Source organism: Hylobates moloch, unplaced genomic scaffold (genome assembly GCF_009828535.3).
Source record: "Hylobates moloch isolate HMO894 unplaced genomic scaffold, HMol_V3 SCAFFOLD_10, whole genome shotgun sequence".
NCBI classification, from domain to species: domain Eukaryota; kingdom Metazoa; phylum Chordata; class Mammalia; order Primates; family Hylobatidae; genus Hylobates; species Hylobates moloch.
Window position 1 is genome coordinate 104,330,764 of NW_026652285.1, and position 122,115 is coordinate 104,452,878.

Genomic DNA, 122,115 nt, shown 5'->3' on the forward strand with positions numbered 1-122,115 from the left:
AGGAAGGTGCTCACTGCAAAGGCCGGCTTCCACCCTCCATCCTCCACTACCGGGAAGCATGTGATTACCTTCTGATTTAGCCTTCCAAGTTCCATACACAAATAAACACAAACAAATGGGGTGCATGCGGCGTTTTATGTATGTATATCCTCATTCCACCCTTCTTTTTAACTCTTTTTTACTGTGATAAAATCACATATATCTTTTTTTTTTTACCATTTTAAGTGTACAGTTAAGTGATATTAAATATATTGTAATGTTGAGTTACATCTCCAGAACTCTTTTATTTTTTTTTTGAGACAGAGTCTTACTCTGTCACCCAGGCTGGAGTGCAGTGGTGCGGTCTTGGCTCACCACAACCTCCACCTCCCAGGTTCAAGTGATTCTTGTGCCTCAGCCTCACGAATATCTGGGATTACAGGCAACCACCACCATGTTCAGCTAATTTTTGTATTTGTGGTGGAGACCGGGTTTCACCACGTTGGCCAGGCTGATCTCGAACTCCTGACTTCGGGTGATCCACACGCCTTGGCCTCCCAAAGTGCTGGGTTTACAGGCATGAGCCACTGTGCCCGGCCTCCAGAACTCTTTTCATCTTGTAAAACTGGAACTCAGTACCCATGAAACAATAACTCCACATTCCCCTCTCCCTCCAGCCCCTGACAACCACCGTTCTACTTTTTCTTTCTATGAATTTGACTATTCTGGGTACCGCATATATGTGGAATCATACAGTCTTTGTCCTTTTGTGGCTGGCTTATTTCACTTAGCATAATGTCCTCCGGGTTCATTTATGTTGTAGCCTGTGAGAACATCCTTCCTTTTTAAGGCTGCGTAACATCAGTATCCAAAGTGTGATGCAGTGGTGCTAATTAGAGCGTGGCTTAGTCTGCTTGCGACCTCAGTGTGACTTAGCCGTGGTCGACCCTTTTCTGGGAAGTTACAGTGTCCACTGCTGTGGCTGGAGCTGGAGGGAGGTCAGAGAGGTGGGTGGGAAGGAAGGCGGGTGGGCTGCAGGCTCACCGAAGGTGTCTGCTGTAGTGCTCCCGGTAGACCAGGTGTCTAGGCACACTTCACAGGCTGGGGCCAGGTCCTCAAAGGGCCTCAACCAGAAAGAAGTGAGTGCCGCCTGGTGCCTACGTGACAGGCACCATGACAGTGCAAAATGCAATTCACGCCTGGAAATCTCACACTAGGTAAAGTGGATGTCAGGACGTGACTGCGTATCTGTTCAAACATGCTCAGCAGCCTGCTAGGGGCCATCACATGGGGGAGACGGGCATGAGGACAGGAGTCTTTGACTCGGCGTGGCGTGAACAGGGTGTACTGCAAGCACTGGTCACTTCCAAGATGTCTGACACAGCCTGCCCAGTGAGACAGCCCGGTCCTGCACCTGGGCAGGGACACTCCCCTTCTGCAGCCACCCCTACCTCGGGGCCTCAGAGCCTGCTAGTGACGTCAAGGAGCAGAAGGAGTCCCTTGGTCCTGATAGGGGCTGAATTCATCTGTTGGAGTCCTAGCTCTCAGTACTCAAAATATGACTGTGTCTGGGGAGAGGGATGTTAACAGGGGAATTAAGTTAAAACGAGGTCACTAGGGTGGGCCCTAATCCAATATAACTGGTGTCCTTAAAAGTAGAGGAGAGTGGGGCCGGGCGCAGTGGCTCATGCCTGTAATCCCAGCACTTTGGGAGGCCGAGGTGGGCGGATCACCTGAGGTCAGGAGTTCGAGACCAGCCTGACCACCGTGGTGAAACCCTGTCTCTACTAAAAATACAAACATTAGCTCGGCGCGGTGGCATGCACCTGTAATCCCAGCTACTCAGGAGGCTGAGGCAGGAAAATCACTTGAATCTGGGAGGCAGAAGTTGTAGTGAGCTGAGATCACACCACTGCACTCCAGCCTGGGTGACGAGCGAGACTCCATTAAAAAAAAAAAAAAAGTAGAAGAGAGTGGGACACACAGATCCTGTGATGACGCAGGGAGAAGATACCGTCTATCAGCCAAGGAGAGAGGCCTCAGGAGAAACCAGCCCTGCCAACACCTTCATCATCTCTGGCTTCCATCTTCCAGAACCATGAGGCAACACATCTCTGTTGTTTAAGCCACCCAGTCCCTGGTCCTTTCTTGCAGCAGAATAATACTGGTCTGGCCTGCTGTGTGATGCCGTGAGCTATGGGAGAGAAGCCTTGCTCCCTGCTCTGCCACCCTCTCTGTGCCTCACCCCGCTTTCTTCCTAGAGGGTGCCTGGGAAGCCCCAGACCCATCCTTCCCCTGCTCTGAGTATTTTCAATCTGCCTTTGGACATCAAGATGCACATTTCTGGCACCCATGGCCTCAGCTGTAGAGTGAGGCCAGCCCCACCTCACTGGAGAGTGCAATTGCTCAGGCCTGGATTTTAATCCTGCCGGAAGGATTAAATCCTCCACAGCTGGTGGCCGCAGATGAGCTTCTTCGCCTCTCTGAGTCTCCGTTTCTTTGTCTGGAAAGTGGGGGAAATGCGGGGTTACTGTGGGGATCACGCAAAAGGTGAATGTGAGATGCAGTGCAGTGTCCAGCACAGGCTTCAATAAATGGCCATTCACCCTTCTCTCTCTTTCATCTGCCAATATTTACTGAGCTCTTACAATGTGCACAGTCTCAGGCACTGGGACACAGCCGGCAAGAACACAGGCAAAAACCCCTCAGGAACATCCTAATCGAAGGAGACAGACAACAAATACAATAAGTGAAATGTAAGGTCCGTTAGACGTTCAGCACAGTGGAAGGAAAGTTCAGCAGGAGAAGGGATGGGGAGCAGGGTAGGAGATGAGTTTGAGTTGCTCCACTCCCTGACCCGCAGAGCCATTTGGGGTTACGGTCCAGGATCGAGGGGTGCTTTCCTGCTTCCCTGAGCTGCTGAAACAGCTGATTTGAACAGGGATAAAGGCAGGACAAGATGAGCTGACCGTCTCATGGTGGGCAGTGGTGGGGAGCATTGGTGGGGGAAGGGTGGGGCTCTCCCCAGGCTCACACTGGCTTCTTTCTCTCCTACAGACGGTGAGGTGATGGCTGAGGAAAGGAGGTCTCATTGGTGCACATGACATTCCTGGTTTCTCTCCTTAGTGGTTGTTTTTGTTGGTAATAGTAGAAACAGTAATAGTAGCAACAGCAGTGGTGGTAAACGTAGCATGAACGTTAAGGAGATTCCTCTAGGTGCCTTCTGGCTCCAAGTTCCTGAGCAAGGCTGGGCCACATGGCGCAACCAGAGCTGTCTTCCTGGACAGCTGACATCCTTTTTGTTTTTCTGTTTGCTCAGATATCTGGTTAATTTCTGCATGGCAATATCATATCCGGAGCTCCTGAGGCCCTTCTAGAATGTTCTGTCTTGCACTTGGCAGATCTCCTTTCCCTTGACAAATGGACTCCATCTCCTCTCTTTAGACTGGATTTCGCTGATTTGTGTAAATTTGGCATTATAAAGTATTTATATGGCTCGGTGCTGGCAGTGGCCTCTCTCCAGCCTCCTGGCTCTGTTTCTTCTTGGGAAGATGAGTGACTGGGCTGGATAGTGACTGGCCACGACTGTGGACACTGCCTTGAGTAACTCCTGCCACCTCCACCCTTTCAGTCCAATTCCACCAGCGTTTACTGAACACTCCCTCTGTACTCCAAGTTTGCTCCATGAGAAATTCAGACATTAACAAAAGGTGGTCCCGCCACGGAGGGGCTTGCACCTGGCAGACGAGGCAGGGATGGAAACAGCTCCACCTGGGCTGGTGGTGATAAGTCATAAGAAAGAGACATATAGAGCCCTTCAGAGTCCCAGTTTCAGGAGGGGCAGGGAGGGCTTTCTGGAGGCCGTGGCACGTGACCCCAGGTAGACTGGGGGCACGTGGAGGGGAGGTAGGGGGATGTGGAGTGAAGGGAACAGCACAGAGAACAGCAGAGGCAAGTGTGCAGGCAGCAGGGTGGGCGCCACAAGGCTATGTGCTTAAGCAAAGCCTCCGCCCATGAGACAAGGTGGAGGGGCAGATGAGGGCCCCAGGCTGCGGGGTTTTCTTTTGAATCTGAAGCCAATGGAGGGGTGAGGGATGAGGATAGGTGAGCCCAGACTGGAAGTGACAAGAATCAGGGGGTGCTTCAAGTTGATCATTCCAGGAGCAAGAGATGGAAACCAGCTCCTACGAAGCGTCTATTCTGAGCCTGTGTATTTGTTTCCTGTTGCCACTGTAGTTTGTTATGGGGTAGCAAACTACCCCATACACTTAGTGGCTTGAAACAACACACATTGCCCAGGTGCGGTGGCTCACGCTTGTAATCCCAGCACTTTGGGGGCTGAGGCGGGTGGATCACCTGAGGTCAGCAGTTCGAGACCAGCCTGGCCAACATGGTGAAACCTCGTCTCTACGAAAAATATAAAAATTAGCCAAGTGTGGTGAGGCATGCCTGTAATCCCAGCTACTTGGGAAACTGAGGCACGAGAATCACTTGAACCCAGGAGGCGGAGGTTGCAGTGAGCCGTGATTGTACCACTGCACTCCAGCCTGGGTGATAGAGCAAGACTCCATCTCAAAACAAAACAAAACAAAAAAACCAACGCACATTTATTGTCTTACAGTTCTGAAGGTCACAAGTCCGAGATCAGTCTCTGTGAACTAAAATTAAGGTGTCAGCAAAGCTAAGCTCCTTCTGGAGGTGCTAGAGGAAAGTCAGGAGCCACCAAATCAGACTGAATCAGGTTTAAGCTTGGGGCCCTCAGTGATGGAGAATTAACAGAGCTGACAAAAGAAGTGAGGAAATGAGGTTGAGGATAGGGGAAAGGCTAGTGGCTGCATTTGGGGCCAGATGGAAGGGCCCAGCTGGAAGCTTACACCAAGGGAGGGGTTGGGCTGGGAACAGTTCCGAAGGTCAAGCATGGACTCGGAGGAGTCCCTGAGATGGGGTTAAGGGAGAAAAGGGTTGGGCATGGAACCAGAGCAGGGAACAGGGCCAGGATGCAGCGGAAAGGCTCCCAAGGTGTCCTAAGGAGGAGAGAGGGAGGGAGTGGCCAGCAAGGCTGGTAGTGTCTAGGAATGTAGTGTCAGACACCAAAGGGAGTGAACAGAAAGATGGTCAAATGCCAAGCGAAGCTCTTGGGTTCAGCAACTTGGAAGTGTCTCGTAGCAAAAATGCAGGGGTTCCCACTATCACCAGCTCGTAGGTGGTCTTGAGAAGGGCTGTGTTTGGTGCTGTCCAGGCTAGGCTGGCTGTAAAGACTGCAAGACATTTGTGAGATGCTTAAGCTCCAGAAAGATCCTTCTCAACCAAAGCAAGAACCTCCCGGCTGATCCCAGTTAGCCCCCACACTGTGAGAGACAGCAATACGACTCTGATGCTGTTTAAGGCACTAGGCCACAGGGCAGTTTGTTATGCAGCCTTAATAGCATGGGTCAAGGATAACATTGGTAGTTTCGGGTGGATATTTGGCATGAAAATCGGAGGTCTGTTGGCAGATATTTTTGTTCCAAATTGTCCATGGGTACTCTAATTGGAGATGGGATTGGGAAGAAGAGAATTTTTATCTCCAGAGCTGCCTCTTCCCTCCCACTAACACACCAGCCCCTCCTTTCCCAAGGCATTCTGCTCTTGTACCCTCATCATTCAAGTCTACTTTGGGGGAATCAGTGTGTTTTTCTTTCCAGGGACATTGATGCCTTTAACCTGAACTCTTCCTCTGAAAGGAAAGACTTGACTCCCCAGTTTCAGTGGCTAAGGGTCGGGTCGGCACTATACTGAAGCTAGGTCATAGCTAAGGGTTGAGTTGGCACCGTACTGAAGCTAGGTCATAGCTAAGGGTTGAGTTGGCACCGTACTGAAGCTAGGTCACAGCTAAGGGTTGAGTTGGCACCGTACTGAAGCTAGGTCACGGCTAAGGGTTGGGTCGGCACCGTACTGAAGCTAGGTCACGGCTAAGGGTTGGGTCGGCACCGTACTGAAGCTAGGTCACGGCTAAGGGTTGGGTCGGCACCGTACTGAAGCTAGGTCACGGCTAAGGGTTGGGTCGGCACCGTACTGAAGCTAGGTCACAGTGGCTTGAGAGAGACAATCATTAAATTTTAAAGAATTTGGTGAGATGATTATTGTGATGGCTAATTTTAGGTGTTTAGGTGTTTTGACTGGATTAAGGGATACCCAGATAGCTGGTAAAGCACTGTTGCTGGGCATGCCTGTAAGGATGTTTCCAGAAGAGACTGGCATTTGAAACCATGAACTGAGTAAGGGAGACCCATCTTCATCCAATCGGCCGAAAGCCGAGGTAGAACAAAAAGGCAGAATAAAGCTGAATTCATTCTCTCTTCTGGAGCTGGGACACCCTTCTTCTCTTGTCCTTGGACATCAAACTCCAGGTTCTCTGGCCTTTGGACTCTAAGACTTGCACCAGCAGCCCTCCTGGATTCTCAAGACTTTGTCCTTGAACTGAGAGTTACACCATTGGCTTCTCTGGTTCTGAGGCTTTCAGACTTGGACTGAGCCCAGCTTCCTGGATCTCCAGCTTGCAGATGGCGTATCATGGGACTTCTCAGCCTCCATAATCACGTGCACCAGTTTCCCTGAATAACCCCCTCTCAGATCTCTGTATATACCCTATTGGTTCTGTCTCTCTAGAGAACCTAGACTAATATAATCATTAAACACAACCATTATTAAAAATTTAATTACGGCCGGGCATCATGGTTCATGCCTATAATCCCAGCACTTTAGGAGGCTGAGGCAGGGGCAGATCACCTAAGCCCAAGAGTTCAAGATCAGCCTGGGTAACATGGCGAAACCCTGTCTCTACAAAAAATTCACTGGGTGTGGTGGTGCATACCTATAATCCCAGCTACTTGGGAGGCTGAGGCACAAGAATTGCTTGAACCCGGGATGCAGAGGTTGCAGTGAGCTGAGATCATGCCACTGCATTCCAGCCTGGGCGATGGAGCAAGACCCTGTCTCAGAAAACAAAAACAACAACAACAACAAAAAACTTTCACCAACATGCCACTTCGACTTTGGGACAGGTTTGAGAGGGAGCCAGAATGACCCCCTTAGCCAGATCCTTGTAGACTTTTGTTTGGAGCTTATGACATCATACTGTTCTCACCAAGGCTGGTGGTATCTGTTTGTCACCAACAAAGTTGATTTTTTTTTTTTTTTTGAGACAGAGCCTGTCTTTGTCTGTTGCCCATGCTGGAGTCCAGTGGTCCAGTGGCACGATCTCGGCCCAGCCTGAGCACACGCCCAGTTCATGCAGGTCTTCATCAGTTCGTTGTAGATTTTTTATTTATTTATTTATTTATTTTTTCTGACACCCTCTTGTTCTGTTGCCCAGGCTGGAGTGCAGTGGCACAATCTCAGCTGACTGCAACCTCCACCTCCCAGGTTCCAGCAATTCCCCCACCTCAGCATCCCGAGTAGCTGGGGTTACAGGCACCCCCCCACCACACCCAGCTAGTTTTTGTATTTTTAGTACAGGCTGGGTTTCACCATGTTGGCCAGGCTGGTCTTGAACTCCTGAGCTCAAGTGATCCGCCCACTTTGGCCTCCCAAAGTGCTGGGATTACAGGCGTGAGCCACCGTGCCCAGCCCATTGTAGGTTTTAAGAACACTGGTATCATCCATAGTAAAAAGAGAGAGGTATGGTCATGTTCACAGACCTTAAAGTGGAAAGTCACCTACACCGGGAGGCAGAGGCCTGGAACCTTCCAGCCACATGACCTCGGGAAAGTCCTTTCCCTTTTTACGTCTCAGTATCCCCAACTGTAAAGCAGGAGGGAGGACCCTGATGTCCAAGGCCCCTCCGGCACAGGACTGTGAAGTGCCTAGGATGGGCTCCCATGGACCGGCTGGAGTCCTCAGATCCCCTGGGGTCCACCAACCCCACCCTGGCAGCATACCTTGCGGGCTGCGACTCCCTCCTCTGCCCAAGGGGGTGCTTCTTAGGGAAGGGTCCAAATAGCTCTCCTGCCGCTCCTCCTGCCTTGACAGGGAGCAGGCTGCGTGGAGAGGCTTTTAAACCTGCCTGGCTGCTGTGAGTATTGATCAGCTTTGTTCCTTAATGGGATTCTTGTGTGCTCGCTGCCGGCCACCCCTCCTCCAGCCCCCATTATTCTGGGCCATCGCTGCTTCAGGCATCCTTCCCTCAGCTGAACAACACCAAAGAGTGGAAAAGCTGAGAGCGGCGCTCCTCTAAGGGGGAGCAAGGGGACAAGCAAGCCACAGTGCTCGCTGGGGGCTGAGGGCTGAGCCACCGCCTGTCACAAAGGATGGCCGACTGCCGAGCACCTGTCCTAGGAGCTGCGGGCTACTTGGTGACTCCCACGCTGGGGTCAAGCCCTGGAGCCCTCTCCTGAGCCCAGCGGAGCCCCTCCTTCCTCCCTCATGGGTCCAAGCAGGTGTGGCCCTCAGGTGTGGGTGGCCGTGCCCCAGCCTCCCTCTCCCTGTTGTTGCCAAAGAACCCCCAGAAATGTCACCTGTGAAAGTTCTGGATTTCCTCGACTTCGGGAAATGGCGGTTTTCAGGCTGGTCTGTTGCTGTGGAGTTCAAATTCATGGCAACTTTGTGCCATTGTGTTGGCTGCCTGCCTTAGCTCCTCTGACTTCCTTTATAATCAAGTCAATAAAAGTGTCACCTCGCCCTCGTCTTTTTAGTATTTATACTTCAGATCAATGTGAGGCCCGAAGCCCGTCGATTACCCTCTGATGAGTTGCAAAAAAGTGCAGTATTAAAAAGGGCCAGTTCTGAGATGGAGCCGGGGAAGCTGCTGGTCATAGGAGTCAAGCCTTTTTCACATACGGTGACATCTTTTATTTATACGATTGCAATGTCTACCTCTGTTGTAGCTGTTCCTGCCTTTCCCGTGACACCGGGGGCTGCAGTTCCACGCCCCGACAAGTTACCCGGTTGTCGCAAGCACCCCACAGTGGCCTCCAGCCTGTGCTGGGAAACTAGTCCTGAAGATCAGGGACCCTGCGTTACACCTTCCGCGACAGGCCCGAGGGGCAGCTTCAAAAAAGAGACACGCTTGTGGCACTTAAAGGAAGCCAAATACGCCTGTTCCTGGCTGGTCTGGGAGAACAGGCTTGTGCTGGGGACATGGAACACACTTAATTGTCAATCGATACCCAAGTCACGGTATCTGCTGCCCACGGTTTAGGTTTTCCAATAGGCGCCTCCTCCGGTCGTCAATACAGTGGCAAAGATGTCATCTTCAACTTCATACTGGCCCCAGGGCTGCTTCCAAGGTGGCCAGCACAGCCCCCTGTAGCCTGGAAAGGAACACAACCACTGCGGAGCTGGGCTTATGCATCCACAAAGAGGACGCGGAAACAGGCCAGAAACACACACGGCAGAGACCGCGAGCCCCGTGGCTGCCCCTACCCATTTCGTCCCCGACTCACAGCTTGATGATGTAGCAATGAGGGTGAAAAAGAGGCCCATGCAGGCTTTTTTGTCTTGTTTTGTTTTGTTTTGAGACACAGTCTCACTCTGTCGCTTAGGCTGGAGTGCAGTGGCCTGATCTTGGCTCACTGCAACCTCTGCCTTTGGGTTCAAGTGATTCTCCTGCCTAAGCCTCCCAAGTAGCTGGGATTACAGGCACGTGCCACCAAGCCCGGCTAATTTTTTTTTTTTTTTTTTTTTTTAGCAGAGATGGGGTTTCTCCATGTTGGCTAGGCTGGTCTCAAAGTCTTGACCTCAAGCGATGCCCCCTGTCTTGGCCTCCCAAAGTGTTGGGATTACAGGCGTGAGCCACCACGCCTGGCCTCGTGCAGGCTTTTGAAGCAGAGCGAAAGCACCTCAAAGCACAGCAAGAGGGGACAGAGCTGGGCCAGGGAAGGAGTCCGTCGTTTTTAATCGTTTGTAATTTAGGAAGTAATGGAGTGGCATGACGAGGGGCTTTGAATTTTCACACCCAGCTGCTCTGCTTCATAGCTGTGTGATTTTCGGCAAATGACTTAACATATCTGAGCCATGATTCCTTATGCATAAACTGGGGATGATAACAGTGCCTGATTGGTTGGGGCAGCCTGCTAGGAGCTTAAATGGGATAACACAGGCAATGAGTCTGGTCCAGGCAGCTGGCAAAAGAAAGCACTCCCTCCTTCTTATTACTAACTCATGTTATTGTTACTGTGCAAAATGCCTGACCTTCAATCTGACACTGCACCCCGTGGCACGCTGGCCATCTCCAAGCAAGGCCTCTACACGTGCTTGTGCATGCCTTCTCTGTCAAGGAGGGGCTGTGTCTGCTCCGGCCACCCCTGTATCCTCAGAGCCCAGTACTCTGTTTCACTCGTCACCAGGCTCTGTTTTAGGTAATTTTCTGGTCACTAGCTCATTAGATCCTCAATAATGTGATGGCTAGCCATTCATCACAACAGTTTCTAGAAAATTCCCTGCAGATGTGAGAAAGTGGCTGGTGTCATTGTGGAGTTTGACGGCATTTCTCTTGGTGGGTGATGTTGGGAGTCTAATTAGAAATGGTGGGGCAGGCCAGTCATGGTGGCTCACACCTGTAATCCCAGCACTTTGGGAGGCTGAGGCAGGCAGGTTGCTTTGAGGCCAGGAATTGGAGACCAGCCTGGGCAACATGGTGAAACCCTATCTGCACACACAAAAAAAATGAGCCAGGTGTGGTGGCATGCACCTGTAGTCCTAGCTACTCGGGAGGCTGAGGTGAGAGGATCACCTGAGCCCAAGGAGATAAAGGCTGCAGTGAGCCATGATTGCACCACTGCACTCCAGCCTGGGTGACAGAGGGAGACCCTGTATCAAAGAGGAAGGGAAGGGAAGGGAAGGGGAGGGGAGGGGAGGGGAGAGGAGGAGAGGGAAGAAGAGAAGGAAGAGAAGGGGAGGGGGGGAGGAAAGAAGGGAAGGCCTGGGTGCAGTGGCTCACGCCTGTAATCACAGCACTTTGGAAGGCTGAGGCGGGTGGATCACCTGAGGTCGGGAGTTCAAGACCAGCCTGATCAACATGGAGAAACCCCATCTCTACTAAAAATACAAAATTAGCCTGGCATGGTGGCGCATGCCTGTAATCCCAGCTACTCAAGAGGCTGAGGCAGGAGAATCACTTGAATCCGGGAGGTGGAGGTTGCGGTGAGCCAAGATCGCGCCATTGCACTCTAGCCTGGGGAACAAGAGCAAAACTCCATCTTAAAACTAAAAAAAACAAGGGAAGGAAGGGGAGGGGAGGGTGGGGGAGGGGAAAAGCAAAGCTGGGGCAAGTGACCAGACCATGAGGGTGTCGAAGGACTCCTTGCTGGGGGTGCCTAAAGACCGCGTGCAGCTTGTGTCTTCTTGCCTGGCTTCTTGCTCACTCTTTTTTGTCTTTTTTTGCATTAAGGTGAAATTTACATAACAAAGAATCAGCCACTTGAAAGTGACCATGGCATTTAGTACATTCACAAAGTTGTGCCACCACAACCTCTAACTAGTTCCAAAATATCTTCATCACCCCAAGGTCAAACTCTGTATCCATTCATTAGCAGTTGCTCCCTACTTCCCTTCTCCCTCCTGCAACCACCAATCTGCTGTCTATGGATTTACCTATTCTGGATATTTCATATAAATGGGATCATATAATACGTGACCTTTCGTGACTGGCTGCTTTTACTTAGCATGTCTTCAAGGTTCATCCTGGTTGCAGCACGGATCAATACTTCATTCCTCTTTAAGGCAGAATAATATTCCGTTGCCTGGATAGACCACATTTTGTCTACCCATCACCTGTCGGAGGGCACTTGGATTGCTTCTACCTTTTGTCTCTTGAGAATAAGCTGCTGAGGACACGGGTGTGCAACTCAAATACTCTTGATTTGCATCACAGCTGGACTTGCAGCTCTCAAAACCATCCCCTCTCCTGGTTCTGCCCTGAGGCCCCCATCCCCCTGGTTGACTCCTACTCACTCCTTAGGGCTCAGCTTCATGCCACTTCCTCCAGGAAGCCTCCTTGCTGTGCCTGGACAAGGCTGATGCTCCTCGTCCTGAGGGGCTCCGTGACACTCTGGACATCGCCAAGCAAGCCCTCTGCACGTGCCGATCACTGCTTGTGAATGTCTTCCCTGATGAGGATGTGGCTGTGCCTGCGCCAGCCACAGCTGTATCCTCAGAGCTCAGCACAATCCTGGGTGCATAAGAGGCACTTTAAAGTGCGTGTTGATTACCTAGGTGGCCATCGCCTCTGCAATTACTGGGACTTTGAGGCAGCTTCATAGGTTTTCTGACCCGGGAGTGATCATCAGATTGCAGGCTGGAGTGAGGTTCGTTTAATAGACGGGAGAAGCCGCCTCCAGTGATTATTCCCGGTGGTGAAAGGCCCTTGGGAGACTTGTTGATAAAACAAAAATGCAGTATGAATATGGGAGCAGGCCGGGGAGCGGTGGCTCACGCCTGTAATCCCAGCACTTTGGGAGACCAAGGTGGGTGGATCACCTGAGGTCAGGAGTTTGAGACCAGCCTGACCAACATGGTGAAATCCTGTCTCTACTAAATCTACAAAAATTAGCCAGGTGTGGTGGTGCATGCCTGTAATCCCAGCTACTCGGGAGGCTGAGGCAGGAGAATCGCTTGAACCCGGGAGGCGGAGGTTGCAGTGAGCAGAGATTGCGCCACTGCACTCCAGCCTGGGTGACAAGAGCAAAACTCTGTCTCAAAAAAAATAAAATAAAATTTAAAAAGAAAGAAAGAAAATAAAAGAAAATGGGAACAAAGCTGCCATTAAAATGATTAATTACAGCCCTGCTCATCGGTCTATGAGGATCAACACTATTAATATTCATGACCCTTAAACATTCTCCAGGCGCAGCCACTTACTCTTTATTTCTGTACTTGCTACTGCGTGGGCTCACCCCTTACCCTGAAGCTCTCCGAAGCTTGAATTCTTCCCCAGAATGATTCCCTCTGGAGGGAACTGGGCCAGAGTTTCTGCCACTCACTTGCCTAAGGACTGTCACCATTGTTTACCCGCTCCCCAGACACCTGCGCTGGGTAGCTCAGAAAGTGCTTCCCCTCCCACCCCAGCCAGATAGCAGGCAGAATGAGCCTTTTTTACAGCTTTATTTTGTAGCTGAACGCCACGATGGTTTCTTGGAAGAAGGGGACAATGCCTGACCCCACGGGAGAGGGCTTAGCTTTCCCTAATAAGATGGCAGCAGAGAGATGACACAGAGAGAATGAAGGGACCGCTTCAACAGGGCAGCTGAAAGGAAACCATTCACGAGGGAAGGCAGAGTGAGAAGCCCGCAGGGGCAGGCGCCCCAGGAGCCCGTCAGCTCCACGGCAGCTCCAGCTGGGGAACACGCCAACCGCAACCTGGGAAAGCGCCAATTAAAAATATTAACCCCTGTGCAGGGCTCCGGACGTGGGCGTTGGTCATGGCGGAGCAGCCGCTCTGTGCTTTGGGGAAGACGTGTAGGAGAAAGAAGTGCAGAGAACCCAGTCGGGCTCACTGTTTTGCCTGTCCCAGAGGGAGCAAAAATCACTCCCTAGCACTTTTTGCCTGTTTCTTGCCCCTGTGGCATCTTTGCTCTCCATCTGCCTCTTAGGAAAGGCCTCCTCCTGTCTGCAGTGCCTTGTGAGGGCTCCGTGAAGATAAAGACCGCATCCACTTTGCTTGCTGGGGCCCAGCACACAGCAGGCGCTCAATAAATGCTCGATGAAGGATAATTCGGTTATTTAGCCCTATTTAATTGTAAGCAACTCTCAATTGTCTTTAAAAATGATCAGGAGGGGAAGAGAACATTCAAACATGCCTATTTGTCTTGGGAGTGGGGTTGTTGGGCTGGTATTTCCCTAACACATGTGATTACATCAGGTATTTTGCAGGAATTTTCTTCTCCAGGTCTGAGATGTGTTAAGTAACTTTTCTTTAAATGTAATTGACATTCACCGGGTGCTGCACAGGCACTGGGCCTGGTCTGAGGGCTTCATCCTCACATGCCCCGGGATGGAAATGTGATAGTAGCTGCGCTTCCCAGCACTAGGAGCATGACTTAATCAGACATGTCCCAAATAATAGCCAGCCACACACACCACACACACACACACCCCACACACACACCCCACACACACACCACACACACCACACACCACATACACACACCACACACACACCACACACCACACACACACACCACACACACACACCACACACACACACCACACACACACCATGCACATCACACACACACACCACACACGCACACACACACCACACACACGCCACACACACACCACACATACCACCACACACACCACACACCACACACACACCACACACACCACACACACGCACACCACACCAACACACACCACACACAGCACCACACACACCACACACACATCACACACACACACCACACACACACACCACACACACCACACACACCACACACACACACACACATACCACATACACAGAGCTTCATGGCCATATTTAATGATTAGCTAATATAAAAAAGTTTGTACAAAGCTGACTTTACCCAGCAGGTACATTACTTGCCTTGTGATCTTGATGGGGAAACTGAGGCTTAGCGAAGTGAAGCGATTTCCTAGGTTCACACAGCTAGAGACTGGCAGACTATAGGATATGGTGTTTGTGTAAATGCAAATGTATTTGAAACCTTTTGATTCTGAGGCTAGAAGTTCATTCACGAGGATCCCACTATCTTCTGCTGCACATAAACGGGATCTCCCGCTTTGCTTTTACGTGACTGTGACTGGCTTCGACCCCTCTTGTGGAAGCGAGCTGGTGCTCCCTGCACCGCCCTTGCCTGGGGCAACTACAGCTCGGCCTGGCTCGGCACTCCCCATCTTGCCAGATTGCCCCAGTCCCTCTAGACAATCAGGCTGGTCTTCCCCAGCCTCCCAGCTCTGTCTTCAGTGACCTTTAATTAAACAGCAACTCTCCGTGGAAAGCAATTGAATTATCTAATTATGCCCTCCTAACCCGATTGCTGTCGTTAACACCAGTGACTTGGCGAAGCAGGTGTCTATGGGGCTCAATGGGAACCAGCAGTGACCCCCCAAGCCGCTCCTCTCTCCCACCCAACCCCAGACCTTGTCCTAAATAATGAACAGCCCAGAACCTGGTGCCTGTGCTGGCCGGGACCTCAGCTGCTGGCAGGAGCTTCAGCTGCCCTTAAATGCTCCTGAGTGGCTGCAAAGGACAGGGAGGGTAGAACATCCTTCCGAGAGACCTCCTCCTGCCCTGGCTGGGCCCCTGGACCGCTCTGTGGCATCCATAGCATCTGGCTCCATATCCACTGCTTTGGTTTGTGTAATCATCCTGCAGCTCCCAAGCGGGCATCTCCTGTGTGAGGCTGGGCATCAGAGATGAAGTCTTATTGTCACCTGGCTATAGTCCCAGGACATGGCCTTCACCCTGACTGAAGCTGGGGCTGGCTGACTCACCCCTGCCTTTTCTGGGGCCCCCAGCTCAGAGCCCCTCTTGGAGAAGGATTCAAGGCATATTTGAATAATAACTATTAAGATAAAATTCTAATATTGTGTGCATAATATTTAACGTGCTTCCTATGTAGCAAGCACCAGGTTCTTTTAATTTAAACGTAATTCTTACTTTTTTTTTTTTGAGATGGAGTTTCGCTCTTGTTGCCCAGGCTGGAGTGCAATGGCATGATCTTGGCTCATTGCAACCTCCGCCTTCCGGGTTCAAGTGATTCTGCTGCCTCAGCCTCCTGAATAGCTGGGATTACAGGTGCCCACCACCATGCCCAGCTAATTTTTGCATTTTTAGTAGAGATGGTGTTTCACCATGTTGGCCAGGCTGGTCTCAAACTCATGACCTCAGGTGATTTTCCCACCTCAGCTTCCCAAAGTGCTGGGATTACAGGTGTGAGCCACCACGCCTGGCCTTACTTTGTAATTTGAAAAAATGTCAAACCTATGCGAGTATAGCAGAATTAATTCCTGTGTACCTTTCCCTCGATTCCCAGTTTGTGAGCATCTTGCCACATTGCTGTCTCTCTCCACACATAGTCTATACTGTTTTTGTTTTGTTGACTCCTTCCAGAGTTAGTTGCAGACATCATGCCCCTTCACCACGAATTACTTGCTGCTTGTGTCATTTAAGAACGGTACACTCACAGCCTCAGGACAATTATCAGATTCAGGAAACTTAATACTGACAGCATACTACTGCCCTATGTGGGAGATGGTCCCTGTGCACGTTTTGCTAATTTTCCCAATACTCCTCTTTTCAGTAATTTTATCTTTTCCCTTGACCCAGCGTCCAGTCCAAGACCCCACATTACACTGGGTTGTGCCTCTCCGGCCCCTGTAGTCTAGACCAGCTCCTCAGCCCATATATATATATATATATATATATATACACACACACACACACACACATATACATGTATATACATATATGTGTACCTTATATATACGTGTGTGTATATATATATATTTAATTTTGAAAAAAATTTTAGATTTACAGAAAATTTCCAAAGATAGAACACAGAGTTCTCCATAACCCTTCATCCAGTTCCCCCTAATGTTATCATCTGATGTAACCACAGTACACCTGTCAAAAGTGAGAAAAGAGCATTGTTACTGCACTACAGACCAAACTCCAGACTTTGGATTTCATCTGTTTTTCCACAAATGTCCTTTTTCTGTTCCAGAATCTCACTTTGCACTCAGCAGCAGCTGTTGATCTTTCAAGAGACTGATGGACGTTAGGTTCTTTCCAAACTTGTGTCATTTTAATTTCCTCAACAACCCTGCAAAGACGGTGTGTTATCAAGGAAACTGAGATGAGAGGAGGTGAAATGACTCACCCAAGGTCACACGGCTAGTAAGTGGAAAAGGCTGACTCAAGCCCTCAGCCTGGCTCCAAAGCTAGCTCTAACTTCATCTGCATCTCTCTCTCTCTCTCTCTCTGTCTCTCTGTCTCTCGCTCTCATGCATACATCACACTCACACAGAGGCACACACACGGCGTTTTATCCATATTTAGCAATTGGCTAACATAAATAATTTTAACAATGTGTCAAATATTAAAAGAATCCCTCACTTTATCCAACAGGTATATTCCCAAAAAGTTGACTGTAGTTCTGTAGAAGAGCTCAAGAGCTCGCTAGAAAGTAGCCATGTATCGGCCGGGCGTGGTGGCTCATGCCTGTAATCCCAGCACTTTGGGAGGCTGAGGCAGGCAGATTACCTGAGGTCAGGAATTCAAGACCAGCCTGGTCAACATGGTGAAACCCCATCTCTACTAGAAACACAAAAATTAACCGGGCATGGTGGCGCATGCCTGTAGTCCCAGCTACTCCAGAGGCAGAGGCAGGAGAATCTCTTGAACCCAGGAGGCGAAGGTTGCAGTGAGCCAAGATCACACCACTGCACTCCAGCCTGGGTGCTAGACGGAGACTCCATCAAAAAAAAAAGTAACCATGTATCCCTTGTGTGCTATGGGCTCAATGCTTTGCATATATTTCTTCATTTGATCAGTACACAACTGTTGATGGGATGTGCTGTCACGCCCATTTTAGAGATATGAAAATGAGAATTGACTCATTCTAGGTGGAACGGCCAGTCACCAGCCGAGTGGGGATTGGAACTCAGTTCCCTTTGTCCCCAGTGCCTCGTCCTTAACCACCAGGTTCAACTCACTCCCAGATGAAAGGGTTCCCACTGTCCTTGTGCGTCTTAGTGCAGTGGCAGTGGAGAACGCTGGACAGAATGGCTGCAGAGGCTCTGGGGTAGGCCTGATGCCGCTCATGATTCCTGGGGACTCCTGTGCCTCGGGCAGCCGGTGCCACCCTGTCACTCATAGGGACGAGGCTGATCCAAGGGCTCCACTTTAATAACGGGTCCAGCTGGTGCCAGCTTTTATTTTAGCGACGTGTGAATGCTGTTGCCATGGAATGCAGCCTTATACCCAGGGTGCAGGAATTACCGAGAGGAGAAGCTGCTCTGGGCTGTGTTTTTCCCTCTATCCAAATTTCATTTCCCTCGGCATGTTCCACCACTGATTATCTTTTTAGTCTGCACAGAAAACTGGCACACGGAGGACAATTTGAGTCAAGGCGCTCTGTGCTTTATCGTCCCCAGTCCCCATGTGTTTACAAGCCACCACTTCTGAGAAGGGAGGCATATGAAATTGTTATTTTCCCACCATGTGTGAAAATAGCATCCGAGTAGAGCATGGGGCAGGATTGGTCCAACATGCCAAACAGCAGCTCTTCCTTCTCAGTAGGACAGCTGTCCCCAAACTGCTCCTCAGACACCCTTCACTCCTGTTAAAACTTGGCTTAAAAAGTCTCTTTTTGAAAAGAGGGGCTTGGGACTCCCAGGAGTCTTTGGCTGGGCATGTACACAAACCAGCGGCCCTCTCGGCCGTGCGGTGCGTGGAGGTTGTGTGAGCCCTGGCTGCCCTTGGGCCAGTGACTTAACTACTCTAGCCCTCCTCAATTGCCTCATTTGTTTTTTATTTTTTTAGTTCGAGACGAAGTTTCGCTCTTGTTGCCCAGGCTGGAGTGCGATGGCTTGATCTCAACTCACTGCAGCCTCCAACTCCTGGGTTCAAGTGATTCTCCTGCCTCAGCCTCCCAAGTAGCTGGGATTACAGGCACCTGCCACCTCACCCAGCTAATTTTTTGTATTTTTAGTGGAGACAGGATTTCCCCATATTGCTCAGGCTGGTCTTGAACTCCTGACCTCACGTGATCCACCTGCCTTGGCCTCCCAAAGTGCTGGGATTACAGGCGTGAGCACTGCGCCCGGCCAATTTCCTCTTTTGTAAACAAGGGAAACAACTGGTTACAGCTCAGGGCTGGGAGATAAAGAAAAAGGCTGTAAAGCCCAGTGCCCGGCACAAACTGACCGCGCGGTGACGGGAGTTAGCAGTGCTATCGCCTTTTCTTCCCATGACCACTCCCTACTTCCTTCCTTCCTTCCTTCCTTCCTTCCCCTCTCCCTCCTTCCTGGACAAAGGGACAGGGCATGAGGTTGGGGAAGTGATGAAGGGGTGGGTAAAAGGCTAAATGGGTGCTTTTAGCCTAGTAGAGGGCACAATACATATTTCCAAATAGCTGCAATGCCTGTGAGACTGTACTCACAGCCCGTGGTCACCGAGCGCAACCTCCACCTCCCAAGTTCAAGACCAAGTGCTTCTGGTACATGTGGTTTTAAGTGCAACCTCCGCCTCCCAGTTTCAAGACCAGGCGCTACTGGTACATACGGTTTTAAGTGCACTTTGCACATGATCTTTCTTTTCTTTCCTTCTTTCTTTCTCTTTTCTTTTCTTTTTTTTTTTTTTTTTTTTTGAGGCAGAGTCTCACTCTGTTGCCCAGGCTGGAGTTAAGTGGCGCAATCACATTTCACTGTGGCCTCTATCTCCCTGAGCTCAGGTGATCCTTCCACCTCAGCCTCCTGAGTAACTGACACCAGCATGCCCCACTAATTTTTGTATTTTTTTATACAGACGGGGTCTCACCATGCTGCCCAGGCTGGTCTCAAACTCCTGGGCTCAAGTGATCCTCCCACCTCGGCCTCCCAAAGTGTTGGAATTACAGGCGTGAGCCACCACACCCCGCCGATGAGATCTCTTCTAATCCTCAAAACAATGCCATGGGGGAGGGGCTATTCTTATTACCATTTTGCAGATGGGAAGACTGAGGTTCAGAGAGATTCACTAATACATCGAAGTCACACTTCTATGGGAGGGTGGGGGCTGAGGTTTCAAGCTGGTTGTCTGCAGAGCCGTGAGCTTTGTCACTACTACGCCCTTCCCACAAGAGCAGTCCAGGGCCTCAGGGTCAGGGGCTGGCATTAGCTCTTCCAGGTGGGGGAGCCAGGGACGGCTCCTCAGAGGAGGGGCAGCAGGGTCAGTCCCTGAAGCCCTGTAGGATTTCCTGGAGACCTATGGCGACAGCAGGACGGGGTTGGGGGCCAGAATCCACCGTTTTCAGTGCCCACTATTTTGTTCCCAAGGAAGAAACGCCCAGGCCAGGGGCATCGCAGGTGTGTATGGGAAACAGCCTGGACCCCCGGATTGCAGCATGGAGGGCAGGAGGGGGTAACATGAAGGGGATGATGGGGGAAGCTGGGCTAGCATCACTTTAGGGCCACTTGCAAACCTCATTCTCTAGGCAATGAGAAACGGAGGGTAGCCAGGGAATGGAATGAATGGAGGCGAAAGGGTGTGAGGCTCCGATGATGGCATCGAAGGTACAAGTCGGGAACTGGACTGTCTGCTGAGGGGTGTTTATGGTCATCCATTTACTCACCTGTTGTGCCCTTGAACTGTTACATTCTTCCCAACTAACATACAAGCTCGCTGAGGTCAAGCGGAGGAGCGAATGTCGTGGGTGCTCAGGGGGCCGTGGGGAGTCTCAGCAATTAGGGGCAGCTCGCTGCTGTCAGCACTGTCTACCCCCTCCCCTCAACCTGGCCCCTTGTCTCCAGTTGCCATGGTTTTTTCTTCTTCTTCCTCTTCTAGGGCAGGTAAAACCCCAAGGAATACCTGGAAGTGGGAGGAGTGGAAAGCAGGTGGTGAGGGGGGCATCCCTCGGGCTGTCCAGGCAGGCAGGGGGTTCTCGGTGCCCCTCCATCTGCTGTGGGAACTCCAGGCAGCTCGGGAGAACTGGGGTGGACTGTTTTCATTAGGAGTCATACCCACTAACCCACACACAGACCTCCGCACTTCTCATCTGAACATGCAGAATATATTTCAGAGCTGTGATTTTCTCACTATGTGTGTGGGGGGGAAGGCTGACAGGTAAGACAATCCTATTCAGGAGAGAGACAGAGAGAGAGAGAGAGAGAGAGAAAGGAGTGTGCAATAGCAAGAACTAGAAGGAAATGCACTTTTATTATTATTATTATTTTAAGACAGAGTCTCGCTCTGTCACCCAGGCTGGAGTGCAATGGAGTGCAATGGTGCGATTATGGCTCACCAGGTAGTCTCGACCCCCTGGGTTCAAGTGATCCTCCCACCTCAGCCTCTTGGGTAGCTGGAACCACAGGTGCATGCCACCATGCCCAGCTAATTTTTTTTATTTTTATTTTTTGTAGAGATGAGGTTTTGCGGCCGGGCACGGTGGCTCACGCTTGTAATCCCAGCACTTTGGGAGGCCGAGGCGGGCGGATCACGAGGTCAGGAGATCGAGACCACGGTGAAACCCCGTCTCTACTAAAAATACAAAAAATTAGCCGGGCGTGGTGGCGGGCGCCTGTAGTCCCAGCTACTTGGAGAGGCTGAGGCAGGAGAATGGCGTGAACCCGGGAGGTGGAGCTTGCAGTGAGCTGAGATCGTGCCACTGCACTCCAGCCTGGGTGAAAGAGCGAGATTCCGTCTCAAAAAAAAAAAGAAAAAAAAAAAAATTGTGAGATGAGGTATTGCTACATTGCCCAAGGCTGGCTGCAAACTCCTGGCCTCAAGCCATCCTCCCACCTTGGCCTCCCAAAGTTCTGGGATTACAGGTGCAAGCCACTTTGTCTGGCCAAATTTGATTTTTAATATGCCAATTAGCATCTATGCTGATCCTATTAATCCACTAATTACTTAGCTTTACCTGAGCACACAGGAGTCATTTAATATAAACTACACATACCCCTCTTCTTACTCATTGCTTGTCGGGTCATTCAGCTAGCACACATGTATTGAGTGTCTACTGTGGGCAAGGCACAGGAGGTCTTCACTGAGCCAGCCAGGCAAAGCCTTCCCATGTGCAGCTTACAGTCTGGTGGAGGGGTGAGGAGAAGGCCCCAGTAAACAGGAAGTCACAGCATGGTGTGGGCAGGGCTCTGTATCAGGGGAAACATCGGATCAGGTGGAAGCTGCGGAGTCCTGGGCGCCCCCAGCATAGGCTCCCTCTGACCCTCTGACTGTCTGCCTCCCGACCCATCTGGGTTTCAGGAGGGTAGAACTATATCAGTCTTGTTCTCTGTCATTCTTCTGGATAAGGCACATGGAACAGCCCTGGTGGGTACTTATTAGATGAATAGACATCACTTTTTAACACCTACTCAGGCACAGCCCTTGGCATGACCGGCCTGTTTCATGCTGCATAATTGCTGTCTCTATTTCCTTTTTGTAGATAAGGGGACTTGGAGAGGTGAGATTGCTCGCATCAGGTTATATAGTGAGAGAGTGGTAGAGTGGGGATTGGAACTACTTCTTTCCGAAGATCTCATTCCCCCCATTCCCGCTTCTCCCAAAGCCAGACCTGCTTCCATCAGCACCTGCCACCTTCTCAACAGCCTGCGCCAGGTAGAGGTGAGGGAAGGAAGGGCAGGTGGGAAGGAGGGTGGAAGGAGAGGGCAGTCTGGAGTCAGGAATATCTGCGGTGCCCAGTCTCGGCGTCTTGTGATGCTGAAACTCAAGAGCCCCCTGACTCAGCAGGATATTAATAACCCTGGCCGGTCCTGGGAGGGCACTTCTGCCAGGGAGGAGAACAGCATGGCTGCGCGCCCTCCCTGCCGCCGGTGGCAGCTCACACTCCACTGTGCTCACCTTGTCTGGCTCCCCACACAGGGAGCTCCCTGGAAGCTCCTTGGAGCAGATGCTGGTCTGTATCTCCAGTCCCTAACACAGAGCTTGGTGCACTGAAGGCACTCAATAAATAACTGTGGAGAGAATGAATGGGTGGATGGACGGATACATAAACGAAGCTTCAAATTTCCCAGAAACATCCCTCCCAGTTCCTCTCCCTACTTTATCATCTAGTTGCACATAATATGTGCTCAATGAACACAGGTTGGCCAGGCACGGTGGCTTATACCTGTAATTCCAGCACTTTGGGAGGCTGAGGTGGGAGGATCACTTGAGCCCAGGAGTTTGAGACCAGCCTGGGCAACACAGTGAGACCGCTGTCTCTACAAAAAATAAAAAAAAAATTAGCCAGGCATAGTGGCGCACACTTGTAGTCCCAGCTACATGGAAGGCTGAGGTGGGAGAATTGCCCGAACCTGGGAGGGAGAGGCATGTCCTCACCACTGCACTCTGGCCCGGGCAACAGAGTGAGATCCTGTCTCAAATAGTAGTAGTAATAATAATAATATTAATAATAATAATAATAATACACACAGGTTGCTTGGTTCATGTTTAACATTGCCCTCAATTGAACGCATTTCTCAAGCACTGTGTGTGTCTGGTGTGGCCCTGGGCTGTCTACAGGGTGAGCAGAGACTCATCCTCATCCTCTAGAACAGGGAGAACATGGAGTCCAATGTGCCTCTCCCCCATCCAGACAGACATGACGAATCCATCACCAGGCAGCCATGACTAGTCAATCACAGCACTCTGTCCTGATAACCTGGGATCCAGTTCAACACAGCCCCCTGGTCAACACTGATACTTGGAATTCTCCCCCTCTTCACCCTCTCTGCCTGCTGCACTTCTCCATCTGAGTCTGAGAGACCACAGACGAGGGCAGCCAGAGAAGAGCCCCCTCTTCCAGAAGCAGAAGCTACTCTCCTCTCTGGTTATAAAATGAAGAGTGGTGGGTGGGCTTAGCTGGGGGAAGGTTACTGGGGACAGTAAAGCATAGGCTCTATAGGACCAGAAGTTGCCTTCCTGCTCTGCTGTGGGAGGACCCCAAGGTGGCCCTACCCCAGTGACCTGGGCCCTAAGGGGGATGCTTGGGAGCGGGGTCTTCCTGAAAACACCCTAGGGAATCTCACAGGACAGCAGAGAATCACATCACCCCAAACTCTGGGCTGCGGGTCATGTGCACCTGTGTGTTTGAGGTCAGCAGTGATCGTCGGTGTACTGAACAACCAGCAGGCCACGGATGCTGCCCAAGGGGACAGGCAGGTGCCAGGTGAGCACAGGAGTGAGAACTAGAGGTCCTGCTGCTGGGCCAGGCACTAGCCCAGGTAGCTGCTGGGTCTGGGGGAGGTCTAGCTATCTAGAGGTTTCCAAGGAAGGGTGCTGAGTGGCCTGGGAAGTGGGATGGGGAGACCCTCCAGGGGCCCAGAATTGTGGCTCTTTGCCAACAGTAAATGCATGAAGCATTTCAATGTTTCAACAAATGGGAGTGGTGGCCCTCGTGCAGACCAGCCGGATAGCAGCAGCCCCACATGTGGATGCCTCATGCCAAGAGGTTCTTTCTGGAAACTGCCTGGTCATACCTGGTTAAGAGGTTCCAGCTTCACCCTTGAGCCCCCAAGGCCCTCCAGACACACAGCAGTTGCTCAGTACATGTTTGGCCATTTAGCTGCAAAGGGAGAGTTTTTTCCAGTGTACCGTAAGGCATTTCTGCAGCTCACATTGGCAAAAATTAAAAATCAAAGCACAGACCAGAAGCTCAGGCCTGTCTACCCGGCCCGCCGCCTCTGTGTTCCCCAGTGGCCGCACCGCTGGCTGCCCAGGGCGTCACCTGTGCTGTGTGCGTGGTGTGTTAATGTCAGGCTTCTAACAATCCTGTTCTTGACGCATGTCTCTCGTCTCCTTAGGGAGTTGTCATTGTGTTGATCGTTTAGGGAAACATTTGTACTGGGTAAGCTGAGACTCCTGTGTCAGAAGAGGACCTGGGAGGCCAGCAGCTTGTCTGAAAATGTTAGCACTGGAAGGACCCTCAGGTGTCACCAACTCAAACTCCTCCCTTGATGGATGAAGATCCTGAAGCCCAGAAATGGAGTCAGGGACTCAGCTACGGTCCCAAAGCTTTCAGGGGACAGAATTGGGGCAAGAAATTCTGAGAAATGTGGGAGGGGAAGGGTCAAGGCACTGGCCGTGGGGTCACAGGCGTGTGTTTGGATCCTGGTGTAGGACTCAGATCAAATTGTTTCACCTTTCAGAGCCTCAGTTTCCCTATCTGTAAGGTGGGGACAAGGAAGAGCCCCCTGCTTCCAGGTCGGGCACATGTTCTGTTACGTGGGGCGTGAGTAGGGGTTTGGAAGACAGAGGTGGTGCTTTTGGCTTCACGGTGGATGGGTGATGTAAGCTGACCTCAGAGAATGAGCTCATTTGAATAGGAGTTCAGGGATATGTCCCTCTATTTGACAGGAAAGTATATTTTCTTTGCCTTCCAATGTCGCCCTAGTTCACTGCCTTATGAATTCAAAGCCAAAGGTGGCCTTTCCCCCTTTGAGGTGGGGGGAGCACTCCCTGTTGCTAGAGGCCCACGGGCTGTGCTAGGTAAGGGGAGGCCCTTCTGCTCAGGCTGGGGACACATTCCAGGGTCAAGGGTTCACCTGCTGCGGGCAGGCTGATCACCTGCGGGGCTCCTACACCCCACTGAGCACTCTGCAGTCATGATTGCATTCTTAATTTCTCACGACAACCCTGAGAGGTGGTGCTGTTGTGCCCATTGTACAGATGGAAAATTGAGGTGAGAAGGTGTGCCCAAGGACATAAGTGGCAGCACAGGGACTCTCAGCCTGGGCTGTCAGGTTCTGAGGCCAGGCTCATAAATGTCAGGCTTACCGCAAATGTGGCCGAAGACCATCATATAGGCCACTGGAGGACCATCCCGGGGCCATCTCAGCGTCCCCAGGTGATCATGCCACACATGCTTGGGTCAGAGCCCCACAGGCCTCAAGGTGATCTCCAAAAGCAGTGAAGGAAGCTGGGGTCATCGGGGCTACAGAGAGGGGTCCCGGAGGAGCCCCCGGGCAGGGCAGGGAGTGGGCCAGATAACCACAGAACTGCATCGTGCAGCCACGTTGGACTCCAGAACCAGCAGGACCAAGAAGAGAGGAAGTCGGGCCCAGAACTTCTGTTTTCCCAGATTCAACAGAAAACTCTCCTGGGAGTCCTTTTGAATGTGAGAAGCCATGTCCCTCCAACTCCCAGGTGATGCAAAAAGCAAAGCATGTGGCCAAGTGACTCTGGCTGCTTCTCCCTCCCAGCCTGCACGTCTGTGTTTACTCCACCAGTAAAAAAAAAAAAAAAAAAAAAAATGAACCCAGTGAAAAAGAGTGAAGGGTAGGGATGGGAGGCAGAAGAGCCTGCGAGGAATCTCCAGTGGGGACAACTCACCAGGACCTCTAGGAGGGGGAGGAGTCCCACCCCCAGAAATGGGGGCAGCATGGGCTAAGTGTGGACATCCTAGAGGTCGTGGGCAACGGCCAGCCAAGTCCACAGAGCGAGAGACCAGTGGCAGCTGGAGCTGTCTCCATCCATGAGGTTGAGTGTCATGAAACAAGAAATCCAAGCTGGTTCCCAAGATCAGGAGTTGACTTTGTGAGTGATGGCACCTGCCCCCTTCTAGGGAGCCCTGATCCCAAGGCCTTCCTTTGAATAGAAAAGATCGACCAAGAGCGAGGCAGGACGAGGAAGAGAGAGGGACCCTGTCTCACTGTGTCTTACAGCCTGGTCTGCCGGAAAGCACAGACGTGGGGATGTTTGGGGAAACATCACTGTGTTTCCTTTTGGCAGAATTCAGAACAAGGGCCAGGGCCAAGGTCATAGGACTCAGAATTCAGTGCTTTGATGGACCAAGAGTTTGTATGCCAATGGTGACAACTTAATGAGGAAATGGTTGCACACAACACAGCGTGTGTGAATGTGCACATGAGATCAGGAAGGAGGCAGCCAGGGAATACCCTTCTGTTGATCAGTTTCTCTTGCCATGGGCCGTCTTTCAGAATTTTCAGCTGCCTTTTGTTACAAAGATTGCTGCGCCCAGCTTGCCTACAGCTGTCGTTCATCTGTGCAGGACTTTGCATGGTGGCCAATGGGTGCTTTTGGGGTGGGGCCTACATGGGGCTCTTTTTGAACGACGACAATGATCAAGGGAGCTGGGGATGGGGTGCAGTGCTCTGAAGGCCGCTGCAGGGTTCGTGAGCTCCCCGGGGCAGTGGGAGGCAGAGGGCTGAGGGGCAGAGCAGGTAGTTCTATAAGTGGGTCAATCATTTAGTGATCAGCACATGTCTGAGAGGAAGGCCACATCTGCTTTGCTGTCCTGGAGGCCCAGATCCCCTGCCCAGTAAGGAAGAAAGATGTTTTCCTCTAGGGGAGGAGTCGCCAGGTGGGAGGGGGAGGCAGCTTCCTCCTGCTGATAACGCATTTTCCCTTCTGATTGCAGCCTTTACCCAGCTCCTGCTCTCCTTCTGGTGCAAACGTCTTCCCAATCACCTCCACACACCCCTGCTGCCCGAGCGAGCGGGAGGCTGTGAGAAGCCTGCGCACCTGGCGAGAGGATGGGGTGGACCCAGGAGAAAGATTCCATGGTTCGGCCAGCTGCGGCTCCTTCCACAACTTCTCCTACTCCCCGCATTGGTAGTCGGGAGAAACTGTCCCAAAAGCAGGAGAGGAATGGGTGGGGTGAGGATAGAAATTCAGATTCAGATCCTAGAGCAGATTCCGAATTGTTTATGTGTGAAAAGAGACACTGTGGCTGGGAGGAGAGCTGGGGCTGGTGTTCCCATTTATTTCCCAGGCTTGATGGCCAGGTGACACTGGTTGGTCTAAACCCATTGCTCTTCTGACACGGAGCTGTGTTGCCCCGGACTCCCCATCATCGTGGAACAGAGAGCCTTGTGGCCAGAGGAGAGACTCGGCCAACGATGGCTAATCAGAGCCGACATTTCTTGAGCTTCTACTACCTGAAATAATTCCTACACATTTTCTCAGCGAATCCATCCAACAATCCCAGGAGGTAGGTGCCGTGACTATCACCACCTGACAGATGAGGAAACTGAGGCCCAGAGAGGTGGGAGTGGAGGTCTGGGTTCCCACCAAGCCTGAGGATTGCTCTCGGCGCTCCTAGTTTGAGCTTTCCTTGTCTCCTGTCCTGAGGGTAGGACTCGCCTCCACCATTGACTTTGTGTTGTCTAGTGTTTTGGCAGCACTGCCAGGCCAGCGCGCTCACACTCTGCCTGCATGCACCTGCGTGTGCATAGGCATACACATGCCCACTCACACTTCCTCAGACTGCACCGCCTCCCCGGTTTGGCCTGTGTCTGGCACATAGTAGGTGCTTAGACAACCTTTGTGAGGTGCACAGGCAGCCTGGTCCATGCGACGTGAATAATCCCACTAGACTCGCTGCACCCCAAAGGCAGGACCCAGTGGCTCTGTCACCATGGGCATCCCCAGGGCTGGGGGATGCTGGCACACAGTAGGTACTCAGTGGGCAGGCCACAATTGCCCAGAAGATGCCCCCTGAGCTTGAAGCTAGCAGGGCTGGGCAGTTACCTGCTCTCACTGAGACAGGAGTGCCAATGCTCCTTTGCATCTTGTGTCCTGAGCCTGAGGAGTCCTCAGGGACTCCGGAATTTCTGGCAGTGAGCAGTGATAGGTCCTGCCTCTGGGGCTTCCAGACAAGAGACTGGCTGCCTGTGAACCATGGAGTGTGGAGGGGGTGGGCTTCCTTCTCAGCCACCCCTCACCAGGGAGCTGAGCAGCTTTGCCTGGAGGGGCCTAGGCTCTTCTAGGCTGAGCTTGGCTGCTTTCCTCTCCCTGTCATGCTGCTGGAACTCGGGAAAGAGACATTTCCATGGGAATTCACGGATTGGAGGGATCCCAGCCAGGCTTCTGGTAGAAGAAACTTTGCTGACAAAGGCACGGTGGTGCAGTACTATTTCCACCCAGTCCACAGGGTCTATGCTCACCTGCCCAGGGCTCACATGCCGTGAGCCCTAGAGAAGGCACCAACTCACTCCCAGCTCCCAGTCCCTGTATCTTTTTGTTGTTGTTGTTGTTGTTTGTTTTTTGTTTTTTTTGGCTCTGTCACCCAGGCTGGAGTGCAGTGATACGATTCAATGTCAGCTCACTGCAACCTCCACCTCCCAGGTTCAAGCGATTCTCCTGCCTCAGCCCCCCAGGTAGCTGGGACTATAGGCACGCACCACCACGCCCGGCTAATTTTTGTATTTTTAGTAGAGACAGGTTTTCACCATGTTGGCCAGGCTGGTCTCAAGCTCCTGACCTCAAGCGATCTGCCAGCGTCAGCCTCCCAAAGTGCTGGGATTACAGGCGTGAGCCACCGCGCCCAGCTAGTCCCTGTATCTTTTGCTGGCAAGTGGAGACTGCGATGCCGGTTCCCTCCCAGGGCTGTCGGGAAGAAACAATCTTGGAATGATAAGCTTGGGACTGAGACCATATATCAGCGAGCCCAGCCACGAGGCCTGGATTCAAACAGGAGCCCTGCCTTCCCGAAATAACCCAGGACACATCCTTCAACCTCGGTATTCTCGTCTGAAGAATGGCCAGGATAAGAGTCTCTTTCACAGAGTGGTGGTTAAAGCAGAAATTGGAGATCATCAGTAAACTGCTGTGCTTGGTGTCTGAGTGTGTAATACCAGAGCCACCTTGTGTTAAGCACTTTCTAGAAGCCAAATCGATTTCAAGCATTAGTTCACTAAATCCTTAGACCAAGCCTAGGTATTGGAGACCATTCTAACCTCCATTTTCCAGATGAAACAACTGAGGCTTGGCAAGGTGAGTCACACAGCCGGGAATGGGACCCCAGGGCTGCTTGACTCGGAAGTCCCAAATTTCAACTGTGACTGTATTAAGTGCTCATTTAAGATCTGGAAGGACCAACAAGTTTCAGCCACCATCCCATTTCACAGCTGAGAAAATTGAGACCCAGAGCAGGGAAGAGACCAGTCGAGTCACGGAGCTGCTGGCGCTGGAGCGAGGCCTAAGGTTCCACAATTGCTGCTCACAATTATCGAGCACTTACTGTGTGCCAGGTTCGAATCGCTTTCTGTCCATCACTGTATTTGATCTTTACCATAACTCTAGGAAGATGGAGACTATTATAATCCCATTTTTCATTTGGGTAAAGTGAGGCAGAGAGGGAAGTAGCTTACTCAAGGTCGCACAGCTAATTAGCAGGAGAGGCACGACTCATACCCAGAGAGTCAGGCTCTAGAGCCCTCATCCAAGCCGCTTTGTGGCACTGCCTCCCAGCCGGGGCAGGCTGGCCTTGCCCGGCAGCCTGGGGCCTAGGCCGACTTGCCTGCCAAGGGGGTGGGGTCTGCACGACTCCTATGGTATGGCCACCACTGGGCAAGGCAGGGTGCCGCTGAGCTGCAGTACTCAGGGAGATGGGCATGGAGCTGGGACTGGCAAGCTCAGTGTGCTCGAAGGCCATTAGCCCCCTGCGTCTCCGAAGAGAAGTTTATCCAACAAAATGCAGGCAAGCAAAGAACACATTCCGCTTTATGTGTCTCTTGTTGTAGGCAGTGCACATCTTGGGAGATGTGTGGATGAAAGGCGTCATATAAAATGCAATCAATTATGAATCACCATTACTGAATTAATCACATGTATGATTAATCCAGTAATAATAATTAATGGGAGTATGGTCTAGAGATTAGAGCTGAGGACTGACAGGGAGGGGTCAGAGTGCTTCTAGTAGCCTCTGCCACTGCCTGGAGGTGTCACCTTGGGGAAGGCGGGTTCCCCCTGCCCCTACCTTGGCAGTAGAAGGGGCCCCAGGATGTCTTGAATACCCCTAGATGGTCCTGGGCACAGGATCTTACCACCTCCTTAACAGCTGCATCTCAACGGCTCAAGGTCAAGGGGACAAAGAGCTTGTCGACGAATCAAAATCTTGGCCTGGCATAAGTGAACAGAATGAGCGAGGAGAGGGGTGAGAACTTGGTAGGGGGTGTCCTTTGAGCTTGCACTTGACTTAAATCAGCAATGTGAGCTCATTTCTTCTGTCTGTCTGTCTGTCTGCATCAGGACTTGCCTTCTCTTGGAAGCCCCCAGAGGGCCTGGACCTCATCTGTTACCTCTCATTACAAAGCTAGTAGATTATTTTTGCTTGTGACTTTATAATTTCCTGTTACTCATCTATACCATGCAAATTTCCTCATTGTAAAGGAGTCAAGCAACCCAGAGAGGATATCTATAATAAAGCCCATCGGTCCCCCCTCATCTCCCCTGTTCATACTTTGGTGTATATCTTCATTGTCCACATATACAATAGATGTGTCCATATATATAGTGGACTTGTATAGAATCCTATGTATATAATCATATATATGTATGGGTATATACAAATCCTTTTTAAAAATATAGACGGAATAAAATTAAATGCATTGTTCTGCAGATGCTTTTTGATAGCAAATTCCACATACACAATTCAAATTAAAACTGTGCATTGGAGCCAAAATCCCACCAGTGAAGAGGATGATTAGGCTGCTGGTGAGAGGGGAGCCAGCGGTTATTTTCGGGGAGATTCATTAACACTTTCCTGCCCCTGGTGCTCAGCTTCTTTTGATTGTCAGAAAAAGGTCATTTGTCAGAAGGTACCTTAATGAAGTTTAAAAATGAACGTCCCTCAACCACCTGGTCCCCGCATGGCTGAAATCCTATTTGTTCCCTATCTTGGAAAATAAGTGCTTTATCGTTCACTTGAAAGGAACATCGTCTCCTGGAGGCTGCTGTGGAGTGCTGTCAACTCAGGATCATAGCAGAGGGATCACCCTCCTGGACAAATCCCCTCATCGTGCAGATGGGGAAACTGAGCCAACAGCAGGGAAGGGATCTCCCTCAGCCACACAGTGTGGGAAGGGCTGAGCCAAGAAAGACCCATTATCCCAACTCTCAGTGCGGTGCTCTTTCCATTATCCTGGGGTCTGGAAAGGAGGAGACCAGAAGACAGCTTCTGGCATAGGTCCCCGAAAAAAGCCTGTTGGCATCAGCTTTTTGCAGAGGCAGGGAGTATTGGGGAGGTGGGGGCTGGCGGGGAGGCATGTTAAAAATTGTTTCTAGTGGCACATATCTTTGCATATGGGTCACTGAAACCATCCTGGCAGTGCTAGGGAGGAGGCACCCCTGGTCCCTCCACTGTGTTTAGATGAACTACAAGTAAGAAGCAGCCCCTTCATCTCTTTGGCCATTCCTGACAGCATCCAGTCCACAGTGATGATGGAGGAGCAGGGCGGTTCCCAGGGATTGATGACCCTGCCCCGGGGTGACAGCAGGCTGAGGGCTGACCCTGGTCATCACTCACCCTGTGCAGGAGCCCCACACCCTGCCCTTCTCTGCTGCCTGCAGGCTGAATGCTTAAAAATCAAACCGCTAAGATCTGTTCTCTTCTCCCAGGGAGCTTCCTCCTGCATAGAACAGGTAACCAGGGGCGGGCCCATGTCTGCCTTGCTGGGCTGCTTGGTGAGACAGGCCCATCTCCAGTGGTAGGCATCTGACAGCATGTGCAGGTAGAGGCACACGATGGCCTTGTTCTGACCCCTCTTTGAAAAAAGAAGGATTTACCGTTCATATCTCACATATGGGGAAACTGAGCCCCAAAGCAATCTGGGCTGTGTTCCAAGTTCACCAGCCAGCCAGGCCAGTGACAGAGCATCGCCCAGGAACCCAAGAGCCCTGCCTCCCCGGCCACAGTCCTTAGCTATGTGACCTTGGGCAAGTTACTTAACGCCTTTAACTTGAGGCTTTGCTACTAGCAGTGAAGTCACAGGGCTTTGGCGAAGATTCAGTGAATAATGCACACAAACTGGTTTGCATAGAGTCTGGCATAAAACAGGTGTTCAATAAATATATTATTATTATTATTACAGCAGATGACAGTCTTTAATTCCACATCCTCTTCCCGATTTGTCACAAGATTCCAAATCTTATTCAGCAGTATAACTCCCTCTCCAGTTTTCAGGGCAGCTGAGAACAGGGAAGGGTTAAGGTGGAGGTGAAGGGTGGCAGCAGGGCGGGGCACTGAGGTGCCATGTCATGCTCCATTCCCAACACCCTCTGTGACCTTGGGCTGGTCTCTCTCTCTCTGCTTCTCTCTCTGTCTGTCCTCAGGCCCTTTGTTCTTGATGCATCCAAATGACAGTGCTGGCTGCTCAAGGCTGCAGTGAGCCCACCCCAGGAGGCCAGGAATGTCCGAAAACCACATGTGCTTCTGGAAGGTGTGGAAACTCTCCCAGAAGCCCCGGGAGGCAGGCTGGCAGGAAACCTCCCGGGGGTCGGAGATCCCAGGGCTGCCCAATGTGATATTGCCAACTCCGTGGCCTCTGCCCGGGGCTGCTGCTATGGGAGCCCTCCCACACCTGCCTCCCGTGCTTACAGGGGAGGGAGACAGAGAACCCCTCAGCCAGGCCCCTCCTGCCCCACTACTCTGCACTCTCTGCAGAGCTGGCTTGGCTTCGTCAAAAGCAGGGCCCATCAGGGTGGAGGCGGCGATGTGTCAGCTGGTATTCAGGCTCTGGTTGTGCGCTCAGATCGCTCCCCCTCCCCATCTCCCCAAATCCACCCACCCACCCCGGTACCCACTGCTTGGGGCCTTCTGGGTGGCAGCACTTCACAGAGAGAGACCGAGGAGCAGCCCTGAGCCCTTGGCTGTGGGGGGTGGGGAAACTGACTCACTTGGCCCCCCTCCCTCGTGCCGATGGGGCAGCCCCCACACCCATGGGCGCTGGCACCCCGGCAAGCCCCCGGGTTTTGGAAAAGGAAGCTGCAGCCCGGCTGCGCCTGACCGGAGCCGGCTGAGGATGCGCTCTGGGCGCAGGGACCCGCTGGCCCCCGGGCCAGGAGGCGATGTTTAGGCAGCGACCCCCCAGAGGCTGCCGGGGCCACCCTGGCCGCGGGCCCGCCGGGACGCCCCTGCTCGCCGCGCCCCTCCCCGGGCCGTGGCGCGTCCCCCGAGCCGCGCAGTATTTCCTTCCTGCACCTTTAAGAAGACCGTTGCTCCGTGGTGGGATGGTGTGTTAAAGCCACACAGAGGAAGTTACGCAGCCCGGATCAGACCGAGAGATAAAAGCCCCGATGGTGATCGTGAGTGATGGCAAGAGGATTTAGCCTCGGCATTAACTTGGAGCGGAGTGCAGGGGGGCAGTGAAGCGCCCGCCATCTGGCCCGCGCCGCGCCGGGGGGATGCCCCGGCTCCCCGACGAGACGCCGCGAAGCCCACCCGGGCCGGGGGCTGCCCGGCGCCCGAGCGCGGGTCCTCCCCGGGCCGCCCAGGGGGGCCAAAAAGTTTGCACTTGTTAGCGGCGACCTCCCGCTCGGCCCGGGCGGGCGATGCGGGCGGCGCGGGCGGCCCCCTCCCCCGGCCCGCGTCTCCGGGACGGCTGCGGGCGGCCCCCCCGGCGGCCGGAGGGCTCCCCGGCCCCGATCTGACGGCGGCGGCGGCGGCGGCCACAGCGGCGGGAGCGGCGCGGGGAAGGAGCAGCGGCCCGCAGCCCTCGGCCCGCGCCCCCACCCAGCGCCAGCCCGAGGGGGGAGGCGCAGCGCCGGAGGGTGGCGGTCCTCGGCCCTCCCGGGTCTCCGCGCCGGGAAGCCGCTCCGAGCCGGGGTAAGGCGGGCGGGGAGAGCCCGGGAGGCGGGCGGGGGGAGAGGCTGCAGCTTGGCCAGGCTGGTTTCATTTTTAAAGGGCTTCAGTGACCACGCAGGCTTGCCCGGGCCCGGGAGCCACTTACAGCGGCCCGGCAAAGGCTCGGATGCAAAAGTTGTTTGGTGGCGGCTGCTACGAGCTGAGGACTGGAGTCGCCCCAGAGGGGTGTGTGAGGGTGCGTTCTTAGCAGCATCTTAAAGGGGTAGTTTGTCTTTCTGGCCGGCTTCCCCGGGGTCCTTTCCGTGGTGTGTGTGTGTGTGTGTGTGTGTGTGTGTGTGTGTGTGTCGGGGAGGGACGTTGCAAGGATGCTCGAATGTGTCTCGGAAAAGGAAACTAACCCTGCTCCCGCGCCTCTCCCCCACCCCAATTCCACCGCCACCGCTTAGAGCCACCCCCATCCCGTGCCCTCCCATCTCTCTGCAAACTGGGAGCCTGTGAGTTGCACAGAGAAACTCCCGGCCAGCCCGGCCGCGGCTGGAAACTTCTCCTGGCGCCGGGAGGGGGTCGGGAGGTGAGGGGGCGCAGGCACTGGTTTGGGGCCAGCGTGGAGTCGAACCTGGAACTGAGCGGCGAGCAGGTGGGGGGAGCAGAGGCGGCGGGAAGGCGGGAAGAGAGGACCGCGGGCTCGCGGGGTCCGCCGGCTCCGGAGTAAGTTGGCCGTCTGGGCTGGGGGCGGCGGCGGCCGGGTCGCCGCAGGCGGCAGCGCCGGGGCAAAGGATCCAACCAGTTCCTGGGCGTCTTGCTCTGTGTCTTTTAATTAAGGGAGGCAGTGCCGATAAAAGGGGCACCTCAGTCCCGGCCGGGCCTTTGTTACAGGCTTAATTATTAATTGCTCCCGTGGCTTGCACACAACTTTGGGAAGACGAAAAGCAGCTGTGGGGCTGCCGGGTCGTCGGTGTCCCAGGCACAGGGCTCGCAGCCGGCCCTAAGCACTGGCTCGACCCTGGCCCCTGCCTCGACCCCGCCCGCCGCCCGCCGGGACCCACCCGGGGCCTGCTGCTCGCGCCCCGCCTCCCGCGCCCAACTTTCCAGGGCTCCCGCGGGCGGGGACCCAGGGGCCGGATAAAGGGCCCGCTCCGGAGCAGGGGGACACCGGGGCCGCCGGAATTAGGACGCCCGCCGAGGCTGCAGTGAGCGAGGGGCGCCCGCTGGACCCCGCCCGGGGCAGAGGACGGGAAGGTGACCCCGCCGGCCAAGCTCCCTTTCCCTCCCGGCAACCCCCACCCTCCCCTGAAGGCAGATTTCACCCCCCTCCGCCGCCCCTGCTGAGGAGGGAGAGGGAACCCCGGGGTAGGCTGAGTCCCCCCCTAGCCCCAGGAGCCCCCAGCGCCCTCCCTCCCGTGCCCCCGGGGGCCCCGCGCCCGCCGCGGCAAGTTTCCCCCACGGCGAGGGCGCAGCCGGCAACTCCTAGAGGAACCTGCTGGCTAGCCCAGCCAGCTCGGGAGGCGCTAATTCAATAAGACAGAGAAATCTGAGTTCAGAAATCCTGATAAAATCTAATTTTCGGGTTTTAATACCCTGGCTATCAGCCCCCCTCGGTTCCTGAGGACTCTTAAAAGAAAATAAAGCACAGTGATTCTATTTGTTTCTGGGAGCTGCAGTTTCTTAATAATATCAGGTGAAGATAAATTTTCCACGGAGAAAACGATCCGCCGGGATGCAGCCTCTTACTCTGAAAATTTCCCTGCCGACTCCTCACTCTCTGCGCTCCTCCTCGTTATCCGGGGACTCCTGCCTCTCTTCCCCCTTCTCTTTTTTCTTTTTGGCAGAACCCGCCTGTAATATTCGTGTGCTGAGCTCATAATTCCCCCTGCGATGCCAGCAACGCCCAGTTGATTGACTAGTTGTAAACACATTTTTCCCCTGGCAGATTTTGTTGTTGTTAGGGTTTTTTTTATTTATTTATTTTCCAGGGAATGCGTGGCATTTAAACCAACAGGACTGCAATTAATAGATTTGCGAGTTGCGCCGCACGCGCCGCTCGCCCCAGCCTCCCGGCCTCCGGGCCTCGCTGCCTCCCCGCGCCCGGTGGCTTCCAGCGCCGTGCAAGCCCCGGAGCAGCCGCGGGTCCTGCCGCTGAAGGAAGGTTGCAGCTGCGCCCTCCTTGCAAGCCGCAGCCCGGCGTCCTGGTTGTCCCAGCAGCCAGGAGCTCCCTACCTGTTAGTGAACAGTTGGGAGTCGACTGCTGGAAGAATTAATTAGGAACGTGCTGTGCTCTGGGCAGCGCGAGCTCGGGTAGAGGCATCCAAACCTTTGCCGGCCGCGCTATTTTATTTTTACTACATTTTCTCAGGTTGCAAAAATAGACACCGGGCACGTTCTTTCTTAGAGTTTTCTAGCAAGGAGCGCCTTCAAGGCCGGGCAGGCTCTATAACAGGTTCTCCTTTAAACAGCCAGAGGTGAGAAGGGAAAAATGGTCCTGGCTGGGTTCTCATTCATCTCCATGAGAGAGGGGCAGGGGTCGCCCTAACGCAGATGAGTGAGTCCCATTGCCCGGAGCCCTGGGGCCCTGGCTGGGGGCTGCTCCCAGCCTGAGGTGCTCAGGGCAGCAAGTGTCTGCCACTTCGGTTTGTCGTTTTTGGCAGGAGCGTTTTTCTGTCTGGGTGGAGAATGGAGTTTCATGGAAACACAGTTAACTCTTCAGGGGCATTGCACGTACAGGAGGTAAAGAGGATGTCAGGGGAGAGCCAGGCCTAGACTGGACATTTGGGGCGGTTTGGGAAGTCAAATGCAATCATCGGAGACATAGTAACCAGAATAATTAATCATGCAGGCACTTCTGCTGTAACTTGTTGCAGTAACCTTTGCCCTATTGGCCAATATTTTTGGCCAGAATCCCACGCTGGCTGGACTTGGATTCTCCGGGTGATGTATCCAGTGTCTGGAACACACCACAGTACTGCAATTGTGTTATTTCCCAATGTAATATTCATGTAACTGGTATCTATTTTGATGTAACGTATTAATTATATCTATTTTGATTTTAAATAATTAACAGAAGCTTAAAATAGCACAGCAATAATCGTAATAGTAACACATTTATAGACATACCCTCTAAGAATGATTTGCAAAATGCTGGACTTGATCAGAAAAATCTGAACTCACAAAGCATTGTCACCTCTTTGGCAGTCTTCAATATCCCTAGTTTCTTACAGTTAAAAAAAAATTAAATTTGCCATTTCAGATTGTGCCTATGATTGGGGAGCCGTTTCTCAGTGCCTGGCTCTTCATGGCTGGCCAGCATGTGGAGCACTCTGTTCATCTGTACATATAGGTATGGGCTCATCTGCACCTATAGTTACATTCTCATCTTTGCCTTTAACAACTTTGACATTCTGACTTGACAGTCATGGTATTTTAAAGCAACCATTAAATCTTGGCTCCTGGGCATGCTTTCAAAAGTCTCTGACCCCCAAGCAGGGGCACTTCTGCTGAACTAACACTCCCATAAATGAGAGAAAAACACATCACCTTTTAAATAACATGCCCGATCTCCAAATGTGCAACTCTGATATTAATAAAAATAACCCAGTTTTCTCGGGAGACTTCGCTAATGCAGCCTCATTTTTTGCACATTTTGCCGGAGAGCTTTTGTTCTTACACGTCTCTATTCTCCCCCTCTTTAATTTGTTGCAGGTGTTGTTGCTAATGAGCTCTCTCTCTCCTCCCCTCTTACAATGAAAGACAAGTCAGACCCCAGGTACCTGGATGGATTGAGAGCTGAGATCTCAGAAACTTCATAATAAGTTGATGATGGCTACCAGCCAAGGTCAGCTGGGCCCCATTAGTGCTGGCCCCCAGCAAAGCAGAACCAAATAGCCTTCTCCCCAGTTAACACCTCAGTAGCTTTTTATTCTAGTCCAGTCACACAGCTGTTGCCACATTAAGCTCATATGAAAGAAATCTCTTTTATTGGTCTGAGAACCCAAGTCCAGTCCCAAAGAGGGAACATGTTTCCAGCTAACATGTCCACCTCCTGATTTTATTTTATCTTTACAATGCAGGCTGGAAGGTTGTTTTGCAGTGGTGTTGCACACGTCACCCATTAAGAGCCCTTTAAAGACCTGGATTGATTGGAAGGACAAAAATTAAAAGCAATCTGATCTGGCCTCATGCAGGATCCCTGCGGATTTTCTCCTTATCCCATTTCCATCCACTGTCGCAATTTGAGAGTCTGCCTGATTTGATCAGCTTCACCTCCGGGGGAGGTGTGATGTCAAGGTTAGGAGGACGTGAAGTTATGGGCAACTTTCTGAGCTGTCCATCCGCAGTCTGAGAAACGCTGGCTCTGAATTTTCCGTGCCGGCCTTTTGGAAACAACAAGTTCCTCGCTGTTTGCAAAGCTTCAGTGCTCGGGTCCCTGGGACACCCCGGCCACCCTCGCCTGGTAGATGTGGCATTTCCATGCTGAGGCCGCGAGTCCCGCCTGACCCCGTCGCTGCCTCTCCAGGGCTTCTCTGGGCCGCGCCCCTGCAGACTGCGCAGCCATGCTGCACCTGCTGGCGCTCTTCCTGCACTGCCTCCCTCTGGCCTCTGGGGACTACGACATCTGCAAATCCTGGGTGACCACAGATGAGGGCCCCACCTGGGAGTTCTACGCCTGCCAGCCCAAGGTGATGCGCCTGAAGGACTACGTCAAGGTGAAGGTGGAGCCCTCGGGCATCACGTGTGGAGACCCCCCAGAGAGGTTCTGCTCCCATGTGAGTCCGCTTACTGCTGTTTTGTTTGCCCAGGCCAAGTGGGAGGGGGTCTGGAGTAGATCCTTGGGGTGGATGAGCAGAGCCGGGGTACCGAGATGCAAGGCTGACTCTCCTGCCTCTTGACCAGGTCTGGACCAGACCTGGACGAGGTCTTTGTCCCACCTTGGAAATGTGTCAAAACAGAGGCCACCCTGAGGACACTGGGGTCATGTGACATTGTTTTCTGGGGTAGCGGCATTCTCGGCCAGCTGGCCACTAGATCAGTTCCCTCGGGTAAGCCCATAGTATTCAGCTCCGCAGCCTGGAGGCTAAGCCCCACCTCCTGCGTAGGAAGTCAGCATCCTGGGCGAGTGCGCAAGATGCTACCTGCAACATGATACTCTAAGCTCCCTCTGTTCATCTTTTCTGCGGTGCAACCTCTTAGCCCACTCAATCCAATCCAGCAGACAGTACTGTGAAGCTAGAGCATGCCAAGCACTGAGCTGGCCCTTTGCATGGGGAGGTTTGACGGAGGCTCAGAGGGGATTCATGCAGGATGAAGTTGGGGGTCAGGCTGGGACAGACAGTGCAGCTTGGGTCCCCTTCCAGTTCCATTCCTACACGCAATGATGGCAGCCCCTGGGTAAGTCAGGGGAAGGCAGACATTCAGGCATTGTCCCTTGCCTCCCTAGTTAGAGAAGGAAGGGTCCTAGGGGCACGGAGTGCTTCAGCACTCAAGTAATGTTAACGGCAACAACAACAGCAGAGATGGTTGCATGCGAGCTGCCTGAGTGTGTGGGCCGAGGCTGATGCCATTGCGAGGAGTCTTCCCCTCAGCTAGCCAGGTGGATTCTATGTTGTATAAAGCAGGAGTGTCAGGGGAGGGCTCTGGCCCAGTGACGTCTGTGGGCTTCTATTCTGTCATCTGCAAAATGGGCACACTAAGAGCACACACCCCTAGGGTCATTGTGAGCAGTTTGTGGTTTAATTAATGTAGGTAAAGTGTTCGGAATAGGACCTGGCACAGAGTAAGTGCACGCAGATGTTAGCCGTTGTCATTCCGGTCATACAGGTGGGGTAACTGAGGCAGCCCAGGGGTGACAGGTAAAGGCATCTGGCCAAGGTCACACTCCAGGAGGTGGCGAAGCTGTGATTCCAGCTTAGAGTGGCTCTGATGTCTCTGAGCTAAGCTGCTTCCCACTGGGCAGTGCTCTGGAGGCCGTCCCTGGCAGGGCAGGGCAGAGCCGGGTAGGGCAGCCAGGAGGCAGGAGCGCACAGGAGGGGATTGTTGCCATCCCCCAGGCAGCTGGTACCTCTGCGTGTCCTTGGAGGAGCCTCCAGGTCTCTGGGTTTATGGTGGGGCTGACCCGGTGCCCCCACCTCAGAGTCCTGAGGACTCGATCTCATGGGCCGGCTTTGCCCACATCACAGGGCAGTCAGCCCGAGAAGGTAGCTTCTTACTCAGGCTTGTCAGTGGTGATGAGGCTGTCACTGTGGGTGGTGGCTGGGCCGGGGCCAGCTGGGGAGAGAGGGAGGAAGGGAGGGAAGGAGAAGGCAGCACGAAGCCAGGAGCTGGGGCTGGATAGTCTGTGGCCATAACTGCCCCGGGGACCACAGGGCCGAGCAAGGGGACTGGGCTCTGGAAGCCAGGAGGAAGGCCAGGATGGGGCCGGTGCTCAGTCCACATCTCAGAGCCGGTGGGAGGGTTCTCCACACACTCCCGGGCACGGTCAACCTCTGTCTCTCATATTAGAGTCTCGGCTGTATTTTTTCTCTTAAATATTAATCACTGCCTTAACGTGCTTGGGGGAGCAGCTAAATCATAATTCTAGGACCAGCTTTGGATCGAGGGCTTGAGGTGCGGAGATGACCCTGAGAGGCGAGTCCGAGGCCCTCTCCTGGCCAAAGCTGTCTAGGATGTCATTGGCCCTGGACCTCTGCCCTGCCCCCACCGTCAGACAGAGAACCCGGTGCAGTGGGTGGCTGCCCTGGGGAGGTGGTCACCCCTCCCAGTCCCAATGCTGGCAGAGCCTCATCCCAGGCAGCCATCCTCAAGCTTTTGGGTCTAGAAGAGTGCTTTCTCCCATCCCCATCCCCTGCTCCTCTCCTGGGCAGACAGGTGGGGAAGGCAGGGGAGAAAGAACAGTCCCTCCACAATCTCCCACATGGGCGAGTCCTCGGCGTCTCGCCACCTGTTTGATGGACTTAACTATTTCGTCATGGGCTGCCATCCGGCTCTGCTGTGATTACAAATGTGTGTCCAATGAGGATGGGGGGGCCGCCATGGCAGGTGGACAACAGCCTTTTGCAGGGCTGGCTTTTGGAGGGCTGGCTTTTGGAGGGCTGGCTTTTGGACGGGGTGGTTACTTCTAGATAGATCTGGGTTCAAACCCTGATGCCACAGTTTATTGCGGCTTCCCCTGGGAGGGTCCGGGCAGTAGGATGCTCTGAGGTGGGTCCTATTCTGATCTCATTTTAGGGATTAGGAAGTGTTGCCTAAATCCTGGCAACGTCACTCCGTTGAGAAGGCAGGCTGGGAACTGCCTGTAGCCAAGGCCCATGCCCACCCACCAGGTGGCACAGCCTCCCCTCTCTCAACTTCTGACCTGAGTTTCACTGTCTTCCTCTGCCCAGCAGAAACCATAATGTAGGAGTGTCACGGTGCTGGCAGGACGGCACAGCCCGGCCATGCTGCCGGGGTACATACGGACACATAGTAGGTACACAGTGTGCAATACTAGTCACCGGTTTATTACTGTTGTGATTATGGCCTCGGTGATTTTCCTGGCTTCTCTTCTTCCCCGGGGTCCTTTGCCTCTCCCCAGCCTTGGGGACGCCACGCCTTGTATTGCTAGTCTCTGGCAGCAGGTGGAAGATGCAGGCTGGGGGAGCTTCCTCGCCTGCAGCCCCAGCAGCTGTTGTTAACCAGCCACCAGGGGGCGCCCTAATGGCGGCCAGATGCCCAGTGCCCCCTTAGCCTTGCCATCGCCCATGGGTCCTTGCTTCCCTTCGCCCCTTCTGTGGCAGGTGCTAGGTGTGTCCCAACATCCAGCCCACGGGAGCGCAAGCCCAGCTGCACTCTGAGGGTACAAGAGGGACCCAGGGGTGGACGGCCTTTTCAGATGCGGAGTGCAGACCCTCTCTCTTTCCCAGGCTTCCTGTCCTTCAGCAAGGCCACCTGAGAACTGAATTGTAAATTCCAGCCTTGCAAGGAAGGGGAGGAGGCTGAAAGACAAGATAAATGAATAAATAAAAACCTATTGGCTCTAAATGCACAATGAGAATTAATAGGAATGAGCTCTCAACCGAGGATTCTTGGGCAAGGACAAAATTGCAATGAGGGCTGTGGGAGAAGAGAGGCGGCCCCCACCCAAATTCCCAGGGCCTGCCCCTGAGGTCAGCCCGGCAAGGCTGCGGGCCAGGGAGGAGGCAGGAAGGGCGGCGAGCAAAGACGTCTCAGCCCCTCACAGGGCAACTGCTGCTTGCGGGACCCTTGGAGATGGGGAGGGCACGACTGGCATTGGGAGGTGCCCCTTAGTGCTCTGCAAGACAGGTCTCCCGCCGGCCACCTGTGCTCCCCGTGAGAGGAAGGGGGAAACCCTTCCTTTGTGCCTTGGAGACAAACGCTAGCCACCCGAGACTCAGGGGTGAGCTGACGAGCAGGAGAGACAGACGGAGAGAACTACTGCCCAGGCAGCGGGGTGCCAAGGGAATCCTGCCACTCCCACTCAGAGCAGTCGCCTCAGTGCAGGAGCGCTAGCCTCACCTTGATAGAGGTGCAGAATCCCAGACCCTGCCCCACACCTGCTGAGCCAGACTCTGCCTTTTAACAGGAAGTCTCTGGAGCGCTGGGGTAAGGTTGGTCCAGGGTGGTGGATGAAGCCTGTCGTTGACGAAGGGGCCAGAGGTCTGTGGGTCCCATGGGGTCTGTGCAGGTTAAGGGGAGAGGCATTGCTGAGGGGAGACAGGAGCCAACAGGAGAGCAGCAGGGGGTCCTGGGAATGGGGGGATGGAGGTGGGAGCGGAGATTCCCAGATGCGGGCCTTGCTTGCCAAGGTGGGGGGTCTGTGCTTCTGAGCAGGAGCCGGTGGAAGGTTCCAGAGAGAGGCAGCACTACCTCCTGACAAGAGCTACAGGCCTGGAATCTGAAGCCCTGAGCTCACATCCCAGTGTTGTCACTTGGGGGCTGGGTGGTCTGAGGTGAGTCATTCAGATTCTCCAAGCCTCAGTTTCCCTATCTGTAAAAGGGGTATGATCGTGACTGCCTTGCCCACCTCACCGATTTCCTGGGAGAGGAAATGCCTCTCACAACATAACGGAAGGTGCTTGGCAGAGACTGTAAGTTCTGTTCTAGTGTGAGGCTTGAATATTATTGTTTATCCAATCTTGATAAGCTTGACGTTTCTACATTGACATGGGTGAACATTCAAATTTCAGCCATGTTGGAGTCTCCAGCATACAGAGGCACCTTGGCTTTGGTAGACAGGAAAGCCAAGGGCGGGCTGTGAACGTGCATCTTTGAACACACATTTTACTCAGTTAGAACCTGCTTTAGCTTCTCTGTGCCTCAGTTTACCCAGCTGCAGAGCAAATGGTTCTATTCCTCCCCCAGGGGGTCCGCTGGGCTGTTGAATGCAGAGGGCAGGCAGGTCCTGGAGTCCTCGAGCCACTCCCCACTGTGACATTGAACACCACATGCAGAATCAAGGTCACAGATGCTCTGCCTCCTGCCAGACCTCGAGGGTCATGAAATGTTTCCATCCAACAATGCAGCGCTGACCAGCCCGACGGCTCTGGCCTCCTTCCCCCTCTGTGTTTCTGGCCCCAGCCTCCCTCCTCTCGCCATCACACCCCTCCAGTCGGCAGATGTTTCCAGGTCTGACCTCATGCCAGGCACAGTTGTGATGGGAAAGTGAGATGACTAGAGAGAAATTAAGTGAAAAACACAACAGACATTGAAGACAATACGCAGCTAACAACAAATGGTGACACCGGGGCCTGATATGATAGGAGCTGGGGAAGGAGGAGGGCGTGCCCCTCCCCGTGAACTCTCCCGGCGCTCCAGCCTTGGCCTGTGCTGTCTCCTCCACCCGAATGCCTGCCCCCTCCTTCCTTTGTTTTCAAGGCTTCCGCTTCTACCTGGATAACCCTGGCTCCTTTTTCAAGGTTCAGGTTGGACCCTACCTCCTCCTCCAGGAGGCCTTCTCTGACTCCTTTGCCCAGTGGGGTGAGGAGGCCCTCATTTGGTCATCATCCTGCTTACTGACTGGCCTATCAGTGAAGAGCTCTGGCCCTAGGAATGGAGAGTTTACAATCCCGTGCTGTGTGATCTCTGATGTGAGACCTAACCTCTCTGAACCTTAGTTTCTCAATGGGAGCTATTAATAGAACGTGCATAGGAGACTGTCATGAGCACGGCGCTTGGCACATAGTAGGTGCTCACTGCGTGCTGGCTGTTGGGACCAATCCTGTAACTTTAGATGTCTGCTTTCTCCTTGGACTGTGAGCTCCTCAAAGTCAGGGCTGTCTCACTATCTTTGCATCCCCAGCACCTCCCTCTGGGCTTGATCAGTGCCCAGTAAGCATTTCCTGAATGAATGGATGCATGGGAGGAAGCATAGTGTGATCCAGGAACGCTTCTCAGAGGAGGCAGGATCAGGGCTGTATTTTTTTTTTTTGGAGTCAGAGTCTCGCTCTGTTGCCCAGGGTGGAGTGCAGTGGCGCAATCTTGGCTCACTACAAGCTCCGCCTCCCGGGTTCACACCATTCTCCTGCCTCAGACTCCTGAGTAGCTGGGACTACACGCACCCACCACCACGCCAGGCTAATTTTTTGTATTTTTAGTAGAGATGGGGTTTCACCGTGTTAGCCAGGATGGTCTCGATCTCCTGACCTCGTGATCCACCCGCCTCAGCCTCCCAAAGTGCTGGGATTACAGGCGTGAGCCACCGCACTCGGCCAGGGCTGAGTCTTGAAGGAAAAACTGGGGTTTGGGTCAGGACAGAGGAGACCCTGAAAGCCCCTGCTTCGCTCCACTGCAGTCCCTGTTCTGTGGGATTTGCGATTGGATGAAGCCGGGAGGTTTGCACAACTCTGTCCTTAAGCCAGTTGCGAGTGACTTTGGCGCCTGAGCTGCACCAGCCGTTAAAGCCACTCAGTCTCTTGAAATGCCAGAGGCAGGGCCCAGCCTAGGACAAGAATAGTTCCGTGAAATGACATCTTGTTGCACAGTGAAGTCTCCCTCCTGGGCAGTAGACAATGAGAAGACGGAGGCCCGGGGCCCGCGGAGTGAGATCCTTGCTTCTGACTTCCCTTGAGGGAATGGGGTTGTGTCCAGACACCCCGTGGAAGGCAGGCAGCTGTGTGAAAGGACCCAGATGGGACATCTTTCCAAAGAATGTCAGAGACTTAGAGACCCCAGACCTTTCCAGTTTGTGCATCCCCACCTTCCCGGGCTGTCTTCCTCTATGCTTCCTAACCCTGATGTTTAATCCATTTCCCTTTTTCTCATTTACTGTGGGTATGATGACAAGCTGCCTCCAATCCCACCTGCGATGGGGCAGGCAGTGGACGGACGGATGGACGAATGGACAGACAGGCAAGCCGCACCATGCTGTGGGTGAGATGGATGGACGGATGAAAGGACAGGCAGGCAGGTCGAACCATGCTGCGGATGAGACAAACGGACGGATGGACGGACAGGCAGGCAGGTCGAACCATGCTGCGGATGAAACGGACAGACGGACAGACGGACAGACAGGCAGGCCACCCCATGCTGCGAATGAGAACTTTGGCTTCTGGAGGGAGCAGATGGGGCCCGGGCGCATCCTGCACTTCTGGGATGTGGGACTTGGCATAAGTGCCTGGTCACCCTGAGCCTTGGTTTTCTCATCTGAAACTGGGCATGGCGCTGGACACAACCTCGAAGAAAGTGTGTACAAATAAGATGAGACCAGGCATGTGATGCCCTCAGCTGGGTGCCAGCACAAAAGGAATGCTCAAAAAAAGGGCCGCGCACGGTGGCTCAAGCCTGTAATCCCAGCACTGTGGGAGGCCGAGGTGGGTGGATCACCTGAGGTCAGGAGTTCAAGAACAGCCTGGCCAACACGGTGAAACCCTGTCTCTACTAAAAATACAAAAATTAGCCGGGCGTGGTGGTGCACGCCTGTAATCCTAGCTACTTGGGAGGCTGAGGCAAGAGAATCACTTGAACTTGGGAGGTGGGGGTTGTAGTGAACCAAGATTATGCCATTGCACTCCAGCCTGGGCGACAGAGCAAGACTCCGTCTCAAAAAAAAAAAAAAAAAAAAAAAAGCATAGTTTTATTTTTATCCTTTTTAATTCTAGAATTTAGCTTGAGAGACAGAAGAGGACCCCATAGGCCAAACCCACAGCCAGAGGCACAGGCCGTGGGCTCAGAGGTGGGCCTTGCAGGATGGGAAAGGTCCGGAGCGTGAGGATGTAGACAGAAGGAATGGTTTGTGCAGAGACACAGGGAAGGGGGCCGGGTGATTCGAGGGGAAAGTGCGTGGGCGACAGAGAGGAGATAGTCCACTCCCCCTGCCCACCTCATCCAAGCCCCTGTAAGTCTGTTACTGTGCATCTGACCGGTGAATATTCTGAGACTTCTCAGAGCCCACTGAGTGTAGGAGCTGGGGTTCAGCCTTCCTGTGCCTGGCTCCTGACCGCTCGCTAGGGTTAGGAAGGATTAGGCCACAGGCTCTGAAGGAGCAAGAGGGGCAGGAGGGCAATTGAGGGGCAATTGAGAGGAACCCAGAACATGGAAGCCCTGCGCCGTGGGGCTGGTCCAGAGCTCACCAGGCTGGACCACGTGGATGCTGAGCCGTGGCCCCTGACCGGGGCTGACCTGGCCAGAGTCCCTGTGGCCAGCACTGATGCAGGGCTCCTTCCTAGAGGGGCTGGGCGATGAGGAACGGGAGAAACGGCAGATGATGTGGGAACCGGTCCTGTTCGGCTTTGGTTTGCAGGATCCGATTTGTTTTTCATCAGCAGCAGATTTGCTTAAATATATGAAAATGTGTTTCTAATTCCCCGAGCACACACCAACTGCTGGCGGGGGAGAGAGTAGTGCATAGGAGCAGAGTGAATGCCACCGGGAGCCAGAGTTCTAGGCCCTGGCTGCTGAGAGACCGAGGATACGCCCCCAGCCTCAGTTTCCCCAACTGAGCAGCAGGGGGTTTGGCTAGATTAACCAGTTCATTCAGTGTTCCCTGCTGATTGCCAGGTACATTCTGGGAGTTTAGGGAAATCCAGATTGGTCAGAGACAAAACCACACATAACGGTGGACTCCAGTGCAGACAGAGGTGTCCGAGATATATACCCCGGGCTCAGCATAGCAATAAGCATTTTTAAAAAGATTTTAAAACATGTTTTAAACTCAGGTAAAATTCACATAACATAAAATTAACCAGTTAAACAACGTTTTGGCGGGTGCAGTGGCTCACACCTATAACCCCAGCAATTTGGGAGGCCGAGGGAGGAGGATCACTTGAGGCCAAGAGTTTGAGACCAGCCTGGGCAATGTAGTGAGACCCCATCTCTTAAAAAAAAAAAGTCTTATTGTGTCTAACATAAAACTTGCCTTTTAAACTATTTTACAATATACAATTCAGTACATTCACAATGTTGTGCAACCAGCATCTCTACCTAGTCCCAACACGTTTCCATCGCCCCAATAGAAAGTCCTGCACCCGTTAGTTACTCCCCATCTCCTTCCCCTGCCCCTGAAAACCACGAGTCTACTTTTTGTCTCCATGAATTCACCTATGCTAGACATTTCATACAAATGGAATCAGACAATATGAGGCTCTTTGTGACGGCCTTCCTTCACTGGCATAATGTTTCCAAGGTTTGTCCACATTGTCGCATGAATCAGTGCTTCATTCCTGTTTATGGCTGCATAATATGCCATCGTGTGGACACACCATATTTGGTGTATCCGTTTCCTAACTGATGGACATTTGAGCTGCTTCCACTTTCTGGCTATTAGGAGTCATACTGCTGTGGACATTTGGGTCCCAATTTTTGCATGTGTGTATGTTTTCATTTCTCTTGGGTGTCTACCTAAAAGTGGAGTTTCTGGGTCACAAGGTAATTCTGTGTTTAACTTTTTGGGGAGCCACCAAACTGTTTTCTACAGGTGCTGCACCTCTTACATTCCCACCAGCAATGTATAAGAGTTCCAGTTTCTCCGAATCCTTGTCAACACTTGTTATTTTCTGGTTTTGTTTTGTATTATTAGGACGAGCCTAGTGGGTGTGGGGCAGTATCTCATTATGGTCTTGATTCACATTTCCCTGATGGCTAATGATGTTAAGCCATCGTGTGCTTATTAGTTTTGTTTTTGTTTTTGTTTTGTGTTGTTTTGAGACAGAGTCTCATTCTGTCACCCAGGCTGGAGTGTTGTGATCTTGGCTCACTGCAACCTTCACCTCCTGGGTTCAAATAATTCTCCTGCCTCAGCTCCCAAGTAGCTGGGATTACAGGTACACGCCACCACACCCATCTAGATTTTGTGTTTTTAGTAGAGACAGGGTTTCACCATGTTGCCCAGGCTGGTCTTGAACTCCTGGCCTCAAACGATCTGCCCGCCTGGGCCTCCCGAAGTGCTGGGACCACAGGCGTGAGTCACCGCGCCCAGCCTATTTTAATAAACTCCAATGTATGTATTTTTTCCTTTTGTTGCTTATGCTTTTGGTGTCCTATCTAAGAAACCATTGCTAAATCCAAGGTAAGCAGTATTTACCCCCATATTTTCTTCTAAGACTTTTATAGTTTTAGCTCTTATATCTAGGTCTTTGATCCATTTTGAGTTAATTTTTGTATCTGGTATAAGAGAAAAGGTCTATCTTTATTCTTTTACATGTGGAGATCCAGTTTCCCCAACAGTATTTGTTGAAGAGCCTATTCTTCCCCCACTAAATGTTCTTGGCAACCTCGTCGAAAATCAATTGAGCACAATCTATGCGCTTACTTCTGGACTCTCAAATCTCTGGTTTGTTTTGTTTTGTTTTGGGGTTTTTGTTTTGTTTTGTTTTGTTTTGAGTCAGAGTCTTGTTCTGTCACCCAGGCTGGGAGTGCAGTGGTGCCATCTCAGCTCACTGCAACCTCTCCCTCCCGGGTTCAAGCAATTCTCCTGCCTCAGCCTCCCAAGCAGCTGGGATTACAGGCACCAGCCACCACTCCCAGCTAATTTTTGTATTTTTAATAGAGACAGGGTTTCACTATTTGGCCAGGCTGATCTCGAACTCCTGGACTCAAGTGATCTGCCCGCCTCGGCCTCCCAAAGTGCTGGGATTACAGGCATAAGCCACCGCGCCCGGCCTCAAATCTATTCCTCTGAAGCATTGAGCATTCCATGTGCACTACTTCATGAAACCCTCCTGGATATTCTGCACAGTAGAAACGATTACTCTCCTGTTGTGCCCATTTTACAGATGAGGAAACCGAGACTCCAAGACTGAGTGAAGTCAAGGCTCAAACGCAGATCCCAGTCATTTAATGACTAGGCCACAGTGAGGCCTGAGGAGGGGAAAAACCCAGTTACCCTCCCCTCCCCCTCCCCGCCCTCATTTTCTTCTCCCTCTTTCAGGCTGGGATGTGGGCTTGGATTCTCAGAGCAGGGTCCTTGGAAGGGGATGCTGTGACTTCTCTCTGGCCTCCAAATACCTCCTCAGCCTCCACTCCACCTCTGTCCCTCTCCCACGCAGCCAGGCACTGTTCTGTCCTCTTCTTTGTCCCACAGTCAGTGCTTGCATGTAGCAGGTACTTAATAAATGCTGAAGATAATTATCCATCGTTTCAAATAGAGACACACAACTTAGAAGGCATGCTGGAGATTGTCTAAGGCCAGAAAAACCCCAACGTCGATGAGCATGTTACAGTGAAACTGACTGCTCCCGGGACAGGGGACCTCAGAAGCAGGTGGCTGGTGTCCCCCTGCCCTGCCCAGGCCCCTGAGCTCCCCAGTCCACCACTAGGAAGTCCTGGGCTCCTGTGAAGACAATATAAAACCACCAATGAGGCCAAGTGTGATGGCTCACGCCTGTAAATCCTAGCACTCTGGGAGGCCAAGGCGGGTGGATTGTCTGAGCTCAGGAGTCCGAAACCAGCCTGGGCGACACAGTAAAACCCCGTCTCTACTAAAAATACAAAAAAAAAAAAAAAATTAGCTGGTTGTGGTGGTGTGCACCTGTAGTCCCAGCTACTTGGGAAGCTGAGGCAGAAGAATTGCTTGAACCCAGGAGGCAGAGGTTGTGGTGAGCTGAGATTGTGCCACTGCACTCCAGCCTGGATGACAGAGCGAGACTCCATCTCCAAAAGAAAACCACTGATGAGGCCCATCCCCTCTCATTTCCTATGAAGGGGAAACTGAGGCCCAGAGGGTTGGAGTGACTTCCTTGAGCCCCCCATGAGGAACTTCAGACCCTGGAGGCTCCACCCCAGGCCAAGGGCTCTCCTAGAGGTAGACTGGAGCCATGAGGACAGGGGCCCTCCCCAACCAGGTCTCTGTCCATCTACACATGCCCTGGATCTGACTTCACGTGATGGCGTCTGATGGGGGACATGGGATGCCTGCCCGTATGCCACCTGCAGCCAGCGAGGGCCAGAGCTGCCTCTTCAGGGTCAGTGAGGGTGATGCATCCACCTCCCAGCCTGCTTAGGTGAGCTCCCGCCTATGTGTCACTACTGGTGACTCTGGCATGGCTCAGAGCCAGATCTTGGGGGCCCTGAGGGGATAAAGAGCGCCCCCGCAAGCCCACCTGCCAGCCATGGTCCTCTCTGTGGTGGCAGCATCACGGAAAGTGGACAGAAAGAGTGCTCTGTGCCAGGAGGGCAAGGCCGGGTAGGATGGTGGCGGGAACGCTGGCGATCGCAGCAATGCCAGCGATCATGGCGCTGGGTTTCGGTGGTGTGCTGGACGCCTGAGAGCCTCATGAGTGAGAGGCTGGGGCACACGTGCTTCCGTAGTGCCACGCACCGGTGGCAATTCAGAGAAAGGCGCTGTGCAAAGCACCCCATGTGTGCGGCTTTTTGCCTGCTCTCAACAGGACAGAGCCAGGTCAGAGTGTAGATGAGGAGGGGGAGGTGCAGAGAGGTGGAGACGCTGACCCAAGTTTGCACAGCCAAAACTAGGATCGGTCTCCAGGGCCTCCGTCACTGTTCGGTCCTGCCTTTTGTCACACAGGAGTCTGAATGTTCGTTCTGAAATTGAGAGCTAGCGGGGCTAGAATCTCACTGGGCAGCCACAGAGGGGTCCCCTGACCTCTTGGGGTCTCGTTGACCGGAGGGAATTGTATTGGAATATCCAGGTGTATGGATCCCTACGAATCTAACCCTGGAGTATTCCAGAACTGCCCACCCTGTGGAAAGGGACTCAGGCCTGTCTTCAAGGACCTGGCATCCTTCTCTCCCAGTGCAGTTTGTCTTGGGTCCCTCAGGGACCGTTTGGGCCTCCTCAGCCCCTCATTCCACCTCCCTTCTGCTGCCCAAGTCATTCGTCCACTTGACTCCAAGAGTCGGCTGGGGAAATAAAAGGAAATGAAAGACGACCAGGCATTTTCCCTTGGCTGGAGCAGAAGTCTGCTGTCGGGCAAAAGGTGAAGAAGAGACCAATGAGAGATGAGCCCGCAGTGCTTCTGCCCTCCGCCAAGGCAGGCCGTCCTCTGCTGCCAGCCTGCAGCAGGGACTGTGTCCTTCTGGGAGGTGTCCCTCCCTCTAGGGGATCAAGAGATGGCCAAAAGCAGGTGGCAGCACGTGGAGAAGCCTGTTATCCAGAGCGCACCTTGTCTCTGCCCCTGTCCCCACCCAGGCACCATCCAAAACCTTTGCCCACAGTTCTGGGGCTGGCACTGTCCTGGGGCTCAGCTCCTAGGGGCGGGGCTCCCCCGGGCACTGGCTGCCAGGAGCTGGGTGGCCCCAGGCAAGTCTCTTCCCATTTCGGGGTATAGACTTCCTGCCTGTAAAATGAGGGAGTCTGCAGGTCAACCTCAGAGTCCCACTGTACCCCCAGATTCTGCTTCAGGAGGGAGATTGAGAGAGAGAGATGCAATAACCTCCCAGCATCCAGGAAGACCCAGAGGGGAGAAATGCAGGGAACCAACCCAGAAAACCCTGGAGCGGGAGCTTCTCAGTTTTAATGGTCATGACCCCACTTGAGAATCCATGGTGCTCTTCCTAGAATCACGCATGTGCACACGTGTGTGCAAACACTGGGCTCATGCACAGGCGCACACACACACACACACACACACACACACACATAAGGTTGCAAACACTTTCAGGGACTTCCCAGATTACTCTGAGTCCATCCATGGTCACTTTCGGTCAACCACCTGGCCTGAGCAGGTTCTGCCCTCTGGGGGCTCTTTTACCCTCAGGGAAATCAGGGTTTGGTTTCCTGTAATTGTCTGGTCCAATTGTCTGAGGACTTTCTCTTTTTTTTGAGACAGGGTCTCACTCTGTCACCCAGGCTGGAGTGTAGTGAGGCAGTCTTGGCTCACTACAGCCTTGACCTCCTGGGCTCCAGCGATCCTCCCACCTCAGCCTCCTGAGCACCTGGGATCACAGGCGTGCACCACCATGCCTGGCTAATTTTTGTATTTTTGTAGAGATGGGGTTTTGCCATGTTGCCCAGCCTGGTCTTAAACTCCTGGGCTCACTTTCTTTTTTTTTTTGAGACGGGGTCTTGCTCTGTCACCCAGGCTGGAGTGCAGTGGCATGATCTTGGCTCACTGCAACCTCCACTTCCCAAGTTCAAGCAATCCTCCTTCCTCAGCCTCCCAAGTAGGTGGGATTACAGGCCCCTGCCACCATGCCTGGCTAGTTTTTATATTTTCAGTAGAGACAAAGTTTCACCGTGTTGGCCAGGCTGATCTCCTGACCTTGAGTGATCTGCCTACCTCGGCCTCCCGAAGTGTCGGGATTACAGGCGTGAGCACCGTGCCCTGCCATAGCCAGACTTTCTTGATTCTATATCCTTCTCCTCCTCAGAGCAGAAGCATCGAACATTTGTTGAGTGCTTCATGTATACCAAGCCCTTAACCTAAGCTATAGCTCACTGAACTCTCACAGAAGACTTAAGGTAGAGCTTGTATTTAGACCTGTTTTGAATATGAGGAATCTCAGGTTCAGAGAATTTAAGCCACTTGCCCAAGGCCACACAGCTTCTAAGTAGAGGAGCCTGGCACCTCCAGCCTGGGCCACCCGGTCCGGCGTCCGGGTTCCTAAACAGGGTGCTCAGCTGACACGAGTCCCTCTGGATCTCAGAAAGTGCCTGATAGCTGGAGGCGGCTGTCATCTGTGTGTGTGTGTGCGTGCAGCCATGTGTGCTGGTGAGCATACTGTCCCTGTCAGCCTCTCCTCCCCCAGCACACCCCGGCAGTCCAGAGAAGGGAGGGCCCGGAGGAGTGACGGTGGTGTTCCCCACCCCCTGCCCTTTGAGACACAATGGAGTCTGCTAATCCAGTTACTTGATAATTCACTTATTTCATGTCTATTTGGCAGTGAGCGTGCTCCCACGCACCAGCTCTGGGGAAGGCGAGATGGCTTTGCCTGGAGGAACCTGATCTGTTTTTCTGGGGAAGGAGTGGGGGAAAAAATTGCACCCAACAATGGACAATAATGGGCCTAAAAATAGAGGGTGGAGGGTGCAGGGGGTGGAGGAGTGTGGTGTCTGCCAAGGGAGGACTCCAGGCCTGTCTGCTTGGAACGGGGCAGCCCTACCCTCCTGCCCAGTTCCCCTCCCCTGCGCTGGGTTGGCCGCCTCTCAGCCTAGAGGAGGGGCACGGAAAGGAAGAGGTCCAAGCGGGTGGAGGGTTGGGTGGCCTTCCTTGCTGTCTCTGCCCGCTCCAAAATGGAAAATTGTCCCACCCAGGGGGTCCTGGAGGCAGCAGCCACGACCTCGGGTGGACGCTGCGCCTCATCAGCCCTGACTAGCTGTGATGCCCAGGACCTTCCCCCAAGGGTCTCAGGCATCAGCTGAGAACTGCAGCCTTGGGTACAGGGTACGGGTTGTCTCCCAGCAGGAAAGGGAGGTTTTGGGTTTTGTGGCTCTTTTCCATCTCCCAACACTTGGGGCAGTCTTCTCGAAGGCCTCAAGCCCAGCGGGCAGCTATGACCCCACCAGGAGCAGACTGGGCAGGGACCAGGCTGCCCTCCGAGCCACTTGGATGGCTCTCAGCCGGCCCGGGTGCACACTGGACTTGCCTGGGAGCTTTCATTCCCCCCCTGCCTCAGCTACCCCCCAGACCAGCTTCAGCAGCCTCTCTGGGCGGCCCAGCAGGAGGAGGCATTAAACCTCCCCAGGTGGTCCCAGTGCACAGCCAAGTTTGAGAAGCACCGACTGAAACCTCTCCCAGGCCTGCCCTGGAGCCCTTCCAGCCTGAAGCATCTTGTCGTCTTAAAACTGAAAGACCAGGAGGAGAGAATTCCATGGCCTGCCTCGGCTCTCTCGGAGCCTCTCTCCCATCTGAGCTGCAGGTGCTCCATCTTCCTTCTGGCTTCCTGGGTGCCAAGGGGTGCCGGCTCTCCAGGCTTGGGAGAGAGCCACCTGAGCCCTCACACTTTGTTCCCAGGCTCTTCACCTGTCTTCTGGAAGGAGGGGGGCCGGCCAGCATCAGGGCTCTCCGTGGCGCTGCTTAATGTCAAGCTGCCCATCTGGCTCCTGGCCTCCCTTTGGCCTTCTGTCCTGTGCTCCCCACCAAGCTCCTGGCTCAGCAGCGTGCACATGTTAACCTATTGCTCCCCGCAGCGTTTTGTGCGTCCGGCCTGGCCCTTTGCTCAGTCGACCTAGAGCACCATCCTCCCAGACTAGTGGAGTCTCCCTCCACCTGTCCTGAGTCCGGATGAAATACCACCTCCCCCAGGAAGCCTTCTGACTGCCCCAGCCCATCACCTCCAGGGCTTGTCATCTGTGCCACTCATGGGGACCAGAGCACAGGTGACTTCTCTGGTGGACACAGCAGAACGGTCGACATTCCCAAAAGGGAGAAAAGTGCCCGAGTCACCAGAAATGTGACCTTGAGCAAGCGCCTGGCTCGGGGGCCCTTGGCTTCCCCACCTATAGGTGAAATAACAGGAACAGTGTCATCGTGTGGGTGCCCTTCCCTGGGCCACCTGGATCAGCCTCTCAAACCTGGCCGCACATCTGAGTCACCTGCTGAGGGTTTTGGTTAGTTGGTTGGTTAATTACTCAATTGGTTAGTTTGTTGGTTTGTTTGTTAGCTTTCAATTTGGAGTAGAATTTCTGACCTTAGGGCCCAGGAATGTTGCCACACCCCTCCCGTCCCCAAGTATTGTCATGTTTTCATGGGTGGCCAAATCTAAGAGCTGCTTCTCTGGGGCTACTTGGTGCATGAAGGATGTTCACAAATAGTTGATGAATAAGTGAATGAATAAATCAATAAAACTTACCAGCCCAGCCTCACTACTCGCACCCACCCCCCCACCGCTGGCCAGGGTTCATCCACAGAGGGGTGTACCTGTCCAGGTGTCCCCAGGTGTGGGCAGACCCAGTAACTTTACTCTTTCCTCGGCCCCGCCACCTCTTAATTCCTCAGAAACCAGCAGGAAGAAACCCTTGGAGGTCGCAGCTTCTGGCTGTTCTCAGGGGCAGGCCCCGTCCATCGGGTGCTGTGTCTACTCCTAAGACCTCGTTCTGAGTATGGAACACCTGGAGAGGGAAGGGGCCGAGGAGGGGTAGTCACTCGGCTGTGTCAGGCTCCGCCCCTGCCTTCCTGGAGCGCAGAGTGGGGAGGGGACATACCCGTCATTAACCAAAGAAGCCACTGGGGAAAACTGTGACCCAGTGCTCCCCTGGGACTTGGGGGCAGTGGCCAGGGTTGTTTTCCCTGAGGAAGAGAAATTTAAGCAGACACCTGCAAAAGGCTGGAGGGAGAGCTGCAGACAGAAGGTGGCTCAGCCTGAAAGCTCAGGGGGGTGGAGGGGGTCGTCCAAAAGGCGGGAGAGACTGGCCAGTAGAAAATGAGGCCAGAAGCTGGGCATGGTGGCTCACGCCTGTAATCCCAGCACTTTGGGAGGCCGAGGCGGGTGGATCACCTGAGGTCAGGCGTTTGAGACCAGCCTAGCCAATATGGTGAAACCCCGTCTCTACTAAAAATATAAAATTAACCAGGCATGGAGGCACATACGGTAATCCCTACTTGGGAGGCTGAGGCAGGAGAATCACTTGAACCCGGGAGACAGAGGTTGCAGTGAGCCAGGATCGTACCAGTGCACTCCAGCCTGGACAAGAGCGAAACTCTGTTTCAACGAAAACAAGGCTGGAAAGACACGAGAGAGAGGCAGAGCTGGTGGCAGAGCCAGGCCCAGGGTTTGGACTTAAGAAGGGGAAGGCGCTGGGGCTCTGAGGAGGAGCTGGAGACAACGTGGGTGTTTTACAAAGGGAAGGGCGTCTGGCTGCAGGCTGAGAATGGGCTGGGGGTGGGGAGGCTGGAGGGGTAGGTGGAGGCCCCAACCAAGGCAGGGCAGGGGAGAACAGAGTAAGCCTTTAGGAGAAACCACTGCTGCGGAGCAGGCTTCACTCTCAGCCCATCTGGAAACCTCTTTCAGCTGATGCTTCCCCGACACCCCCTTCCCCGGCCTGGGCCTCTGTTGGAACCTGGCTGAGGCCCTGTTGATCAGCAAGAAAGCCCAGGGCAGCTCTCAGAGGAGAGGAGAGGGGGCCCAGAAAAGGCCCCCAGGATCCGGGGAGGGGATCTGAGGAGAGGCAGCTACCAAGCGCCCCAGCCAGGGGGGCCTGCCCCTCACCCCACCCCGGCACTGAAACCCTCACAGCCACTTTTTTCCTCCCTCCGTGATAAAATATTCATGGCGGCAGAGTGGGCCCTCTTTGGGAAGGCTGCCTGGGTCTAGCTTATGCTTTGCACAAGCTTTTAAAGAGCAGGGCGCTGTTCCTACTCTCTAAGCATTTTCTAAGTCCTGAATCAATAATGCACTTTCCTGGGCTTCTCCGGATGTAGCCCTCTTCCTCTCGGTGCCCTTCCCCCACCAGCCCCCTTATCTTTCTTTCCCTTTTCTTCTCTCCCGTTCTTTCGTCCTTCCATCTCAGCTTTCCTTTTATTTACTTTTTTTAAAAGTATGAAAGTGTCGGGCTGTTTGGGTGGCCAATGAAGCCCTGAGTAGGGAGTGGGCAGGAAGGGAGGCGCCAGATTGAGCCCCTGTGTATGCAGGCAGGAGGAGGAGGAGCGGGAGGAGGGGGAGGAGGGAACGGAGGAGGAGCAGCAGCGGCTGAGCACTCCCGCTGGCCCTGGGGGGGAAGTGTTTGAGGATCACTAAGCTCCTGGTGTGGGGAAGGAGGTGGGCTTAGCCTCACCCAGCCTCCCTCTCTCGTTTTTCTAATCAATTAGAAAATGTTTACAGCATAGCCAGAGAAAAATAGGGAACCTGGGACGAAGAAAAGATGCAAAGCACCCACCAAATTACAGCCCCACACTCGAAGGAGGGAGCAGTAGGGTTTGATCTATCTGCCTTCTGTGGTAATGAAACCCCTGCCGCTAGAGGTATGCAAGAGAAGGGGAGCCTTGCCCTGTCTGAGACAGATGCCCATGTGTCTGGTCCATTTTGTCAGTCGCCTGTGGGGCGCCCCAGGGATGCACGGGCAGTCTTCAGCTGGGATAGAATTTCCTGCCCCAAACATTCCTGGAAATCTGGCTGTGGGAAGAATCCACATATGCCCAGGGCAAAGCAGAATGTGTCCTTTAAAAAAACAATAATACATTTTTAAGTTCCTGGAGAGATTAACCCTTGTCTAGCCAGAGCCATGGCGATGCCTCCCCGCCCGCCACACTCTGGCGGTTCAGCTGACAGAGGAGATCAGTCATTCAGGGGTCTGCGGTCCTGATGAGCAGTGGGTGCCCACGCCAGGCCTGGCATTTCATCCTTGCTTTCTGACATTGGCTTCCCAGTAGAACCCTCTCCCCAGCAGCTCATCCATCAGGGCAGCCCAATGCCCTCAGGTCCTCCGAGAGGATTTCAGGGTGTTCTGTGGGGGGCAACCCGAATTGGGGTAAGAAGACTAAGCAGTCGTTCTGCTGGAACAGCATCCCCAAAGCGGAGTGAGGCCCGAGGGTGCCCACCGCCTCTCCCCCAGGCAGCACCCTACCTGGGTGGAACTGCCTGGAGCCACTGCAGAGGGTCCTCGCTCGGTTAGGGAATGTTTGTCAAATACCACTGCGTGCAAACAGCTGTTGGGAGTGTGGCACAAAGGTGGGCGAGGCCCTTGCTCTCCCAGAGTTCACACTCACAGAAGGTTCTGGAAAGAGGAACACTGTGGGCAGGGTTGAAAGGCCTAAAGTGCTCCCTTTCCTCCCAAATAATGCAGGGTGAGGGGCGGCGAGGAGAGCCGCTCTGAGCAACCAAGGAACTGAGATGCATTTTCTGGGTCTGCTTTTGAGCCAAGGCAGGTTCGAGAGTCGGCCAAAGACTGGGTTCAAGGGGGACCTGTGCCCAGGCGATGCCCACTGTGGCCCGCCTGGGGGAGGAGTGGGGGCGGTCGCCGTGGCTTCAGGAGGCTCATTGCTGGGACGAGCGAGTCCCTGGGGAGGCAGCGCACGGAGGCTTGGAGGCTCGCTTGCCTGCCCCTGCCTGAGTAATTGCTTGGAGCTGGGAGGAAAATTGCTCCAACCAGAAAACAAAACAGAAAAGCCACCTTGGCCAGCTGCAGCTCCAGCCCTAAAATGCCAGGTGGGTTTACGCTGATTCACGAGCGGGGAGGGTGACCTTGTTGTCTGTTGTCCAGGGCCTGTGCACGAAGAGAATCCGGAAAGGGAAGGAGAGAGAAGCCTGCACGCTGGGGAAGGAGTTAGCAGCACAGACAGCAAGAGGGACAGCGATCAATGAAACCATAGAAGGAGAATGAGAAACACACACACACAGAGCGAGAGGGAGCGAGAGAGAGACAGAGGGACAGAAAGAGAGAGGGAAGGAGGGAGGGAGGGAGAGCTCAGAGAGTTAGAGACCGTCAGGGCCGCTAGAATTAGAATCAGCTCTGAACAGAATCTCTGTTTCCGCTTTGTTAATAATTTATCCCCTCTGCAACTTTTCTTACCAATAAATAGGAAGTAATCTGTTAAGGAGAATTCCCCCAGCACCCCGGCTTTCTCCCTGGAGTCAGGGGAGGAGGAGGCGTCTCTGTGCCCTTCCTCCCTAGCAGCACGGGGGCCTGAGGAACACGCAGAACTTGAGACTTTAGGATGTCAGGGTCAGAGGCGGACAGCCAACTCCTGCCCGGTCATTTTGTGAATGGGGAAACCAAGGCACAGATCGGGCAAGGCCCTGACCAAGTTCACAGATGGTGTTAGGGGCAGTCCCCTGAGTCCTAATTCCATGGCCCCACGGGTCAGGGCACCTATTGATTTAAGCACCTGCCCAAGCCATAGGGTTTCCCCTGAAATGGCAGAGGCCACGTCCAAGGAGGAGGGTGGGGCTAGCTTGGCTGCCTTTCCTTGCCTTCCCCCACGACTGCTTCCCCCGTGCTCAAGTCCTGGCCCTCTACCTGGGCACCCACACCCAGGGCCTCTCCTGGGCAGCCTCCAGCCTTCCACCTTGGATGCGGCAGCAGCCTCCCGTCCGGTGAGGCTGAGGGGCTGAGGATGAGAAGGATTTCGCTGGCAAATCAGCAGACAGGTTCAAAACAATCTGTCAGCTGCTAAACTGTTCCCCGGGCCTGCCCATGCACCTTGGTGTCAAGAGACGTGCTGCCTGCCTCCCCATGGAACCCGAGTCTGCGGGAGCACAGTGCGGCCCAGGCAGCGACGTCCTTTCCCTTTTGGGTGAAGGGCACCATTTCCCAATTTGTCTCAGGGCCCGGCTCAGCGGGCCATCCCCTGGCTTCTTGTCCCACCTCAGCTGCTGCCGAGCCACTAGACCCTGGGACATTGTTCAGCCTCTCCGGGTCTCGGTTTCCTAAGGATCGCACTCTCCAGGATCCCTGGGAGCGTGGGAGATGGGGTTGACGCACACAGGACACCCAGCACAGGGCGGAGGTGGAAGACATGCCCCCTAACGGCGGGGCCTGCTGTTTGCTGAAGCACCAGGCCAGACAGTGGCCATGAATGTTCTCCCAGCATCCATCAGCCGTGAGCCGGCACCACCGAGGCACTTGCCATGGTGCACCTAGCGTCATTCCTATGACAACCCTGTGGAGCCAGTGCTAGTAACCTCATTGAGTGTTCATTCATTCTCCGAAGATTTCCCGAGTCTCTGAGGGGGCTGGGGGCTGGGGGCTGGGGCTGGAGTGGGGACAGGATCAGATGTGGTCGCTGCCCGCATGAAGCCTCCCCTCCAACTGAGAGGCTGAGGCTCTCGGCAAGGAGAAAGATCTTTTCCTCACCCATTCTATGTTAGTGGCTGAGGGCCCATCATAACAGACAGATTAACACAACCAAAGTATACGAGTGGATTTAATATAAGTTTTATGTGAAAAAGGCTTTAAGGCTTTCTTTTTTTTTTTTTAGACAGGGTCTCGCTCTGTCACTCAGGCTGGAGTGCAGTGGCACAGTTATGGCTCACTACAGCCTCGGCCTCCTGGGCCCAAGGGATCCTCCTATCTCAGCTACCCAAGTAGCTGTGGGACCACCAGTATGTGCCACCATGCCCGGCTAGTTTTATTTTTTGTTTTTTGAGGGTTTTTTTCTGTAGAGATGGCATCTCCTTGTGTTGCCTGGCCTCATGGGAGCTTTCATAAGGAATGAAGACCCAAAAAATTGGTGAACATCTATGTTTTATGCTAGGTTTAATGGAGAAATAGTCATGGAGAAGTATGATTGGCTTAAAAAAATCATCTCCTGGTGATAAACTGGCGGGAACTTTGCAAGGCCTGTGTGTCCAGGTCCCTGTCTGTGACCTTGCATCTTTGGAGATGAGAATGTTCCTTTGTCCGGGCATTGGGAGGGCACCTCTCAAATGAGGCTCATGTCCTGCTTCAGGGAAGAAGCGCGGGGGAAGGTCAAAGAGTGACCTTCAGCTTCTGTGGTTTTCTCAAATCCCTTCAGCTTAAAAAAAAAATTTTTTTTTTGAGACGGAGTCTCACTCTGTCACCCAGGCTGGAGTGCAGTGGTGTGATCTCAGCTCACTGCAACCTCTGCCTCCCAGGTTCAAGTGATTCTCGTGCCTCAGCCTCCTGAGTAGCTGGGACTACAGGCACGAAACGCTATGCCCAACTAATTTTTTATTTTGTTTTCTTTTTAGTAGAGACAGGGTTTCACCATGTTGGCCAGACTGGTCTCGAACTCCTGACCTCAGGTGGTCGGCCCGCCTCGGCCTCCCAAAGTGCTGGGATTACAGGCGTGAGCGACTGCGCCCAGCCTAAAATATTTTAAGAAGGTTTTAGGGTAGCATGTCCTGGGCCTCATCAGGCTCAAGGAAACTGGGGGACTCGCCCAAGCCTGTGGAGCTGGTGAGCGGCTGAGGGAGTGAGCCATTGCATCCCACCACAAACCATAGAGCCCTGCCCGGGACACCCTGGTGACTTCGTCCCAACGGTGAGATTTTGTCCCAGCACAAGGCCAGCTGCATGACGTCGTCTGTTCTTCTTCCTGAGACTTGGTGACCGTTCCAGGGGCCGCCCCTCCACGGGTCCTTAGTCAGGGGCCTGGAGGTTCAAATGGCTGGGCTCCCCACGGGCACATTTACCTCCATCCTTGCTAACAGTTCACTTTCCCATTCAATTATGTTTTTTGCCTGCAGCTTGTCTATGATGTTTACAACCTGGCCTCTGACTTTGACTATACCCTTTGCACAGAAAATAACATAAAAGGAAAAGCATTTAAGCGCCCATCACGAGGCTTGAAAAGCATGGCATGAAATGGTTTCTCCATAGAATATTTCATGCCAGGAGCTCAGGCTTGGCATCTGTGTAGGAGGCTCTTCCTCACCCGGTTCTCTGGTGCTATGGGCCTGGCTGGCTGCCTTCCCTTCCCTCTGCCACCCTCCTTTGACGTCTAGCCACACTGCCTGACCTTTCAGGTGACTTGCCTGTGTGTGTCCAGAGAGATAGGAAAGCTGTAGATGTGACGGGCTTGGTTTCCCCAAGATTCCTCAAGGGGAGTCCAGGGGATGGGTAAGTGATGTGCGGCCATGGGTACTTAGTGTCTTGTCTGAGACGCAGAGCTGACTGTAGCACCTACCTCCCTGGGGGTTGCTGAGAAGGTGCAGGGAGGAGCGGCTGTGAAGTGCCCAACCCAGCCCGGGCACAGGGCTGGCACTCAGTGAGTGTTACAATCATCACACTCTTCTGAGTCAGCTGTTCCCGGGACGGTCCATGCCATGAAGTTCTGGGGTTTCTCATGCACAAGGCTGGTGGTCTCAGCCTCACCCCTTCCTCCTGTGGAAGGTTGCTGGGAGTGGAGTGTCCCTGAGTTAATACAAAGCTGCTGTTTCAAAATAATCGCTCCCATTTGGAGACATTTCCTAGGGATTCTAGGTAGTGTGAGACACAGACCATCTCGCATGGCAATCAATGAGAAAACAGAGACTCAGAGAAGTCAAGTGACTTCGTCAAGGTCACATAGCCTCAAAGGAGAGAGCTGAGAGGGAACTCAGGGCTTTCAGACCCCAGGGCCCAAAACTGTATGGAAAATGGGTATGTTACTGCATCTTTCTAGAGAAAATCCCAAGGCTGTTTTTAAAAATCAGGGGTATGATTTTTGTTGTTGTTTTAATTTTCATGAAATATTTAAAGAGGCAGCTACTACTTTTGATACTGTCAAAGGGTGGCTTTGGAGCCATCCTGAAAGGCTAGAGGTGTGCCTAACAGTCTCTCCCTGTATGAGGCCACTTTGTTCTGACTGCTGTTTTTGTGATTAGTTGATCTGCTGTCCTGGAGATGGGTGGAAACGCACAGACCCAGAGGAGGCTCGTAAACCTTCACCCCGGCTCAGAGGAGACACTTCCAGTCTCGGCCCCACCCCCACGACATTATCAGCTGTCAGATGCTGACTGAGGACTGGGGTAGGGGGAACTGGGGTAAACTGGGCTTCTAATACCCCAGTGGGTCCCCAGAATTCCCCCAGTGAAGAATAGAAGGTCCAGGTGCAGTGGCTCATGCCTGTAATCTCAGCACTTTGGGAGGCCGAGGCAGGCGGATCACCTGAGGTCAGGAGTTCGAGACCAGCCTGGCCAACATGGTGAAACCCTGCCTCTACTAAAAATACAAAAATTAGCCAGGCGTGGTGGCACACGCCTGTAGTCCCAGCTACCTGGGAGACTGAGGCAGGAGTATCGCTTGAACCCAGGAAGCGGAGGTTGCAGTGAGCCGAGATTGTGCCGCTGCATTCTAGCCTGGGCCATGGAGCTAGATTCTGTCTCAAACAAAACAAAACAAAACAAAACAAGAATAGAAGGAAAGTGAGAGGAAGCAATACTGTGTGTGTAGAGGAAAAGGAAGGTCAGGTCAGCGCCAGCAGTGCCTTTGCTGGGATGCTCCGCACTCCTGACCAGCTCAGTGGAATTCTGAGACCTTGGGGAGAGAAATCAGAGGGGGAAAAGGAGAGAGACAGAAAGAGAAAGAGGGAGAGAGAGAATTGTGTTGGCCGCGGCTAGGGATTTATTTATTGTACTTGCTGTTGACTGAGCCCGCTCCGCAGCAGGCGAGGGGCCTGTAAACACACAAGCTGATTCATTAGTTTCTGACCATCTGCTTCCCGGGCCGGGGCGGGGGCCGGAGGGCCCCATAGGTTGGAGCAGCCAGCTTGGAGCCCTCATCTCCAGCCAGAGCCAGCTGTGTCAGTCTTCCCAGTGACAGACAAGCTGGGTGCAACTGGGGGCTCTGAGGGCTACCCTGTCCCCCCTCCAAAGCCCCCACCCCACAGAACCCATCAGGGGCCTGGGCAGGGTAGGGCTAAGTAAGGCAGGAAGACGAAGAGAGACCAGGTAAAAGGTGAAGTGTGGGTGGCTCAGCAGTTGGGGTTGACAGGAATACTACCAACACTCAATAGGAGATATGTCGATATCATTGTCATTTTATTAATAGCTTATTAATATGATGATAATAATAGTATAATTGAGTGAGTGGTTACTGAGGTCCAGGCCCAATATGCAGGCCTCACTACACTGTCCCCAATAGCACATTAACAACTCTATGATGGATGATGAGAGAACTGGGTTCAAAGATTGATTCAAGTCAGGAGGGCCTCCTGGAGGAGGCACATGCGGGAGGGCTCTGAAAACCAGGAGGACAGAGAGGGGCCAAAGGAGCACAAGCTCTGAGGTGGGAGGGGATGAAGTGGCCTGGGAAATGGCACAGCTTCAGTGCTGGGTTGATAAGCACTTTCTGGGTAGGTGACGCAGTGTGATGCCACTTGGTGCCAGCGTACTGAGAAACCAGGCTGGTGGAGGAGACCCCAGAGACAGCCACTGGGGAAATCATCAAAAACTTCCAATTCGTCTCTACCCCTCTGAGCTATTCCTCCCGGCCTGTTCCCTCTTTGCCCACCTGGCATGAGGCTTGTCTTAGCCAGCTCCCGCCACCATAACAAAGTACCACACGAGACCCCGGTGGCTTAAACAATAAAAATGTCTTTCCTTGTTCTGGAGGCTGAGAGTCCAAGACGAAGTTGTTGGCAGGTTTGGTTTCTGCAGAGGCCTCTCTCCCTGGCTTGGAGCCGGCCGCCGCCTTCTCACTGTGCCTTCGAACGGCCTTTTCTCTGTGCACATGGGCCCCAGCGTCTCATCCGGCAGCCAAACTTCTTCTTCCAAGGCCACCAGTCAGATTGGACTAGGGCCAACCTGAGGGTCCCATTTAACCTCAATCACCTCTTGAAAGAGAATCTATCTCCAAATACAGTCCCATTCTCAGATACTAGGGTTAGGGCTTCAACATAGAAATCTGGGGGATACCATTCAGCCCCTAGGAAGGCCCCAGGGGCAGCAGAAGCAGCACTGGGACTTTGGGAAGGGGGTAATGGCTGGGCTGGGGGAAAGGGAGGATGTGCCTGGGTGCCAGAGCCCAGGTGCAAGTTCTTGGAGCGCCTGCCCACCACTCCTCCTGCCCATCACTCCTCCTGCCCACCACTCCTCCTGCCCATCACTCCTCCTGCCCACCACTCCTCCTCCCTAGCGGCACAGACAGAGCCCATTCTGCGTCCAGGCTCACAGCACCCTTCCCGGCTGCCGGCTCCCTCACGGGTCAAGCCTGCCTTCTCCAGTCCAGCACCTGCTCCCTGGGTAGGGCCATCCCCACAGCCTCTCAGCCCCTCACCATTCCAGGCAACAGCACAGGACAGGGTGTGTCTTGCCCAGAGTCGCCTGGCCAGTGAGTGAGGAAGCTGGGAACGCCCCCGCTCCATGCCCCTCTGCTGTCCTGGCTCGGTGGGCTTGCCAGTGGTGTGGGTATCTCTGATGGCAACGGCAGACTCCTCCTCAGAGGTGCCGTCCGCTCTCGAGAAGGCTGGGGCCAGTCCTGCCCTGGCCCGGGCCTCAGTCCCCCCATCCGCTTAAGGAGATATTGGACTCTATGGTGAGCTCCTGCCACTCTGAGGTTGCATGGGGGCCTGAGGACAGAGCTATTTGGGTCAAAGAGGGATTTGTGGAACCTGCCTCAATGAACCGAGGGTCAGCCCTGCCCCCGAGGAGCCCCAGGCAGCCGGGGGATCTCTCCTCCACCCTGGAGGATCGAAGCCCACAGGCTAAGGCTGCTGCAGTGGCGCCTGGTGGGGGCCACGGGGGTGTGGCTCAGCCCCTCAGAAGGCAGTGGGCCCCATTTCCCCCATGGGGGCCAAACAGCTCATTTGAAAGTGAGAGGTTTTAACTTAGATCCAAGCCATTTTGTCTCTGAGCAAACCAGACGTCTGAAATATTCATCAAAAAGGGCCACAAGTGGTCCGGAGCACTGGGTGGTTGTTACTGACAGTGTTCCTTTTTTCGTTTCTTTCTTTAATTAATAGACTTTATATTTTAAAGCAGTTTTAGATTTACAGAAAATTGAGCAGATAGTACAGAAAGTACCTAAAACCCCATGCCACCCTCCCCTACCCACCATCTTTCCCTGCCTGTTATCCACATCTTGCATTAGTGGGGGATATTTGGGGTTTTGGGGGATTTCTGTTTTTTTTTTTTTTTGAGATGAAGTCTCGCTCTGTCGCCCAGGCTGGAGTGCAGTGGTGCAATCTCGGCTCACTGCAAGCTCCACCTCCCAAGTTCACGCCACTCTCCCGCCTCAGCCTCCCGAGTGTTGGGATTCCAGGCGTGAGCCACCATATTAGTCATGTCTGATGAACCATTGTTGATACATTATTATTAACTAAAGTCCATAATTTACATGAAAGTTCACTTACTGTGTTGTACAGGTCTATGGGTTTTTTTGTTTGTTTTGTTTTGTTTTTGTTTGTTTTTGTTTTTGTTTGATACGGAGTTTCACTCTTGTTGCCCAGGCTGGAGTGCAATGGCATGATGTCGGCTCACTGCAACCTCCGCCTCCCAGGTTCAAGTGATTCTCTTGCCTCAGCCTCCCCAGTAACTGGAATTACAGGCATGTGCCACCACACCCAGGTAATTTTTTTGTATTTTTAGTAGAGACAGGGTTTCTCCATGTTGGTCAGGCTGGTCTCGAACTCCTGACCTCAGGTGATCTGCCTGCCTTGGCCTCCCAAAGTGTTGGATTATAGGTGTGAGCCACCGCACCCGGCCCCGGTCTACGGGTTTTGACTCATGCATAATAGCATGCACCCACCACTATAGTATTATACGGCATAGCCTCACTGTCCTAAAAATGCCCTGTGCTCGGCCTAGTTATCTCTCTGACCCTGGGAACCACTACATTAGTGACATTTTCAGCTCCCTCTGGCCTGTTTCCATCAATGACACTTCTCACACCAAATGTGTGCGTTTTCCACACCAGCACCCTATTCTCTAGCTCTCTGGACACCACTGGGTGTCCGATGATTCCGTTCAATTCTGACACTGCCCAGAGCTGGTGTCAGAACCCTCAGGTGAAGGGCTCAGTCGCACCACACTGCCCCCACCTCTGATGCAATTGCAAGTTCCTGCCTCCTGTACTTCTGCCCGATTGGCTGTAAATTGGGGGTTCCCACGACCTCTCCCTCAGATTTGATAGTTTGCTAGAACGGCTCACGGAACTCAGAAAGGCATTTTCCCTACCTTTACCCATTTATCAAATTCAGGAACAGCCAGATAGAAGAGACTCACAGAGTAAGGGATCAGCGATCGGGGAGGGACCCAGAGCTTCCCAGCCCTCTGAGCACCTCAATGTGTTCACCAATCCTAAGGGTACAGGTAAAAAGGCTCAGGGACCGGGCGCAGTGGCTCACGTCTGTAATCCCAGCACTTTGGGAGGGCAAGCCGGGTGGATCAACTGAGGTCAGAGTTCGAGACCAGCCTGGCCAACATAGTGAAGCCCTGTCTCTACTAAAAATACAAAAATTAGCCAGGCGTGGTGGTGCATGCCTGTAATCCCAGCTACTTGGGAGGTTGAGGCAGGAGAATTGCTGGAACCTGGGAGGTGGAGGTTGCAGTGAGCCAAGATCACCCCACTGCACTCCAGCCTGGGCAACATAGCAAGACTCCATCTCAACAAAAAAATAAAATTAAAATTAAAAAAATAAAAGGCTCAGGAAGGTGACTCAGCTAAGGAGATGTTTAGAGAGTCGAGAATGTGAATGGGAATTTTTGAGGCAGACAGAGAGTGGAAGGGCACATGAAGGAGAGAGAATGCCATCTGCAAAGGCTCAGAGGTACAACCAGGCAGGGGCAGGAGGACAGCTGTCCTGGGGAGGCCCAGGCACAGTGTCGCCAGGTGTGGGAGGGCAGGTCGGGGTTGGTATATTACAGAGTCAGGACAGTGTATTCCAGGCAATGGGGAGCCATGGCAGGCTTCAGAGCAGGGGACTAACACCTAGCCTTCTTGGTTGTCTGTATTTAGAGCTGGAACAAGTATGCATTTTCTTGGGAAGCTGTGGGATTGCACACCTCTGCACGCATTGAGGAAATGGGCACAAATCCCCCAGGTGTCTGGGCACCGGAGCACAGGCCCTGTAGCCACAGAGCAGGTGTCTCGGTTCGCAGGCAGGGGCCAGGCCAGGCAGAGGCTTCCCAGGCCGCCCCGAGCATCCAGCACCCACCCTTCCCTTCTCCTCTCCCCGCTGCAGGAGAATCCCTACCTATGCAGCAACGAGTGCGACGCCTCCAACCCGGACCTGGCCCACCCGCCCAGGCTCATGTTCGACCAGGAGGAGGAGGGCCTGGCCACCTACTGGCAGAGCATCACCTGGAGCCGCTACCCCAGCCCGCTGGAAGCCAACATCACCCTTTCGTGGAACAAGACCGTGGAGCTGACCGACGACGTGGTGATGACCTTCGAGTACGGCCGGCCCACGGTCATGGTCCTGGAGAAGTCCCTGGACAACGGGCGCACGTGGCAGCCCTACCAGTTCTACGCCGAGGACTGCATGGAGGCCTTCGGCATGTCCGCCCGCCGGGCGCGTGACATGTCGTCCTCCAGCGCGCACCGCGTGCTCTGCACCGAGGAGTACTCGCGCTGGGCGGGCTCCAAGAAGGAGAAGCACGTGCGCTTCGAGGTGCGGGACCGCTTCGCCATCTTTGCCGGCCCCGACCTGCGCAACATGGACAACCTCTACACGCGGCTGGAGAGCGCCAAGGGCCTCAAGGAGTTCTTCACCCTCACCGATCTGCGCATGCGGCTGCTGCGCCCGGCACTGGGCGGCACCTATGTGCAGCGGGAGAACCTCTACAAGTACTTCTACGCCATCTCCAACATCGAGGTCATTGGCAGGTAAGGCCAGGGGAAGCCCTGGATGTCACCTGCAACCTGGGATGCTATCTGTTACCTGGGACGTTATTGGATACCTGGGATGTTACCTGGTATGTGGAACGTGACCGGGTTCTTGGGATGTTACCTGGTTCCCTGGGCGTTACCTGGTATGTGATACATCGTTACCTGGTTCCCCGGGGGTTACCTGGTATGTGATACATCGTTACCTGGTTCCCCGGGGGGTTACCTGGTATGTGACACATCCCCTGGTTCTTGGGGTGTTACCTGGTACCTGGGACATGACCTGGTTCTTGGGATGTTAACTGGTACCTGGGTCATTATCTAGTTCTTGAGATGTTACTTGGTTTCCAGGAGGTTACCTAGCACCTGGGACATTACCTGGTTCCCAGGACCAGCCTTTACCTCCCAAAAACTGTTTAGACTGTGGATGATTAAATGGTTCTGTGCTGTCCTGGGTGATTTGTTCTTTTGGCAGATAATATGCCAGTCTGTGGGGGCAATGCCATCTTCCCTGGGCCATCTGTAGAATGGGGATGGTAACAAGCATACTTCTCTTGCTGGACTGTAGTGAGGGTTAAATGAGTTAAAGTTGATGAAGCACTCAGAACAGTGCCTGGCACATAATATGCACTAAAAAAAGTGTTTAATAAAAAAATTGGACAAAATAATGAAGTGAGAGGGCTGGGGCGGGCTGAGGGAGGAGAGAGTTGAGACCCAAGCGTACTGGGGCAGTCCCGGCCAGGAGCCTGGCTTAGGCAGGTGCAGGCAGGGGCTGCACCTGGGGAGCCCAGCTGGGATGATCACTGTGGGCATCTCTCCACTGCAGACTCTCAGTGCCCACCCAAATCTGTAATTCCTGACAAGTGGAAAAAGTGATTTGCCATATGGCATGTAGAGCATAATCCTGTTTTGTAAAATATATAATATGCCTTGCGTATCATTTCTGCGTCTTGAACAGACACTGGCTGTGTGAACAGGACCGGGAGAAACATCATGGGTTGGGGAGAAAGGCTGGAAGCCCGTTTGCCAGCAATGTGCTGTGGTGATGCCTGCGCCGTGAGGCTCGGCAGGCCGCTGTGGTGCTGCTGTTTCCAGCTTGTATTTGCATTTTGTTTCACTTTGACGGTGTGTGTGGATTCCAGGTGGGCAAAGGCAGGTCGTTCATGAAGCTGGAGTCAGCTTCGAGTCTGGCAGATGGGAGTGAAGCAGGTGCAGACAGGGGCCTGTGGTTCTGACACCCGTGATCTCTAACCCACCTCCAATTGGGACAGGATATTCAAAATCAGGAATGTTCTGGAAACCACCGCATATATAGGCACTGTTGTGGAACTGGTGTCCAGACTTTCAGCCTCCGGGCATCTCTGTGACCTCTGCCCTCGGGATGCAATTGTCTGGTTGTTACTAGACACCCGCCAATCCCCGCAGTCCCACTGGGCTTAGCAGCTCAGGGCTGGGAACCAGCTCCCCAGGCCCTGCAGGCTCCTGGCTTGTCTTCTGACCTTGGACTGCTCAGGGAAACCCTCATCTTCAGGCAACTGTTCAAGGACCCTGCCTTACCTTTCATAAGGCAGCTCATATGGGGCCCTCATGTCTGGGCCAGCTGTAGGGTCCACACTGGGTCTGTGATGGTCAGGGCCTGGTAGTGCCCCTTCAACCCCAGCAGGGTGACCTGCGGTTCAAACCCTGCCCCTCTGCATCCTGCCTCGATTTCCCATCTGTGACAAGAGGCCTGAGGTTGCCTGGATCCCATGTCTCCCTAGAGGTGGTTCCCCTTGGCCCCCAGCCTCTGCGGGCGGTGGGGAGGAGCCGAGGTGGTGGCGAGAGTGTGCAATCAATTCAGAGGCGGAGTAAACACTCTTCAGGCGGCAGCTTGGCTTCTTGTTGAATTGGGTCGGGTTAGACGGTTCAGCGAAGGACTAAGGTTACCTCCCCTTTTCCCTCTTCAGTTCCCCTGGGAAAGTCCAGCCGTGCTGAGAAGCCAGAGATGCAGGACCGGTGGCAAAGGGGGATGTGGGACCCGAAGTTCCTGAGTGGGCACCAGGGACCCCTGGGGGTTCCCAGGCTCTGGGATTTTACACTGAACCTGTTCTGGGGATTCCCTCAGAATTTCATGACCGCCATGTTGCCCAGTGGCTCCGCTGTGGCCCACTAACAAGAACAGCAAACGTTTATTGAGCATTTGCTATGGGCTCATTTGCTGTTGAGTGCAGTTATTAACGGCTTCATGTGTATTTTCTTCTTTAATCAATAGCCGTTTAATTCCCCGATGGTTATTGAATGGCTCAGATCCCACAAGCCAAGGACATGGCACTGAGCATGCCAGACCTGATCCCCGCCCCCTGGAGCTCTCCCTGTTGGGGCAGCGCTCGCTTAGCCTCATGTTTTCAGATGAAGAAGCCGAGGACTGTGAGGTCAGGGAATAGAAGGAGATTGCACAGCGCCACTACATGGCAGACAGCTAACATCCAGAGACACAAGCATGTCCGGACTCAAGACAGACTCGGCCACCAAGCTGTCCCTAGCCCTGGCCCGGTGGCTGCCTCATTTCTGGTCCCAGCTCTGACTTGAGCCCACCTGGAACTCAGGTAGCCTGTATGATGGGGCGACCCCAGGGGACTCCCCTTTGAATTGACGGTTCTTTGATGGGTGGTGGCTCTCTGCTCTGCCACTCAAGTCAGCAATTTCCACCTCCAAGGGGGGCCCCAATGGCAGGCAGCGATGTAGGCAGGAGGGGGAGGACAGAGGCACCTGGCTGTGGAGGAGGAGCTAGAGCAGCTGCAGCCAGCCCAGGGCCCTGGGAAGGAGGGACTGGTACAAATGGTGAGGGGGACAAGAGGTGGGGACAGACTGAGCTGCAGCCCCACAGGGGGCAGGTGGGGTGCCGGTGGCTCTGAGAGGAGCACAGGCACCCGCAAGTCCCAGCCACGCCCCCTTCCTGCCTCCCGCGGAGCCTGCTCCACGTGCCCATTCCTGGAAGGCAGGCAGGGGGTGGGAGCTATTTTCTCCTTCCACACATGGGGAAACTCAGGTGCGGAGCCTGGAGAGTGGCTGGCTTCAGACTGTGCAGCAAATCTGGGGCAGAATCTGGATTTGAGGAGGAATGAGATCATCCCTTTATGGTGCTTGGAACGGGAGGGGCCTCCACCCCCACCCTCCACACAACCATTAAGAGAAGTGGGGCCCAAACCTGACCCAGCATCTCACAGGAGAGCCATTTAAGACAGGGTTCCCCAGCCCCACCACTGAGAGCTTTGGGACTGGGAGGCTTGGGGTGAGATCCGGGAGGCTTGGGGTGAGATCCAGAAGGCTGTGTCTTTGCAAAGCTCCTCAAGCGAGCTGGAGCGGTGGAAGCTGCTGCATCCGTGGAGATGGATGACCATAACCTGTTGGAACCTCAGTTTTCTCATCTGCAAAATGGAGAAATAGTAATGACTTCAACTGCCTGTTGTGAGGAGTCAATGAAATGCTATATTCAAAGAGCTTATCCCAGTGTCTCATTCCTCTGGTTAGATGGTGGGAGAGGGAAGTGGGAGAGGCTTGGGGTCAGGGCTGCCTAGATACGAGGCCATTCCTGCACCCACCCCAGGTACTAGAAGGAGTGTGGAAGTATGCCTCTGGGTTCATAGGGGTTGCAATCCCAAATGTCTGTAGAGCCTGGGAACACAACTTACGTCGAAGCCAGGCATGGTGGTGTGCGCCTGTAGCCCTAGCTACTTGGGAGGCTGAGGCAGAAGGATTACTTGAGCCTGGGAGGTTGAGGCTGCAGTGAGCTAGGATGGTGCCACAGCACTCCAGCCTGGGTGACAGAGAGAGATCCTGTCTCTAAAAAAATAATAATAATAAATTCAAATGAATAATAAAAATAATGAGAAGATAATGTATATGGGTACCTATGGTACCAGCAGAAGCAATAGGGAAGGGTGTGGCCTGGGGAGAAATGGAGACAGCAGGCTCCTCACCAGACAGTGGACCAAACATTCCAGATCTTCTGCGGTTACAAAGGAAGGTGCACAGAAGTATCTATGTAAAGTCTCTTGCTTTCAAAAATATCGGCACCTACTTCAAAAAGTTGTTTAAACTCTGTGCAAGGAAAACAAAATACCCCTGCGGCCCAGGGCAGCTCACGAGCTGCCAGGGAGCACCCCTGCTCTGAAATGCTGTGTCCTCTTGCAGCTGTGGTAGCAGCGGCATTCGACGGGCCCAAGGCGGGGCCAACACACTGGAGCCAGGGCAGGGGCAAGACAGCAAAACAGCCCAGCCAGCCCTGCCCACTCCAGACCTGGGAGTCAGAGGGAAGGGGGCATCATCCCACACAAGTTCCTCTGCCCAGAAAACCCAGGAAGCTCCAGGGAGACAGCCCAGCGGGTCCTTTGCCAGCAGGAACAGGAAAGGAGGAAAGAGTTCCCCATTCCTGGAGGTATTCAAGCCCAGTGGGTGGTGTTTGTGGGAGATGATGAAGGGAGGTCCTTTGCACCAAATTAAGTTCTTGTGTGCCCATTCTGTTCAACAGGAATAAATGTGGATTAAGGGAACAGGAAAGGCAGGTACCATTTATTGGGAACCTATGGGTTACGTGCCAGGCATTGCATCCTCACCCCCTTTCTGCCCAGGAGGAGGCTGAAGTCCTTGAGCGAGAGGAAACCCCTGGGTTCCAAGAGGCTGAGCTGGGCCTGGATGGGCAGATCTGAGCTCCAGACTGGCCAAGCCCGGCTCCTGCAGACTCAGCTTCCCCAGACCCTGCGGGGGTCTAGCTGCTCTATGTCCCTGGGCCTCCCCCAACCTGGTTTTTCCCCCGTTGACACCCTCCCCTCTTTCTTGCCTTCTTGTTTTCTTCCATAAATGTCCTGTCCCTATTGATTGCCCCGTAACTGGAGATGGACGGACACTGGACTAGAATAGAAACAGCAGAGGGAAGAAAACCATGGAGGGTGGGCAGGTAGGCGCAGGGAGGGGAGTGCAGAGACAGGCGATTTCAGCCACCCTATTCCTGTACCCACCCTCCCTGCATCTCTTTCTCAGCTGCTCTATAGGAAAAACAGGGGCAAGAAGGGAATTCTGTGATGTTATTCTGCCTGCACTGACTCCTTGAAACTCTGGGAAGGCAGAGACTCCTCCCTCAGCAATATTAACTGTCATTCACTGAGAATTCCCATAGCCCAGGTAGCATCCTGAGTCCTTTACGTGCGTTTCCTCATTAAGTCCTATCCTGTGAGGATCATTGTCCTCATGACACAGATGAGGAAACTGAGGCCAGGAGGTTGAGATATAGATGGAAGGGTTGGGTGTGGTGGCTCGTGCCTGTAATCCTAGCACTTTGGGAGGCTGAGGCAAGAGGATCACTTGAGTCCAGGAGTTCAAGACCAGTCTGAGCAATATAGTGAGACCCCCATCTCAATGAAAACAAAATAGATGGAGGTACCCATGAGGATGGCTATTATTGGAAAAGCAAAAAATAACAAGTGTTGGCAAGGATGTGGAAAAATCGGAACCTTCATGCATTGCTGGTGGGAACCAAAACAGTGCAGCCACAGTGGAGAACAGTATGGTGGCTCCTGAACAAGTTAAATATAGATTTAGCAATTCCGCTCCTAGGTATAGACTCAACAGAATTGAAAGAAGGGACTTGAACAGATACTTGTACACCCATGTTTATAGCAGCTTTATTCAGAGCAGTCAAAAGGTAGAAACAACACAACTGTTCATCAACAAATGAAGACACAAAATGTGGCCCATCCATACAATGGAATATGATTCATCCTTAAAAAGGAGGGAGAACCTGACACGCGCTGCAACACAAATGAACCCTGAGGACATGATACTAAGTGAAATAAGCCAGACACAAAAGGACAAGTACCATATGATTCTGCTTACCTGACGTCCCCAGAGTCATCAAATTCATAGAGACAGAAAGTAGAATGGTGGCTGCCAGGGGCTGGGGGAAGGTGGAATGGGAGACAGCTTCAGTTTGGGATGATTTAAAGTTCTGGAGAGGGATGGTAACAGTGCTTGCACAGCACTGTGGATGTGCTAATGTCACCAGACCGTACACTTAACAATGGTAGGGTGGCCGGGTGCGGTGGCTCATGCCTGTAATCTCAGCACTTTGGGAGGCCGAGGCGGGTGGATCACTTGAGGTCAGGAGCTCGACCCAGCCTGGCCAACATGGCGAAACCCTGTCTCTACTAAAAATATAAAAATTAGCCAGGTGTGGTAGCGGGCACCTGTAATCCCAGCTACTCGGGAGGCTGAGGCAGGAGAATCACTTGAACCAGGGAAGTGGAGGTTGCAGTGAGCTGAGATCACACCACTGCACTCCAGCCTGGGCAACAGAGAGAGATTCCATCTCAAAAGAAAAAAGAATGGTAAGGTGAGAAATATATATGTATATTTTAGCACACTAAAATAAAGGAAATAGATGGGTGAGTGGTCTCCATGTCAGACTGTCCAAGTGCAAATTCTGGATTAGGTGTGACCCTGGGCAAGTTGTCTAACCTGTCTTTGCCTCCTTCTCACCTCCACAAAATGGAGACAATCACCCTGGGGTTTAAGTAAGACCATCCAGGGAGAGGAGCCGTGACTGTCAGGGTTACAGAGAAAGAACAGCAGATCACAGAGGGCCTGGGGGTTCTTCTACTGGGGCCTATGGGCTCTTAGGAGGGTAAAGGGTGGGCCTCAATGATCCATGGACTCCCTGAAATATATGCTAAGTGTCGTGTGTGTGCAGTCAGTTGGTGAGAGCCCCTAGTTTTTGTTCCATTCTCAAAGGGAGTCCATGATCCCAAAATATTTCGGGAGTCCCTGGAAAGGCAACTTTGTGTTCTGCTTTTCATTTTTTAAACCCAACTCTTGGCCGGGTGTGGTGGCTCACGCCTGTAATCCCAACACTTTGGGAGGCTGAGGAGGGCGGATTCACCTGAGGTCAGGAGTTCAAGACCAGCCTGACCAACATGGTGAAACCCCGTTTCTACTAAAAATACAAAATTATCCAGGCGTGGTGTCGCGGGCCTGTAATCCTAGCTACTCGGGAGGCTGAGGCAGGAGAATCACTTGAACCCAGAAGGCAGAGGTTGCAGTGAGCCGAGATCGTGCTACTGCACTCCAGCCTGGGCGACAGAGCGAGACTCCATCTCAATAAATAAATAAATAAATAAATAAATAAATAAATAAATAAATAAATAAATAAAAATTTTAAAAAATAAACCCAACTCTCTGGGGACACCTAGCTCTTTTGGGGATAGACATTTTGTTAGGTACAGTTCACACACCTTCAACTGCACCTCGCAGGCCCCCTGAGCTACTGCTTCCCACCAAAAAGCAGTCATGCATGACTCAAGACCATGTCAGCCTCCACCGAGAAGTGCCGGTGTTGGGAAGGGGCCAGACTGTGCTAAAGAGTTGGGGGGGTCCTCTGCCAAGGCAGGTAGTTGGCCCCTGGGCCTGGGGTCTCCTCTGGTCTTTGGCTCTGCTCCACTGCTGGGTGGGGCGGAGAGGGCAGGAGGGGCATCTCAGCCTTGGCCAGGGTCACAGGAGGCGCGGGGAGCCCTGCAGGTGCTCGAGAGAGAGTCACGCACAGCAACGCCTTCCCAGCGGCCCTCGGCAGAATCAGGGTTGGTTCCCTCTCCTCTTACCTGAGAAGGCATTTCCTCTGCGAGCTTTCTTGCCATCATATTAATTCGCTCAACAGATGTTTTTTCTCAGACCTTGCAGGGATGAATTAACACATATTTCTAATGGGCACTGCTTTGGTTTCTTGGAGCCTCCGTAACAAAGTACCACAAACCAAGTGGAGGTCAGGAGTCTGAAATCAGGGTGCAGCTGGGCTCGCTGTGGAACCTGCAGGGGGAACCTGTCCCACACCCTCCACCCTCCACTCGCTCCTGGCGGGGCCGGCAGCCTCTGGCATTCCTGGGCTTGCAGCTCCGTCACTCCAGTCTCTGCCTTGTCTTGCAGCTGTCCACTCCCTGAGTGTCTGTCTTACACGCTGTCTTCCCGTGTCTCTTCCTACAGCGACACCAATCACATCGGATAAGGGCCCGCCCTCCTCCAACATGACCTCAGTTTAACTTACATCCTCATCACATCCACAAAACCCCGTTTCCATGTAAGGTCACATTCATAGGCACTGGGGGTCAGGATGTCAACATATCTTTTCAGGAGACACGATTTGGCCCACAGCAGGCACCTATGACATGCTGGACACAGCAGGGTGCCAGGGTCCAAGAGCATGGAGGGGCTGACACTCCCGTAGTGGGAGAGCAGGAATCAACAAACCCAGTACCCCCATGTGCCCACAGGCGCACGGTGAGAAAGAAACCAGGGCAAGGCCAGGCACGGTGGCTCACGCCTGTAACGCCAGCACTTTGGGAGGCTGAGGCTGGCGGATTGCTTGAGCGCAGGAGTTCAAGACCAGCCTGGGCCACGTGGTGAAACCCCATCACTACAAAAAATACAAAAATTAGCCAGGCACAGTGGTGTGTGCCTGTGGTCCCAGCTACTTGGGAGGCTGAGGTGGGAGGATTGCTTGAGGCCAGGAGGTCAAGCCTGCAGTGAGTTATGACTGTGCTACTGCACTCCAGCCTGGGCGACAGAGCGAGACCCTATCTCAAAACCCAGGGCAATATGGGAGTGGAGCTGGGAACCAACCTGAGACCTGGACCCAGGGGTCAGGGAAGGCCCTCCAGGGAGGGGGCTTTGAAGGAGAAACCTGAAGGCGGAACGGGGGCACAGTGTTTGTGGCAGGGGGACAGCAGGCGGGACAGGCGGTGCCTTCTAAGGACTCAGTGTGATGCGGCTGTGGTGGGTGAGTAAGATTCCAAAGAAGAGCAGGCAGGGCCGGATCACGCCAGCCCTGCAGCCGCGGGAGGAAGTTGGTTTTGGTTGAAGTTTGGTGGGAGGGCTACAGGCAGGGGAGAGGTGTGATCTGATTTCCGGTGTTTGGAAATCTGAGTTGGGGGTGGTGGTGCTGGAGGCCCGCAGGAGACCGGGCGGGTCCTACCAAGACTGACAGCAGCCTGGCCGGGTTCTGGCGGGGACAGGGGCTGTGACGTGGGCCGCCTGGAGGTGGCCTTTGGTGGCAGTGCTGCTGAGTGGCTAGTGCAGCAGGCGGTGGGAGGCATCGTGGAGGACTCCCAGGCGTCTGGCTTTGAGGCACTGGGTGGATGGAAATTTTGCCTTGTCGAATGGGGACAGAGGTGAGGGCATTTTCTGGAGGGGAATTTTTTTTTTTAATTTCTTAATTTTTTATTTTTATATTTTCGTACAGCAAAATGGACCTTTTGGGGGTACAGTTATAGGAATTTTAGCACATGGATAGAGTCATGCAACCGCCACCACAGCCTGGGTCCACAACAGCCCATCTCTCCAAAAACCCCTTGTGCCACCCTTTGGAGCCAACCCCTGCCTCCATCCCCAGACCCCTGGAAGCCCCCAATCTGCTCCCTGAAAATCTGCTGTAAGTGGAATCGTGCGGCAGGTGGCTTTTTCAAGGGGTCTCCTTCGTCCTCGCCGTGCCTCTGAGGCTTATGGCGTGCCCGCCTGTGTGGCTCAGGCTCCTCACTCCTGAGTAGGACTGCGCCGTGTGCCCGGCACACCGCGGTCTGTTTACCCATTCTCCGTGGAAGGACGTTTCGGTGGCTCCCAGTCTGGGGCGATTATGAGTACAGCTGCCATAAACATTCGTGGAAAGGTTTTTGGGTGAACATAAGTTTTCGCTTCTCTTGGGTAAACACCCAGGTGTGGACGGCTGGGTCGTCTGGTGAGCGTGTTTAACTCCAGGAGAAACTGCCAGGCCGTCTTCCAGCACGGCTGTGCACTGGAGGAAGCCTGACTTCTATTTTGGACGTGTTGGTTGTGAGCGTTTTGGAGGCATCCGGAGCATTTGGGCCTCTGAGTGTGAAGCGCAGGCGAGACTGGGCGCGGGGAGTCCTGAGCTCCGCGTTGACGATGACGCCCGCCGTGGGGGCGTGCGAGACTTCCGAGAGGAGAGCCGGGGAGCCGGGCGGGCTGCAGCCCTGAGATCAGAGAGAGGGGGAATCTGGCAGGGCGGTGCCCCAAAGCCACGCGGGAGCGATGCTTCCAGGGAAGCGGCCACCTGTGTCCGTGCTGCCGAGGGTCCAAGTGGAGGAGGCCAGCTTGGGCCCGTGGACCTGGGAAGATGGAGGTCACAGCAGATGCACCCAGAGCAGAGCCCGGGAGTCCGGGATGAAGGCCGTTGTGGGGTGGTTTCAGGGGTGAATGCCAACACTTTTAAAAGAGTGAAATAGGGGTGAAAAAGAGGGGGTGTAGGCAAGCTTTTGAAAACGTTTTGCTCGGAAGGGGAGCAGGGAGATGGGGTGTGAGCTGCTGGGGGGATAGGGAGGGGAGAGGGCTCTTCCTGAAAGGCGGGAGGCGCCTCAGCGTTGGCGTTGGGATGGGAAGAATCCACCAGGACTGAAGATAGCTGTGGGGAGGGCGGGAGGGACGCTGGGGACAGGAGCCGAGGAAGTGATCGGGGTGGGCGGAGAGCTGACAGGACAGAGGGCCACCAGCATGCGTAAGGGGGAAAGGCTGACTGATTTCATATTTAGGTCAGAAACCCTGCTTCTAACACCTTCTAGAGACTCCGTGTCCATCCTGACAACCCAGGGTGGCCCACCCTGGTGGCTCACAGAAGTTCCTTTGTCCTGAGTAAAGAGTGGCACATCACGGTGCCAGCGAGCAGCCTGCCTGAGATTCCAGCTCTTTCCATTTGCTCTCTTCTGGCAAGTCTCTTCCATTGCTCCAGGCCTCAGTTTCCCCACCTGTAAAATGGGATCTCGCTCTTATAAAGATTGTCTGAGACTTGCCGGCTCAAGTCCCAACACTCAGGAGGTGCCTGAGGAAGGGGAGCCGTTGATCCCTTGAAGGAGTCAGTATTTTGTCACCTGAACACACAGACCATGTTCCTCCGTCATTCGCCTGGGGGCCGAGTGGAATTCCTTGGCTTCATCTCCAGCTCTGTCCTCTGTCCCTTCATCAGTCAACAGTCATGCAGGAATGAGAAGCTCAGTTCATAGTAGGTGTAGCCAAAGGGACTTCGGAGGAAAGTGCTGCCACCAACAGCGGACGGGGGACTGAGCCCCACCCAGTTCTGCCTGGGCCACTCCCTCTGGGTCTGTGGCCATGACAACTGGCAGGCTCCTGTCCCCCCAACCCCAGCTCTGTGGCTTGCTGGGCCTCACCAGCTGCGACTGGGCAGGACAGACGGGGCTGGAGAGGCGAAGTTGGGTGGGGAGAGGACAGGCCACATCCAGGCTCATCCTCAGGCCTTGTTCTGCCCCAGGGCTGGGCTGCCTCCCTCCACATCTCAGCAGAGGGAGCATGGGGTGGGTCACTGTAGAGGATCCCTGGCCCTTCATCCCATGTGAAGCCTGTTTTAGACTCACAGATGCTCCCTTAGATGTACCCGCCAAGTCACACACACATGCAGCCATTCACTCATCTGTAACGTGCCCCTGACTCACACATAAACACACACCTGCCCCACCCACACACGTGAATCTGCTTCCAGAAGCACCCAGTCATAGACACATCACACTCCACACGGCTGCCTCGCACCCCTGCTCACAGACGCGGACCCATAAGGTGAGCGGAGGCCTCCGCAGGAACCCGGGGTTCACCAGAGGCCTTGGCTTGACTGCCCTGGGCTCGGGGCTTCTCTGTGCTTCTCCCCCATGTTGAGGCACCCACTTCATGCTTGGGTTCCTGGAGGCCTCTTCCCACTCTGTGGGGCAAAGCCCCCTCTGGGCTTCTAACAATCCCTCCATCCCACTCTCAGCCTGAACTAGGTCCCAAGATGGACCCCCTATCAGCAGCCCTGCCCCCTAGAAGAGAGGTGCAGGCTGGCATCAGGATTTGGTTTCGGGACATGACTGGCCTCCCTCCCTCCCTTCAGTCTTGCCCTTTCTGTAGTTTTTTGTCCCTAAACACAAACCCAGTCACTTCTCTGCACAATATCTCTAGTGGTCTTCTACTGACCGTAGACTCGAGTCTGTGCTCTGTGACCACAGACTTTCCCTCTCACCTCCTTCTGCAGCCTGGGCTCGAGACGCCCAAGATCAGCCACCCCAAAGGTTGGGTCTCTTGGGCTGGCCTAGGGGCTAGTCCTTCTGCCTGGAACATGACCTGGCCCTCCCCAGCCTTCTTGTCTGGCAAACTCCTCGCCCCTCAGGACTTGGCTCAGAGAGCACCTCTCTGGAGCTCCTGAAGGCTGGAGACCTGTGCAACCGGCCCCTCGGTCCCCTTCTCCAGCCTTGGCGGCTTGCGGCAATCCCACAGCCTTGCCATAGCTACCACAGCTATGCACGTACACGTCTGACACCCGCCCCCATAGGCACTGAGCTCCAAGGGAGCAGGGATGGGGTCTGGCTTGTTCTCACCTTAGCACCAGCACCCAGAACCAGGTAGGCGTGCTGTAAATGTGTGGAATTCATTCATTCATTCAGTCAGTCATTCATTTATTCATTCATGAACAAATGAACTTACATGAACAAAGAAGTCTTACTATCTGGAACTCTGTCCAGAGAAGAAAGAGACTGGAATATAGGCGCTAGGAGGCAGAGAGGCAGGACCAGCTGGGCTTGCTAGCACCCACCCTTGTGGGTGGTTGTCGCCTCCCACCTTGTCGCCTCCCACCCTTCCACCATCACACCCTGCTCCTTCTCCTGTTTTCCTTGTGTGAGAAATGGGCCTCTCTGGGCTACCACCTGGGCCTGGTCCTTCCCTCAGGGGTGTTGGGCCTTCCTACGGGGAAAGAAGCAACCTCGCTGAAGTCAGCTAGGCTGCTCAGGCTGGGGTGCCTCCGCAGGCCCTGACCATACCCACCGTGTCACCCCTAAGCCGCACACCCAAGCCTCCCAGCACCCGCCTGTCAGCCTCTGTGTTGTATGCAAGGAAGCTGCCTCTGGCTTTGTAACGGGTAATAGGATTTATCAATAGACTGGAGGAGGTGAGGTATGTTAAAGCACTTAATAGAAAAGGGCTTCGCACAGAAGCCCAAATTTGATTTAGCCAATGAACTCAATTGCCAGCCTGATTGTGTTCCAGGAGGCGCAGCAGCCAGCATTTGTCCACGTTACCCTGGAAGAGCCAGGCTGCGCCAGGCGACCAGCCCAAACCACCCAGACCTCCCCTGTGTCCCCACGGCTCTGTTGTTGGTTCCCCGCTTTCTCAGGGTCTCAGGTTTGAATGGCAGTCCTTTGACCCAAACAGTCCCAAGCTCTCCAGCATCCAACAGCCTCCTTCCCTCTAGTGCCCGAGGCTTCCCCATCCCATGAATTAGCTAGAAGTCCAGTTTGCTACCATGTTCCTTTCACCATGATCCTCAAATCCATGTGTCCTCTGGTCACTTGTCACCTCTTAATCAAGCTGGCCTCTGCAGGCTTCCCTCCTGACCATTTGTTTCTTCTCCGACTGCTGCCCATCTCCCCACACGGCTTGCCCGAGCCAAGGACACATCTCTCCCAACCCCGCAGAGAAGACCAAGATCCCCAGGCCACAGTGTTTCATGACATCTTGACTCAGGCCTGGGCATAGCAGATGGGAATTACCATGTAGAAAAGAAGGACTTGAGGCCAGGTACGGTGGCTCATGCCTGTAACCTCAACACTCTGGGAGGGCAGATCACCTGAGGGCGGGAGCTCGAGACCAGCCTGGCCAACATGGTGAAACCCTCGTCTCTACTAAAAACACAAAAATAAAAAAAAAAATAAAAATTAGCCAAGCATAGTGGTGCATGCCTATAATCCTGGAAACTCAAGAGGCTGAGGCAGGAGAATCACTTGAACTTGGGAGGCGGAGGTTGCAGTGAGCTGAGATCGTGCCACTGCACTCCAGCCTCCAGCCTGGTCGATGACAGAGTGAGACTCCGTCTCAAAAAAAAAAAAAAGAAGGACCTGAGAGGATTTCCATTAGCCATCACCAACCTTGAGGCCACCCACTGGCTGGGGAGGAGAAACCCCTTAGCCATGTAAGCCCCCAGCCCCCTCCCAGGGAAGCATCATTCCTCACTGCGGTCCAGCCCCCAACCCCAGCTCTGTGAGTCCTCAGGAAGGGAGCACCCTTGTTGCTTCAGCCTCCTCCTTCATCCTGCAGAACACGCCAGCCTCCCGTGCGAGCATCTCCAGGCCAGTGTAAGATCTGGGATTTGCTTTAGGTTATTTTGCCCATAACCCAGAGGCTCATGAAAAATGTTTTTCCCAAAACAAAAGAACACTCTTCACCCAAAGATAAATGCGCTACCTGGCAAGAGAAATTGGAAAACGTTGCTGGCTGCTTTAAAATAGTAGTCTAACTTTAGCCCCCAAGGTACCAGAGCTCTGTGAGGCTGGTCTCAGTACACACGACATGTAATAATGTGGGGATGGGTGGTAACATACCAGGAAAGAAGGACCAGGCAATGTGATTAATGGCCAGGAACCCCCATGGTCCTGCAAGGAGGTGCTTTGAGAGAAGTTGGGGACTAGCTCTCCCAGCCCAGCACCTGCCCACCCCAGTTCAGAGCCATTGCTGTGAACACTCTGAAATCCCCGTGGGGCTTTGCCCGTGCAGGGAGCCAGCCCTGGGGACTCCTCCTCCCTGCCCAGCTCCGGCACCATCCCTGGCTCGCTCACCCAAACTCACCGCTTCCTCTGTCGTTCCCCCCAAGGAGTGGATGACATCACTCTTTCCGGCAGCCAGGAGTTGACCTACATTCCACCCGCCCTCCTGTCTGGGAGACTCTCCAAACCCCCCGCTCCTCTCTCCCTAGGAGGAGGGAAGGGCCCCGCTCACGATTTTTGTGGAGTGACGGTGCCAGGCCCAGGTCCAGATGGTGCCCCCGCAGCAGCTCCCAGGCACTGCCTGCCCCTCCCTGCAGGGCAGGGCACGCTCCTGCCTGGCACGGGCCAGGGCCCCTGTCATCCTTCGTGTGGCTGTCGGGCCCCCAGCTGGGCCTGCCACGTTTCCCAGAGAACTGGTGTTATCTGGGCTGGGCTTTCCCCTGGAGGTGAGGCCCGGTGCTGCCTACTAACAGTGTGATCTCCGGGGGCTTACTAGGGACTCATCAATTCAAGAAAAAGGGAAACTTAGCTGAGAAGGTGGCTATGGCTCTGTCCTTGCTGGCAGCAGGGCCAGCTTCCAGCAAGCGAGTGAGTGCGCCCCGTGTCAGGCCGTGAGAGAAGTCAGGGTCTGAGCAGAGGGGCCAGACAGCCACACGGGTGAGCAGGGTAACAGGTGGACCTGCCAGATGAAATACGGGATACCCAGTTAAACCTGAATTTCAGATAAACAAGGGAATCATTGTTTTTTAGGGTATGTCCCAAATATTTCATGGAATATACTTGTACCAACAAAATCATTAGTTATTTATCTAAAATTCAAAAAAAGTTTTGTTTTGTTTTGTTTTAGAGACAGGGTCTTGCTCTGTCACCCAGGCTGAAGGGCAGTGCAGTGGCACAATCACGGCTCACTGCAGCCTCAACCTCCTGGACTCAAGCGATCCTCCTGCCTCAGCCTCCTAAGTAGCTAAGACGACAGGTGCTCACCACCATGCCCTGATAAATTTTGTGGTTTTTTTTATTTTTTGTAGAGATGGGGGATGTCTCACTATGTTTCCCAGGCTGGTCTCGAACTCCTGTTCTCAGGTAATCCTCCTGCCTGGCCTCCCAGAGTGCTCAGATTACAAGCATGAGCCACTGCACCAGGCCTAAAATTCAAATGTAACTTAGTGTCCTGTATTTTTATTTGGGAAATCTGGCAACCATTGTGGCACGGGGCTCTGTGGGGAAATGACTCCAAGAGGCCAGTGGGGGCCGGGCGTGGTGGCTTATACCTGTAATCCCAGCACTTTCGGAGGCCAAGGTGAGCAGATCATTTGAGGTCAGGAGTTTGAGACCAGCCTGGCCAACGTGATGAAACCCCACCTCTACTAAAATACTAAAATTAGCCCGGTGTGGTGGCGGGTGCCTGTAATCCCAGCTACTCAGGAGGCTGAGGCAGGATAATTGCTTGAACCCAGGAGGTGGAGGTTGAAGTGAGCCAAGATCGAACCACTGCACTCCGGTCTAGATGACAAAGCGAGATTCCATCTCAAAATAAGTAAATAAATAAAGTATAAATATCTGGCAATATATTACTGAATCCTCCAAGAGGCCAGGGGGTGTGTCATCCCCTGTGAGCGGCCCCAGGGGCCTGGAGAATAGGTTGATTATCTCTATTTTGGGGAGCTGCAGGCTCTGAAAGAGGCTCTGGGGTGGGTGTTGGACGGGACAGCATGAATAAGGGGCCCCGCCCTTGGGGCCAGGCACCTCAGGGCTGCCAGGTAAGGCCAATCTTGGCACCTGGGAGCCCCTGTACTCTCGTCTCCATCCCTCCCTCTATCACCTGTTGGCTGTTGACAATAGCAACAGTAATAAGAGCTGACATTTCGGGAGGGCATGCTCTGTGCCAGACCCAGTGCTGAGCCCTCAAGGGTACCAGCTTAGCTTGCCCTTCCCTGACCCCTGACAATCCTGCCACATGGAAACAGCCACTTCCTAGGGTTACAGGACACCGACTGATTCCCCAAGGCTGGTCACCTTCCTACCTTTGTCCAGTTTTAGGGGTCAGAGGTTTGAACCCAACTGTCTGGCCACCGTGCAACGTGGTACTGCAGCCCAGCCGTGACACTCACCAGCCTTTAACCCAGCAGGTGCTCCATGCCGGATGCTGCACAGAAAGCTGCCATGCATTATCCCCTTCCTCCCTTGCTTCTTTCTGCAAACATTGAGCACCTACTGTGTGCCAGGCAGTGTGTTAGACATTTACCAAAAATTAAACCCAGAGAAGTGACTTGCTCAAGGTCGCCTAGCAAATCAGTAGCAAAACCTGGGTAAGAATCTGGCTGCTGACTCAGCCTCTCTCTCTCTCTCTCTCTCTCTCTGTCTCTCTCTCTCTCTGTGTGTGTGTGTGTGTGTGTGTGTGTGTGTGTGTGTGTGTGTGTGTTGTGTGTGTGTGTGTGTGTGTGTGTGTGTGTGTGTGTGTGTGTGTGTCCCATGGAGCCTTCCTGCTGCCGTCTGAAGAGCTAAAGCCGTGGGATTCTGCAATGGGGCAGGGGTGGAGAGGGAACAGCCCTGGTGACCTGGGAGGGGTCTGCTGGCCTCACAGGCCGGCCAGCTTGCCCTATCTCTGTGTTCGTTATTAAATCATCCTTTCTGATGGATGAGCTGAAAAGTGCTGTGTCGGGGGATCAGGTGGCCCAGGTGATGGTTTTCTGGTGAGATTGATGGTTCCTGAGGGTCAAATTCAGAGAGCGATCCCTTGGGAAAATTGATCCCGCAGAAGAAGGGGAAAATCTGGGCTGGAGTGTAGCAGGAGCCCAGACTGCCCACCCAGGTCCAGATCCAGGCAGAGGCTGGTGCCGGGAGAGCATGTGGCAAAGGGGGCTTCTTTCTTCTGTAGTTGTATTTCCTTGGCCGTGGCTGGGCCACAGAATTGGTAAGCAGGGCCACGGGCGGCAGGCATGGGGGCATCTGGCTTAGTGGCCCCTTTCCTGGCCTTCTTTGTCCCCATGGAATGGACGCGAAGCCAGCACTGAGAGAGATGCAGGGGGCAGGGGGCTGTGAGATCCAGCTCTAGTGCCATGCAGCCCCGGGTGCCAGGCCTGCTTCTTCCACCCAGAGCCCTGGCCCTTGACCCATCTGAGCCTCACATTCTCACCTGTCAAGTGGGAAGGACAGTGCTTTCTGGGTTTTCACGAGGATTTGTTTAATAACGCATGGCGTCTGTCCACGTAGGAGCACTCAGCAAATTATTTCTATGTGCTTGCTTATTTATTTCATTTACTTCATCTCCCGAGGGCCTTCCAGAATAGGGCAGAGAAATCACAGAAGGCCAGCAGCCTGAGGCAGGGAGGGGAAGGGTGTGCCTGTGTCTAGGGGAGCTGTGGGGTGGCTGCAGTTCCAGGAGCCTGAGTCTATCCCAGAGCCAGCACACTGAGACTCTTCAGGCTCTGCCCACTGCCTGCCCACTGCCTAAAGTGGGGTTCACCAGCTGTGTGGCCTTGGGCAAGTTGCTTAACTTCTCTTGCCTCATTTCCTTGTCTATGTAATAGAGATAGTCGTAGTAGACTCTGCATAAGGTTCCTGTGAAGAGGTGATAACTTCACTCATTGAAATCCCTGAGGATCCCTGGCTCTAGGAGCTCCTGAGTATAAGAAATGGAAAACTGTCATGTCCTAGGCACCTGCTTGTCTCATGCAAGAGCTTCATAAACTGTCTCACAGTTGATCCTTCCAACAACTCCATGAGGCAGGTGTTACTGCCATCCTTACTCTACAGATTAGAAAACAGGCCAAGAGAAATTCAGCAACTTTCCTGAGGTCGCACAGTCGTTGGCAGAACATCCCAGGCCAGTGGTGCCCGGGGGATGGGGCTACCATCTCTTAGTCACCCAGAAAGACAAAAGGAAGGCACACAAACCCCAGTGGGCACCGCTCTGTGCCAGGGCTTTTGTTTCACCCCAACCATGATGAGTGCGGGTGATGTGGCCGGTGCGGTCCATATTTCTCCTCAAGGCCAATATCACTGGTGTGCGTGGCAGCCTGTGGCATACGCAAGATATTGTTTCCCGCTCTTCAGGTGAGAAAAGCGAGGCTCAAGTTGGCTAAGAATTTGCGCAGGCCACACAGCTGTGTGCACCATGAGCTGGGCAGAAGCCCTGCCCACCAGCACCACGGGGGCTCCCGGCTCCTGCCACATGGGCCACCCGGGAATGCAGACACTAAGCGTGGCTCTGAATCGAGCTGCCTGGATTCAAGTCCTGCGTCTGCCCCTTACCAGCTGTGGAACCTCAGGCAGCTCACTTCACCACCCCAGGTCTCAGTTTCCCCATCTGCACCACGGAGATAAAAATGACATATCATTCAGAGGATTGCTGTGAAGGGCTAATGTGCTAATTCGGGTGGCACTCTCAGAACAGTTCCCCATGCAAAGTGAGCACTCACGCATCAGCTGTCTACCCAGGAGCCTTCCTTTGAGGCACAATGTGATAGCGTTTTGTTTTTTTGTTTGTTTTTTTTGAGACCAAGCGTTGCTCTTGTCCCCCAGGCTGGAGAGCAATGGCATGATCTCGGCCTACTGCAACCTCCACCTCTTGGGTTCAAGCGATCCTCCTGCCTCAGCCTTCCGAGTAGCTGGGATTACAGGCGCCCGCCACCACACCCGGCTAATTTTTGTATTTTTAGTAGAGACGGGATTTCACCATGTTGGCCAGGCTGGTCTCGAACTCCTGACCTCAGGTGATCCACCCGCCTCAGCTTCCCAAAGTGCTGGGATTACAGGCGTGAGTCACTGTGCCCGGCCACAATGTGATAGGTTTATACAAATAGGAAAACAAATCTCTGAAGATTTTTAGAAGAGATACTGCAAGAAAAGCCTGGAAGCTATAAGCCCTTCACTGTTTCCACACACCCCATTCATTCATTCACTCACAGCTTTACCCAGATGTGATTCACACGTTGTTCAATCCACACATTTAAAGCTTACAATTCAGTTGCTTTTAGGTTATTCACAGAGTTGTGCGACCATCACCATAGCAGATTTTAGAACATTTCCATCAACCTAGAAAGACACTCTGGCCAGGTGTGGTGGCACACACCTGTAATCCCAACTACTTGGGAGGCTGAGGCAGGAGAATCACCTAAACCCAAGAGGCAGAGTTTGCTGTGAGCTGTGATCGTGACACTGCACTCAGCGTAGGTGACAGAGCAAGACTGTCACAAAGAAAAAAAACAAAAGTCATCCACCTATCCTAGATATTTTGTGTAAATGAAATTATACGATATGGCTGGGCACAGTGCTTCATGCCTATAATCCCAGCACTTTGGGAGGCCCAACTGGGAGGATCACTTGAGGTCAGGAGTTCAAGACTAGCCTGGCCAACATGGCAAAACCCCATCTCTACTAAAAATATAAAAATTAGCTAGACGTGGTGGTGGGCACCTGTAATCCCAGCTACTTAGGAGGCTGAGGCAGGAGAATCACCTGAACCCAGGAGGCGGAGGTTGCAGTGAGCCGAGATCATACCACTGTACTCCAGCCTGGGTGACAGAGCAAGACTCCATCTCAAAAAAAAAGAAAAGAAAAGAAAGAAAGAAAGAAATTATACAATATGTTGTCTTTCATCGCTGACCACTTTCACTTGGCATAATGTTTTCAAGGCTCATCCATGTCATAGTGTGGATCAGTATTTCATTTCTTTTCCTGGCTGTATAGTATTCCATTGCCTGCTTACACCATATTTTGTTTTTCTGTTGATGGACATTGGGTTATGCCCACCTTTTGACTATTAGTAGCGATGTTGCTATCAACATTCAGGTACACATTTTGTGTGGACATGTTTTCGTTTCTCTTGGTTATATACCTAGGTAGACTTACTGGGTAACTCTAAGTTCACCTTTTGCAGAACTTCCAGACCGCTTTCCAAAGCAGCTGCACAATTTTACATTCCCACCAGCAGCCTATGAGGGTTCTGATTTCTCTGCATCCTCACCGGCAGGTGATTATCCGTCTTTTTGACTCTGCCTATCCCGGCGAGTGTGAAGTGGTATCTTATTATGGCTTTGGTGTGCATTTCCCTGATGGCTGTGACGTTGAACGTCTTTTCGTCTGCTGCTTGGCCATTTGTATGCCTTCTTCGGAGAAATGTCTGTGCAGATCCTTTCCTCATTTTAAAAACTGGATTATTTGTCATTTTATTATTGAGTTTTAAGTGTTCATTAGATGTTCTGGATATAAGTTCCTTTTTAGCTATGTCATGACTTGCAAATTTTTCTCCCATTATGTGGGTTGTCTTTTCGCTTTGCTGACAGTGTCCTCTGAAGTACAAAAATATTTAGTTTTGATGAAGTCTAATTTATCTATTTTTTTTCTTCTGCTGCTTTTGCTTTTGATATCCTGTCTAAGAAACCATTGCTTAATTCAAGGTCATGAAGATTTGCCGCTATGTTTCCTTCTTTTTTTTTTTTTTTTTTTGAGACAGAGTCTCACTCCGTGCTCAGGCCAGAGTGCAATCTCAGCTCACTGCAACCTCTGCCTCCTGGGTTCAAGTGATTCTCATGCCTCAAGACCTCCCAAGTAGTTGGGATTACAGGCACCCACCACCACACCTGGCTAATTTTTGTGTTTTTAGTAGAGACGGGGTTTCACTATGTTGACCAACTTCAACTCTTGACCTCAGGTAACCTGCCTGCCTCAGCCTCCCAAAGTGCTCAGATTACAGGCATGAGCCACTGCACCTGGCTCCCTACATTTCCATCTAAGAGTTTTCTAGTTTGCAGGTCTTTGATCCATTTTGAGTTAATTTTTATACGTGAGATGTGAAGGGTCCAACTTCATTCTTTTTATGTGGGTCTCCCATATTATTTATTTATTTGTTTACCTAATAATTTCTTTGAATTAATATACTTCAAAAATTTGGCCTCACTTAGGCAGTATTTTTGTGATCCCGGGTCTTATGAGTTTGACATTTAAAAAAAACATACTGTGTATTCAAAAACAAATAATAGCCTGTGGAGCTGTCTTACAGTCCGTGCGCCCGTCTCCCCCAGTCATCTGGCACATCCCACTTTGGGAGCCAGTGCTGATCATGATGAGTTTTATAGAGAGGGAGAGTGTAGCAGGGGCCGATTTGAGGTAGGGATTGTGAAAGGCCTCCCCGAAGAAGTGGCATTTGGCCTAGAATCTGACACCACCTCTAAATATTAGCTCTAGGAGGAGGGGCGGAGCCTGTAGTACATTCCAGGCAGAGGGAACAGCATGTGCAAAGGCCCAGAGGAAAGCAAGATCAGAACATCTGCTGGACAGAGACATGGAGAGAGAGACAAAGAGACAGGAGAAGACGGAGACATGGATAGAGGGGCACCGAGAGAACCAGAGAGGCCAAGAGGTCATATGCAAACACCAGGTCCACACACACACACACACACACACACACAGGCAGTGCCACCACGGTGACCTGCAAAAGTCAGAGAGACCAGAAGCACCCGCACTGACCAGGTGCCATGTCTGTGCTGGCCTTGCCAGCCTTTCCCCACACTGTGCCAGCTCCTCCCTGCAGCTCTGCTAGACAGAGCAATTCTCTCCTTTGAAAGAAGAGGCACTGTGCTCGTTCTGGGGCTCAGCCAGGGAGTTGAAGAGGCCAGGACATCTTCTCCTGTTCCCGAGGAAGACAGGACTGATAGGAGGGGCTGGTCAGGATGGAGCCTGGGCAGAGCCAGCTGGGGAGGGACGTCTGGATTTGGGTCGGGAGAAACCAACTGTGTGACCTTGGGCCACTTCTCCCCACCTGCACCACCCAGCCTGTCCAGCTCTGACACCCAATGGCTACCTATTATCACTGTTACAATATGCTTCTTGGACTCAGCCGGTCTTCTGTGCATCTTTACTAAGCCAAGGTCAATGTTATCATCCAAAGTTGATGGCAATCTTTTCTTTCTGATATCTAAGCTGATGATATCTAAAAATATCCCTTCCTCAGGCCAGCAGTGCAGAGCACATCCCTGGTTCCGTACGGCTGAGGTGTTCCTCTCCAGCCAGCTCGGGGGGGGGGGGGGGGTTAGATGGGAATTCAGAAGTTGCGAATTAAAACCTCCCCAGGTCAGATTTTGCAGACAAACTCTTGTTAGACAAAGTCAGACATGTTTCTTCCCTGCAGGTCTTGTCAGAGCCTTTAATCTGCTGAGCTGTGTTATGAGCCTCAGTGGAGTGAGGTAGGGGTCAAGGAGCAGATGTCAGGGGATTTGGAGAGCATCATATGCTTGACCAAAAGGTTTAAGCACAGGAGCTTTCTGTGCCAAGGACCATCTCTGGGATCTGGCGTCTCCAGAAAGAAGGGCCACCCGTACCAATAGGTGCCTGCTGTCCCCCTCTGTGCCTTTCCCAGAGCTAAGCCCATAGCAGTCCTGCAGCACGCCTGTGGCAATGGAGGGATGGGAATGCCAGGGAAAGAGTGAACAGGCTTTTTAATGCTCTATTTATTTCAGCTTGGTAACCTCAGCAGGGTTAGTGTCCAGGCTGTCAGGGGAAGATGGAGTTAAAATAACACAGACTTCAACAGTGACTAGCGCTGCTGGCCAGGGCTCTTGCTCTGCCTCGGAATTCTGTTCCAGAGAATTCCAGAGACGTCCTTCGTCCTGGGAACTGAGCATCACAGCACAGTGGATACATGTCACCCAAAGCGGTGGCTTCCTGAGTACCCGCCCTCCCACAGCCCACCCAGGGCCTGCAGGATTCTCTCCTCCTCCTGGGAGGAAAGGCGTCAGCTCAGAAACCCACTGCCTTCTCCACCCTTGCCTGACCTCATGTTTCTAAGTAACATTTCTAAAACATGGACTTTAGGCTGGGCACGGTGGCCCACACCTGTAATCCCAGCACTTTGGGAGGCTAAGGTGGGCAGATTGCTTGAACTTCAACCCGGAGTTTGAGACCATCCTGGGCAACACAGGGAGACTCTATCTCCACAAAAAATAAAAATGAAACTAGCCAGGCATAGTGGCACGCGACTGAGGTCCCAGCTACTCAGGAGGCTGAGGAGGGAGGATTGCTTGAGCCCGAGAGGCGGAAGTTGCAGTGAGCCAAGATCGTGCCACGGCACTCCAGCCTGGATGACAGAGTGAGACTCTGTCTCAAAACACAAAAAGACTCCATTGCCTGGATTTACCATAATTTCCCTAGCCATTCTGCAGGATAATTCGAGGACAGAGAGAAGACCCCAAGGAGGAAGGCAGCCCTGGTTACCAGAGCTGGCAGATAGGGGTTAGCTGGAAGCCCCAGGGCTGGTGGACGCAGGGGCCACTGTTTCTCCACCCAGATCCTTGCTCTGGAAGGCAGCCACCAGGGGACCCTTCATTCCCAGTCAGACGGGGACAGAGGCGGGGCAGAGCCGAGGGAGGAGGGCTCAGATGAAGCGCCTGGCAGGACTGATATATGAGGGAGGCCGGACACGAGGAGGGAGCTCTGCAGCCTGTGGTGTCCGGCAGGATTTGGGGAGTGTGAGGTGAGAAAACAAAAAGCCTCACCCCGCCCAGTGGAAGGGGAGCATGAAGAGAGAAGCAAATGCCAGTTACACATCCTCCAAACAATCTCTGAATGGACGAGAGCCAGTCAGGGGGAAACGGAAGTTGCAGTGAGCCAAGACTGTGCCACGGCACTCCAGCCTGGGTGACAGAGTGAGACTCTGTCTCAAAATACAAAAAGGTGCCACACACCCCAGGCGGGACGGGTGGGCCCAGGTGCCCTGCCCTGGTCCAGGCCTCTATTCGCAGGGTCTCACTGGTCTCTCCCTGCCCAGGCTTTTGTCTCCCAGACAAACCAGTCTCCATGAAGCAGCTACAGCGATATAAAATATGGCCCAGAGCAGGACACGCCTAACCAGGCAAAGGCTTGCAGAATAAAATCCCACCTCCGTCTCCTGGTCTGGCCTCCTCCACCCCCCAGCCTCATTGCAGACCTCACGGGTGGAACTCCTTTCAGCCCCAGGGCTTTCCTCATGCTCTTGCCTCTTTCTAGAAGGTTCTCCCCTTCTGGCCCGGCCACTCTTGATCGTCCTTCAGGTCTTAGTTTAAAACTGTTCTTCCTGGAAACCCTGGACTCCCGTGATGCCTTCTTCTTTGCACAACCCGTGGGCTCGTTTAACAGTTGAAATGAACACTGGAAGAGGTGTGTGATTCTTATTTTTATAATTAATAGACTTTATTTTTAGAGCAGTTTTAAGTTTACAGAAAATTGAGCAGATAGTACAGAAAGTTCCCATTTCCCCACCAGCCCTACACAGTTTCCCCTATTTTGGAGTATATTTGTTACAGTGAGGAGCTAACACTGATACAGTGTCATTCACTAGAGCCTGTTGTTTACATTAGGACTCACTCTGTGTTAGACACTTCAGTGAGTTTTGCCATATGCATAATGCCACGTATCTACCATTGTGGCATCATAAAGAATGGTTTCACCACCCTAAAACTCCCTGTGTGCCACCTATTTATCCTCCCTCCCTGTCCCCTCCAATCACTGACTTTGTTCATTGTCTCCCTGCTAGACCTGAAGCACCATCAGGGCAGGGAGCCATCTGCTTTGTTGACATTATACTCACTGTTCCCAGCTCAGAGCCCCTGCCACATAACAGGTGCCTGATAAATATTTTTCTTTGCATATTTTAATAAAAATAGGATTCTACTAAACCCATTGTTCTGCAATTTGCTTTTTCCAAATATTGACAATATATCTTGGAAGTCTTCTCATATCAGAATATAGAGCACATTCTCTCTCTCTTTCACTTTTTATTATGGAGAATTTCCAACACAAAGGAAGACAGAGTCTGCTATGATGGACCTCTGTGTACCTCTCACCCGACTGCAGTTACCAACTAGTGAACCTTCTTGTTTCATCTGTACCTCTGCCCATCAGATAATTTCATCTGTAAATATTTCTGTGTGTATCTCTCTCTGCTTTTTTTTTTCTTTTGAGATGTAGTCTCGCTCTGTCTCCCAGGCTGGAGTGCAGTGGTGCAATGGTTCACTGCAACCTCTGCCTCCTGCGTTCAAGCGATTCTCCTGCCTCAGCCTCCCCAGTAGCTGGGATTACCAGATGCACCACCACACTTGGCTAATTTTGTATTTTTAGTAGAGACAGGGTTTCACCATGTTGGCCAGGCTGGTCTTGAACTCCTGACCTCAAGTGATCTGCCTGCCTTGGCTTCCCAAAGTGCAAGGATTACAGGCATAAACCGCCACGCCCGGCCCTTTTTTTTTTTTTTTTTTTTTTTTTTTTTGAGACAGAGTCTTGCTCTATCTCCCAGGCTGGAGTGCAGTGGTGCAAACATGGCTTGCTACAGCCTCGAACTCCTGGGTTCAAGGGATCCTCCTGCTCTGGCCTCTTGAGTAGCTAGGACTGCAGGCATGTGCCACCACACTGGCTAATTTTTTTATTTTTTGTAGAAATAGGATCTCACTATGTTACCCAGGCTGGCCTCAAATTCCTGGGCTCAATTGATCCTCCTGCCTCAACCTCCTAAAGTGCTGGGATTATAGGTGTGCACCACCACGCCTGGCCTGTGTGGTTCTCTAAAAGATAAGGACTTTAAAAAACGTAACCACAATATCATCATCACACCTACTAAACATTAATTTAATATCATCTAACATAGGCAATGTCCAAATTTCCAGTTATCTCATAAATATATGTTCCATTTGTTTGCGTGTTTGATTTTACAGGATGTTTTGAACCAAGGGCCAGAGGAGCTGCACGTCTGCCATTAATTGCTATGCTTTTGAGCCTTCTCTTGCTCTACGTCCATCCTTTTTCCGTATCAATTTTTTCTCCACGCAACTCATCCATTGGAAAAACTGGGTCATTACTGTTGGAGTTTCCTCCAGTCCGGATCTTGCGAATGGCATCCCCTGGTGTCGTTCAGGGTGATGCTCTGTCCTCTGTCTTTCCTGTGCGCTCACAGCTGGGTCTAGAGGCTTGATCTGATTCAGGTTCAGTTGCTTTGGCTTCGGGTGGGGGTGTGTTCTTCTAGCGACACTCACTGTCTGCTGGCCTCTCAGTGGGAAGTTCTGGGCTGGTGCGGCTCAGTGCCTGGAGCCATTCATTCATCAGGGACTGCGAATTCTCTCGTGAAATGCTTCTATAAAAAGAAGCTTCCCCTCATCAACTTTCGGTTACCCCGAGGTACAGTTTATATAGGACAGGCAGGATAAATGCTTGATTCTTTCCCTTTATTTACCAGTTTTCAGAATAATGAGTCGCCTATAAATATTTGAATGAATGGATGAATAATACACGTGTGAATGAACTGACGGGGGTGTGGGAGTTGGGGGTTCTATCTGTTGCCTTCAAGGGCATGGCCGTGGGCCACAAGCTGACAGCAGAGGTCCAGCCTGAAGCCAGGTGCCTTTCTACACAATGAGGTGCAGCCCATGGCCAGGTCCCTGTCTACACCAGGTGTTGGCAGCAGCCTCTGTCACCCATCAACCCACCTCAGTAAAAAGCTAGGGTGATCAGAAGCTGTATTACTAAGAATCTAGCATCTGGGACAAGGCAGTATCATCACTCTCCCCAACTGAGATGTGAGGAATCCTTGAAACTAGCATCAGAACAGAGAGGAGGGCCGCGCGGTGAGTGCAGGTGTGGCCTTCGGAACACGGCGTTGATCTCTCTGCAGGAAGGGAAATCAAGGAGTTTCTGGCCTAAAGGTTGGGCTGGTGGCCTCCAGGGTTTCTTCCTGGGCAACCCAACACCCTCCTGGGCCCCTCCTGGGAGGCGCTCCTTTCCCCAGAGGCCAGGCCAGGCTGCCCATAAGCTCTCTGACATCTCTGCCCTCTCGGTGTCTCCCCAGGTGCAAGTGCAACCTGCATGCCAACCTGTGCTCCATGCGCGAGGGCAGCCTGCAGTGCGAGTGCGAGCACAACACCACCGGCCCCGACTGCGGCAAGTGCAAGAAGAATTTCCGCACCCGGTCCTGGCGGGCCGGCTCCTACCTGCCACTGCCCCACGGCTCTCCCAACGCCTGTACGTGCCATGCCCCGGGGCCATGAGCCCACATGGCTATAATCTTCCCCGCCCGTCAATGCCAGGAGCTGTGGATCATACACACGCACACATACCTGCACACAGGCACATACATGTGCACATGCATGCAAACATGCACACAGAAACATATGAGCCTGCATGCACAGGCATGGGCACACATATAAATGCACAAACACGTGCATGCACAGAAATACACGTGCATGCATGCCCCCCCCCCCCCCCACACACACACACCTTGTTCTACAGCTCCCAAACGCCAGGTCTTGTAACAAGTCCCTCCAGCACACCTGCATCCTGCAGAATGCTAAGCTGCCCTTCCAGCCCTGGTCCGCAGGGAAACCCGAGATGAGCTGCTCAGTCGCACTTCTGCAACCCTTCCCCTTCTTGACCCTGAAGGCTGGCAGGCGGCCCCCATGGGATGGCAGGGAGTGATGGGGTGGGACCCCCACTTCAGGTGAGGGGATCAGTAGCGTCATCCCTGATCAGGAGCATCTCTGGGGTGTTTGGAGCGAGCCACCAAGGCCAAGTTCTGTGTGTTCAGCACTCACCTCCATCCTCAGAGCAACCCCTGGGAGCTGAGCTTCTGTTATCCCATTTTACAGATGTGTCCTCTATGGCCTGCACCAGAGTCTCCCACACATGCTCTCTGCCCACCCCTGCCCAGCCATGCCAGGGAGCCATCCTCAGGGCCTGCCCACTCACATCTGCATCACAGACCCCCTTCTGAGGACCACCCACTCAGGGGGGCCCCAGCATAGTCCACACTGTCTCCATGAAATCAGAATGCCAGGAAGCCCCTGGGCTGCAAGTGGAGAAGGCCACAGACTGCCCCTGGGGCGGGCTCTCCCTGATCCCCACCATTGCCACTTTACGGATGCCGGCCGTTCTCAAGTGTGTACTTGGTGCCCGAGGCCCTCTAGGCACTTTGTGCATCTCGCTTTGCCCTCACACAGCCCCGCAGGGTGGAGTCCTTATTACGGTCCATTTTCCAGACGAGCAGACCGAGCCCCAGTGAACCTCAGGGCCCTCCCAGGTTTCACACTGAGTTGCATGCCAACGCCAGGGCTTAGGGCAGCTACTGGATCTGATGCCCAGACCAGGCCTGGGCAGTGGGTTCCTGCACCCCATCTGAGCATCCTCCCTCGATGGGTGAAAGATTTATGTACTTTGGGCTGATCAAAGCTGAGAGCCATGTGCAGAGGTCATGACAGGCATGTCACGCGTGTGCTGCAGCAGGCAGTGACAGGCCTTTGAAGGAGTGACTTGGCAGGCACCAAACAGCACTCTCAGGTCTTCAAAGGCACAAAAAGCACTCCAGAGGCTGACAGCCCACTCCAGCCGCTGCCTCCTCCCAGCTTCCTGTCCCCATCTGTTTGTGGTCTAAACCCTTTCCTGAGGTCTCTCTTTAGTGGCCATCACTCTCTCCCTGACTCACAAATTTGCTGCCCCTTCGTCTGTCCTGAGGGCCTCTCTCTCTTCCCTCCTATCTGCCTCCGTTCTCTCCATCATCACGCCCACTTTTTTTTTTTTTTTCTTCTTAGAGATAGGTCTCTCACTCTGTCGCCCGGGCTGGAGTGCAGTGGCGCAGTCATGGCTCACTGTAACCTCAACCTCCTGGGCTTAAGCGATCCTCCCACTTCAGCCTCCCAAGTAGCTGGGACCACAGGTGCATGCCACCAGGCCCAGCTAATTTTTATGTTTTTTTTGCAGGGAAAAGGTTTTGCCATGTTGCCCAGCCTGGTCTCGAGCTCCCGAGCTCTAGTAACCCTCCTGCCTTGGCCTCCCAAAGTGCTGGGATTACAGGCATGAGCCACCACGTCTGGCCAGGTCTGCCTTTTTTCTTCCACTTGCCCCCTGCGCCTGGAGGGTTCTGCCCGTCTCTGGCCACCTGAGACTCTTACCTGCAAGTCACACCTAGGAGGATCCACTGTCCCCACCCTCACCCCCCAGTCACCACCTCCAGTCTAGCCAGCAATGGATAGACAGGATTGTAGGGGCAGGGCAGCTGGGTCTTCCTTATTTAGGGGAGACTCCTGAGCTGGCCCCAACTCCTGCTTCCCTGGGAGTCCCCAGGAATTGCCTTTGAGGCCCCCAAGCCCCAGGAAGGAGGAGTTTCTTCTGGCATTTGCAGGGTCAGCAGTGAGGCTGGAGGCGCCGCTGTCCTCAGCACCCGAGTCTCCTGCCTTCTCTGGGGCGCCAGCAGGAAACAGCCCAAGGACATACAGAGGCTAATTTTGCCCTCACCCTGCCCCTGCCGTGACCCCTCCGCAGTAAGTGGCACCGACACCCATGGGGCCAAGCTGCAAGCCTGGGGGTCACCTTGACTGGAGACCCTCCTCCCGCCATGTTCTTTGAACTTCCCTCCATCCCCCCAAGTCTCTCCCAATGCCACCCTCAGCCCTGCAGCAGCCCTCACTCCCAATGTCTTCCCACCTCCTCACCCCTCTGTCCCCACCTGGCCAGCCCATCACCCTCCAGGGCCCAACTTGGAGCCCCCAGGACCTCCCCGTGCCCTGCCTGATGTCCCACCTGTCCCCACAGAGCCTCCCTTGGTCACCGCCCAGTCCTGGCCCTTGCTTACTGTGGCTGCACCCTGAGGTGCCTGCCCAGACACGGAGGTGGAGGAAGGAGTGGGTGGGGATGGGCTGGTCCTCCCAGGCCTCCCCGCCCGTCCTGCTGGCCACAGCCTTGGCTTGCCCCGGAGAAGCCCATGGGCCACACATTCCACTGCCAATCCCACAGCGTCCTTTCTCGGGAACACCGTGGGGAAAGCGGTGGCACCAGCTCCTTCCTTTTGCAACTGTGATGAATCTCACCCAGGGATTTCAAGGCCCCTGGTCACACCAGGATCATAGGCCTCCCCCATCCCCTGGACACGCAGAGACACACCTGGATTCAGGTCAGGCCTCGCCCACTCCCAGCTGTGTTTCTCCCCAAGCCGTGTGTCCTCAGCTGTAGAATCAGGACCGTGAGGAAATTCCCTAATAGGGATCTTGTGAGGACGGCATGGTTCATGTAGGGGATGCTGACACCATGCCTGACACGTGGGACGCACTCCACCTGCGGCATCCGCTCCCGTGGCTTCTCAGCGAGTCTTCCAGCCATGCTGCACTTCTTAGGAACACTCCATACAATGTCCTTGTCCTGCACTGGAGGGCCCAAAAATCTAAAATAAGAGGAGGAGTGCGTGTGAAGCTCCCAGTGGAGCGTTTGGCACCTGTCAGCATGTCCCCAAGGGCAAGTCATGGCTCTGAGATTCAGTGTCTCCATCTGCAAAATGGGCCAATAGTGGTTCCTCCCTCCCAGGGCTGCAGTGAGGATGAAACGGGATAATCCACCCCCGTCCCCACACCCTGCAGGTCATCATCATTGCCAGCAGTTGTGTGGTGGAGCAGGTGCTCTTGAGGGAGGGACACCTCCAGGTGCTCCCCTGCCCTGCTGGCCCCTCTGCAGGGAGGCGACCGCCAGGCCCCTTCCCCTGGGGCAGCCAGCTCACGCCCCTCTCTCTCCCGCAGGTGCCGCTGCAGGTTCCTTTGGCAGTAAGTACACGCCCGGGGAGGGCGGCCAGGGCCCCCACTGCACGAGCCTCTTTGCATGTCCTGGAAAAAGCAGGAGAGAAAAAAGGGGCTTCAGTGTCCCCTCTGGGACTTGAGCCTATTCACTCCCTCCTCTAATTATGCCCCATCTGCTTCTCCACCTCTCCCCCTCCACCTGTCCCCCCTCCATCTTCCCCCCCCACCTGTCCGCACTTCACATCATATGCCATGTGTCATGTGTCATTTTGCTGTGGCCCGCAGCCCAGCAACTCTCAGGCTCTCCCAGGAGCTCCATCAGTGCTGCTTTGGAAAACGGGACAGGACTTTTTGCAGGTCCCTTGGCCCCTGGGTGGGCTCCCTGCTCCTCCTGCCACCCGAACGTCTTCTCTCACCTGGCTCTGGGAGAGCAGTCTCTCCTGCCAGGCAAGAGTGGGGTGACCTTCCCCCACCAGGGGCAGAATCCACCCCCTAGCCTAACCGTGGGGGCAGCCTCCCCCTGGGCAGCCTCTGCAGCCAGCTTGGCCCAGGGCTCTGCTCGTTCAAGTCAGCTCAGGTCCCAGGGGAGTCGGACCAGGGAGGGGCATCTGCAGGAGGTGGGGGTCCTGAGAGTTCCCCAGGAAGGCAAGGGCGACATGGTGCCCACAGATTATCAGTAAATGTCATCGAGACTGTCCCCACTCACAAGGTGCCAGGCACAGTCTCTCATTTCAGCCTTGCAAACCCCTTCCCCTGGGAGGTCACCATCTGCTCTGAGAGGCAGCAGGAAAGAACTGGCCAATGTCAAAGAGCCAGCCGGGAGCAGACCCCAAATCTCAGAAATGCTTCTGGGGTGCACCGTCACCCTCCACCAGGGCTCTGTGGGGCCCCACATCCCACCCAAGTTGTCCCTCCTGGACCCAGAGGGCCCCTGGCTGGGAAGCCAGTGAGCCAAGAGGGCGCCAGAAGGAAGCCGGACCCTGCAGGGATGCTGGTCTGCACAGCCATTGTAAGTTGCTTCTCTGTGGTGTCCCCACCCCGGCAACCCCCCAACCCTCTCTTGCTTTTCCCATCTCTCACCAGGCATCAGCAGGTCCCAGAAAGACCCCAACCCCAAAGGCCCTGTGGCCACTGCGGCCACCACAGCCATGATAGGGGCCCCTACTACTCCTGTCCCCTCCACGTCCACTGCCTGGGCCCCCACGGCTCCCAGCACCCCACAGCCCACAGGTGGGTGCCAGGGTACAGTGACCCCTGTCATCCCACCCTCTCCTGCTTCTAGCCTGGGTTCCTGCCTCTCTTGGGGTGGGAGGGTCAGCAGCCCTGGGCGGAGAGCAGGGGCTTGGCTCTTAGAATAGAGACGCTAGAACCCTAGAGCTGGGAGGCCACAGGCCAAAGGGGCTTCCAGGTCACCTGGGTCAACCTGTTCCTGAGCCCAGCCAGGGGATTCAAGGGTCAGTTCAGCCTCCAAAATCGTCTTCCTCCTGCCCTTCAAGCCATTGCTTGGAAGGGCTCCCAGACCAGTGTGGCCAGACAGCTGCAGGAACTGGGAGGAAAGGTGCTGGGGGCAGCGAGGCCATCCTGACATGCAGCCAAAGACTGGCCTTTTCTCCCAATGGTGCTTCTGCCTCCATGGTCCCTGGAGCCCCGCCCACACCCTGTCCCCACCTGGCCCCCAGGGCCTCTCTGTCCTTAACCCCTCAGCAGCGCACCGGTGGGATGGATGGAGCAGGGTTAGCCCAGAAAGCAAATGTCTGTGATCAGCAGGGCAGAGGGAGCCTCTGGAGCTGGGTCTGGACACCGTGGGCTGCTGGGAATGTGGGGGCTGTATGTGTAGTGCAAGGCCAGGCCACGGCCAGACGTCCTGCCCCCTCAGGGGTCTGCCACAGACAAGCATGGAAACCTGATTCTCACTTCCCTCCAAAGGAGGATTCGTGTGTATTCAAGGCTGGGGGTGCTGGGGTGGGTCTCTGCTCTCACCTGGACTCACCTGGGGAGTGTCCCTGGACTCTGTGCACTGCAGGTGCCAGGGGTCTGAAAGGATTTATCCTTCCCAGAGGGCATCAGGAAGACGATGACCAAGGAGAATTCTTCCTGGTCCCAGCCAGAGAGGGGTATTCCATTAGCCTGCCACACCCTGTCCCCCACCACCCTGCAGGGAGGACCTGGTGGGGACTCCTGGCCCCTTGGGTAGTGCCCTGGCCCTCCATCTCTCTGATCCAAGGAGACCTGCCCCACTGATCCTTACCCCTGGAGGGGTGGCATTTCTAAAGGGCAGAGTCCCCTCCATCAGCTCCTGCCTCCGCCTGTTGCTGGGTGGACACTCAGGCTCCCCAGACAGGGGCAAACACTGAGAGAAAGACCGCCTCCTTCTAGGCCAGCCAGAGCGGCTCCCCTGGGGGCAGCACACCCCACCTCATTCTACATCCTTCCTTTTCCGCGGGAGGCATTTGCAGGAGGCAGGGGCTAGCCAAAACATTGGAGGATTTCAGGGAAGCCTCCTGGCCCAGGAATCCTCCTTGGGGTGGAAGACATGGGTCACTCTGAGAATTCTGGACTTCAGACATAGGTTGGCCCAGCCACAAGGGACCTGTGCTTTGCTGCTGAGCCTGTGGTGGGCAGACAGAAGCAAAAACAGTGGTGGTGGGTGCTGTGCCTGCCTCCAAACAGTGGTCTGGCTGGGAGGCCAGATACTCTCCATATCACATGTGCAAGTGCACATGCACACACACACACATGCATGCACACACACGCATGCACATGCACACGTACACACACACACACACACAGAGGAACTTTGAATCCATTTGCGGAGCTGCTTCTGACTTGGTGCCAGGGCAGCTGTGGGAGGCTGGGCAGATTGTGCAGTCGGGAATTAAAGAGGAAAAGTCAGAGGCCAGAGTGATAATTGTAGGGGAGGTGAGGGTCCCCAGGACCCCCTCAGTGAGCAGAAGGCACACCCTCTTGGCAACACAGTGTTGCTCTGCACCCTCAGCCCTGTGTCAAGAAGCGGGACATTAGGGGAGGAGGTGGCTCCAATGTGACAGCCAGTGGCCCCCATGGCCCACATCTAGGGGCTCCTCCCTCCTCTTCAGCAACTGAAATCCCTCCCAGTAGCCCCTATTAATAAAAACGATCATTGCAGTAGCTGAGGGTGAGTTCTCCTGGACTGTGCTCGTATCATCATATCATTGTATTCTGGGCTCACAGCTCCGTGAGATGGAGGCTGTTATCTTCCTAGTCCCACAGGTGAGGGGATCAAGGCTTAGGAAGAAGCAGCTGGATTTTATGATATGTAAATTACACCTCAATCAAGCTGTTTCAGAAGAAAAAAGGAGGCAGCTGCTCAAGGTCCCAGGATTATGGAGAGGCACGGGCAGGATTTGAACTCAGGGTGCGCCAACTCAGCCACCCAAAGCTATTGTCCTGAGGCCTCCAGGGGCTATGAGGTAAAGCTATCTTTTTTTTTTTTTGAGACGGAGTTCCGCTCTTGTCGCCAAGGCTGGAGTGCAATGGAGCGATCTCAGCTCACTGCAACCTCCGCCCCCCAGGTTCAAGCAATTCTCCTGCCTCAGCCTCCCGAGTAGCTGGGATTACAGGCATCCATCACCATGTCCAGCTAACTTTTGTCTTTTTAGTAGAGACGGGGTTTCACCACGTTGGTCAGGCTGGTGTCGAACTCCTGACCTCAAGTGATCCACCCGCCTCAGCCTCCCAAAGTGCTGGGATTCCAGGCGTGAGCCGCCGCACCCGGCCGGGTAGTGCTATCTCTAAAGCCTGGTTTGCAGGGCTTCCCAGTTCCAAAGGAGCAGACCGGGCTTCCATGGTGCCTTGGCACAGCACACAGGCCATGACAAGAACTTGCTTCCCACACACCTGAGTGCGTCCCTGGGCAGCCCAGCCAGGACTCTCTCCCTCCCAAAGACCCTAGTCCCTGAAAGATCCTGAATATCCCCGAGCGCCTCCCAACAGGTGCTTCGGGCTCTTTTACCAGAGTCCAGCTGGGCCTCCGAACTCCTGGGCCAGATGTTTCTCCCGCCTGCCAGTGTCAAGCTGCCTGGAGGACAGCGCTGCGGGCGGAAAACGCTGCTGGAGACACTAATCCTTTCCTGGGCTGGGCCATGGAGGGTGGAGGGAGACAGGCTCCGAAGCAAATGCCTTCAGGGCTGGCTTTCTCGTGGCTCTAATTAAGCCCTTGCCAATTTGGGCCTGGCGGCCTCATCTTCCCACTGAACATCCTATTAAAGTCAATTGATGTCCGAAGCTCCCCGCTCCCAGCTGGAAAGTCTTCCACACTTGTTAACTGGTAGCTTTTCCGTTTCTTTCCCCGCAGCCACCGTTGTGTATGATCCCTTCAAGAAGCCGAAAACAGCAGCACTCCCCTGTCCCTCTGGGTTTGTCCTTTGAAATTTGGGCACAGGGCCGTTCTTTGTCAGCCCTGCCTGCCTTCCTGGCTGTGTGTCCCGTTAGTCTAGGGGCTGAGCATTGTGGCATTGGTTCATGCTGGGGTCCCTGGTGAAAACGGGCCCAGGCCAGGGGTCAGGAAGGTAGAAGGGCAGTGATCGGGGAAGCAGGTCAGATGCTGGGGGAGGCTCCGGTCCCTGGACTGGGGCTGGCCAGAAAGGAGGCCTTCCAGGACACTTCTGGACACATCTAAGATCTTGGCCCGAACCCCTGTCCCACTTTGCAGCCATTAGCCAGAGACATCAGCTCAGAGAGGTCTGGGCCCAGAGGCGGAACGTGGTCTAGCTCTGTCCTTCAGTCAGAACGGGGACCACACAGGGAGTGTAGAAGGGTCTCGCTGAAGAATATGCAGATTCTCAGGCATGGGGCCACCTCTCATCTATCTGGCTTTAAGTCTTCTGCATGTGCCCTCCACAGGCTGCAATAGTGTAGATGCTGCCTCTAGTAGATTTGGACCCAGTTCCTTTGGCCAGTGTAGACACAGCCTCTCCTTATAGTGCTGCTGCTTCTAAGGGGCCTGTGGGGTGCGGGGCTGTGATGCCTCAGTATGTACCCAGCTTCCCTCAGCACCACCCCCTCGCATAACTTGGTTTCTTCTCTTCTTCCCCCCAAGAGTGGACCAGGCCATCTACGGCTGCCCCTCTCTCGAGCAGGTGGTCCCAGGTGGCCGCCCGTGCAGAAGGTATGGGGGCAAGGCCTGTGATGGGCCTGAGACCCCGGGGAAGTGCCCTCTTAGACTCATAGGCCCCTCCCTCTGTAGTGGAAGTAGCAGGTGTGCATGGTGGGCACCTGAGGTTGGAGGGGGGCTGCAGGAACCAACCGAGGGCACGGGTGTAGAATGTCGGTGCCTGGGGAGCTCTAGGGCACAGTGGTGAGGGAGTGGCCTGGTAGAGCAGGTCTACCAGCTCTGCCCCCAAACCTCACCTGCTTCAAGAGTTTCCATGTGGCACCCCCACGCCAAGCCCTTCCACCAGCACTCCCTCCGAGGGCTTCGGAGTCTGGTAGAGGCCCTGCCTCCCACGACAGGAACCCCCCTCTCCAGCCGCCCTTGCTCACAGGACACCTGGGCAGTTGCTGGATCAGAGAGAGTCAGAGGCGGCTTCCTGCAGGAGCGGGGGCCAGGAGACCTGGGAGGGTGGACTGTGGCGGGTGAAGGGGGAAGGCGGCACATTCCAGGCCGCAGGGCCAGCCGGGGCAAAGGGGCAGTGGGATGGCAGGGAGCCTGACAAAGTGGAAAATGTGTGGGTTAAAGGAGGGAGGGTGGGGTCCTGGGAGACACTGACATCCTCCTGCTGCGTGGGCGGAGACACAGGGCTCATCTGTAGCCACAGACAGACCTGCCAAGAAAACGCGCAGGCCTGCCCGACTCTCCAGAAGGGAAATTGTCCCTGGCCCCAGCTCACCAAGCCTGGGTGGGGAATTAGGGCCTGAGGTCTAGGGAACAGGTGAGCTGTTCTTTCCAGCTCACGTACGTGTTCAAATTTCCTCCAGCCCCAGCTCTGAGCAGCGAGCAGGGCTTTGAGCGCCCTCTACTGGCAGGAAGCTCTGGCGCCGGAAGCATGTTTAGAGAGGGTCCGAGGTTCGGTTCCTAGAAACCTGGAGGACCTGGGCCTGGTGTCCTCTGTGGTGATGGAGACAGAGCTGGCGGGAGCCATCGCTTCCCTACCCTGGGCCAACCAGGGCACCACAGACCCCCAGAGGGAAGCCAAGGCAGTGACGCTCCCGGGACAGTGGCCTGCCTGCTCACCCACAGATAGGGCGCCGGGGTCCCGGTGGGATTCTGGGCAGTGGAAGGCAGGTGACGTCCGTGTTCCTGGCTTGACAGCACTTGCGAGTGGGACTCCAGGGACAGCGAAGGATTCACTTTGGCTGGAGCAGGAAGACTGTTTCAGAAAGGAAGGGAGATGCCAAAGTCCTTAAGTGCCAGGTTTAGTCTCTGGGTTTGATGCGCCAGGAAGTTTGGAGAGGAGGTGGGGAGAGCAAGAGACGGGTGTGGTGTGCAACGCGATGTCAATCCATCTAAAAACAGTTTGGCTTCCAAGAAGGCCTTAGCAGGGCGCGGGGGGTGTCAGGGGTTACAGAAGTCATTTGGAGGATTAATCCAGCCAGATGTGTCCGTGGTCTCAGAGAGGGGACCAAGGGCAGGGCTGATTTGCGAGCTCGGGATGTGCTGTTTCCTTCAGGAAGGGGCCCCACCTCCCTGGGCTCTTCGAGGAGAGGGGCTGTGTGATTTGAGGCCAGAGGGGCCTCTCCCTCCCTCACATCTGAGCAGGCGACAAGGCTGCCTGCCCTAGAGCTGGCCCAGGGCGGCTTGGAAGCCTTTGCTGGGCTCTTCCCTGGGCAGCGGGACCATGACAGATGAAAGAACCTGTTTCTCATCTCTCCAAGCTGTGGGCCCCCCTGCCGCTGCCCCTGCCCCTGCCAAGGGCTACAGACTTTTCCAGCTCAAGCCCAAATCTCCTCAAGTGATGCCTATTGAAGAATTCCAAGGTAAGAGGATGGACCTGGGACTCCATCAGCCCCCCTGACACCTGTTCCCCAACCGCCACTGGAAAAAGACGGTGCAGGACAGAGGACCGACACCTGGCTCAGAAAACCCTCCTGGAGTAGCTGGGTCAAGGTTAAACTGAGTCTCTCTTCCCTACAGGCCTCCCTCCCCAAGGGAGCTAGGAGCAGGTATGAGTCAGAAGCCAACCTGGGCACAGTGGGCAGGCCACACAGCAGGCAGAGCAGATGCCAGAAATAGCCTGTCCCGGCTCCCCTGGGAGGTGTGACCCAGGGGCTCGCCTTGGTGAAGCAGAATCTGGGACACACGGGTCACCGATGCTGCTCTTTGGGACACTTAGAGGATGCCTCACCTCCTCATTGTCTCTGGAGGGACAAAGTGAAGGGGGCAGGACCAGGTGGCCCACAGGTGGGAATGCCCACCGTCTCTCCTGGGCACAGGCTGTTTCTCCAGGGTCTCCTATGCCCTTGACCACTGGGTCAGTCCCTCCTTATCCCATCACAAAAGAGAAGCTGGGTCCTCTAGAGATACACAGATGGTGTTTCAAGAGGGTGGCTGGTGTCCTTCCTTGTTCGGGGGCAGCCACGTCGGCTTTCTTGCTGGAGGGTGGGCGGGTGGGTGGGTGAGTACTGTGTCCCTTCGTAGGAACATCAAGGGATGCCCCCCCATTCTTAGGGATGGTGACCTTCCTCACCAAATCCTCCATTGACAATGTGGGGTTCACCTCCAATCCCTGAGAGCCTTGTCCCAGGCAGTCACGTGCTTGTCTGGTCCTCGGAGCGGAGCTGATTAGGCAGGGGTCAGCCTGAGAACCACGTAGGGGTGGGGTGCAGGAGGCGGCAGGACATGGTGGTGGTGGTCCTTGGTATGAAACCATGTGCTTCCAGGAACAGCAAGTCAGAAGCTGGGCCAGGACCAGGGGGAGGCATGCAGGTTCCCAGGGCTCCTGCTTTAAAGTGGCACTCACTCTTAGCATCCTGCAAAACAACCAAACTTGCAGAAAGCTCAGGCTAATAAGAAAGGGTCTGGCAGGTGGGCGTTTTCCTCCCAACCATCTTCCAAAGCAGCATGGGCAGGAGCTCCTGGCCCATTGCATCTTGTCCAGCGTCCATCCATGCATTCATCCACCAGAGGATACCACGGTGAGCGCCGTGAACCCAGGCGCCGCCCTGCCCCAGTGCACAGCCAGGTGGCATGACCCTGCCCTCCTTGCATGAATCACTTTCTAATCACCCTGGCACGTGGGCATCCTTCAGCGAGCGCTTGGCCCTGGTGCCCAGCCAGGCGTTAGCAGGTGCTGCCCACTGGCCTTCCCTGGTTCCCTGCCCACAGGGCCAGGTGGGAATCCCTGGGCTCAGCCTACCCAGGTTCTCCTCCGGGCTCAAAGCAGGGAGGCCTGTCTCTTCCTGAAGAGGGTCAGAGGCCTAGGGCACCTTCCGGTACCTTTTCCAAAGATGCCTTCCTCCCTCCATGCATGACCTGGGGTGAGTCCTTCTTCGCCCTGTGCCTCAGTTTCCCTGAATGCTCGCTGACCATTGGTATTTCTCCCACTTGGCCGGCCCAGACTGCGAATGCTACGGTCACTCCAACCGCTGCAGCTACATTGACTTCCTGAATGTGGTGACCTGTGTCAGCTGCAAGCACAACACTCGAGGTCAGCACTGCCAACACTGCCGGCTGGGCTACTACCGAAACGGCTCGGCAGAGCTGGACGATGAGAACGTCTGCATTGGTGAGAGGGAGCGGACATGGTACAGGGAACTTGCTGGAATGCGTGCAGGGTGCACTGCACTGCGAGGTGGCCTCTGGGGCCCCCTGCATCAGAATCACCTGGGGAGGCTGTGGGAATTCTCCCTCCAGGGCCCACTCCAGCTAAGCATCTCTAAGGACAGAAAGCTCCAGAAGCTGCTCTATTAGTAACCTCCCCTTGCGGTTCTCCGGCAGGCACTGGAGTTGCAAAACTTACCAGTGGCCTTTCCCTCTCTGGGCAACTGGAGGGGACACTGACCCTTCCTGGTTCCAAAGAGCTGTGACTCTGGCAGGTGGCAGAGGCCACTGAGCATCTGTCTGGGGCTGCTGGGGCTGCTGGGGCAGGGGAGGCGGTCCCCCTCCACAGCTCCTTTCCAGAAAGGTGGAGGAGCAGCCTATCCCTCCTCCTGGGGGGGGCCCAGTTGGGGGCCAAAAGATGGCCTTGCTGTGTGCATTTGGGCAAGTCCCTTCCCCTCCCTGGGCCTCAGCTTCCTCATTCATCAAATCGGGAGGCCGATCAGATCAAAGGTTTTCAGCTCTTTTTTGTGGCTGAAGCTTTTCTTCAAACGCTTTACTAGACCAGGTCCAGCTATAAAGCTGCTCTTCACCCCTGGTGGGCACGCGGTCTGCTTTCTTCCAAGTTCTACTCAAGGACTGGCTTTGGGGTAGAGAAGGAAGTCCATCAGGGCCCTGGGCCTGGGCAAAGACCAAAGCCATGACCGCCAACCAAAACGCACCAGCCTGGAATGGTTGCCCCTGTCATCAGTAAAGGCCAGGTCTTGGCCCCAGGGGCTGTCCCCCAACCCTGCCCAGCCAGGCCCCCTGGGACACCATCGCCCATCCCCCACCCAGCAGGAGGCTCTGGCTGCACAGAGGAGGGGCTCCTGCAGAGCTGGAGCTGTCGGTCTGAATTATGGCGGCAGCTGTCAGATAATTCCATCAACTCTAAGCGATCAAAGCCGCTGACGTCACAGGGGGCCAGCTGCAGGGACAGGGCAGGGCCTTTGGATCCAATTAGAGGTGCCCCCACCCTGGCACCCTCCTCCTCTCCCTGGCTCTCCCTGCCTCCACCCCCAGACCCAGCACTGAGCTGCAAGGTTTCTCAGGGTGGAGGATATTCACCCTCTCCCACAGAGCCCCAAGGCAACCAACTGGGCCCACCCCGGGAGCAGGAATAGGCTGTTCCTCCACTCCCCTGGAAAGGAGCTGTGGAGGGGGGCCACCCCCACAACACAGCAGCCCCAGACATGCTCAGTGTCGGAGTCATAGTTCTTTGGAGATGGGAAGGGTCAGCGACCTCCCTAGTTGCCCAGAGAGGGGAAGGGGCTGACCCAGGCCACACCAGTGCCAGGGCGGGGAAGGTGAGGCTGGGACATGTTTGATCCCAAGGAAGGAAGCTGGAGTCTTCTCTCCAGGCCTGGACACCCTGGGCAGTCCCCACCCGCCGTCCAGCCGCGGGCTCACGTGGACCCAGTGTGGGGAGCATCCCCTGGGGAGTGTGGAGATGCTCCCTGCGAGGCCGGAAGAGTGTGGGTCAGAGCAGACGGCGCCCACAGGTAGCCCTGACCGCGCGCCCGTGCCCGTGTCCGTCCAGAGTGTAACTGCAACCAGATAGGCTCCGTGCACGACCGGTGCAACGAGACCGGCTTCTGCGAGTGCCGCGAGGGCGCGGCGGGCCCCAAGTGCGACGACTGCCTCCCCACGCACTACTGGCGCCAGGGCTGCTACCGTGAGTGCGCGCCGGTCCCCCGTGGGCGGGGCCTGCGTAAAGGGGGCGGGGCAGGCCCGAGGCAGTGGGCGGGGCCTAGTGGGACAGGGCAGGGGCTGTGGACTGGGCCTAGCAAGACGGGGCAGGGCCGGGGAAGCGGGCGGGGCCTAGTGGGACGGGGAAGTGGCGGTGGGCGGGGCCTCGCGAGACGGGGCAGGGCCGGGGCAGTGGGTGGGGCCTAGTGAGAACAGGGCAGGGTTGGGAAAGTTGGCGGGGGCCTGGTGAGATGGGGCAGAGCCAGGGGCGGTGGACGGGGCCTAGCGAGACGGAGCTGGCAGGTGGGCGGGGACAGGATACTGCGGGGGTCCGGGGTCGGGCCGAGGGGCGGGTCCAAGAGCTCGGGGCGGGGCCTGATGCGACCTGGGGCACCGTGGTGCCTGGTGGGAACTACTAGAAAGACCGAGCTGGGGTTGGTTGGAAAGGTATTTGCGAGGACAGAGGGAGGGAGGCTGCCCGAATCGGCGTTAGCCGCGGGCACAGAGTGAAAGGAGGCTCCAGGCGCGGGAACAGCACGTACACAGCTCTGGAGACTGCAGGCGCGTCTGAAGAACGGCACCGAGGCCAGTGGGGCGGGGAGAGAGGGGCAGCGGTGGGAGGCAGCTGGGGGCCAGATCTCGCCCGGGCGCCGTCACCCTCAGAGCGGGGACGTTTCGCACCCAGCGCGCCCGGAGCCTCCTACACCCCCGGCCCAGACGGCGCCCCCGGGAGCTCGCACACCCCGCTTCGCAGGAGCTCGGAGGTTGGGGGAGGGGACCGGGCCACGCCTCGTGCTGACCAGCCCATCCGCCCGCAGCCAACGTGTGCGACGACGACCAGCTGCTGTGCCAGAACGGAGGCACCTGCCTGCAGAACCAGCGCTGCGCCTGCCCGCGCGGCTACACCGGCGTGCGCTGCGAGCAGCCCCGCTGCGACCCCGCCGACGATGACGGCGGTCTGGACTGCGACCGCGCGCCCGGGGCCGCCCCGCGCCCCGCCACCCTGCTCGGCTGCCTGCTGCTGCTGGGGCTGGCCGCCTGCCTGGACCGCTGAGCCCCACCCGGGGGACGCTCCCTGCACCCGGAGGCCGGAGGTCCCGGGGTCCCGGGATCCCGGGGCGGGGCCGGCGTCCGAGGCCGGGCGGCGAGAAGGGTGCGGCCCGAGCTGCTCCCAGGTGCTACTTAGCAGGGCCCCCCGCCCGGCCCGCGCTCCCGCCCGCACTGCCCTCCCCCCGCAGCAGGGGCGCCTTGGGACTCCGGTCCCGGCGCCTGCGATTTGGTTTCGTTTTTCTTTTGTATTATCCGCCGCCCAGTTCCTTTTTTGTCTTTCTGTCTCTTTTTTTTTTTTTTTTTTTCTGGCGGTGAGCCAGAGGGTCGGGAGAAACGCTGCTCGCCCCACACCCCGTCCTGCCTCCCACCACACTTGCACACACGGGACTGTGGCCGACGGCCCCTGGCCTGTGCCAGGCTCACGGGCGGCGGCGGACCCCGACCTCCAGTTGCCTACAGTTCCAGTCGCTGACTTGGTCCTTTTTCCTATTGTTTATTTTTCCTGCAACCCACCAGACCCCAGGCCTCACCGGAGGCCCGGTGACCGCGGAACTCACCGTCTGGGGGAGGAGGAGAGAAGGAAGGGGTGGGGGTCCTGGAAACTTCGTTCTGTAGAGAACTATTTTTGTTTGTATTCACTGTCCCCTGTAGGGGGGACGGGGCGGGAGCGCTGGTCACCGCGGGGGCCGATGGTGGAGAATCTGAGGAGTAAAGAGTTTGCTCACTGCTGCCTCCACGGCCTGTTTTCTTTCTGTGTTGGGGACGCTGGGCAGGTTTGGGGCTTAGAGAGGAATCCACAACAGAGCCTTAAAGAAACGGTTTCCCCACTGGGGCCACCGTTTCCCTGGGCCTTTCTGTGGATTCCAGCAGGCAGTCCCCCCTCCCTGCAGGCTTGGCTGGCAGAGTTCTCCACCCCGCGGCCAGGCTGCAGGTGCCCCACCTGTTAGGAGCCTCCCCACACTGAGAGGCTGTCTTTCTCCTTTCCCAAGAAAGAAATCCGGAGTGTATTGGCCCTTTTCTACAGAAGTCCAAGGGAAATGACTCAGGGAGAATCCTAGTAGAGGTTGAATCCAATGCTCTGATTTATACTCTGTCTCGATGGCCACCTCCGATGGATGTGTCATCTCAGACCTGTTGCAGCCGGAGCCTCAAGTCCAATATCAGGTGAAGCTGAACCCACAATTCGGCCACCGCCTCCTTCCAGAGTTTCAGATGGCCGGGTGGGCAGAGGCGGGCAGTGCAGAGACCCCAGGCGTGCCGGCCCTGTCTCCCTACCTTCTCAAGATTAGGGAGGGATGCTGGAGGGGACGGGGCAGCTTGGGAGTGATGAGAGGAAGCTCCTAGATTCGGGGCTCATCCCCTGGGGCCTGTGCTTCGGAGGATCCAGCAGTTCTCCCAGCCCCGCTTGGTGTCTCCAGCCCTGGGGCCACACTTCCCCCTTGGTCCAGCCTCCTGTCCACCTATGTTTATTTCAGAGCAGTCCCGGGGGTCCGGTCCTGGTTGCTAACTGCTCCCACTGCTCCACCTGCAGGTGCTCCCAGCACTGGCTTCTGCCACCACACCTGTTCTTTCCTGGCTGCGAGGTTTAGACCTGGGTCCTTCCCTTGAGCCCCCAAAGCTAAGCTAAGACCAAGTGGAACAAACTTGGCTTTGGGGACAGCAGGAGATTACAACACAGAAAAGGAGGGGGAGGTACAACGGGACACTGCATAGGACTCACAGCGTCCCGAGCCCACACACCAGCCCCTCCTGGCCTCCTCTCTCTGCTCCCACCCCCAGCACCCTGCTGACCCGGAAGTGCCTTCCGCCAGGCCCTGCATCCTCCTGCAGCTGGCCCATCTCTACCCTCACGTTCTTCCTTATGCACAGAACCCCACTGCCTGGGACCCAAAGCGCCCAGATAAAATAAAACACCTCTGTGGGGCTTCTTGTGGATAGGAGTGGCCAGGGGACGCAGCTCTGGGCAGTGAGATGTAAGCAGGAGTGATGGGTGGGCTTCCAGAAAGTTCTTAAAAGTCATCCCTTCCTCCACGCCCCACAAAGCCTCAGCTGTCCAAGTTTGTGGCTCTGGTTTTTCTCTCTCATCCCTCCCTCTGCTCTTCAGTCAGCAGGATGGGGAAGGAGCCTTCCTGAGACACTGAGCATAAGAGTGTCACCCTCAGGACAGTGAAGGGTGGAGCTGGGGGTGGAAGTTGCAGAGCCTGGGACACCTGCCTTGGCTGCAACCTCTGCACTGCTTTTATTTATCTACTTATTTTTATAGAGTTGAGGTCTCACTGTGTTGCCCAGGCTGGTCTCAAACTCCTAGGCTCAAGTGATCCTCCGGCCTCGGCCTCCCAAAGTGCTGAGATTACAGGCGTGAGTCACCGCACCGCCTGCCTGTCTTACTGTGTGAGAAAAAAAATAAACGTTGATGTGATTAAAACACTAGAATTTGGGTTTTCTGTTCCATGCACACTTTCCAAGTTCTTGGCCCTCCCCGATTGGCATCCAGGCCCCCTGAGTCCTCTAAGGCCAGAGAGAGACTGAAACTCACCCTTCCTTGGCCACAGCCCCCTGTGGTGACCCTCAAGTCACCAGGAAGAGGACTGTCCATGACTCAGGCCGAGGAGTTCACCTCTGTCCAGAACAGGACTGCCCCTGCCTTCCAGTGAGCACAGGGCAGCCGAGCAGAACTCACCCCAGAGAAACAGCAGCGCTGGCCGCAGTCAGTAAACAGCAGGTGCTTCCTCCTAGTCATCAAGATGATAAAATATCACCTAGAAGCAGAACTAGAGGCAGAACTCGAGACAGGGACAGCAGGGCCCAGCCCCAATGGCCAGCCCTGGCCAGATCCATGCGGCTGGGGGCCCTGGAGCGTCAATGACATCCCAGCACTGTTCTTGTCTGGAGGCAAGTGGGCCACCCTCTGTCAGGCACCAGTGCCAGGCTGGCATGGGGGGCTGCAGTAGAAGCCCCTGGTGCAGAAGGTGGGCGGCTGAGGGCTGTGAAGAGGCCCACACGGTGGTGCAGAGGGCATGCCTCTTTATGTCACCCTGGGTGTGTCCCCGAACACCCTCGAGGGGTCTGGGAGGTGGGGGGCCTCTGTGGGCACTCACTCTGTCCTCTTTGACCTCTGTCAGCTGGGCCCACGCTGTGTCAGCTTTTCTGGCACCGGCCTGTGCATCCAGGGCCGGGGAGGTGGAGCTTGTTGTAAATCAGAGTGGCAGCCCCAGTCCCCGGGGACACACTCAGGCCCTGACCTCCCCGGAGGGTGGAGGGAATGTTGCCAGTGGCCATTTGGAAAAACTCTGACATCTTCCAGGCAGCAGGAGAAGGAGAAAACAAGGTCAGCGGAGCCCAAAGTCCTAGACCATCCTCTTCAAATGGCACACCCTTGTCCCCAGAGCTCATATTTTGACATCTGGTTCTGGGAGGTGAGGAGGAAAAGGCTCCCATTGTGCAGCTTGGATCATCATCACCGCATCCCCTGGGGTACTGCATTAACCCTCACCTGCACCCTAGGGCAAGGTTTTCAACCTTGGCACCATTGACCTTGGGGGCTGGGTAATTCTCCATGGCAGGGGGTGGGGGCTGCCCTGTGCACGTGGGATGTGCGGCAGTATCACTGGCTTCCGTGTGGCACTTCAGTGTGCCCCATCCCCAGTTGTTGCAACTCAAAGTGCCTCCAGTAATTGCCAAATTGGGGGCAAAATCGTCCTAGATTGAGACGCACTGCCTCAGGAGGCAAGGATCGTCATGCCCATTTTATAGAGGGTAAGTGGAGGCTAGGAGAGGCAAAGTCACTTGCCTGGGGTCACAGTTTATAAGGAGCAGAGGGGAGAATTGAACCCAGGGCTGCCTGACTCCAGAGCCCAGTGTTTCACCCCCAGGCCAGGCAGCCCTGGGCAGGCATCGGGCATCCACTCCCAGGCGGGCGGCCGCAGCTGCCCCCCACCTCCGTGCCTCCAGCTGCCTGCCTCCTTTGGCGCCCACAGCCAGGTCAGGCTGAGCAAGGAACCCTGGGGGGCCCAGCTTCATCTGAACCCCTCTGCTGTCGGGGAAACCCCTCCCCTAGCCCTCTGCGGCAGCGTGGCCTGTCCCCTGCCCCCACCCACTCCCCTAAATAAGCAGAATTGCTGCGTCGGCACTTCCTGCCCAGATCATGCCTTACGGTTACGAGGCATTTATGGGAGCCTGGGGAGCAGCCAGCAGCATCTCCTGGCAGACCTGAGCCTGCCTCCCTGTCTCCCCAGGGGCCTGGTCCATCCCGACACATCTCAGCCAGAAGCGTTAAGGGAAAGGCCCCAGGAAGAAAAACATTACTTATTTATTTTTCTGTTTAAATCACATGTCACAACTTGTAGGAAAGTTCGAAGATACAGAAAAGCAAAATCGTAATAATTTTTGTATTAAACTCACCCACAATTCTTCATCCAGAGCTAATAACTATTAATACTTTCTTTTTTTTTTTTTTTTTTGAGACGGAGTCTCACTCTGTTGCCCTGGCTGGAGTGCAGTCGCGCGATCTCGGTTCACCGCAACCTCCACCTCCTGGGCTCAAACCATCATCCCACCTCAGCCTCCGGAGTAGCGGGAACTACAGCTGTGCACCACCACGTCCAGCTAATTTTTCGTATTTTTGGTAGAGGCGGAGTTTTGCTATGTTTTCCAGGCTAGTCTCAAATCCCTGGGCTCAAGCCATCCTCACTCCTCAGCCTTCCAAAGTGCTAGGATTACAGGTGTGAGCCACCACGCCCAGCATAACCGTTAATGTTTTCTGATAGATACTTCTAGTGTTTTTCCACAAAATAAAACCCACACTCAGACATCACCCCCCACCCCTGCATTTGCTAAGCCCTAGCACTGAGGCTGGACATGCCTTATTTCAAGGGTCCCTACAGTGATGCTGAGCGTGGGATCAATTAATATAATATGGTCGTCTTACAGCTCCACACACCAGGGCTCTGAAAGCGTCCTGGCCAGGGACCTTAGCCACAAGCACCAAAAGAAAACACCAGGTGATTTAAGAGGCAGAGGAGATTATTTGAAGGATCACAGACTCCTTAGACACATGTCAGGAGAACAAGGTAAGAGTAGGGAAAGTGGGCCGCGCGGTGGCTCACACCTGTAATCCCAGCACTTCGGGAGGCCAAGGCAGGCGGATTACCTGAGGTCAGGAGTTCGAGACCAGCCTGGCCAACGTGGCAAAAACTTGTCTCCACTAAAAATACAAAAATTAGCCAGGCGTGGTGGTGGGCACCTGTAATCCCAGATACTTGGGAGGCTGAGGCAGGAGAATCCCTTGAACCTGAGAGGCGGAGGTTACAGTGAGCCAAGATCGTGCCACTGCACTCCAATCTGAGCGACAAAGCAAGATTCTGTCTCAAAAAAATAATAAAAATAAAAATAAAAACTAGCTGGGTGTGGTGGCAGACGCCTATAGTCCCCCCCCACTCGGGAGGCTGAGGCGGGAGAATCCCTTGAACCCAGGAGATGGAGGTTGCAGTGAGCCGAGATCACGCCGCTATACTCCAGCCCAGGCAACAGAGCAAGACTCCGTCTCAAAAAATCAAACAGCTGAGCTCGGTGGCTCATGCCTCTAATCCCAGCACTTTGAGAGGCTGAGGTGGGTGGATCACCTGAGGTTAGGAGTTCGAGACCAGCCTGACCAACATAGAGAAACCCCGTCTCTGCTAAAAATACAAAATCAGCTGGGCGTGGTGGTGCATGCCTGTAATCCCAGCTACTCAGGAAGCTGAGGCAGGAGAATCGCTTGAACCTGGGAGGCGGAGGTTGCAGTGAGCCGAGATTGTGCCACTGCACTCCAGCCTGGGCAACAAGAGCAAAACTCCGTCTCAAAAATAAACAAACAAAACAAAAAAGAGGAGGTAAAGTGGAGTCAGGAAGGGCACCCAGTATCCCGCCCAGGGTGGCTGGAGAGCCAGAGCCTCAGATGCTGCCCTGGGCACAGCCCTCACCCCCAGGGCTGCCCCCCGCTGGCCTCCCCACCACAGCCCCCACCACACACCCGCACCCTCCAGTCCAGCATTTCCCACTCCAACATGGGGTTGGCCTCTGTTTCCTCAACCAGAGGAAGAAAACAAAGAAGGAACGTCCACCGAGGAGCGGGTGTGTAAGTTGCCCGGGGTCGCACAGCCAGGAAGAGCCAGAGGCCAGGATTCAAATGCACTCTCTGGGGCAGGCCACACAGCCCCGCGCCTTTTTTTATTTTTATTTTCCCTTTATTTGTTTATCTTATTTATTTTTAACAACAATGGCCTCATCGTATACACATCCTTCTTTAGCCTGCTATATAAAACTTAGCACTGTATCTAGACTATCAAAGGAGGTCTTTTAAAATAAAACAGAGGCCGGGCATGGTGGCTCACGCCTACAATCCCAGCACTTTGGGAGGCCAAGGTGGATGGATCACCTCAGGAAAGGAGTTCGAGACCAGCCTGGCCAACAAGGTGAAACCCCATCTCTACTAAAAATACAAAAATTAGCTGGGTGTGGTGGCAGGTGCCTGTAATCCCAGCTACTCCGGAGGCTGAGGCAGGAGAATCGTTTGAACCCGGGAGGCAGAGGTCACAGTGAGCCGAGATCGTGCCACTGCACTCCTCTGGGTGATAGAGGGAGACTCCTCTCAAAAAAAACAAAGAGTAATGCAAAGCCCCACCTTTCATTTTTTGCCCAGCCTCTCACCCTCTTCCCCTCCCAGCCTGGGCCCGCTGGCAGTGGGACTCCGGCTCCCAGGGCAGGGGGTTGCCATGCGCCCTTCTGACACCTCAGGGTCTGGCCTAGTGCCTATGCTCTTGGTGGCACAGGAGACCTTGCTGTCCCGCAGGGGCGGCCAGGTGGAGGCACCTGCAGCCAAAGTGCTCCAGATGGCTTCCAGCCAGAGGCTCTCTCCCTGGATGATGGAGCAGGTGGCCCTTGGGACCCAGCCAGGAGTAGCTGGAGTGAGGCCCAGAGTCCTGGGAGCTCGTGCCTTTCACAGCTGACCCAGTGCCCACAATTCTGCCCCTGAAGGGGAGGGCAGCTCCCCAGGCAGAAGGTCAGTGAGCTCTGGAATCTGATTTGGGCTTGAAGCTGTCCCCCACCACCTGCCAACTATATGACCTTGGGCAAGTTCCTCAGTCCCTCTGTGCCTTGGCCGTCTCCTCTGTGAAATGGGGATGTTAAAAATAGTGCCTGCATGGTGGGGCCGTTGTGAGGAGTGAATGAGTTGAGCCTCGCAGTGTTTAGAACAGGGCCTGGCACAAAGTCAGCCATCCGTAAGTGTCAGCTGCTATGATTGCTTTGTTTCCTCTGTGCCCCCCTCCCCAAAACCTGCCAGGAGGCTTCAGGCTCACTCACACCTCCTTTCTCACTCACCATATTCCTGAGCACCTCAATGTGACCAGCTTGGCCCAGTGAACGAGACACACACAGGCTCTGCCCTCCCGGAGCTCCCGGTGGGCCCCTTGCTAGCACCTGCCTTACACACCAGGCAGGATTGAGATTCTTTGTAATCTGCAGAGGGGCCCAAGCTTTTGTGCCAACAAGAAGGACCAGGAAGATTCCCGAAGCCCCTGCCCGCCCCACCACCCTCACCTGGCCAAGCCCGGCCCAACTCAGCAGGCCCCAGAAACCTCGGTGCCTGTTCCTCAAACACCCGGACACCTCCTTCCCCTTTCCGCTCCTGCCCACAGGGGGTTTAGGATTGGGGACAGGGTTGGTTGGGGGGTAGGGGACGAGGGCAGAGGGAGGCTCACAAGACTGGGGAGGTGGGGCGTGAATGGGACAGTCGCGGACCAGGAAATGGAGGTTCCAGCGCCCTTTCTAGCAGGCACAGCTGACTGTGCCACCTGCCTTCAGAGGCTTCCCCATGCCCAGTTAAGGATGCATGGGCCCCCTGGCTTGGCCCAGCAGGAACATGAGGGCCAGGCAGGGCCAATTCCCAAGAAGCTGAGCTTGCGAGGGACCCGTGGAGAAGACGGGCCTGTAAGTCGAGGACGGGGCTCCTGGATGCCCCCACAGTCCAGGCCAGGCTTGCAGTGCTGGGGGGTACAGGCCCGGACAATGCCTTTGGCAGGGTGGCTTTGAGACCTGTGACCCGAGTTTGGCACAACCAGGCAGTGCTAACCCCGGAGACCAGCATCCCAACCTCTGGGTGTCAACACGGCGCCCCCTGCACTTCCAGGGCTAGGACAAGAGCACGGATGGAGGCTCCTGCACCATGTGTCTGGATATTTAAAGCTGCCCATCAAGCTGTTGAATAAAGTTCAGCCAGTCCTAGACAAGCAATCCCTTCACAGTGACCTGAAAGGCTGGGCTCAAATCTGCACCCTTGGACTCCTCCAGCTGCGGCCAGCACATGGTGGGGTGGCTGGGCCTGGCTTCCCCAACCAGTCGCCCTACCCAGGCCCTGATCCTCGGTGGCCTAGAAGGAGTGTGCAGGCTCTGGGGGGCACGCCCCTTAGGCCCGTGGCGGGGTTGGGGAGGCCCCGAGCAGGGCTGTAGATGCCCAGCCTCACCTCTTGGGGCCCCCTGGGGCCACAGAAGCTATCAGGCAGCCTCTGTGACCCCTCTTGGAAGACCGGCCACAAATAGCCACGGTCGCATGGTGCACACAGGGGCAGAGCTCTGGGGTAGCATTAAACCTATGAGTGGAGACATTTGGGCCTACCCCCAGCCAGCCAGTGCCTGCTGGGCCAGCAGCAAATGCCTACTGCTGCATGTGCCAAGCTGGACAGCCCTCTGCCAGCCACTGGGGCAACCAAGGGAAGTCTTGAGTGAGAAGCAGCCTCAGTTCAGACTGACGTGTCAGGGGCACGTAAGCCCTGGTGTTGCCGGTTCTTTAGATCAGCATTTCCCTGGGGACCAGTTTCATGGAAGACAATTTTCCCATAAATAATCAGAGGGGGGATGGTTTTCAGGTGAAACTGTTCCATCTCAGATCATCAGGCATTAGATTCTCATAAGCAGCATGCAACCTAGATCCCTTGAATACACAGTTCACAATAGGGTTCGTGTCCTATGAGAATCTGGCAGGAGGTGGAGCTCAGGCGGTGATGCTCACTTGCCGCTCGCCTCCTGCTGTGTGGCCCCATTCCCAGCAGGCCATGGACTGGTACTGGTTTGTGGCCTGGGGGTTGGGGACCCCTGCTCTAGATGTTTCAAGAAAAACCAGAAATCTCAAGTTTAATGTCAACCTTTGGATTTTCAAACATTGACAACTACCTTGTCTATCTTTAAAATCATGGGGACCAATTCTTCAAAAAGTCAAACAGAATTAACATAAGATCCAGCAGTTCTGCTCCTAGTACAGGTCCTCAAAGAACGGAAAGAAGGTATTCAAACAAAAGCTTGTACACAAATGCTCACAGTGGCATGATTCACAATAACCAAAGGCTACTGGGAAAACAACACAAAAGCCGCATTTGGGAAACAAATTGTCCATCAACTATCCATCAACTAATGAATGGATAAACAAAATACTGTACAGCCACACAGTGGACTGCGATTCAGTCAGAAAAAGGCATGAAGCACTGATATACCTACGATGTGGGTGAACTTAAAAACATTATGCTGGCCGGGCGCAGTGGCTCACGCCTGTAATCCCAGCACCTTGGGAGGCCGAGGCAGGAGGATTACCTGAGGTCAGGAGTTCAAGACTTGTAGGGACCAGCCCTACAGGGTCTGTGGGGTTTTCTCCCCGTGTGTGGAGATGAGAGATCGTAGAAATAAAGACACAAGACAAAGAGATAGAAGAAAAGACAGCTGGGCCCAGGGGACCACTACCACCAAGACACAGAGACCAGTAGTGGCCCCGAATGCCTGGCTGTGCTGTTATTTATTGGATACAAAGCAAAAGGGGCAGGGTAAAGAGTGTGAGTCATCTAATGATTGATAAGGTCACGTGAATCACATGTCCACCAGACAGGGGGTTCTTCCCTGTTAGGTAGCCAAGGCGGAGAGAGAGAGGACAGCTTACATCATTATTTCTTCTATGCTCTTTTCAGAAAGATCAAAGACTTTAATACTGTCACTAATTTTGCTACTGCTAGCTAGAGGGCGGAACCAGATGTACAGAGTGGAACATAAAAGTGAAACAAGAGCATGACCACTGAAGCACAGCATCACAGGGAGACCGTTAGGCCTCCGGATAACTGTGGGCGGGCCTGACTGATGTCAGGCCCTCCACAAGAGGTGGTGGAGCAGAGTCTTCTCTAAACTCCCCCAGGGAAAGGGAGACTCCCTTTCCCGGTCTGCTAAGTAGCGGGTGATTTTCCTTGGCACCGACGCTATTGCTAGACCACGGTCCGCTTGGTAATGGGTGTCTTCTCAGATGCCGGTGTTACCGCTAGACCAAGGAGCCCTCTAGTGGCCCTGTCTGGGCATAACAGAGGGCTCACACGTCTTCTGGTCACTTCTCACCGTGCCCCTTCAGCTCCTATCTCTGTATGGCCTGGTTTTTCCTAGGTTATGATTCTAGAGCAAGGATTATTATAATATTGGAATAAAGAGTAATTGCTACAAACTAATGATTAATGATATTCATATATAATCATATCTATGACTATATCTAGTATAATTCTTGTTATTTTATATATTTTATTACACTGGAACAGCTCATGCCCTCGGTCTCTTGCCTTGGCACCTGGGTGGCTTGCCGCCCACAAAGACCAGCCTGGCCAGGCCAACATGGTGAAACCCCATCTCTACTAAAAATACAAAAAATTAGCCAGGGGTGGTGGTGGGTGTCTGTCATCCCAGCTACTTGGGAGGCTGAGGCAGGAGAATTGCTTGAACCCAGGAGGCAGAGGTTGCAGTGAGCTGAGATCGCACCATTGCACTCCAGCCTGGG

General features: G+C 54.3%; 1 protein-coding gene across 5 annotated transcripts; it reads left to right on the plus strand.

Moving 5' to 3' along the window:
- The first annotated feature begins 34,113 nt into the window (after positions 1-34,113).
- NTNG2 (netrin G2) lies at positions 34,114-113,706 on the plus strand. 5 transcript variants are annotated; one of them, XM_032165473.2, is made up of 14 exons: positions 34,145-34,190; positions 34,288-34,404; positions 37,414-37,503; positions 37,866-37,998; positions 38,234-38,929; positions 68,054-68,697; positions 96,064-96,236; positions 99,773-99,796; positions 100,853-100,999; positions 104,847-104,915; positions 106,622-106,723; positions 108,304-108,471; positions 110,083-110,217; positions 111,050-113,655. In XM_032165473.2, exons 5-14 carry the CDS (start codon positions 38,717-38,719, stop codon positions 111,283-111,285), a joined length of 1,911 nt encoding a protein of 636 aa, XP_032021364.1. In that variant the 5' UTR covers positions 34,145-34,190; positions 34,288-34,404; positions 37,414-37,503; positions 37,866-37,998; positions 38,234-38,716; the 3' UTR covers positions 111,286-113,655. The 5 variants fall into 5 exon arrangements, with proteins under 5 accessions (XP_032021367.1, XP_032021369.1, XP_032021366.1 ...); XM_032165475.2 differs by lacking the exons at positions 34,288-34,404; positions 37,866-37,998 and having other exon boundaries at positions 34,118-34,190; XM_032165476.2 differs by lacking the exons at positions 34,288-34,404; positions 37,414-37,503; positions 37,866-37,998 and having other exon boundaries at positions 34,114-34,190.
- The last annotated feature ends 8,409 nt before the right edge of the window (positions 113,707-122,115 follow it).

Excerpts from the sequence above, each read along its gene's own strand:
- NTNG2 (XM_032165476.2), top strand. The coding sequence starts at position 38,717 with ATGCTGCACCTGCTGGCGCTCTTCCTGCACTGCCTCCCTCTGGCCTCT. Across the intron at positions 99,797-100,852 it reads CGCTGCAGGTTCCTTTGGCA|GCATCAGCAGGTCCCAGAAA; the intron begins GTAAGTACACGC and ends ATCTCTCACCAG. Across the intron at positions 106,724-108,303 it reads GCCTATTGAAGAATTCCAAG|ACTGCGAATGCTACGGTCAC; the intron begins GTAAGAGGATGG and ends TGGCCGGCCCAG.